At 38.4% G+C, this 144179-nt stretch overlaps 5 protein-coding genes across 5 annotated transcripts; 3 read left to right on the forward strand and 2 right to left on the reverse strand.

The window, feature by feature from the left end:
- Positions 1-4750: 4750 nt before the first annotated feature.
- Positions 4751-68248, reverse strand: hpse2 (heparanase 2). The gene is made up of 12 exons (XM_036574121.1): positions 67990-68248; positions 64672-64826; positions 64288-64449; positions 44925-45098; positions 39378-39549; positions 32050-32097; positions 28593-28686; positions 26138-26244; positions 22806-22920; positions 18127-18272; positions 15753-15899; positions 4751-7099 (listed from the first exon to the last, which is right to left on the reverse strand). Exons 1-12 carry the CDS (start codon positions 68241-68243, stop codon positions 6937-6939), a joined length of 1737 nt encoding a protein of 578 aa, XP_036430014.1. The 5' UTR covers positions 68244-68248; the 3' UTR covers positions 4751-6936.
- Positions 68249-75110: 6862 nt separating this feature from the next.
- Positions 75111-96945, forward strand: LOC118810393 (metal transporter CNNM1). The gene is made up of 10 exons (XM_036574122.1): positions 75111-76557; positions 86548-86691; positions 87601-87741; positions 87917-88086; positions 88270-88369; positions 90343-90488; positions 91911-92130; positions 93670-93774; positions 96040-96150; positions 96710-96945. Exons 1-10 carry the CDS (start codon positions 75111-75113, stop codon positions 96787-96789), a joined length of 2664 nt encoding a protein of 887 aa, XP_036430015.1. The 3' UTR covers positions 96790-96945.
- A 3331-nt stretch (positions 96946-100276) lies between these two features.
- got1 (glutamic-oxaloacetic transaminase 1, soluble) lies at positions 100277-109009 on the reverse strand. The gene is made up of 9 exons (XM_036574123.1): positions 108772-109009; positions 105973-106154; positions 105345-105468; positions 104931-105043; positions 104107-104211; positions 103825-103975; positions 103487-103652; positions 102679-102821; positions 100277-101927 (listed from the first exon to the last, which is right to left on the reverse strand). The coding sequence occupies exons 1-9, from the start codon at positions 108878-108880 to the stop codon at positions 101788-101790; spliced, it is 1233 nt and encodes a 410-aa protein (XP_036430016.1). The 5' UTR covers positions 108881-109009; the 3' UTR covers positions 100277-101787.
- Positions 109010-124983: 15974 nt separating this feature from the next.
- nkx2.3 (NK2 homeobox 3) lies at positions 124984-127538 on the forward strand. The gene is made up of 2 exons (XM_036574124.1): positions 124984-125430; positions 126006-127538. The coding sequence occupies exons 1-2, from the start codon at positions 125073-125075 to the stop codon at positions 126626-126628; spliced, it is 981 nt and encodes a 326-aa protein (XP_036430017.1). The 5' UTR covers positions 124984-125072; the 3' UTR covers positions 126629-127538.
- Positions 127539-134250: 6712 nt separating this feature from the next.
- On the forward strand, positions 134251-136420 carry nkx3.3 (NK3 homeobox 3). Its single transcript, XM_036573438.1, has 2 exons — positions 134251-134559; positions 135216-136420. The coding sequence occupies exons 1-2, from the start codon at positions 134274-134276 to the stop codon at positions 135686-135688; spliced, it is 759 nt and encodes a 252-aa protein (XP_036429331.1). The 5' UTR covers positions 134251-134273; the 3' UTR covers positions 135689-136420.
- Positions 136421-144179: the final 7759 nt, after the last annotated feature.

Consider the following 144179-nt stretch of genomic DNA (forward strand, 5'->3'; position numbering starts at 1 on the left):
GTTGCATCACCTTTCATATGTATTTTTATAGCATTACACTATATATTGTTACTAGCATGCTTCAAACATATAATTGTAAAAGAACCTAGAAATAGAAAGTTTGTGAACAAACTAAGCTGTCTTGAAAAAGCCAGCTAATTACGTTAAAATGTTAAAATGGTGAAAGACTGTTGATGGTTGCTAAAGTGTTGCTTGGATGTTGATAGGCGGTTGCTATGGTATCCAGATTGATTAGTAAGGTGTTGCTAGATGGTTGCTATGCTATTAAATCCATTGGTACCTTAAATTATGAATAAATATAAAAAAATATTGAACAATCATTTTACAAAAGACATTCATCAGATTGCTTAAAAAAGCAGAAGCAATGAATTCAGGCATAGGTCCTACAATTCTGTTTCATAGTTCTAGCTCAAAAACTGCAGGACAAGAAACATTTTATTTTTTGAATGTAGAATAATATGAAGATTACGAAGAACAGCAAGTTGGCTTTTCCAAGCCAACCTAATAATGGATTTAAGGAAGCAGTGGATTTAAGGTAACAATGGCTTTAAGCAAGCAGTGGTTTTAAGGTAGCCATCTATTTAAGGTAGCAGTGAATTTAAAAAGGCAGTGGATTTAAGGTAGCAATGAATTTAGGGCAGCATAAGATTTAAAGTAGCAATTGATTTAAAGTGGTAGTGAATTTAAAGTGGCAGTGAATTTAAGGAGGCATTGGATTTACAGTGGCAGTAAATTTAAGGAAGCAGTGAATTTAAGGTACCAGTATGTTTAATAGCATAGCAACCACCTAGCAACACCTTACCAACAACCTAGGATACCAGAGCAACCGCTGAGCAACATCTAAGCAACACTTCAGCCACCATCAACAGTCTTACACCATTTTAACATAATTAGCTGTTTTTTAAGCCAACTTAAAATTCTTTTATGAACTTTCCTTTTCTGTTTTTTTTGCTGTCATTGCTGTGCATTAGGCTGTAAGCGTGTTAGTCTGTGCGTACTGTGTATGAGTGTCTGTGTGAGAGATGTGCATTGTGACATCACTTGTGGCAGTTTTAATGTTTGGAATATTCTGCCCTTCATTTTTCATTTCTTTGAAAGATCATTTTACAAAAACCATATGACAAATTGTCCAAAAAGCAGAAGTGCACTGTTCCCGTTCATGAGGAACCTATGTGCAAAACTTGGTGGTGGTATGTCAAAAACTGTGGATTGTGAAAAGTTTAACAAATTTGAGCGTAGAATAATAATAAGATTACGAAGAACAGTAAGTAAAGAAAAAAAAGAACAGTTTTATATAGTATAAAATATGTTGGTTCTCTCATTTGGGAGGTGGTGGGGTTCTGGCAGGCCAAATCAATCTTCCTTATGGGCCAACTTTTTTTAGCAGCACTGATGTGTGCTCTGGTCCAGTAATGATTTGGCTTTTAGGTGGTACACAGTGTTGTTTAGGTTACTGTTTAAGCAAAACCTGTCTGATTATATCAATGAAGAAAATATATAAATATATGAAATGAAATGAAATGAAATGAAATGAAATTAAATGAAATTAATAAAATAAACCACAATATTGCTGCTGTCATGACACATCTCCAAAAGTTTTAATTAGATTACATTAAATAGGTTAATGTAAAGAAATTTTATTCAAGTCATTTTGGTTTATTTTTTATGATAATAATGAAAAATAATCTTTATTTATAGAGCACTTATCATAGGGGTGTCAGCTCAAAGCACTTTACAGACATATGATAAAGCTCAACAGTAATAGTAGAAATTATGAGTGTTTAATTAAAATCATCAGGCAGACAGATCAAACTGAAAAGATACATATCAAAAGAGATGTAGAACTTTAATTAAACTCTTCATTAAAGAGATACATTTTTAAATGTTTCCTAAAAGTAAACACTGAGCTTGAGTGACTAATAAAAAAGGGAACTGAGTTCCACAGTTTAGAAGCATAGTAACCGAAAGAGGCCTCACCACGTTTTCTATATTTAACGGAAGGTATTTGCAGAAGGCCAGTATCTACAGATCTAAGATCACATGTTGGAACATAAACAGAGAGACTTTCTGAAGTAAAGGGGGTACGAGTAGCAGAACTTTAAAGGCTATCATGAAAGATACAGATAGCCAGTGCAGTTCTTTCTGAATGGGGGTGATATGAGCTGTCATTTTTGTTTTTATTAGGATTTTTGCTGCTGCATTTTGAGATTAGTACCAAGAATAAGTATTTCAGTTTTGTCTTGATTTAATTATAAGAAAGTTGTGACATCCACTGAGAAATATCTGACATACAGTGGCAAGCCTGTCAACAGTGTCTTGATTTTCAGAAAGTATGGCAATGTATAATTGATGTCATGTTTCCTAATGACATCATCTAAAGGTAACACATACAAAGAGAAAAGGCCCTAGAACTGAACCTTGTGGGACTCCACAAGAAAAGTTACATTTCTTAATATGCTACAGGAAAAATGAAGGTTTGAAATTGATCTAAAATTAATCAGTACGAAAGGATCCATCCATTTTATTGGTTAATTCATCATCAAATCTTCAAACAATGCCAAAGACAGTTGGTGTTTTCAAATTGTCAAAAAAAAGAAAAACAACAAAAATGAAGAAGGCTTTGTTCCATAAATGACGTTATATACTTATATACTATACATACATGCACAATACATACATTATATATATCATGTATCTAACCGGTGTCAAATGCGAGTCAAAAGTAAATTTTATTGTTATACCTAATTTTTAGCAGAAATATGAATGCTTTTGTCAATCAATCCCACACCTGTAAGAATTTAACATTGTTAAGCCATTACTTAATCTGTTTAATCAGACCTGAAAAAGCAACGTTCACATAAACTCTTTTTAAGCTTACTACTGCATACATAGTGTAAACACCATGGAATCCACCTTCTTGGCTAAGAGGGGAGTGGGTCTGCATAGTCCAAATGGGTCAAAAAATATAAACATTTTCACGCTGGATTTGGTTACAGTTTGCATGGCTAAGAGGGGATAGTCACGCAAAGGTATGTTGGCTCTGCGCAGGCCTCTTGACTGTAGCACCATTTAGAGGGAGACGCAAATAACTCAGACACGAATGACACAAATCCTGTATTGTACATAAAATAAAAGTTGTTCAGTAAAAAGTGATCCGTTTGCTTTCAAACATGTTCAAACATGATGGATAATAGGATGAATAGGTTATTATTTTTTGTCTTCATGAACATTTGTCTGTTTGTCATATGATTCTATGAGACAAATGCGTTCTTACTCTGGATCTGCATCCTTCCCTCACCAGTTTCCCGTGAAACTTCAAAATTTCTCTGTAAACTCTTCATGTTTTTATGTTTTGGTGTTTTCAACTTCGTGTTTACTCAGCTTTCAAAATACATTTCCTTGAAGTATGCTCCATGGTTTAAATGTAGATAAATATCTTTGAATGATAAAATATGCTCGTAAAGGGCTTCTGGGTCATGTCAGTTCTCGTGGCTCCTTACCAAACAAACCCAAGTGTGAATGAGCCAGGACTGTGTTTATAAATGGACCAAGTTAACTCATTTAAGATGAACCATATGTGAAATGGAGACATGTTTCCTGAAGTTCACAGTAGAGCACAATGCTGATATTTATGTAAATAATTCAGCCATCTGCATTATGTATTGCACAGAGGGCCCTGAATATGCTGTGTAACGCAAAGGGCTGTGTTTCAGCAGAAAAGAGTCATGGCAAAAGAGACACAAAAATACGGAGACTTAGAATGGAACTACTTACTACAATAAAAGTGCACCTAAAAACATCAAGATCACTTCACCCTTGAGGAATGATGATAGACGGTCTGGTTGTCTCATGACTAATATTGTTTCTGGTCATCAAACAACTTTAACTAGGCTGTCTAATATTTCAGGATGTATCTTTTTTGAAAAGACAGACATGGAGTTTGGCATAGACACTCTCCTATTTCCCATTACTCCTAACCTCTTTTGGATGGCGTTATGCTTGGTTGCAAATGGTTTCCATCATTGGCTGCTTCACAACACTGTCCTGACAACACAATGCTCTCCCACCCCACAACAAAGCCTGGTCCCAGCTGCTGCGAAGAGGAACATCTGCTGATGTGTGCTCTGCAACCCCTGGCTGGCCGAGCTGCCTCCTTCCCTTTGTGATCTCTCCAGTGCTAGGCTGGAGACCCGGCCAGCACCCTTTGAAGGCTTGTCAGTTGATCTGCTTCTCCAACCTGATGGGACGTAAAGCTCTATGCCTTGATATTCCGTTGCCTTTTCTGTCACAATTTATTTCTGGCATTCTTTTGTGTTTGGGCCCAGGTATAAATCACCGGGCTCCCCTAGTCCTTTCATCCCCTCACCTTGCACTTCTCAACATGTGCTCTAACACGGTGCTGCACTCATTCAGCCTCTTTGGCTAACCAGAGCACATCTATGCCTAGCGCTCAACCTGCTTTAAACCACTTTCTGAGGATAGCTTTTGCGTTCACTCATACATAACTTTGAGTTGTCTTGTCAGGTGTATACATGTGTATTTTCATGAAAAAACTGATGAGAGTCATAATAATTCTAGTTATTTTCCCCAAATTCCCTTTTGTTCCACCATTCTGAGGAGAAATAAACAGGAGGCACGTTAGCTCAGAGCTCCAACAGCACCTGTATCTCTTGTGTTTATCATGAAGAACTGTGCTGTAAATTTTAGTCATACAGGAACAAATGACTTCTTTTCTATGTTAATTTTATTATTGTAAATATATTTTAGGCAAAAAATAATATTACATCACAAACATATCCTGCAATAAAATAATGCTCTGGCAAAGTAGAAAATATTAACAACTCCAAATAAACAATAAACACATTCATAGAGGAAAGATGTTTGCCCTGAAATTGACTTAGGACAAACTCTCCCAAAAAAAATGCACTGAACCAGGCTGTGCTCAGATTGATCTTGGTATGCTGTGTATCCGCTGAGTACTTGTAGGTGCTACTCAAATATCCCTCATGGAAATACTCAGAGATTACCATCCAACTAAAGAGCACATAATATGAATAAAATTTGGCTTTCAGCCAAAGGATCTCTTCAAATAAGACGTATGTATGCATCCAGCTTTCAAGTGTTATGATGACACATAGTACATAAGCTTAGATATTACACAAATCTCTAAAGTAAACCATGACTTTCCCTTTCATTTACTTAGACAGTTGTAATTACAGTTGGATCATCTATCTCGACATTTTAGCATCAGATTGTAAACTACTCCATACAATGTATATCCTGTATTACACAAGTGGACAGGCATTCATTCTGAGAACTGCATTTTCATTGCCAAAAATAAGTCCCTACTAGTCTTGGTTAAGGGCTCTGTCATATGCAGAAGGAACCACATAATTGACTGATAAACAGTTAATTGACCTAAAAAAGTCGAAGGTTTTCCTTCAGCAGGAAAATATACACACACATATACATATATATATATATATATATATATATATATTATAAATAATATATGCAAAGAACATACAAGTACACACCTAAAAATCTATGACAAACCTATGTACACAGAACAATTATGATCAAAACTATTCAAAATAATTTGTTACTTATCAAGCTTAGTATTCACCATACATCTAGCAGCACAAAGGATTGACTGTACATTTGTCTACACAATATACTCTATAAGGTAGTGCAGGGTACAGTTCGAATAGAGATTTTTTACATGAGCCTGAGATTAGGTAGCTCAGTTGGAACACAGGCTTACAGTGCTGTGGCAAAAACGCAATGTACCATATGTGTGTAACAACACGTGCAAGTGTAGAACCAATAGCGTAAGCTACAAAATGACTTCATGACACGCAACTTTTACTTATTTCTACAGCTACACACAAATGGAAAACACTTTTTCCATTGTCACATTTTTGTTATTCCTAGCTCTCAGTGAGCCTCTTTGAGGTTGAAGGTGGAAGAAAAAAAAAACAATACTACCCTGCCTCAAAAACCAACTGACATGCATTGTGCCAGATGATAGCGGATCACAATGACGTTTTAGATTCAGTTAAATATGTACAGTATAGGTTTTCAACCACTATAAAACATAATGATAATGATATAATGATACTGGGCTAGTGAAAAATGTACATCAGTGACATTACTGCCCTACAGTTCAGGCTACAGTATTCAATAGGCGAAAAGAAAAACTTTAACACTTTAGCAGTTTTTTTTTTTACTTTACTTTCATCTTTTGAGGGGTGGGTTAAAAGTTGAAAGTTTTTTAGTTTATAGAAGTCTATAAGTTATGATGGCAAGGATTTAGATGTAGAGCTTTGATTTACTGCACTGAGATAATGGATAGAGAGCCTGGCTTTTTGCCCACAGCTAAGCCTTCCTTTTTTCCTACTGGCTTAGTGTTCCTTAAAAGAACATAGGGAAGGAGCACAGACAGAGAGGTGTAAGGAGACTGTGTGCCATCTACCACAGCTAACCACAATTTCAACTGTAAATACCTAGTGTTAGCTAGCATTGTCACAGACATTTGGGTTTTATCCAGAGTTGATCTTAGATTATCCTCTAGGAAAGCCATGATTTAGATTCTGCTAAGCTATCTAGACAAAACAAACAATGGACTGATCAAAGATGTGTCCTCCTGACATTCCCCAAAATAGAGAAAAAGAAACAGTACAAACCAAAGGGACATGACCTTAGTTCATTGCAAAAATAAAAGTATGGGAAAAAAATCCAAGACTTGTCCAGTTAGTTTTGCAGAACAATAAGAAAACAAGCAATGCTTTTGAAAGGTATTCAGTGCAACCCTTGCTTGCATGAAGGGCATTCCTTTCAGTGTCTCTGTGTAGGGGTGCAACAGAACAGGGAGGCATCAGGAGTGCCACAGTGGGCTGGTGCATTGCGCTTTATTGTCTGAGGTCTGAGTGTGTATTATCTTCGACAGGCATAGGCGTTGATATTCTTGATGACGTAGAAGCCAATAGAAATGGGTGGCATAGCTATTGTCCGCCCTGCTCTGAGTGTCCGTGGTTTTAACTCCGGGAATGTGTCACTGTCTACCATGGCCAAGGGCTCTCCATTCAACTGCACAGATCTGTAGAGCACAGAGAAAGCAAGGGTCAAAACTTAAGCATACTGATCTGATTCACACCAAGTTATGGAAAGCAGCCCATTAATCCTCCATTCTCCCTCTGGTATGAGAACTGAGACCATGGCTGGAAATGATACTGTTTTCCTGAAAAAAAGGAGAAAAAATGGAATGTGTTGACTAGCCTTGGATGTACAGCTGAATAAACAATAGTAATATTCAAATGTCATCAATGAAATAACTGGTCCAAAATAAAAAACTTCTCACAAAAAGCAGACACAGCTGGAATTTGCATCTAGACTCCCACAGCGCTGTGTAGTTTCACAAGTGCTGCCATTCTATATTATAAACTAATTATTGCTTTGTTGATCCACTGGGTGGCGCCACAGTAGCATGATGCAATTTGAAAAGAAACAAAAAGAGTATGACATAAACAAACAGGCAAACAAACAAACAAACAAATACATTTAGGCTAATGATAAGTCCAGTCTTTATGCTGATTCTGGTTGTATTTCTTACACAGTTTTGTAATTAAATCACACTAAATGTCAGAAAACAGAGCACTCAAATCTGGCAATTCATTGGACTCATGCCCAGAGGAAGCTAGCCAACATCTTGGCAATGCAAACAAGAGCCAAGCTCACTCTCAGAACAAAATAAAGCAATTCCGGCATTCATTCACCTCTCATGCATGGTTCCATATGAACCAAAAGCCTCACGTTTACGACCTTTTTCCACTGTGCTGAGATAATCTACCTCCTAGGCATTGCTGCCAGATAAGAGGTTGATTTGATCATCTCATTCCACCTTGTGATACCACAGATTGAAATGATCTGGAAACTGGAATTGTTCTGAGCCTGCGTATTGCCCAGGGGCCTGGAATCCCCCTGGAATCCTGCTGCAGGCTATGTGGTGATGCGGTGTGACACAGCAAGCTTCAGAAGCCACGCCAACAACCAATCGTCTTCACAATCACCTCTCTCCATGAGAAGGATTCATACTTGCGAGTTGAAAGCAGAAAGGAGAGGTATGTAAACATACGGTATGTGGCACTTCACTTAAGGCCTGGACAAAAGGTTGTATCTGCATTTCCTTAAGATATGATGTAAATTAAATCAAAGTCTCCTAATGGTTCCATATGCTGGGGCTGGAGCACCTCCCGGTTACAGATGTAGGCATGTGTGTGAGAGAGACTGCTCTGACAAGACAAAAGCCCGCAGGGCACTCAGACAGCAAAATGGAGCCAACAGTCTGCTCTGTGTACTTTTGCGATCACATACCGCAAGCACAAGGACAAAGATGTTTGTGAATACATGGATATTTCTACATTCACCTTCTTCATAGATGGACAGATTATTGTTGCCAGCCTTGTAGAAAAAGTGAAAATGGAAAGAAAATGGAAGACCTTTTTAACACATAGACACACACACACGTATACGCCTCCCAAAATAAAAATATTTACCCCTTAAATTTAAAATAATTTTCATTTTGGAACTTTTTACATCACGCTGGTATTTGCTATTCTACATTACGGCCAAACATAAATTTACCAATGTCTGACACAATGTCTTTCACACTAGAAAATACTAAACCATTTATTTTGATACACATATTTTTATGTATTTATGTTGGAAAGCTCATTTGGCTCAAACAACATAAAATAATACTGAACTAATTGTGTATGCAGAAATGTACTAGATTTACCAAACTCCAAATTAGATGTGTTAGAGGACTATCCATGCATTTGTGTCATCTCACTTGGACTATTGTAATGCCTCATTTACTTGCCTTAGTCAAGGAGCTCTGGCTCGGCTTCAGTTAGTCTAAAATGCAGCTGCAGGCCTTCAGCTGCTTGCCTCCCTACACTGGCTGCCAGTAAATTTTGTATTGATTTTAAATTTCTGGTGCTTACTTACTAGCCTTTACATGGTGAAGCTCCTGAATATATTAGCAAATTAGCCCTGTACAAGTGTCAGGTTTTTGAGGTCCTCTAATCAAGGCTTTTAGCTGTTCCAAAAATGAAACTGAAGCATTTGCTGCATGACCCCTTTTAAGAGACTGCTTAAAACCCATATGGATTCTTTAGCTAGAGCTATGTTCACAGGTAGCATGCTTAATTGTGTGTTTTTGTTGTGTTTGTTATGTTTGTTAATGTTTCAGTTTGTTTTAGGTACCCTTAATGTGCTTTTATTTTATTGCTTTTTTATCTTAAAATCTTGTTATACTATTTGTGAAAACTCTGTAGCCATGGATTAGATAGCTTTTGTAGCCTTGGGTTAGAAAAGTGCTATGTAAATATAAGTTTACTTACTAACTTGCTTACTTTTTTACCCAACAGTTACAACTAGCCCTTCAGTCTGATACAATCAACTCTGCCTTTGGGAGTTTAACTGTTAACAAACAGCTAGTGTTAAAAACAAATTTTCCATTTGTAGCAGACATATTTAGGTTTCTGTTGCACAAATATTTTAGCACCATATATACTATATATAGCATCATTGTGTTCTCTTATCAAAATGAGTAGGGCATTACACAGAGCTACTAACAGAAAAATCATCAGCCACCATTGACAACTGCATCCAAAAATGGCCTGTAAAAGGAAACATGACACGAATGTAGGCCTTTTAAGGAGATGTTTAACTTTCATTTCCTGGCAACAGGATGTGTTGATGTGACCCTGCTGGACCTCTCTATTACATGACACTCTATCTCTGTCATGTATGTTTCTCTGCTTGACTGCATGCAGCTCGTAAAGACTTACTAGTTAACACATACAATAATACCGCTAACACATCTGACAAAATGGTGATGGTCCCCCTTGTCATTCAGAGAAATGGCCGAGCAATAAATCTAGACTTCTGGCGCATTTTTCTCGAGAGCATGGTGGGGTGTTGACATTTGATTTCCATAAAACACAGCTCCTAAACAGGCATCTCATGTTCCACATAACTCTTTCCAATAAAGCAGCAGCAGTGGCTGAAGGATTAAAACCAAGCCACACTCTCCCCAGCCTATAACAAACTCAGAACCACTGTGACCTACTCTTAATTGTTCGTTTCATAACTCCCTAGGGACTCAGTATCCACCATACTTTCAGTCAGTCATCACATATATAAATATACAGTACTGTGCAAAAGTCATAGGTACCTAAAAACATAGTTTAAAACCATTTATCTCTGTAACAAGACCATATATTATCAGAATAGATGCAACCAAACATAAATACAATAAAAAAGTAACACACAAGGAAGCAAACAAGTAAAGGATAAATAAAAGGTGAGAACATTGTGCGGATAGACAATCAACTGAAAATACCCATGGATCATTCTGCATCAGCCCAGTGTCTGATTAAACATACCCTATGTGTGAATTTTGAAACTGAGGAATACGTTAGTTTTGTTTGTCACAAAATCCAACATATCGGGAGGAGACACTTTCACATTTCTTTACCATGTCACCTGTGAAAAACTGTGGGCTACACAGCTGGCTAGTTAGCCTAAGCTAACTACCTACCTAGCAAAATCAGCTATGTTGACCAACACACAACTGCCATGCCTTTATTTAACATTACTGATCACTTTTATTAGAACTGGTCCTGACATCCCTGTGGCCCCAAGCAAAATTCTGCCAAGGGGCCCTCCTAACTGAGCCTTGAGCCATGTAAACATTTGCAGTTGCCACACAGTCACACTACTACAATCCTCCCTCATTTAAAACAGCTTGCTCCATTTGTCAATCTAAGAATACGTAGGCCTGCACAGAACAGAGTGAGGTCCAAACAAACATTATTTAAAATGACAGATAATACTTTTTTTGATTTTATCAACTGCATCAGGTCCATTCAAACTGGCTTCCCCAGATTTTCTTTCAAATATAAAATACTACTTATACTATGGCTTGGTTAAATACTTGATTGTTATTTACTGAGAGATGTGCATCTATATTGCCCAGTATGCCCAGCTAATCAACATTTTATATTCAATATTTAAAAAATAGTCGCTGTCAGTCCACTGCCACTAATCATTGTCCTTGTTTAAAATGATGTGTGCCTATTAAGGGTGTGCCATCACAGCCATATACTGTCTGGACTAAACTGGACTCCACAGAGGCTGCTGCTGCAAAGTGTGAGTTTTATTTTGTGCATGTGCATATGAACACGTTTATGCGCAACATGGTTATCTTTTCTGAGCTGCAGTTTGTAAGCACATTGTCTGTTGGCGCAGCACATCAACTTTTATTCTCTATATATTGCTGTTGTTTGCTGACATCAAATTTAGAGAGGAAAAAACACAAGTTTACCCAATTGCTTTTCTCGCAATTTACTTTCATGCTATTTTCTTTTCTTTTTTAGTGAACAGATGGATAGTTCCACTTCTTTCTCTCTTCTTTGACATGAGAGAGAGGCAGTGCCCTTGTGTAATTTGTGTGTGTAAAACATGCGTAGTGAGCGTATAGGGCCTATCAGCTCTGACTGTTATTAATAAGCTCAGCTCACGAGAATGAAGAGATACATACTGAGGCCTTTCCCACTGACAATCCATGAAGACCCGCCCTTCTCTGCCTCTGATTGGCTAGTACTCGTTGCCTTTGTTTAGGAGAGAGATGGTTCACTTTGGATAGTTATGATAAGAATATTAGGGTCAGAGGCAATCTATTAGAGGCAGAGTAGGAGCGGGTCTTCGCAGAGTGAGGAAAAAATGCAGTCCAGCGAATGGTAAACAAGTCTTTGTGAACTTGTGCTGTTGTCGGTCATCAGACCCACCATCTACCCCCACACCACCCCACCAAAAATGTCTCTGCACAAATCTCGTAGGTGACAATTCCATCACCAGTACACTTGATTTAACACAGTGAAGCAATGCCGATATTGGATAATAACAAATACTACAGGACTGCCAAAAGGAGAGGTTTGGAAATGGTTAAAAGAATACATTGACATATATAAGATGACTAGTTATTGTAGTAATGTTATTTGTATTTATTTTATGTTTTTTTGAGCAAATAAATGTTAACCACACAATGAAACAGCTTTTTAATTGTTATTTTCTCAGATGCCTAAAACTCTTTCACAGTACTGTGTATATCGCTGAAATCGGAAGAAAACCTTGTATCTCCATTTTTGACATTTTTCAGTTTTTGACCCTGTTGCCCTTTACATTGTGTGTAAATTTCATGATGAGTGGACCAAATGAAATGACCCAAAATTATTTGGAAAAAAATCTGGTTCCACTGACTTACATTAAAAGTAAAGTAGGTTTTTTTTCCTTTTCCTGTAAAGTTATCCTTTTGGAGATATAAGGTTTTTTTCAGACAACAGCAATATGTACATAAATTTGATTAGAAGCAGGAAAAGGCTCATGTCATGGGTCCCAGGTCTCACAATTCCTCTTATGATCAGACAAATGAATTCATTTCAATAGATTGTTCAATAAACACACAAGGCTAGCAATCAGGTTAAACATGTTAATGAAATCACATTAAAAACTAATTCATTCCAGTTTCTTAGACTATGAACATAGCTGGGTTATTGACCTTTTTATTGGAGGGGGTGCATATATATATAGAACTAAAGACTAAGGGGGCTAATGACTAACTGACTAATTGAACCAAAACCGAATCTCCAGCATGTGAGAAAGTTACTGTTGGACTGCTGCTGCTTTGCTCAAAAAAACCTCACCTGGCGATGCTTATATTATTATCTTGGCCACTGTTGCATGTGTATGTTGCATGTTTCCGGCTAACTGATAGTCACGTTTTACTACATGATTTATTATGACAACCGTCTTAGACGTAACTGCAGCATCATCCACAATACTAGACAAAAGAAAGGTACTTTGCCAACTCACATGTTCGACCTTTAATATACCTCTTCCTCCGAAGCTACACCTCAAACAACATTTAAAAAGTCATATTTTGAACCAGAGGAATATGCTAAACTAAAACAAAGAAAAAAAAAATATTTAGTACAGATTGTGGGGAACATTACCTCTAGGAAAAATACAGAAATAACTGTCACCCAGAAGAGCGAGTCTGTGAAGTCTGAGAGTGTTCAAGTGTAACCCCACAAAATGAACATTTAATTTGCCTGCATACGCGTTGCAGAGGATTTTAGCACCGGAATGTGTCATGAGTAACTTTATAGTCTGCGTGTATACGTTACTCACTCAATTTGGTTTGGGAGGCACTGATTCAGCCCATATGGAGCTTTGGGCATTTCAAAAGAGATAAATACCCTGCATATTTTGCCATTACTTACGGCACAGAAAAATGTGTTGAAGGGGAACTGGGTTAATTAATCTAATGACTACAGGGGCCAGTTTAAAACAGTCAAATTAAGGGTAGGTATCAAAATTACACAATGTTTACTCTGAAAGAACTCTGAAAAAGCAATGAACTTAGTGCTATAATGGGATATAGAAGATTTTGTACTGTATGAGAACTTTAAAAAATACCAATTAAAATTAAAATAAAGCATGCATTGTGTTTTCTTGATAAATATGATGGTAAATTGATTACAATTATTGAACATGCTAACAGACCTTTCAAAATAAGTAATTATTTCTTTGTTTTCATAAAGGCCTGTATGATGGATTGCACTCTTACATATAATTAGTGAACCTTCTTCAGAACATTCTTTTCTATTTTTTTCTTTTTTCATTGGAAAATGTATACGCCAAAAATGAGGCCAACATTGTGACTTTTGTTCATTTGATTTCATCAGCAGGTGGTTTGACTATGCTGTTCTGTTTCAGCACTTTTTGCCAGCTTTTTTATGAAAAGAAACAATTTTTGTTTCTTAACCCAGTTTAAGAAATAGTGTCACCACACTTATTTTTACAAAATATGTTTTTCTTCACTATATACTTACCATAGCACTATAAGCCTACACTTAAATATCATTAACAGGTCTTATGCAAGGATGGTCTACTGCATCCCAGAATTCTACATGACACAGAGAATGTCAAAAACATTTAAAAACTGGTCAAACTGTTGCCAGCAGCTCCTAAGGGAAGTTACTTATCACTGCCCAGTGAGTTTGTGTTCAGTTTCAATACGCCAAGACAAAGTTATTATGCTAATCCCAATTTATAGCCCATTTTGTTGGCAAAGTTTTGTTCTTGGCTTTACAATAGTACTAGCAAGGAGTTCCAGTATTGCCCGGACATTTGCACCACTCAAATGGAATCAGTTCTGGGGAAGGGAGAACATGTTTCAAAAGCAATTCATTCATTTAGTTCTAGCAAATGAAGTAGCTACAAGAGTTGTGATCTCAAATGTACAGCTGTCCAGCCATTTTTGTCCATCTTTTAAATTAATCTCTGACGAGGGTGATGACAAAGATTAGCGCTGTCTTCTTGTGAATGTGCACAATTATACAAATTATGCAAAAACATGTTATCCCACACAGATTTGAATCTTTATTGCCTAAACATGTGTCAGTGGGGCTTCAGTGAGCAGAAATTAAACCTATGAGATGGTCTGTAGAGCTGCTGTAGCCTTCTCGCTAAGCTAACGCTAGCTTGTAGTGCTAATTATGCTGGTATTTAAAATAGTGCTATTAGCTAAAATAGTTAAACAATGCTGGTATTTAAAATAGTGATGACGTCAAATTTACATTGCAAATCTATGTAGTAACTGTCAGACATGGTGTAGAGCAGTCCTAGTAGCATCTAGCAAGCTACTGCAGAAGATTAGCATGCTAGCAACTACACACCCCACAGCACAGATAAATTCTGCTCAGTGCAACTTCACTGACACACATTTGGAGGATAAAGGCTTAAATTTATTGTTCAACACAATGTAAATGTTTTTTTGGTTTAAATTATAACTTTAGGGGTACTTCAGAAAACATATATCAGACACAGAACTGGTGACACAACAGTTAGTGTGATGACAATGCTAATCTTTGTCTACCCACAGAAATGAATTTCAAAGAAAATGTTTGGTTTGTTAAACTTAAGGAAAAAATACACACACCAATTATGTAGGCTTGCTTGTCTCAGCTGTACTTTGACTTCATTGGGTAAGTAATCTCTAATAAAATCTTGATATGATCACAAAATAAAAAAAACCCTTATAGCCCATTTAACTGATTTGAGGGGATAAACAGACTACATTATATGTTGTTGTAACCCAGGTCTTTCTCCCAGTATTTTTTCTCTTGCTATTTAGATTGTTAAGTCAATGCTGGGGAAAGGAGACCCACCATTGGTGTAGCATCTACATATTTTGTTAGAAAACAATTAACTGAGGTCTGTGTTTCTAGGATGTTCTTGTTGGCCACAGAGCGTGAGACATACAGTATCTCAACTCACCCTAAGCTAATCTGTTTGGGGGAAAAACAGCAGCTTCATGATCTTCATGGATTATTTCAGTAAACTCAGAAACCGACTTTCAGTCACAGTCTCAGGCAATAATGTGTGAATGAGCTGAACTGCAGAAACTGAGGATAAATTATAATGGTTTCATGACACGCTAATACAACAAGAGATCTATAATGAATGTGGAACCTAAAAATAATTTTCACCCATTATTGCAGCAAGGCGCACAGTATTGTACATGCCAAATCATTCATCATATCCTCTATGTACTGCATTAAAACAAATTATATATATTGGCAATCCATGTTTTTTATGTAAATGGGTGATAATGCACTTACTTGGAGTGAAGGCCATCTGCTCCAAAAGGCTGTAACAGGTATTGGTGAACTGTTTTATTTCGTAAAGTCCCAGCCAGCTTTATTTTCTTTCGCGACCGATGAAGATTGATGATGTAGATTGTTATAGATCCTCTGACATAATTGTGACTGTAGGGAATAGCAAGACAGAAGTCAATTAAGTGATGGAAATGCATGTAAGATCTTTAAACAAGTATTTCCTCCTCCCTAATAACCCAAAACAAAGGATCCATATTATGATCTTCTCAAAAAAAACTGATGAAGCAGCACACATAACAAATGTGTTTAGAAAAAAAATCTACTATTACATATACAGTATTCCTCTTGTACTTTGTTTAAGTTATTTTAAGTATGCAACCAAATGAAACTGTATTTTATGTGTTTTATCTTGAAGGAAAGAGGAGAGGAGAAAAGTGGCTAAGAGCAGAGCATCTTAGTTAACTATGAAAATCCCTATCACATTAAACTTGAGGACTGACTGGTTTGCATATGGTATATGATAGTCCTCATGTTACAGTGACTATTCAATATGAGCACTGCAGTTTGAGTTAAAACTGCTGAAAACCAGACTTTGGGGATATTACACAAAGATAAATATCTGGCAAAGCGATAAGGCAAACATGATAAAATCCAATAAGAGCTACAGTGTAAAGGCAAGAACAACACAGCTGTAGTGAATACCACATGTTGCAGAGGAGCAAGCGAACAGGTCAGAGCTTGGCTTTTGTAAGACAGGCCTGTTAGTAATCTCTCTGAGCACAGCCATCCTGGCCTCCCATCCATGTGAGTCTTTACACCTTGGCATACAGTGAACAGAGCTTGTGGAACTAAAGCAAACTTGAAAAAGGCCAAGAAACAAAAGGAAAACAATCCTCATGTGATACGTATGTGGTGTCTCAGTTTTAATAGAGTTTGGTAACTTAGGCAGATATTTTCCATTCGACTGCATTAGATCAGACAAACAGATAAACACTGCCCAAGACTTTGAAACAATGTACTTCTCAAGCATTTTCATTGGGAACATAAACATTCAATATTTTGTTTGATGTCAGCGAATGGTTCAGGCAAAATGTGGATAGCACAAATCACACTGCCTCTGGTGCATGGAAGTGAAAAAACAGGGGCCTGTTTTGGATAAGGCTGTTCTGATGAGTTGGCTCAGATGAAAAAAAAAGTATGTGCCTTGCTTGACCAGTCATTCCAAGCACTAATAGAATGCAAACCTCACAATATGAAGGAAAGGGATATAAACAATGCTCTATTAAAAGCTAGTTCTATTAACCATTTTACAACCCAATTTAATTTAAAAAGTTAAAATGACTCTATCAAATATGCAGGGATTGTGCACATTATTGTGAGCTGTTTAAAAAAGCCTTATAGTTTTTCTCCTTTACACTGCTTCGATCAGGTTTTGCAATGCTGTCTATGCCCTCAGAATTTTGTCTGCAACCTGATAGGTGCAACTCACATCCAATGATTTCATGGCCATAAAACAGTATCTAGGGGCCTGCTAACTTCTAACCTACTAATCAAGGTCAGTACTCTCAGGATCCATATTCTTTGTACTTATTAACACAGAATGTCAACTGATGTTGTAAATGCATTTGCCATGATGCTGTAAATGCATTTTTGATTTTGGAGGAGAACAGAATCATGAAGCACAATAACTTTCCTTATACCTTTTCACAGTACAATATGTTGTGCAAGTTAAGCTTCAGCCCTGGATGAGACTACAAGAAGCTCAGGCTAGAGGCCAGGAGCTGCACTAAGACAGGCTGTAACTGAGCTGAGGCAGGACTTTGGTCCGTAAGCCTACACTGCTGCTGACAAGCCAGCAAGCCCTGTGCACATCATCCTGAGAGTAAATGATAACCATCAAAGGGCATGGTGGCATTTTTATCTGGTCTGGGGACAGACCCTCCTTTTGTCCCCTTACTCTGCTCTCCCTAGCCAAAGAAATCCCTGCCTTTCAGCAACACTGTGACAGTAGAAAGGGCCCCTGCATACTTGATAATTGATACTTGTTAAATTTTATGGCTAGTCACTCTGAAAGAGTGGGTGTCTGGAGTCAGTAATTTATGTGCTTGAGCATAAGCAGATATGAACAACACTGTTAAGCACTCTGGGCAGTGCTCTCAAATAACGCTGAATCTGGCATATGATGACAATGCCTGCCAAATAGACACTAATTGCTCATGCTCTCAAACGTTTACAAAGGGAAGTGTCATGCAGTGACTGCGACACCTGTTAGGCTTTGCTCTTGCTGCACAGAGTTCAGTGTACAAGACTGTGCACACTATGCTACGAATATACAATTTACATTGAGCATTTACAAGGAACACACAAAAAAACCTACTTGTGGAAGCTGGTGCAGTGTGCATAGATGCGGAGCTTGTCTCTGATCACTTTTCCTGGGCGTGGCTTCCTCTGGAGCCCAGCAACATGCACTGCCAGCACCCTGGGGCCCACGAGGCGCTTAAACAGCAGAGACAGCCAGTAATCCTGCAACATCAATATGCACATATTGCACATGTTACAGAAAAGGCTCCACTGGATCAATTTAACTGGGGCCAGGGCATGTCAACACATATGTTAGGTTAATATATGCTGCCTTGTTGGGGTATTAGCATGGGTCACTACTGGTGAAGAAAAATGATTCTCATGCATGACCATTCTGGTTCAAATACGAAGGGTAGAAACAATGTTTCTTTGCCCGCAGGAGGCAAGTTATTCATCCCAGTGAATGTCAACTTTCAAAAGAGTTTTAATTTTAGTGTGGTAAGAGTGAAACATTTGCCTAAAATTAAAGATGAAATGTGTGAAAAATAAATGGAGAATCACAGCTGTAATGTGCGTTTCGCATATCAGTCTCCTCTGCTGTAGGGACTGCAGGAGATCTGTGCTCTTTTATCCTGTGGTTAAAGAAGCCCACCCATGCCTCAGCCTTTTATTGAAAGAGACACTTTCTTGGACGCCCAATTGGAGAAATATTACTACAGATATTATTTGGAGGCCTTTCCTTTTGTAACCGAGGAGCAACAAAGAAGAAAAGCATTTCTTCTTTGACCAGAACAAAATGCTTGACTGGATTCTAGGCTACATGATGAACATTTGCTGTTCAGTATCAATGAGAAAAATTCTATGAACTTTGGAAAAATCCTATGTTTTTGTGCTCATGCAGTACTAATAGCAAAACACCTAAGGGCACAGTCTTTGCCCACTCAACTGTGTTAATTTCTGCCAATGAATTATTAATGCAGGAAACAATATATAAAAAGGGTGATGCTATTCCAGTAATTCCTCTGATTATTTCTGAAACTGACAAACAGCGACAAAATTCTGTATAACCAATCACATTTGTCAACAATTATCCCAACCCATGACCAGCCAAAAAAATCACTATTTTCACTTTAAATTAGGAAACTTTTGTCTTACAAAGCTAGTTTCAGAAGCCACAGTTCAGAATGAAAATCGTGCCTCCTCTTAACATCTGTAATCAAACCATGACATGGCAAAAAGACTTTACAGCTGAGAGTTCACCACATGGCATATAGAGCAATAGTTACAAATGTTAAAAAATATTGATTGCGTAAAAAGAACCAAAACTTTGTCAGTCATTCTCATGACTACAGTAGATTTAGCTTAAGTCGTCTCATCAGTTCCTGAATTCAACACCTAATTGAAAGAATTTGGAACAGCATGTGTGCATCAGGAAGTTCCCATGCAATCCTGCATATGGCAACATTTAAAGGCTTCTTTTTCAGGGAAGCTTTAGCTTAATTTGCTCAGGCAGCAAATACTATACAGGATCTGCTATAGTTGCTGAGGGAAAGAGTCGTAGCAGAAGGACAGTCTCTTTGTGCTGGTGCATGCTAAAACTTATGCATTAGAATGTGAAAATCATACTTCCAGATAGATCTCCACAAGCATCCAGTTTTCGAAGATTTTCTCAGTCTCTTACTGACATAGACAAAACACTGTGATGTTTTAAAAAAGTATATCTATATTATTAAATGTTCTATCTATCTCTCTCTCTCTCTATATATATATATATATATATATATATATATATATATATATATATATATAGATCTTTTAGGCTTGTGTGTGTATATATATATACACACACATTTTTTTAAGATGAGCAGATGAAATAGAGATGCAGCAATGGTACATTGTGATTCTTGGAAAGAAGCGGGTACCAGACGGCTGTGCTTGCCTGCCAGTGGGCATCAGGAGGGTGGCGGGTGAACTGGGCAGAAATTCTGAACACCATGTTCATACTAATAAACCTCAGGAATGCCAGCCTGACTCACAGATGATCCTGCAGTTTATTTGTATGAAGTACTTTATAAATAAATAACATTTCCCTGAATTGTTTAAATCTGCAAAGGGTGAATATAATAGTCACGGATCATCATGGCAGTGAAGACCAGGGGAATATGAAAGCTGTCAAGTACATGTAGACAAAGCAAAACCTGAAAAACAGATTTTCCTACCATCTTGCAAAGCAATCTGCAAAGTCACCAATTAAAAAAAACAAGGCATAAAATAACTCAGTAATGACTCAGTATTTGTTTAAAAATCATAAATTGAAGTCAGACTTTCCAAAGACCTAATTATTCTGAGATCAAAGAACATGACTAAACACTGGTCTGTAGTAGCAACAGGTTAATTATATCAGCCTCTGCCTCTAACAGTCAGACACATAACTGAACAATGTAAATTTTACTACAAAAATTTATTTACACATCTACTGGCTATAAGCTGAGACCACAGCAGAGAGTAATAAGAGACCTGAGACAGTTGTGAATTCAATTCATTTGCATTACCTGATGTTAAAAGAAGAAATATAAAAGGGGAATGACAGAATGGAATAAAAGATAAGCTAAGTGTCTAGGAAATCAAGGGGAGAGTTTTTGGGGCTGGACAGAGAGGGATAAGGAGGGAGAAGGTTTGGGCTAGCTCTGAAGGCTTGACTGAAGGATTAAAGAGAATGGGTCTGGACATAAATTTCTTCGCAGGCCGACAGGTTGGGCCTGTTGCGAATTCTCACAGTGGGAAGTCTGGCAGTTCCCACAGACACCCAGCTATGTTTAAAGCATTGTGATCCCAGCAGGGGGTGGCTATTCCAAGGAATGACCAAATATATTGAACCGAGAGCAGGAAAAAGGACTTTTCAAAATGAGGAGCATTTGATGAAAGTCAACTATGAAGAGCAAATTTATGGAGGATGATCATTTATAGGTTAGCTGAGCTGGGGTGCCTTGGCCTGGAATATTACCTGTGCTCATGTGGAGAAGCTGACAGACTATGTATTCCAAAACCCCTTCCAGGTTGGAACATAGGTTTTTACTTACATATTCAAGAGAAAGCATTTTCCTCATTTTAATTCAAAGATTTTGTGCTTCTCATTAATTTGCTCGTCCTTTCACGTTTTGTATTACCTAAGTGAAATTATATAGCCACACTTACTCCAGAGCCTAATTTATGATAAGATGTTCTTCACATTTCTTTTTGCTGTAGAGAGCCATCAATTGATCACTTTTATAACATCTCGGAAGGGATATATGTTGGTTAATGTCTTCCTTTGACTACCTGTGTTGCTTGTGATAAAAACTTTACACATTACCCTGAGAAGATCAGCACTTCTGGAACTGGTGTGTTTATAAAATCTTAATTGCATTTAGGCAGTCATACAACAAAATATCTTTTAGGCTTGATGTTATAGCTAGAAATCCCTATAAAATACATCATTAAAGCCCTTCCTCAGTATGTCAACAATGTTCAAACACAAATGAAAAGTCATTATTAAAAAACTGATATTTCGCCCTCTAGCAGTTGTGTTATGATAATACAACTCTCTGACACTGTTAAATTGTTTCATAGACAAGATGCTGTTGAAGCATGCAAAAAAATTTAATTTTAAATGAGGTGTTCTGTTTGAAAAAGTTTGGAAACTGACCTCTATAAATTGTTCTGAAATGGGGTACACAACACCTTGGATAAAGCTGGTCTAGCCTAGTTGCATAAAAAGCCTGCATGCTGTGGTAGTGGCTACCTGCAGAGTGGCCTTGGCTCAGGTTGCATTCTGTTAGTATCTAGCTGTTCCACACACACAGTGAAGCACACATGTTTGGGGGGCAGTGGGGGGCAGTGAGATGACACTATCCTGGGGTATTTGACAGAGGGTTAGAGTTTCAGTGTACCTCACATCAGCTGCCCAGTATTCAACACCATTAAACACCTTTCATCTTGGCTAATAGGTCCCACGGGAAAAGCTGCAAAGTGCCCAGGCAGCAGACTGAACAGAACTGTCTCAGACACTCATTGGCTCATGTGACTGAAAAGGTTTCACAACAAGGCAGAAAGCATACCTTGAGGATGGCTAACCATTGCATTATGATGATGTGTTTGTCTTTAAAGCAGGTGCTCTCAGACTTTTTATGCTCTAGACAAGCAAGACAGAAAAATAACACAATATGCTTACTTATAGTACTTCCTACAAAGCTGCGTTAACTCTTTCAGTATTCATTTGTTTTATAAATAAAAATGAACACTGTCTTACTGTCTACTGACTACTGTTACTGAATTTTGTTGTGTAATCTGCAAGAGTATAAGTTTGCCTTCATTTTCACATGAATTATACATAAAGCACAACGTCATCTACATATCACTACTGTCACATTTGAGTCAATCAGTTTTTTTTTAACATAAGTAAAAAAAAAAACAAATTGTATAGTGCTCTAATACTGATAGTACTACTACTATTATTACTACTACTACTACTACTAATAATAAGAAACATTTTGTCATGAATACAACACCTAATTATTGATTTCATAAATTTAAACTGATTTTGGACCTTACAGTATCTGATTAAAACCTGAACCTTACTCTGAATATGCACCCATTACCATCTTCCAAAATTTAGTCTGTATTTTCAAACTCAAAAAAGTGAACACCATGATCACAGGGTTAGATGGTTTTTGAGTACTTTGTATCGTTCCTTTGTGATCCTAAGATTTAACTTACGGGTAAAGGGTTGAAGTGCTGGTCCACTAGGTGGCTGTAACCATAGTCAAAAAAGGAATGTCGGAGAACAACATCAATCCCTTGCATTGCAGAAATTCCAAGAGTGTTGAGCCATCTAATCAAAATAAAGAATTTAATCAGTGCACAAAAATATAACAGGGCTCTATTTTAAATGTACATATACATATATATTACATATTAGTGGTATTAAAGTTATCATATTAACACAATATATTATTATGTTGTTACTATGTAGTTAACATACTGGACAGTGCTTGTGGTAAACCAATGTGCAGCAAACTGAAAGCGAGACATAACAGTATGACAGTGAGAGGGTTACAATTGCGGGTGCGTTGAAACATCTATTGTGAAAAGAAAGCATCTATGGGCAACAACAGTTGAAGTCTTCAGCAGAAGACCAAGCAAACTCCTAGAGCCAGGTCATCAAGTGCTGAACCACGTAGTGTGTAAAAATCATATATCGTTTATGGCATCACTCACTGCAGAGTTCCAAACTGCCACTGTAAGCAATATCAGCACAAGAACTGTGTTTCAGGAGCTTTATGAAATGGGTTTTTATGGCTGACCTCATTAGCCTAACTTTGCGCAATGTCAAACATCAGCTAGAGCGGTGTTATTGTTGCTACCAATGGAAAGTCTGATGGATGAATCTGGGTTTGGTGGATGTGAGGAGAATGCTATATACCATAATGCACAGTGCCAACAGTAAAGTTGGAGGAGGGATAATGGTCTGGGGCTGTCTGGGGCTTGGCCCCTTAGTTCCAGTGAAGGGAACGTTAATGCTACTGTATACAAAGACATTTTAAACAGTTAAAAGCCTCTAACTTTGTGGCCCTTTCCTGTTCCAGCATGACTGTGCCTCTATGCACAAAGAAAGTTCCATAAAAACATGGTTTGAGGAGTTTGGTGTGTGGGAACTCCAATGGCCTACACAGAGCCCTGACCTCAACTCGGGATGAACTGGAATGTTGATTGCAAGCTAGGCCTTCTTAACCATCATCAGTATCTGACCTCACAAATGGTCTTTTCACTGAATGCGTACAAATTACCACAGACACACTTTAAAATCCTGTGGAAAGAATGGAGGCTGTTATAGCTGCAAAGCCAGGGCCTCTTTTAAAAGGGATATCTAAGATCAGGTGTCCACATACTTTTATATAGTGTACACACAAACACACACACACACACACATATATATATATAAATAAATAAATATATATACATACATACATAAATCATCTAAACCGCTTATCCTTCTGGGTCACAGTGGGGTGCTGGAGCCTATCCCAGCTGTCACTGGGCGGAAGGCAGGACACACCCTGGACAGGTCGCCAGTCCATCGCAGGGCAGACAGACAGACATACACAGTCACACACACACTCACACCTAGGGGCAATTTAGCACGTCCAGTTGGCCTGACTGCATGTCTTTGGACTGTGGGAGGAACCCGGAGTACCCGGAGGAAACCCACGCAGACACGGGGAGAACATGCAAACTTCACACAGAAATGACCCTGGTCGCCCGGCCGGGAATCGAACCCAGGCCATTCTTGCTGTGAGGCGACAGCGCTACCCACTGTGCCACCGTGCCGCCCTAAAAATATATGAATGAGGGTGTCTGTGTGTGTGTGTGTATACATATACAACCCCATTTCCAAAAAAGTTGGGATGCTGTGCAAAATGTAAATAAAAACAAAATGCAATTATGTTCAAATCATTCGAACCCTGTGTTTAACTGAAAATAGTACAGAGACAACATATCCAATGTCGAAACTGAGAAAATTTATTGTTTTTTTGAAAAATACATGTCTATTTTGAATTTGATGCCAACAACACATTCCAAAAATGTTGGGACGGGGCAACAAAAGGCTGGTAAAGTTTGTTGATTGGCAACAGGTCAGTAACATGATATGGGTATAAAAAAGCATCCCAGACAGGCTGAGTCTTTCAGAAGTAAAGATGAGGAGGGGTTCACCACTCTGTGAAAGACTGCACAATCAAATAGTGCAACAATTCAAGAATAACGTTTCTCAAAATAAAATAGCAAAGAACTTTTGCTTTTCATCATCTACAGTACAAAATAACATTGAAAGATTCAGAGAATCTAGAAAAATCTCTGTATGCAAGGGACAAGGCCGAAACCCAGTATTTGCTGGCCATGATCTTTGGGCCCTCAGGCGGCACTGCATTAAAAATAGACATGATTCTGTAGTGGAAATCATTGCATGGGCTCAGAAACACTTCTGAAAACCAGTGGCTACATCCACAAATGCCAGTTAAAACTCTTAAACGCAAAGAAGAAAACAGATATAAACAGGATCCAGAAATGCTGCCACCTTCTCTGGACCTGAGCTCATTTAAAATGGACTGAGGGAAAGTGGAAAGTGTCCTGTTGTCTGTCAAATCAACATTTGAAATTATTTTTGGAAATTATGGACACTGTGTCCTCTGAGCTAAAGACCACTCAGCTTGTTATCAGTGCACAGTTCAAAAGCCAGCATCCATGATGGTATAGGGGTGCATTAGTGCACATGGCATGGGTGACGTGCACATTAGTGAAGGCACCATTAATGCTGAACGATATATACAGGTTTTGGCAACATATGCTGCCATCCAGATGACGTCTTTTTCTGGGAAGGCCTTGTTTATTTCAGCAAGACAATGCCAAACCACATTCTGCATGTATGTTACAACGAAATTGCTCCATATTGGAAGAGTCAGAGTGCTAAACTGGCCTGCCTGCAGTCCAGACCTGTCACCACTGATAACATCTGGCACATTATGAAATGAAAAATACAACAAAAGAGATCCAGAACTGTTGAGAAGCTGAAATTCTATATTAAACAAGAATGGAAAACATTTTGCTTTCAAAACTACAGCAATGGTCTCTTCAGTTCCCTAATGCTTACACTGTTTTTAAAAGAAGAGGTGATGGAACACAGTGGTAAACATGTCCCCGTCCCAACTTTTTTGGAACGTGTTGTCGGCATCAAATTCAAAATGGGCATATATTTTTCAAAAAACAACAACTTCTCAGTTTCAACATTTGATATGTTGTCTTTGTAGTATTTTCTTTTGAAAATATGGTTCACATGATTATATGATTTGTATATCATTGCATTCTGTTTTTATTTACATTCTGCACAGCGTCCCAACTTTTTTGGAAATGGGGTTGTGTGTGTATATATATATATATATATATATATATATATATATATACATACACACTACCACCTACATTAGCGGAAATGGATTGGATAGGAAACTACATACTTTACATACCACTACATTGGATTATGGCACAATACTTACAGGAAGCCAGCAGCAAATGTATCGGATAAATTGTTGATGCCTCCAGCCCATGCAGGCCCAACTCCACCCAACCACACCCTCTTCTCAGGAGCATGAATCTTCACAATCTGCAGAAAACACAAATGCATTCATAATGATTTAGCAACCAGGTAGTAAATAAGAAAAAAAAAAGTTCAGATATTTGTTAGTTGTTTAATTATTGGTTGTTTAAGCATTATTTAACAAATCCTTGATAAAATATCTTTTTGTTTTGCAACATAATGTAGAATGACGTCTAATAATTTTACTTAGAATATATATGGTGAAAACGCTGAGCTGACTGTAATAAACTTGACCGCATTACACCTATAGAGATGGATTGAAAAAAAAAAAAAAACATTTTTAGTTGTTTGTTTGATTTTAAGGATTATTACAACTTATCCAAGTTATCAAGGCAAGGTATAAACTGCTACTAATTTGGAAGCCTATATTTTTGAAATCTCTTAGAAATACTGTAAGCATTTAAAATGAGTATAAATGCAAAAATGTGTTCATAAATTGTAACATTTGACAGAAAGACAAAAAAGTTAAGAAATGGATAGAAACAATAATCATTCAGATTGCATCCATCAAATGCACAGTGCAGTAGTCAATGAACGGTCTTAATAATCTTCAAGTCTCAATAGTCTTCTACTTTCGAGAATACATCAGAACGTATTTTTAAATTGAATGTCAACTAATCAACTAATATTACACTAATATTCTCTGCATAACATTCACCACTGTATTGGTCTGTTATCTATATAAGGCTTTGGATCCTGGGAATTAAGTGGATTATATCTAAGTGCCTTGGAAAACTTGGCATAGTTACTTAGGTCCTCAATAACAGTTCCTGCATATTACTAAAGCAATACCACATGGATCCATTTTAGGACCGCTGTGATTTAGTTGTACTGTATAAATGATCATGTCTCCAGTGATCTCATAGTTTATATGCAGTATGTATGGTGCTACTCCATGTTTGTGTTTCCAGTGTGAACCAGGCCAATGTGAACTAAATCAAGATGAAAAGGCAAAAGAAATAAGCATTTCTGCCATATTCTATTTATTTCCATATTATCTGTGATCTAAAAGTTTTACTGGATATCATATTGTATATACTTACTACATAAGGGATATACCATAACAAAACCAAAAATAAAATGTATACACAAAAGCACCCATAACACTAAATATATTTCTCACAAAACCATTTCTTCATTTTAGCATGTAAGCATACAACTAGCTGCAGAACTGTATTATCTTTCAAAAAAGTCACATGCCATTGCTTGAATAATCAAATAAGCTTTCCTAAATAACTGCCATTAAATAATTAATCTCAGTGCTCCATATCAGTGATGTAAGAAAGGAGTCATTGCTTTAATTTTTGTGCTGTACAGTAGTTCCACTGCAATAAACAGTGACCAGAGAAACAAAATTATGAGTTGGCTTTTGTTATGGTTGTAAATCATTCTAGCTGCCAGCAGTGCACAAAACCTCAAAAAATGCCTTGTCCTCCAAACACCTGAAGCTACATTTCAAATTCTCTTGGGGACACTGAGTTACATTTTTCTCATTTTTCAGACAGTGGCCAGGAGCTGAAAGTATGATTATTTTGGACACATTTTCATTTATGAGAGATGCATAGCTAAGTGGGCAATCTGTCTTTTTAACTCTGTGAACCCAATAGGGCCCTTAATCCTCTAAATAGTTTGGAGGGTTAGAAGATTCGGCTGAAACAAGCTGTTGACCTGAACTGTTGTTCTGACATCATACTCCAGGATGAGTACTAATTGCTGTCCCATTAACCTCTGAAGAAAAATAAGATGCTTTCATTTATGTGATATTTGTGCAGGGAGCCAGTTCCTTTTTTAAAATTTTTTCATCTTTTGTGGAGAACACTCTTCCAGATGTGAGTCTGACATGCATAAAAGGGTAGCGGCGTATTTAGAGAGAAAGACTCATGGGGGAAGGCTTTCTTTTGTGTTGTGAAACCTGGCACAACATTACCCCAGAGGGCCTGTTCCTAGAACAGTCAGGGTATGATATGACACTCAGCCTAACTAGTAAGTTGAAACTCCAATTCAACACAAAACCCTTCTCCCCCAGCGTCCTAACCCTCACTCCCTATGCAATAGTCCAGCCCATCAAACTGACTATGGCTTGTTAAGATCATGCACCTGAGAGAAAGCTCACAGCTGGCTAATTAAGAGGGAAGGACCTAATGAGGACACGAGGGACTTTACTACCTCCAGACACTAACAGCCTAAATCTTGGGTGTGAGGGAAGAACACAGCAATAAACCTGCATCTTGCAATTTACTCTCCCAATAGAGCAGATCAACAGCAGGCTTCTTTGATACTACAAGTTAGATCTTGTCTATTTTCGTTATTCTTAGAGTGAGCCTCATCTGTTTATTTCCTTCAGACAATCTCACCTTCAACACCTTGTTGATCTGGTCTGTCAGGGTGTCCAGGAGCCGTGTCTTCATAAAGTCCTCCACTTTGGTCACTCGCCTATCGATGTAGTAACTGTGCAGACCAGAGTAGAGCTCAGTAAGTCTTGAACCACCCATTTAGGTCATACTAATGCCAGAGATATAAACAAGATATACAGCACTCTAGCACATGAAGTGCATTCGGTGCTCTCAAAATTTGTGGCCAAATACAATGAAAAAATCCAAAAATAAAATATATGTTTAGAAAAATTATTTCACCAATTTTAACAGGCTCAATATAATTGTACAGCAGATGAATACTACAATTGGGGAGATATTCCATAAAGAATTACTACATTATTCAAAGTGCTTTACTGAAAAAAAGTCTGGAACATTGGAACAGTACCATTTGAAATGACCAAATTCATATTTTAATTCCCCATTGTAGCGTAAAATGCGCTAAATTTGAAGTAAAACCATGACCGTTAAGGTCAGTCTGCAGGTTTTTGAGTGGAACAGCTCACAGATTTAGTCTGTGAAGTATATTAAGATGTTAAAGGAGATGGCAGTGACAAGATGCAGAAATATTTCCAGTCAAATGCAGTCACGTCAAATGAGGAGAGAGAAGCTCAGGCTGAAGTAGCGATGGGCTGACCATCTGGTGAAGGGTTGAGGAAAGCAAGGGGCCTCCATGAACTTCACCGGTTTTGAAGCAAATCATCTGAAAATCTTACAGAGCTGAAGGACTGGTGGGCCTCTATGGACACTGACCCTCACAATTTACAGCCTCACTGGGAGTAGGGCTGCACAACTGTAGAGGCAACAAATCTTCATTATCCTTGGATCTCAAACAGCACTGAACAACCCCTCACCCCCTCTGCTTCATTATTTTTAGCTTGTGTATCTCCATTAGTGGTATTTTAGGTTCAGAGTGTGTGGTACATTAGTGGTCTTTCCACAGGCCATGTTGGCTTTGTTTTGAATATACAACTCTAAAAAAACAGAGTGAGTGTCTGAAGGAAGGAGAAACAAAAAAGAGAGAGAGAACTAAAAAACACAGAAATGATAGACATACATCTGTTTTATGGTAAGCTGTAAAATAGCACACAGTTTGCATGTAATGTGACAGAAAACCTTTGATACAGCACAACGCAGAGCAAAACAGTAGAGGATAGTTCTTTAGCACACCAAATAGAGTATGGCCATAAATCTGAACAGACTATGCTATTACTAATAACTTATTAATAAAAAAGTAAGGTGCCATTGTGGTTATAATTCAACTTTGGGTTCAAATGAGCTATAGAACTGTTTGAGACAGCACAGAAACATGGTAGATCAAAAAACAACAACAAAAAAAAGTATTTACATAGGACCTATTACAGAGGTCATGAAAGGTGGAGTTCAAGGTGCCCCAACTGTATAATTACAAAGGTGAATGTGTGAGCGCATATGGTTTGAATTTGCCAGTGTGGGTGGTGTGTTTTTTTAATTCCACTAACTGACACCACTTTTTCCTTCCGTTTCCCTTAATTAGGGTTGACCTCTGGATTAATGAGTCCACTCTGGGCAGTTAGTGCATTTTCAGAGAGAAGATTTGAGGCTGGGAAAGCTCCCCAAACCCACTGTCTCTCTGTAGACACAGGGGGCAACTTAATTGGGGAGGGGAATGCAATCCCACATATGCCCTTATAACTTTTAATGGCTTTAACCATTATGAGAACATGATATAGCACTTGTGGGCTCTAACTACTGAAACAATATATGAAAAACTCTGCAGTAGATCTAATTAAAAGGCAGGGAAAACACTAAACTCACAGGATAAGGAGCTAAAAGAAATATAGGTAAAAGCTTGCCCTGGAGAGTTGACAGTAGATCATAGTACATAAAAGGTATTTACCATAAAGCACAATCAGTAGTTAGCAATCAATGTTATTTTCTAAATAAAGCTTTATATAGGACTTCATGTGGTGGCACCAGACTTGAACAGGAACTATTAAGAGTGTTCTTGAGCTAGCAGCACCTGTGATTACTCATGCTGTGAAAAAAAAGAAACTTTCTATGACCTGCAACTCACTGCCCTGTATGTGTCTCCGGCAGCCCGCAGTGATCTTTTTACTTTCCTTGAGGTACATGGCTGTAGTTAGAGAATGCACAGCAGTCTCGTCTTCAGACAAGCTTGTAGCCTCACCTCCAGCTGACACCTGACCAGCCAACCAGCAGCTCAGAAATACAGCCAGCTGTCCAAAGACAAATTGACCAAAAACATGCTTCCAGACAAATTCCATTCAAAACACTGCATTCCACACACAGCCAAGACAATCCCAACCGCTAGGGAGTGTTGTGTTCGAACCACCACAGGAAAAAATACCACAGAAAGCTATTCACTCTGAACCAAACAGCCACATACTGTCACACTGACTATGTTACTTTTTCTAAAAAGAGGTCTCCTTACTGATAACCATCTTAAACTAATATCTAATCAAGCAATCTTTCCTTATTTTACAATTTTTATCTAATTCATGTCTCCCTTTTAACTGATAGAAACACAGTCACAGTTGGAACATATCTTGATGAATATGAATATACTAATAACGCGAAAACTGCATAAATTCAGACAACAGCAAAAAATGTATTCACTCCCTGAAGCTGCACACACACATTCTGGTGTTGACTCCATAGGCAGAACCACTTGAGTTAATCGTTTGACCTGCAGGTTAGTTTATAGCATCAAGCTAAACATAAGTGTAATCCTACAAAACACTACTCTTGATTTTACACTGATAAGCTCAAACTGTACAAACAAAAACAGTTCACAATGACAGCACTTTCTACCCAGAATAGCCTATGGTGGCACTTACATTTTTGTTTGCATTCCCATTTTTGTCCATTGTATTCCTCAGAAATAAAGAAAATCAAGAAATGAAACAGATGGAAACTGGTGTTTCATTGTACAAAAAAAAGTTTGGCTTTCACTTGCTTGGCTAGTATCAGAACCAGCTGCAGACAAGGGCACATCATTTTACGTCACTTCAAAGTAATTGTGCTTAATGAGATTAGGACGAAAGGTTCAAATTAGGTGTGCATGTTTTTGGAGGGAGTGTGCGTTTTATCTTCTAGCACACTCTCTCATTCACAGGTGTCTGCAATTATGGGCTGAGGTATACAGAGAAAAGTGGCAAAAGCTAGTTCTGCCATTTAGTGATTGAAAAGTGAAAAAACGGACACTTTGGTTTCAGATGACACTTAAAGCAATTAAAGGTATATAATTTTATGACGTTTTCTAAACCTTGTCAACTTGTTTAAGCTTATTTTGTATAACGGAGTTCAAGATTTTTAGAAGAGATGAATTTAGGCATTATCATACATTTATGTATATGCTACCCCAAGGTAATGTACAGTAAACTGCTGTAATGAAGAGTGCAATAAGTATAGAAATATTAAAGGGTAGAATACCTACTGTTGCCACGTAACTGCATCAACAACAGAACCACCGTTCTTCATGAACCTGTGAGGGAAAATGAGGAGAATGTTTCAAATCGTGGGTGGGGATATGGCAGTGGAAGTGCAGATTATTTACAGCTGCAATTTCAGCCTGCCCTGCAATTGTAAATGACCCTTTCTGCAGAGAACGTTAGCAGCCAACATTAAGGCCAACTAAGACACAAACCAAGCACTCACATGGAGAACATGTTTATATGGCTGGTGGAGGCTGATCTTTCAGGCTACATGTAAACTGGCTCCAGACAGACAGGAGATGACAGCCTAACAGAGAGGTGCACGATCCTTTTTAGGGAGCAAGGCTTACTCATTTTCTAAACAGCCATTCTGCTGAAGGAAAAGCGAAAGTGTGATCTGTGCAGTAAAACTGCTCCCTTCCCCAGTTCTTCCAAAAAATTACTCCCCCTTCAACCCCCACCTCAAAGCACAGCAGACCTCTCTGTCTGCAGGGCTCTGACTCAAATTTATCATTTCCATCTGAACTCAGACTGGTAGCAGCAAGGGGTGGCGTCTCTTTCTGAGGAAGACCTTTGACAAGGCACTTGTGGTTATCAGTCAAAGTTTCATCTCAGTCGGCCAAAGTTCCCCCATAGCACTTAACAACTGAGACAGACAAACTACATGGAAGGAGAGTGGTGAGGTACAGCATAAGCAATCACGCCATGAAAAGGCTTGGATGTCAAAAATCTGGCATGCTTCTAAAGATCAGATAAAATTAAGGCCCCTAATCTGTCCAAGCTTTTCCCTTGAGAGTCTATAAATGTACATTAATTTCAGTTCATGGTGTGAACATCAAGTTTAGTGGAATGTAGTTATTCTCTCCACCAATGCAGTAATACAGAGGTGTGTGTTTTTCTTTTTATCATTACTATTATTGGACTGATAGTGTGGGAGGTGCAGACAGGGGCCGCTGTCAACCACTGACTGCTTATGTGAGGGCGCTCTAGTTAGGCAATGACATATTTATGCATGGCTCAGTCATGTCTGTACCATAACCAATTAGCAGCCACTCACTGTCTCCAACTGGCCTCATTATCCCACATTTCAAAGTTGTGGCCAACTGCTCAAAAACACAAACAACCAAAAAATATAGACACATCAGATCCTGAGGTATTCTTGGCAGAGGACAGATGCCATGAAATATGTTGTGTAATCCCATCTTACAACTTTAAAATGAGAGCAGAATGAGAACAGTGTGTCCATAAAAACTAAGCACATCAAAGACTGCACAGTTGGTGTTATAATTGGCTCCTTACTCGCAGGGCAGTACTACCCAAGAATCAGAGGTCAACTGGATGGCTAAAAGCCCCTAATTTTTTAAAGGTACCTGTGGCGATTTATTTTTAAAGGAAAAGGTATCCGTATTTATGTTCCTATGTAAATAAATAAGAATGTTTATTTTTGGATTATATCTGCAACAAAATCTGAACAAAACCAAAGCATATGTCAATTTAAAACAGGCTTATGTACTAGGGCATAAAAATACCTTATTGAAAAACTTTGAGTGCGGTGTGCAAGGCACTATTATGTAAGTGAATTTAGAGTGAGAGGGAGAGATTCTTGCCTTGGAGAGCAAGGATGATGCAGGTGGAGTATTGCTCAGTCACACCATAAATCGAATGACACTTTATTTAGCTGACAGAGGATTTCACTGGTGCAATGAGCCCCAGCAATAACAGCCCACTGAAAGCAACATAAACACAGTTTGCTATGTTCTCCACAATACAGACAGATAGTGCTGCATAGGATTAACAAAGAATGAACTCTCTTAAACTGTATGCATGGCAATGTGAAAAACATGCAAGCTGCACAGCAGAAAGGTTCTTTAGATCAAAACACCTGGTGTGTATGAAAACTTCAATCTCTGGAAGAACCACAAACACACACTTCCATCTAATGTACATTTCCATCTCTGTGTAAACCACAACGGTTGCTACAGTCAAGTTGTTTTGTAGCAGTTTTTGGTTGCCATTGCTTTGCAGTGCAAGTGGCTTAATCCAGCAACTCACCCATCCTGCTGTACAGCTTTCAGAATGAACCAACAAGATGGACCGTTCTATAACCATGTCTTACTTATTTAACTACATAATAGAAACTTCACATAAAGCTAGACATTCTCTTAACACCACTGGGTCAACACAGCTCTAACGTGGGAAACAGGGTAGTTAATAGGCCAGGGTGGAATGTGCAAACAGTAAAGAGAGAATGATGATGACTTACAGTGAAACAAAGACACTGCAATGACCCCCATTTGCATTGTACAGAGTAGTAGTACCCAAAAATGGGGAAAGTGTAATCCAGTTAGCAACCACAAAGAAATTACAATTTTTAAATTATTTTTAAAATAATAATAATAATAATAATAATGATAATAATAATAAAGTTCCAAAAATTAAAAAGGAAAGCAGTGATTTGTAAATGCGCTTTGACCTTAATTTAAATGAAAACAATATAAAGAGAAGACATTTAATGTTTTACCTTTCAAACATTAATTTTTTGTAATTATATACTCTTTTTGAAAGGCCTGGAACATGTTCCCAAAAGTCTGGGACAGGGACAATTTAATACTAGAAATGTTCCAAAAAACTTAATAAAACAATATTGGATGTCCATAATCTTCAATCCCTGAGACGGCACTGTATTAAAAACCGACATGCTTCTGTAATGAATATATCCACATGGGCTTAGGAATGCTTCAGAAAACCTTGTCAATAAACACAGTCCATTACTGCATCCACAAATGCAAATGAAGACTCCGTTATGCAAAGTGGAAGCCATATATCAACAACATTCAGAAATGCTGCCAACTCCTTTAGACTAAAGCTTCCACCTTTAGAATTATTTTTGGAAACAATGGACGTTGTGTTCTTCAGGCCAAAGAGGGAAAGGGCCGTCCTGACTGTAACCAATGCAAAGTTCAAAAGCCAGCATCTGTCATGGCATGGTGGTGTGTTAGTGCTAATGGCATGTGTAACTTCTGTGAAGGCAGCATTAAAGCCGGGGGGTACATACACGTGTTGGAGCAACATATGCTGCCTTCTAGTTGATGTCTTTTTCAGGGACGTCCCTGTTTGTTTCAGTAAGACAGTGCCAAGCCATATTCTGCACATTACAACAGAGTGGCTTGGTATTAAGAGAGTACAGGTGCTAGACTTCCCTGCCTTCATCCTAGACCTGTCTCCCATTGAAAATGTGTGGCATACTATGAAGTGCAATATATGACAGTGGAGACCCCAGATTGTTGCTGAAGTGTAATATCCTAGCAGGAATAGGAGAAAAACTACACTTTCACAATTACAACAATTGATGTCCTCTGATTTTATTGCAAAAATAAAGGAAAGGTGATATAACACAGCAGTAACACAGTGGTAAACATGCCCCATCCCAACACTTTGGATATATTTTTTATATATACACTGTCACTGTACAGTGAAAAACATGTATCTCCATTTTTTTGTGATTTTTCCTTTTGTGCATCATTTGAGCCCAGCAGCTCCGTTACATTGTGTGAATATTTCATGATGATTGGACCAAAATGCTCCAAAATTGCTTAGAATAAAATCTCTTTCAATTAACTTACACTGAAAGTAATACAGTATGTATTATATACACACGTCAATTTGTTGACATTGAATAAATAAATATAATATATATAGACAATAAGGATTTTCAGATCATTGCTGTCTGTTTTTATTTACATTTTTGGACTAAAAGCAGACAGTTATTCATTAATGTAGTTTACCACTGTATAGATTCATACATGTAGGCACTTCTCTTGTTCTCAGCCCTCTGCTCAAAAAATGCTCTCTATTTCATCAGCAATGTATCTGTGAGAAACATCTTTCAGGACATCATTCTGCACATGTGAGCTCCTGCTGTCAGGAAAGATGGATCTTTCCAACAATTCAAGGTCAAGAGACACACAGAGTAGTTTGTTCAAATACCTGCTGTGTGAGACTAAAACACTGTCCAAAATTGAAAATCTTTTATTCAGAACAATCCAAACAGGATCCAAACAACTATAACAGGCATGAGCCTAAAAGAACATTTAGAAAAGCAGAAACATTATGTTACCCAGTGCCTTGCTTTGAACATGCAGAGGCAAACATGAAATACAGCTGTATTCTCCCTGGACAGGCACATGCTGAGCGTCTAAAGGTTCTATGACAGACCCAGTAAAAATGTTTCTTGTCCTCAGGTAAACAGTCTGTTCTCATAATTCACTGTGAATCCCAAGTTCAGGATGGAAGACCTTCTGTGTCCTCTTTCACTTACTATAGGATTTTTGCACACTACTAGCTAGCTGTTCATCTAATTAGTTTGAGACTGTGTCACCATTTGACAAGCCTAACAATGCTACCCCATGATCTGCTATGATTTTGCTTGCAAGTTCCTAGTTCAAACTGAGCGCAAAACAATGTGGATGTCAGCAAGGCTCTTACATTTCCACATAAAAAGGTGGCTTTAGGATCTGATGTTGTTAGACTTAGAGAGATAAGCTTTAATGTTTTGAGGACAACATTATATGCTGTGGGAATTCCCAAGCTGCTGAGGGGCTTTAATGGTGCTCTGGCACTGCCAGGGGGCTTGGCAGGTTTCGCTGTGTGGCACCTGAGCTGTCTGCTGCAGCCGTCAGGGTGTCATGCTCCTCCTGGACAACTGAGGAATGTTGAGGGGATTCTTAAGCTACCTGGGGGGCTTTGGCGGTGCTCTGGTACTGCCTGGGAGCTTGACGAGGTTCTCTGCCCAGCCTCTGGGCCATTCCGGCAGTGCAGAGTAAACCTGACTCTCTCGGCTGGCTAAAGCCCCCGATCTTGGACACACTGTTCATAGTTCTGTTCTCTCTGTGGCCGACGCTAGTGAGGGAGCTGATGTGTGTCCTGGAGTCCCAACTCTCTGCCTCAGCCTTGCTGTTGCTAACCAAGCCCAGCATTTCCTTCCGCCATTAAGAAATCTAAGCCGCGTATGCACATATCCTGTACTCAGCTCAGACCCCCCGAGTCGACCATGCGCTGCATCCTCCCTTTTAGGTGGACCTGGCCACCGGTGACTGACCTCTGCTGTCGCCTCCCAACATTCTTATGTGCCTCTCTTGGTGTAGGGGAGCACATCTGGTCACAGCAGGGATGTTGATGAGCCTATGGCAATGAGCATGTGGAATTGCTTCCCATTTATGCTGCACATTGTCTGGTGCAGGGTCCCCTCTTCTTGTATCATTAGCACACCAGCTGTTCTGTCACCACTCGTATGGGGGCTGCACAGCACATCATCTCGTCTTCTCGCTCACTATCACTGCAATCCGCAAACCACCACATGACAAACCTGAACGTGACCTGCATTGTCCCCCTAAATCATCTCCATCACTTCTGCCTACAATAGATACTCCTAAAGGTAAGTTGGGTTTGCGAGCTGCAGCTTCTGCTGGAGCTTTACTGGGCTCAACACACATATGAACATATTTAGCACTAAGCTATCACGGACCTCAGGTGGAAGGTCCCGGAAAGAAAGCCCCACCATGTTCTCTATATTGGCAGGAAGCGGACCCAACTTCTATATGCGCTGATGCTCTCTTTGATGGAGCCTTTCTTTCATGTGTACAGGCCACACACACTCACCAAATTGCCTTCCCAGGCTGGTTACGAGGCTGCGCGAAGTCACTGAAACATCAGCAGGGAGGTCTAACCTGCAGGTCCACTGCTCCACCTTTGTCTGCTCCCTCCACCCCGCTGCTGCTGTATTTAGCTCAAAGTGCTGCTGGTAAGCTGCCCAATTCCACCGTAACACTGTACCTCAGGCAAATGTGTTTGAGCTGTACAAGTGGCTTTGACTGATCAGGTCCATAAGGTCCATAAGATCTGGACGGCTTTACTGAATAACTCAGAAACGGCATACAAAAACAAGGTAAAATGGTGCTCAGGCTAGCCTGTGCTGTTCACAGGCCAGGCTCACTCTCTCGCTCCATAGGCTACTGAAGCTGCTACAAAACACATAACCCTGGCCTGCCCTTCAAAATAAGAGTACACAGTACAATAATCCAGAATAAGCATTCAGAAACATTTCTTGGAACTAACTAGAATATTACCTTTGAACTAAACAGAACTAGGTGTGCTCTGATGCCGTAATATTATTATGGCATACCCCGAGTAAAGGCATTCCAACAAATCATTCAACCATGCAGATTTGCCCTGAAATACACTGGTTGGAGTGTATTTCACTGTGTGAGTGTATTATAGTTACACTGTCACTTAAGCCTTTTTCTCCCATATGTGGTGCCAATTACTATTTGACAGTAATTTAGGCGACCTGCTTTTGTTCTTCTCCACATGCATCATAGTGAAATCTGCAGCAATTCCAGACATAACTGTGACAAACTGACTAAATCTAATTTTCAAATTGCTGGCTATTTGTCATACAACACAGTTCGCTAACAAAAAAAAAAAACACTTTTCATTTTGTTTTTAGCTTCTACCATTAAGTATATTTTGATGAATTAAGTTCATATTCTTGATGGAGAACATTTTTTGCTTGTAGGAAATGCCAGATTGCTGAAGTGAATGTTTGTAAGATTAAATATGGCTTTGACCAAGCTAGCAGAAGTGTTAATACATGTTAACATTTAAAAACAAGAGTTCTTTTAAACCAGTGACTACTAAACAAAGAAAATTTGAAGGAAAATAGCTAGTTCTGTGGCACTCATTGTCATGCTCAGTCCTAAGGAAACTACATTTCCCACAGTCCTCAGCCAAAAACCCTTCTCCAACCCTGGTCCCCAGGAAAACCTGGCTCTAACTCACCTGACTACTGATGGTCACACCTGATATTGTTTCCCCTGCAGTCAATCACAGTATATAAACCCCTAGTATATAAACCCACAAGTCTTGTATGTTTTTACCTCTATGTTTCTGAGTTGTTTGTTGTTGCCTGGGTTCATTAACTTTGGTTTTCTAGTTTTCCTTTTTGGCTTATGTTTTTAGTTCTGCCTGGTTGGCTCTCCTGCTTCTAGTTCTTTAACTTACTGATTTGACTTATGTTTTTGACCATATAGCCTGCTTTTGTATTTTTATAATAAAACCTAGCAAATGTTCTTTTCTAATCTGCTGTTTGCCTCTGCTCCATTAACCAGCCCTAACACTCATAACCCTACTGCAGCATTGAACATCACTGGCCCATGTTGTTGGGTAAGTGATAATGTAGTGCACAACTGTTGAAGTGTTAGACAATATTAAAAATATTATTCATCAAATAATGGCCTATAGAGTAACACACTAACCTGCTACAGCCACTCACCCGTCCAATAACAGGATGGCATTTTTGCGAGGACGGCCAACGTTGGGTCCATAGAGACTGGCTCGACTGTAGTAGCGTACAGTCTGCAGTAGCGTCTTCAGCAGAATGTAGTCTTGAGCCAGTCGAGTGCTGTTGACTGAGCGAGCTACCATGGTGCGGTAACTGTTTGGTTCTACAAGAAAACAAACACAGTTTAAAGCCATTTACTTTAGGTGTACAGGATGTATGACTCCTGAATATATCTATCGATATATCTCTCTATCTATCTACACACACACACACACACACACATATATATATATATATATATATATATATATATATATATATATATCTATATATATAGACATAGTTTCCAGGACATTTCCCTTACTTGGACATTTTGCCACCCCTTTAAAACTAAAAAATCTGGATCTTGACAGTGTATCTTACATACCCTGTATACATTTACTTTTACTTTTTTTTTTTTTTTTAATTAAAATGTAATAATTTTTGCCTGTCTCTAAACTGTTTCCTGACTTTTTTCCTGACTAAAATGGTATGAAGGAAAATGTGTGACGATATACAATTCATACAGATTTTAATGAAGCATCTTAGTATCATCATTTTCCAATAGTTTTTACTCAAGGCAAAACCGATCTAAAAAATGATCTAATCTCCCTCATTATAAATGAAAGGCAAAACAGGTTCATACAATTAAATGTGATTTATTTTATCTTATTATTTTGGCATTTAACCCCATACAAACTCATTTTGCTAATTTTGCTAATTTTAGCTGCTATAAAAAGTGAAAGTCAGGAAAAAAGAATCTCAGAATGTTAACATTACATTAACTTGTTCACTAGCGTAATTGTGATATCATAACAGTAACATAATGTCTCTAGTAGTGCTACTTTCAAAACACTTTAGATAATATTTTATATATAAAACTCAAAAAGTGTAGAGGTAGTTAACACAGCAGCTTGTTTTATGATGGCTTGTGTTGTTTATTATATAAAGTATAAAACACTTTATCTGTAAACCAGCTTGCTAGCAATGTAAATCTCATGGGTTTTCAAACTTTCATAAATATCTTTGTGTCACAAAATTCTGGGGCGTTGTGCAGTGCCCAATGGTACTGGACAATACGGCCCCATTAAATTAAAGCCAAGTTTGTTGATTTCAAGAGCTGACGCTTTTATAGATGCAAAGCATAAATAACCAGCATCTAAAATGGCCCACATAAGCAAATTCTTGCTAACAAGAGCAAGGCTAATTATTTAACTGTCTTTCTGCCTGTTTTGGAGGTCCCAAAACATTTTTCTTTCTTCAGTAATGTTGATGGAATGCATTTCTATGGAAATATGTATGATTTACAAAACCAGGCGCTGTATATTAGTCTGTAGGTGGGCTTTGCATTCAAATGCTATTTTTATTGTGGCAGTTGTACATAGTTTTTTGAGGAGAGGTGTGAACACAGTTACAACATTTCATGCCAACAATGTGCTAGTTAATCTGATAGCAGACTTAGAGGAAAAACATCATATTTGATTAGAAAAATTAAAAATATCCAAATCGATATCGCGACCAGGGGGCCTGCAGAAAGAGGCTACCTAGAATGCTGGTGAGGTAACACACAAACCCTTGCAAGCTGGTTAACAGTGTCTTAGAAACATAGCTGCCAAATCTCATGGTTGACCCTTGAAACTCACATTGTTTTTGTAGTCTCAGCTGTGAATGTAAATCTCACGGGTTTTCATACTCTCAAGAAAATATTGGCACGTTGCGCAGTGTCAGTTACTTATTTGGATTGCACCACCCGCCGGTACTGGCCAGTATAGCCCCATCAAATTGTAACCAAGTGTTCTGATTTTATGCATTGATGCAAATATGCTGGCCAGGTTACACACAATGGATGGGTGCAAAGCAAAACCAAAAGGGGTGTGACTTTTTTACCTAACTTTACAGGTTTTCCATCGTCCATCTCCCAATTTCTATTAAAACTAGGCTGACAGGTATGTAGAAAGCACTTTAGTCAGATGTCAGTAATCATAATGATATTAAAGAAGCTGTTGATCCAGCATCCTAGGTGAAGAGAGGGTCATACAGCTTTGAAAGTACGAAGATGCAATGGTCATTGTCATGTAAGTTCAAATACAAGAACATGGTGTTACCAATATTTTAATAATGTATGGAATTATCTGGAACTTTCTCTAGTTGAATGTGACTAATGCTAAACTGTTTCATGCTTTGCTATGTCAGCCATCAAACACTTATTAACAGCAGAGCTAATGTTAACTAGCAAGAAAAAAATATTTTTTTAATAAAGCAAAACATGGTAGATGTGGTACAAAGATATTATATTTTATTGGTTATTTATCAATAATATGGAATTTTATGTAAACATAAAAAGGGGAAATCTTTGTGATTTCAGCAGTGAAAACCAAACTCCTACTTTGCATTAGTTTTTTTAAAAAGTACTGACATTTTTACTGTGCAGCACAGGGTGAACTAAATGTTGTGCAATCCTTTACCGTAAGCCAGTGAAAAGAAGAGGTGGGAAAGAGGCTTAGGTTCAAACTTTAAAAATGATTGTTGACATAGTGTTGGGCCAGATTCAGGCCAGACTGAGGCCAACATTCAAGACATTTCAACATCTTTATTTTATTTGAAACTTTGTAAATTTATCATATTAGAGGTGGCCTCTTGTCCATATACCACTGGCTGAGTACTGTACAGAAGTAGTATTCTACTATTTCATGCTGGCATGACACACTTCCTATAACCTAAACTAAAATTGAGTTTACTTCCCTCAATTTAGGACTGCTCCTTTGGAAATGCTTATTATTCATGAAACCTCTTGAAAATTTGGCCGCATTACAGAAACTTCTTAACTCTTAACTCAACTACATTCAGGAATGAATTTGGGACAGAAGCTATTACAGAACAACAGTTAAGTTCATAATCTTAGCCTAACTCCAGATAAGAAAACAGTATTACAGAAGCATCCTAACTAGACAGAATTTCCTAAATGCTGTCCTAACTTTAAGACTCCAGAGGTGTCTTAACTTTTGTTTTAACAGTCTATCATTTTCCGGCAACATAGTTCACTCTAACTAGCATAATGATGTTACTGAAAACTCACTTTGACTCACTTTTTTCTAATTGCATTTTAAAAATCCCAGACACTGCAGACACAATCTCTATCATCCCCTCTTCCTTCCTTTGTGATGGTGGTGAATAATGAGGAGACAGAGCAGAACGAGTTGCTGTTTATTAGGAGGAATAACTTTAGTATGGTCGGCTAAAGCATTTGGGAAATGGAAACTGAAACTGGAGAGCGGCGATAAACAGCACAAAGTGCAGTCATAGTATTCTTAACTTCTAGTTTATCATGCTTTAGTTTTGTTTGTTTTTTTTTGCGACATCAGTAATGGTAGCTCGCTGTCTGGCTAACTAACTTGATTATTCTAATTAAATGTTTCAGCTGTGCACGTATGGTCGCTTGTTGACTTCGATCGAGTAGGTTAAGATTTCCTAACCGGAGATACACTTTATGGGCAAAAGTATTGGGACACCCCTCCTAATTATTGAGTTCAGGTGTTTCAGCCAAACCCATTGCTAACAGTTGGACAAAATTAGGCGCATAGCCTTGCAGTCTCGATAGACAAACACTGACAGTAGAATGGGTCATACTGATGAGCTCAGTGACTTTAAACATGGCACTGTCATAGGATGCCACCTCCGCCACAAGTCAGTTTGTGAAATTTCTGTCCTGCTAGATCTGCCTCTGTAAGTGCTGTTACTGTGAAACGGAAGCAGCTAGGAGCAGCAACAGCTTAGCCATGAAGCACTAGACCACGCAAACTCACAGGGAAGGGTCGGCGAGTGCTGAAGCGCACAGTGCCTATCCTCCATTAAATCACTCATTAAAGAGTTCCAAATTGGTGAAGTGGAAATGTATTCTGTTGAGTGACGAATCACGCTTCTCTATCTGGCAGCCTGATGGAGGAGTCTGGGTTTGGTGAACGCCAGGACAACATTATCAGCTGTAAAGTTTGATGGAGGAGGAATAATGCTATGGGGATATGTTTCAGATGTTGGCCTAGACCCCTTAGTTCCAGTGAAGGGAAATCTTATTGTTTCAGCATACCAAGACATTTTGGACAAATGTATTTTGTTCCAGCATGACTGTGCCCCAGTGCACAAAGCAAGGTCCATAACGGCAAGGCTGGATGAGTTTGGTGTGGAAGAACTTGACTGGCCCGCACAGAGCTCTGACCTCAGCCCTCAGAACAGAGATTGCGAGCCAGGCACTCTCGCCAATATCAGTGTAAGATAAGATGCTGTAAGATAAGAATCGTAAATTGAGATAAGATTCACTACTATAATACTTTCTGCAAAATCTTATCTTGACTTGTCAGATCTTAACTTAAGACTGACATTCAAAAATTAGAACAAAGTTGCACTCAACTGGACAATTTTGGTCTTCTTGTTCATTACTGGAAAAACTGTTAATAATTTAGGGGACATATCAAAAACTGTGGATGTGCTCAGCAGTGGGAATCACAGTCAGGAATAAAATAAATACATTTCAACTTGAATTCCTTATAGTATACATCATTAAAAGCAAATAAGGCTGGCTTATTTTTTTGTCCATGTACTTATGATAAAGCCTAAACTACACCCATACCAGGCAGCAAACACTTCAGTTTCTTAGTTAAGGTTGATTTCAGTCACCATGTATTACTTAATTACTTGCTTATTTTATTTGAATCAGCTTGGTAATGAAATGAAAAACAAGCAAACAAACAAAAATTCTAAATACATTTTTAATAAATTCTAAAAAGGAAGATGCAGTTATTAACAAAGTAAGTAACAAATACATATGCAGTTTTAGCCATCACTGATATATTTTTCACAACTGAGAGAATCAGTCCAACTGAACTTCAATAATGATTTCCAGAGCATACAAACATTGTACAGCAGTGAGAGAATGTCTGTTCACTTAAAGCGACAGTTTGGCCAAAATCCCATTTACAGTATTTTTCTTTTACCCCAAAACGTAGTTGATTAGCCAAGACATGTTTGGTGTCTCAAGGCTGCTTCTTTAGTTTTGCACTTGACTTTTTAAGCAACCTCAAATACACTTGCTTATGTGGTTTCTGATATTCTAGCACATACTGTTATTTAAAAAACTGGACTAATTTTAGCTTTGCATCATACTTTTATCCATTTTAATAAAAATAGTATTTTATACATTGTTAAAAACTCAAACTCAGCTTGAGTTGTCTGAGGAAAATGTGTGATGATTTAGGCATTCAATGTGCCTGATACTTCAGTACAATAGAGATTTCGACAGAATGAAAGCACAGTATTGGTTTACAGTGTAGCACATCTACTGTGTAACTACTGTGTACCTTGCTTTACTGCCTTATATTCATTCTAGATTTTTTATTCCACAAATAGGTTTTGACCACTGGAGTGCTAACTACTAAAAATGTGTTAATTTCTTTCCACAGACACACAGCCTCAATCAAGTCCTGTAGGTATTACTAAAAGACTTACCATTGCCTAGCTCCCAAGATATGTTATACTTCTTGCCAGCACTGTACTTTAACAAACTCAGGGCACTGGAGGCATTCCATGAGTTGTCAGGATTCCGGTGCAGGGCATTGATCCCAAAGATCAGATGCAGTCCAGCGCAGTCAGCAAAATTGTACAGTTTGTCTAAAGACCTGGCTGGGAAAAAGCGAGACACAGTTGTAACTTTGGCATTTTCATTTTTTTTTATGTGTAAAGTTTGCTTTCATCTACTAATGTAGTTTGAAAATGTATTATTGTAGGTGTGTGTAATTTTGTAAATAGTTTGATGAATACTTTGCACTGTATCCAGTTCCTTGAGGCCTAAGAACAACCTAAGTAATAACAGGGCATTGTCTCAAAGACTAGAGAACAGTGTACTGCTGCACTGCTGCAGCCTTGCTCCACTATATGATGTGAAAACACACACAATGAACTGTCCATCAGTGCATAAAGCAAACAGACTAGTGACAGACTCAAATACAAAAATATGCCAAGGAAAGCATTCTAGAGGAAAAACCTTGGGATGGCTTATAATAATTGGGCCTCATCCCTAGCATGGTCACTGGTTATGTTTTGAAATTCTATCAGTTAAGAGCAGTGACAATAAACACAAATATTTCAGTGCCCTTTGACTTCATTTCCTGTGTTTAAAAAGAAGCAGCTGAGACGTCTCACATGGCCCAGAGGGATTTAAGTGAAGCCCAAACCTGCGTGTGATGTGCCAGTAGATTTGGGTTTCAAGGCTGCTATATTTACTCATGGTCAGTTTTTACACATAATTACATTAAGATCAATGATTTGTGTCTGTCTGATCAAAGATGAGCCAAAAAATGTAGGCCAAATGACACAATTCAAGAACTGTCCAAGGAAAACAGAAAAATGTACAGAGATCTGGTAAAACTGTTCTCTGTCTGTCCAGTGAAACTGCATTTAAATCTGTCTATAAATCAGATGTATTCTGTTAGCATTTACGTGATTGTAAAATGGGAAAAAACTGACCAGAAACTCTAAACTGTATTTTATAAGTAGACTAACCCACAGAGGAACCGTGCAGATCAGAAATATCAAATGAGTGCATTGGACAAGTGGATATCCAGTTAACAGAAGATCTTTTACATATAGTCACATTTAACCCAAATAAAGTCAGACAAATTCCCTCTCCAGATGTGCACATTAACATGACTACTAAATTCCTGATTTTATGGGGTAGGAAACTTTAAAGCTTTCAAGACAACTTAAAACACACTTGCCACACCAATAATAATGGGTGACTATTTCATAATTTCAAGGGAAAGCCTAATTCAAAGCATACCGTGACACTTTTGTTCAAAGCACTTTAAATGGTTTAAGTCTTTAAACGGTCTAATGCATCACTTAATTGGATACAAAACTATAAAAACTTAATGAGGACAAGAACCTATTTAATGAAAACAATAAAAGAATGAACCAATGGGAAGCATTTTATAGTTTCTTTTCCAAATCGCAAATCATGCTACATAGTTGTCAAAGCATGCAAATACCTATTTTCTTTACAAGGTTTATACAATGAACTTTCTTGGGCTGGACCACATTTTTAATTAAATATTTTTCTCTGTCTGGGATGCATCGCACCCGATGGAGAAGCCCACCTTGCTGTGTCTGAGTAGCATTCTGGGGAGTCCTCCCTGTTCTACAGCCTTTAGCACAGTGAGCTGATTGAGATAAAACCGTATCAAAGGCAGGTGGATAGAAAGCAGGGCCATGCCGTCAGGGCAGAAAGAGAAACAGAACCAGATGTGGGCCAGAGGCTGAGAGAATCCAGGGCCTCCCTTCCTCAAACAGACTCTTGCACAAGAGCTGTCACTGTTGAGGAACCTGGATCTGTGCCAAACACACATCTAATGGTAACAATCGCCAGCCCAAATTATTGTGATGTTTTCCCCTCTGTAAAGTTGCACAGAACACTGTACACCACTGATATTTTGATAATAATTTGCAGAAAAAAGAGATCAATGAGCATTGTTAATATTCTTTACATACCATGAAGCATCATTGATTTGTGAAGTCTAACCTGAAATAATCCTACTACTATTGTATAATAAACTGTCATCTCTCACACACACACCCACACAGACACTAAAAACGCAGCATGTTACTAGACTCCTTCTCACAGTGTCTCTTTCTTTTAGGGGTAATCACAATAAGAGAACAGCTACTTGTCCTAAAAGCAGCCAACTGTGATCAGTTCCATGTTGCTAAAGTAAGGTAATTACACTGTGAACAGCACCCAGGCTCCTAAGGGTGGACCAGACATGGCAATATAAGGAGTAGGGAGGACATCAGGAACACAACTCTGGTTCACATTTACAGCCGACTCAAAGTGTTTCCAGATAGACCAAATCAGCCTCCCTCCTTCCTTCCTTCTCTCTTTCTCTCTCTCTCTCTCTTTCTCTCTCTCTCTCTCTCTCTCTCTCTCACTTTCTCTCTCTCTCTCTTCCTCTCTCTCTCCCCAGCAATATCACAGTGAACTGTAGAATAACTGAGATAAATGACAAATTACAAAATGAAGTGTCAAAAAGCCAAGAGTCCTTGGAAATATTAGAAAAATAATATTGTTTTTGGACAACCTTGATGTTTTGCTTACATGGTTAGCTGGCCTCCTGTCATTCTTACATGTTTTTTTAGTAATTGAATTAGAATGCAATGCTGATGTGCAATGGAGTTTACCGATATGCACAGTCAAATTCTCAAGACCACATCTGATAGAAATTATTATTTTTAATCTTAATTAATTAATTTATTTTTAACACTGTAGGTGTTTATTCCCTGCGTTGAATTAAAACTGATAAGGTTCGTTTATGTCCTTATGTCCTCTTCAGCACAAATAAACACTGTAAAAATCAGTAAAATTGCTGTACAATATCTTTATTTAAAGGTGCTGCCTGGTAAACCTCTACAAGTTAAACCAATGTCGTGAAGGCTGCACTGGCATATTAGAAAAGAAAAACAACTCCCTGAACTACCTTGAAATTGGGTGCATGAACTTCTACAGTATGTTCAGTTGCAACTGTAAACCTAAGAGTAGAACTAAAAGCACTAAATCCCACAAGTCAACGCAATGGAAAGAGAGGGGCCTGGATATTGTCAGAGTAGCTATCTGATCACAGACATAAGACTTCCATAACAAGCAGGACTGTACCAGAGTGCTACGGCTCATTTCTGAGCTAGAGCATTTCCATTTATGTCTAGTGATTACCTACAGCAACGATCAGGAACTGTATATTCCAAACCCCCAAAAAAGTTCAAAGCAAAGCATTTCCATAGCCAGACAACATCCACAATGTCTGTTTTTAAGGAAAACACTGGTTGTAGGAAAGGTCCCAAGACAGACCTTTGATCTCCACATTTCATGCAATGTTACTTAACTGCATGTCTATACCTTTCTGAAGGTAATATTATAAATAATAAAGTATTATTTTAATTCTACAACCATAACGTAATTAGATTACTTAAATACTATGTTTATTTTTTTTCTTTTTTCTTTCACTCCATCTAATGTTCTATGTGCATTAAAGGAATTAATATTTAGGGAACATACTGAAAGACAAGTACATAATACCAAAGCTCATTGAAATAAAATGATAAAGCCATCTAAGGAAATGTGAACCCGATTATACCTGCTAGGACTAAGCCAAGCTTCCAAAATATTTAGTCTCAGATACAACGTATGCATGCCAGAACATAAATCTTGATAAACAGAAAAGAGAGAAAAAATTATTTCTATAATAATAATAACATGCACACATTTGATGAAAATGCCCTTTCATTTGAAATTTCATTCACTATTTTTGTTGCCATTACAACTGCACAATTTAGAAAAAAGTCACAAAATTACAAATTAATCTACTGATTGCAAATCGCTGATAATCATTTTAAACTGAAGAAACTTTCCATTACAACCAATAAACAACAAAGGTCAACTTTAATTAATAGGTACAAAGGGATTTGGCAGTCATGGAAGAAGACCACCATATCTCTCTATCGTTATTTCCTTTCAATTAAACCAGGCTATTTTGCTAGATTAAACATGCTCCCTAGATATACACTAATGTTAGCTGCAATAATATATTACTCTTAAAGCTATTACAGCTTGACTTTGTTTTTGTAACCTGGGTTTAGATGATTTGTGATAATAAAAATAACAATTCCAATAGGCCACTTCTGTGCTCATTATTTAGCTTTAAGTTCGCTGCCCCAATCTCACATGCAGTCTTGAAGTATGTACATAAAGAAAGAGAGAAAGAAAGAAAGAAAGAAAGAAAGAAAGAAAGAAAGAAAAAGGGCAAAGGAAAAACACAGTGAGACCACTGAAAAGATTTCTATCCTTTCGGTTTCTCTATTCTCCTACAATATTAGTGACAGGACAGAAAAGTAACACTGAGTGCTTGGACCCAAGCTAACTCACGCAAACACCACTAGAGTGGAAATATGGTTTCAATAGTCTTGCTATGCCTGTGGTAGTCTGAAGTGCACACTGCATGTCATACAAACCCAAGTATGCTCACGTTTATAAACACAGCATTACACAAAGACTCTCGTTTGATAGGGTATGTTTTACAAAGAACTGCTCAGGTCAAACCACTTTTGTACTGTGGAAGAATGCAAGCTATGAAGACACCTGTTTTTGATTGATTCGGTATGGCCAGTATAAGATCTGTGTGTGTGTGCGCCCACATGTGATCGTGTCTGTGTGTGCCAGTTAATTGGCTGAATTCACATGTGTGCACGTGAGTGTGTTAAGTAGAGCACAGGTATACAATACTGTATCCATGAAACCCACTATACGCATACACGTCAGTGACTCTAGACGTTTGCCCGTAAATGCAAGGCCATGTGGTTGGCAGTGAAAAGGATAGAGAACTGAGTGATATGTTAACATCTCAGAACACACGCTGGTGTATATACATCCACACACATTTGTGTACACTAATTAATCTTCCCTAGAGAGACTGCCTGTGCACCAGCACATGGCCAGGACTGCACAGGGCTGCATGCTGGACTCCGATTTCCCCTTAGTGTCAACAGTCCTGGGCGCTAGGCTGATTGGAGCTACACTTGATGAAGTCAAAGACTGAAGTTGGTGCCAAATTACGTCAACCACTTTACAGCTATAGTTTGTTGAAAAATTGATTTCTGACATTTCGGTGCAGTTATTTAATTCCATCACCAGCGCACTTGATTTAATTTAATGAAGGATTTATTAACCAAAGTAGGTACTAGATGGTAACTGTAAATACTGGGATTCATCAAGGAGAGGTTTGGAAGTTGTTAACCTAACTCACTGACAAATTTCATAATGTATTGTTTACTTATTTATTTGCATTTATTCTAATATTCATCTTCTTTTTTAACATATAAATGCTTACTACCCAGTTAAATGTCTTTACATCTCATTTTTTAAAAACTGCCCAAGACTTTAATATAGTACTGTATTTTTGTCCACTTATTATAGATAACAGTACACCACACAGTGTCAAAAAACACATCATCAAGTCTATCTGGAATTGCTTACAAGTTACAAGTAAGTGCAGTTTGAGGCAGATGTGTGATAATTTCGACATGCAGTGTCCCACCAATTGATAGGGCATAAGCCGCCATTAACATTAGCCTTATAGCTCTCATGTAAATCTAATGAAACAAGCTTCATTCAAACTCCAAATACTGAACATGTCTTGGCTGATCAACTGCTTTTGAAATAAGGGGAAAATTGTGCAGATTTGATTTTTCGCCAAATACTTTCCTATATAACATCCAAACCCAAACTAGGGGGAATTTTTGATTGAGGCAGAATATATATTTATAAACAATGTTATTAACATGCAACTTTCACACCACTCCTTCCAGACCAATTTGTATATTTAATACAAAAACACTGCATGTCACAATGATCGCTTTTTTAATAATTATATATATAACAAGCCATAAACTTAAGCTAGGACGTGAAATACTAAGTAAATTACAAAATCATGAAATCAGTAACTAGTTTTGATTGATTTTCATTTGTTTAGGCAGAAGGTCAGGGTAAATATGGGGACATACATGCATTATTCAGCAACTGAACTTTAATGTATTGAAGTGGAAAGGACGGAAATGAGCAACTGGCAAAATCAGTACGAAGCTGACTGAAAATGTCTGGCCCACTGTAAATTTCCACTCCATATATATATTATGAACATTATTAACACATGTTTATAATGATTTAAAATCAGCCACTTCTTAACCAAGCTGACCAAAAGCTAACCACTTCTGTGTCAAAGTGATAAGATTTAATCTTTTCAAAGACGACTGTGCTGAGCCTTTACATGCCTGACAGCACTCTCTAGCACTCTTTAAAGAATTTACTACCCACTAATGCTGTAATTACTACAATAATTGCTCCATGATTATTTTGTCACTTAAAAGAAGCAGCACAGATAGAAGGGGCAGAACTAAACTGAATGGCCCCTAGGCTCTTTTAGTGCACATCAAAGGATATCCCTGAAGTCAAATGTGCCTACAGTCCAACCTACTAACACTGATAACACAAGGAAGGTGACCAAAGATGAACAGCCTGAAAGACTCAACACACTCTGCAATATTCTGTATGTATAACTTTTTGCCACTATTTTCAAGTGAGGGCAAATGTTTTCTTTACAAGTGTTATTGTTCAGTGCAATATTGTCAAGAATGCCCTATCAAAAGCTATCAAAAACAAACAACACCCTATCAAAAACAAACAACACACAGAGCAGGCAGAGATAATTGTGTCTCTCTTAGGCTATATCCAGTCTTAAGCCGATTTCACACAAAACCCCTTTGCACACAAATATACCAATAATTAAATGGAAAAGGGTGTGAACTGGAGTTGAAATTCCTGCAAGATTGACACAGTAATTTACCTGTACCAGACCTAGTACAGTTCCGGCAAAATTATCAGGAAGGTTCATGTGTAATCAGAAGCTGAAGCATCAGCAGAAGGTTGAGTATGTATCTGTTTCTGTTGTTTTTACAGTCGCAGTTTCAGTTTTAACAGGTGGAAAACATCACAGGAGTCTTTTTTGTATGATTTTAGTGGAATAGATCTTGAGATGAATGGCAAAAAAACTGCTGTCTGCAATGTGTGTGCATGGCTGCTACTGTCAAAGCGAGTAGCTTGACTGGCAAAAGTGGAGTCTCTCGTTTTTACAGTCCTGTTTTCAGTTTTTATGAGTGAAAAACATTGTGGGAGTGTACTTTGGATATGACTGTTGGCCATTTATGCTGCAGACATCACATCCTGTGTAACGGGAGTTTCATTGCAAATACAAACTCGTGCATCCCGGTAAAACATCGTTCAAGGGCTACAAGTCTGAATGATGTAAAGCCTAAAGATTACCTGCAAAGGCAGGCTAGTAATGCATCAGGTTTTAAGTGTGAAAGCACTATTATTGTTCCTGTACCCACCTAGTTACCCAGCAAATAGTTATTAGCAAGGGAGTGACTTTTCTGTAAATGATCTTTGAAAAGGTCAGATGTGTTTAAAGCAGATCTCCAATACTAGGGTGACCAAGAATGGAATATCATGTGCTCTGGGATTCTGACTGCTCAGGTATGGGTAGCTGAAATGTTCTGTACAAGGTACTGAAACAAACAGGAGTTACAAATCTTGGGAACAGTATCTGACTGCTGCAATACATGTTTTTGCCAGATGCTATCTAAAAAGAACAGAGCCTTTTCCAAACACTGACCTCAATAAATACCTTCCAAAGACACAAACCATCAAAACATTTGTCTTTTACTCTCAATATAGGATCTGGCACTGACTAGTTTTCAAACAGACAGATTTGCTTTTCATGGTCAGACATCAGGTGTTCTCTTGATCCTGCTGCTTTACATCAAAATGCCTGATTGCCCCGTTAAGAACATTATGTACTCTCCCAATATGTCATTCCACTAAAGTACAGCACTGGATACAACTGTTTACAACTGAATATTATTCAGTTTGCTGTTATTACCTCTTGTCCTTTTCATAATAATAATAATAATACCACCATGAGTCTTAAATAGTGCCAATCCAATGGCGACCTTCTCCCTACATAGTGCACTACGTAGGGATTTAAATACTGGCTCCTGCACCCCAACAGTGCGTAATGCAGCTAAGAATTGTCATTAAAATAGTAAAAATAATTTGGGATTCAGCTGCATCCATACTTAACAAATATTGCACTATTTGGCTGTAGAAGCTAGAACTTCAAAACTTCCATAGCTGGCAACTCTTAGGTAAGGCATGGGATTCAGCCTGGGGGTGGCGTGACTTCTGACTGAAACATAGATAGTTGAAGCATGTAAGCCATTCAAGTGACATTTTTTAGAGTTTTATATTGCAGTTTTACAGTGAATCATAATGTAACTACTTTAATTTAAGCCTGTGATAATAATGATGAAGCTGTTTAGCTTTCTTTTAGCCTGTTAGCTAGCTGACCAGTGTAGTTCTAGTTAAGAAAATGTAAGCCCCTCTGTTTAAACAAAAAAATCCCCATGAGCGGCCTTAGAGTCAAAGATTACTCAATTAACAGCACAAGGATTTTTTGTGATGTGGAACAATAATACACAGTTCAGTTGTTGTGAGGCGGTCATAGCTTTGCCTATATTGTGTATTTTACAACTGCTTTGAACACAGCTCAGCCAAGCAGATTTTAGGACCGGAACTATCCATTTTATAAATTACATTTAAATTATCATTTTGACACCATTATTACATAATCACATAAGGTATGAATATGCAATTCTGGAAATACACTTAACTTTAAATAAAAATACTCATAAAGGATGTAAATCTCTGTGTAAATAAAATGTCAATACAAACACACTAAATGGCGAAGGGAAATTAAATTACTGAATTTCAATTTTCATTTTGAGCCCAAACATGCATGTAAGAGTGGAAAAATTAAACTCAAACTTAAGATTACGCTGCCGTTTTGCATATTACATTTTCATTTTAATTTTGATACTGATATGCTTCCATAGTAAACATGATTGAAATAATTAACCATTAAACTAATGCATGCATTTAATATTGCATGTGATACAGAGATCAGTCCTCTAACCTTATCCTTAACTACAGCCAGTTGATTTTTTCCACTTCCTTCTTCCCTGTTTAATTCTCTTCTTTTTCATGCTCCTTTAATGTTTACATTAGACAACTACTCCTCAGTTTACATACTATTGTAATGCATTTGTAACTTTCTAGTTTAAACTAGAACTTAAACTTAAGACTTCCAAATGATCACTAAAAAAAACAGTACAGCAGCACTAACCATAGGTCAAAGCAAATGCCTGCAAATAGTGCTAACGGGCAAAGAGCTAACAGACAGAACATCAGATCAACCCCACTGGTCCTGTACACAGTTACCAATGGAACCAAACCCTCCATCTGGCTTCAGTTAGAGGTGTCAGGTCCTGTCACTCAATTTAAGGGTGAACAAGGACCAGGAAAGAGTTTTCATTGGCCCCCTCCTTCCAGAGTCATTGAAAGCACCCCAGCCACCACTTGAATGAACTATGGGACTTTGTAACATACCACAGAAAACTCAATTTTACTTTTCCGTTCCATGCTTTCCAGACCAGAGCAAATTTCATTATGCATTTATGGACTCATAAAACTCCATCAATAACATAGCCTTTTCTCACATGCGGTTTCATCAAAATATTATGTGTATGCAGCAAAATTTGACACAGGACAAAACTCACTGAATATGAGTCTTTTATGTTCAGTCATGCCTAACTTTTTACCTACTTTGAATTTAGTGTGCATGTTCTACAGGTAGATGGATAATTACGAATTTTTGAAATGGAATTTTTGAGAATGGAAGACTGACATTTTGGTTTTTCCACATTAATCAACTGTTGTTAAAATTAAGAAGGAATTATCAATAAAAACAACAACAAACTATAATAATGTAGAAATTTTAAACCCAATCAATTGCCAGATAACAAAAGATAGAGCCAACTCAACGTAGCCAGAAATAAATGATTGTACAATTTACAGTATAATAAATTAAGGTGCCTGAATGTGCTTAATCAAAAAAACCTAAAATTAAGCAAAAGATCAATTATTGCTGGCTCTTATTTGATTGTCAGATAGCAATAAGAACTCTGCAATTCACAGGTTCATATCCAGGTTTCTAGATTCTTGTGGATTTATAAATAAACAAGCCAGCCAGGCCACAATATGAGACAACCGACTGAGAAAGACTCTAATTCATTGCTATGCACTGATCTATGTAAAGAACCCACATTCTGTGCCAGAGGTCACAATTATGGAGTCTAAAATTTAGCTTGATGAAAAACGAAAATGAGGGTTAGTACAGTTTGTGATAGCATGTATTCCAGAACAAAAAAAAAAATCCAGAAAGAGAATGTCCAAATGTACATGGACGTTTTGTCAGAATTCTGTAAAATGTGACACGGCTCACAACAGCTGATGCTCTTAATTTATGTGCCAAACAAATTCTTATTGGTGTCAGAAACATGAATGATAATTTGGAGTGAGTTAGTTTCAAAATGTGTCAACGGCTCTGCAAAGGTTCTCTTCATAAACAATAATATATTTGTTTACATATTCTTATGTAACCAAAAAAGTTGAAAGCATATATGTTGCTCAGCTGTCATATGTACAGCAATTACCATTAGAAGACCAACATTAGATATACAAATAAGTATATTACCTGCTGGGCATCACAGTTCCATCGATGCCACTGTGCCAGCAGCAAAGATACTTTGAACCAAGGGTAGAACTTTGGGCACAATGTTATTGATGGAGTGGGCCAGTAATGGGATCAGAATATCAGTGAAGTTAAGGAGGGTGTCCTGTTTTGGTGGGAAAATTACATCTACACTCATTATCCAGCTGTTTCCAGCAGCAAAGATAGCGTTGTTCTTCTTTTTTTTGTTTGTTTTTGTTATCCCTCTTGTATTACCTCTCCTTGTTTTTTAAAGCAGATTGGTAGTTTTTGTGGGAGAAGGTGACTTGTTTGCTTCCATGTTACTTATCTCCAGGACCTTCACCAGTTTAAGCAGAACTTGGTTGCGAAACCTCCTGTAGAGATCTTACAACAGCGCAGTTCAGCACTTGGAGAGGATGTGCCGCATGCTAGTTTGCATTCGGGTTGTTGCATAGGGGCCACATCTCTTTGGCGCCATGCCAGTGGCATAAATTTTGGGACCTGGGAGGGTGTCTTGGGTGGACTTGATTGAAGTAGCTGAGTATGGCCTCGGGTATATTATAACTCTTTTGTTCACAAGTTGTTAGACAGCCTTTGATCAAGTTAATGTTATTTATGTACAGCTGTTGAGCATTTATGCTACAAAGGCCTGCTGCATCAAGGTAGTCCCTGTCATTTTCAAATGTAATTGATTGTCCTTTGAGTGCATCTTCGTTACTGCAGTTGCAGTGATCTTGACTGCACAGCTGCAGTGAATGCTGACCTGGACAGGGAAAAGGTGTTTGTTCACATTTTCCAAATATTATATTCCTATGTAAGTCTCTTTAGGCTTTGGACAGGTTTTGGATTTGTTCTTTTGTTTCATAGTTTAGTGTTCTACGTATGCAGCAAAACCTGGGATACTTGCCTTCTGTCAGCTCACATCTATGCAGCTATTTTCTGGGAGGTAGCTGGTTATACTTGCCAATAAAAAAGATCTTCCCCTCTATGTTCAGTTTAACAAATCCTTCCGAATTGATTGCTGTTGTGGGACTCTTGTTTCTGTAGATGAAGATAGTGATTATATTTTACTATCGTTTTGCCTTTAGCTGAGGCAGATCCAGCTTTCTGTGTTCGAAAGCACACTGTTTAACTGTGAAGTGGGTTTGTCTGGCCATGGTACATATCCTGGAGAGAGTAGTGAAATGTTCTTTTTGGGGCTGTCGAGCTGGTACTTAAAATGGTCCTCTGCCATGTTTTAATCTTCTCCTTTCCTCTCTTCCTTCAAAATGCCACCTACTCTGAAGGGATTTTTGAAAGACCTTTTCTTTTTTCTTTAATTTCTCCATAGATTCATTTTGTCTTTCTCAAGGCACATAATCTAATCCTCATTCGGTCAGAGTGAGCATTCAAGCCTTCCTTCATGCAGTTCTGAGTAAACACAATCCTTTTCACAATCTCCTTCTCTCTTCGTTCTATCTCCCTAGACATGATTTTCGTCTGTGCTCCTTCCCCAAAATCTATCCCAACATTCTTAAATGATGTCACCAAACAGGTTCAGCTTATCTTACACTCCATTACAAGAGTTCTGTGCAGTTCCTGGTCCATGCTACTCTTTGGTCACCTAATTTTATTTCTCTTTTCTGTAGCCTTTCTTTCTTCTTTTCTTGCTTCTCTTGTGGATAACTGCTGGGTGCAGCTAACTTCTTGCCATGGATTCTACAACTCTACAACTTCACAGGTTTCAAACAATTAGCATGAAGCTATAAAGATTTAATTTAAATGTGTCCAGAATGATGTAAATTGATTGAGAAAACTGTATAACATCATATAATAAAATTACTATCTATGATGCCTACTTCAGAAGCGGTGATCACAGTTTAAAGCAGAAATTTTATAATATTGTTTACTTACACTATGAACTTTTTGTAAATAAATACATCAACAGATCGCTAGCTATTTGTCAGAGTGCTTTTATATGTTGCTTTCCCCTGACAGACCTGTTCCTCCCTAGTTTTTTTGAGCATATGTTCTCTATTTCTCTTAACTCCACTTCTCTCTTCCTCTTACTCGTTTTGTGAAGATGCTGTATGCTAAGTGACTGAGATAGGTAGCTTGCCAGCTAGTCCTGCTGCACATCTCACAATTTGATGCCATTTTTTGTGCGCATTCTTTGAAATGCATATGAGAGAGTGAGAGAGGCAGAGGGAGTGTTTGCAGACATCTCAACGGATGTGGCTGCACTGTGCTCTAGTTTAATTCATCTCTATATCTTACTTGACCGTCCAGCCCAACTGACAGTCAAGACCATCTGTAAATCTTTCAGCACTCCTAATGGGCAGTCTGGTCCTGTTGGAGCCCGTCAGTGCTGAATTCGCCAGTTTTCCCTAGACTCCAGCTGCCCTGTTAACAGTCACTGGTTGCCCAAACATGGCAGTTACGTTTACAAGTATATTACCTGCTGGGTATTACTGCCTGTCACACTTTCACCAGTGCTTTCAGGCCAGCTGCAGGCCAGCTATCAGCTGGGAACCACTCCTCATAATGGGGGAGCAATGGGGAACCCAGTATGTTCTAGAATAAAAGGACTGATCAGAAAGCTTATGAGCCATAAACCTCTCCTCTGTATGGGAGCACATCACAGAGTGGTTTAGAGAGAGCACAGGCTAGGAGTACCATGCCTATGAACAACAGTCAAATTAACATGGAACATTGACTTTCAGTTGACTTCACAATCACTTCCTCCACAAGTTGTAATGCTTCTAGCAGTATAACTAATTGTACCAATTCCTTGAAAGAAGCATATTCCTGGGAAAAGCATATGCATTCTCTTGACAACACAAGTGTCAAATTAAGAAATGAAATGTCTTATACTAATGAAAGATGCATGTTTTGCCTCAGGACTTGAAGACCTGCCAGTGCAGTACTGGAATACAAGAGATGTATGCTAATATTAGAAACATTATGATATTTACTTAGAAGCAATCATGAAATGAAACAAGGAATGGCACTGGCATGTTGCAATAACACTGGCATTAATAGAATGGACCTGGCACTCATAAAAGAGTATGTTGTATAATTAAATAGATTCTCTTTTAAATTGTAATAAACATAGTAGTCATATCAACACTTGAAACTTAGAAATTCCTTTTATTTATCTTACATTTATCATAAGGGTCATTATGATACTCTGAATTAATAATATATATATATATATTGTATATATATATATATATAGAATATATAAAAAAATTGTGCAACTCATGCTCCTTAGTGGCACAACTGGCTAAAAAGGTTACATCATATCTCTGAAGTCCAATTTTGATTATGTGATCCCACAGTCACCCACTTTCAAACAATTAGCCTAACCATAAGCAATTTGCCCTGTCCTCCTGTCATGACTTGCAATATTGTATGAGTAGTAGATTGACAAGACACTATGATTAGTTACACAACTTGCAAATGTATTTCAATGTGCTTAGAAGTTGCTAACTGCCAAGTAATAGAATAGATATAGATAACAGGCAACAGACAAGATTGCAAACTTCTAGAAAACTGGATGAAAAAATGTAATTCATGATATAATCCAGCATATAGGTCAAAAAGCTATGAACAGGTCTGCACAAGTCTTACAATAAAACATTTATTTGGAATAGTACATTTAATTCTAAGGATGAAAAATTATAAGGAAGAATGATAACAATTTAAAAGATTTATTTATTTATTTTAAGGGCAGAAAATACATTTCTAATTGTACAGCTGTATCTTCCTAAAAAGCACTGAAGAGATGTAAACTGATGTATACTGTCATTTCTCATTTCACAGATATTGTCAATGAAAGGACACTTTGGAAGGTAGTCGTAATTTAAAAGTGCAAGACTTGGCCATATGGTTTCCCACAATACTCTGTGGATTCGAATTTTGGTACTGAAGAGGACTTGCATTTCCAAAACCAAAATGTAACAAAATCTCTCTTGGTCCACACTCACAATGAGTGGAAAAAATTAACACTAGAACAGAATCATGAATACAACAAAATGACTGTTCCAACAGTTCATGTTGGTGATCCCTGCAGGGTAAATGGATCCAAGCACGCAGAATATTGCAAGAAACGCTTCATTTGTTTCACAAGAAGCACTGAGTGATCACGGTGAACATACCACCATAATTTTGTAGCCTTCATAACAAGATGGTGACGATGAATGATCTTTCATATATTGCTTCAGATATTGATATACATTAAAATTCATGGAGTCTTATAAGATGAGATATTGTTTCAGGGAATGTTGTAAACGTGCCTTTCGATTTCAGGTTAATTTAAATATTTTGTATATTTTCAGTCATATCTTCAGTGATCAGGTTACCAATGACTAATGCACCACAGATTTTTTGCTACATGAATAACAGAGGTTGGTCTTGTGACACATTAAACATCATAAAGCATGGAAACAGAATGATAAGAATAGCTACAGATAAGAGCAGATGAAACAAGAAGCATAATTCATTTAGCATTTTGTTTTTTTTTTGTTTTTTTTTTTACAAGAAATGCCCTATGAAAAGAAATTGTGCCAACACATTTTGATGTTTTCTGGCACATTATCAAAAGGTGTAGATAGTTTCACTCAGGTTCAAGTAGTGAGTAACTCTTTTAGACTAAAGTCTACTAATGTCTAACAGTCCAACATCTTAAGAAGATATATCTCTCCATTAGCTGAATATATAAATTTAATAAAAAGCAACTCAGAATGCCAAATATGACTCATACATTGTTTCTACAGTTTTTTTTAAGATGTCAATAAATTTACTTTGTCCGAGACTGTAACCGTGACTGAATTTCACTGAGTCAATGTCTGAGAGCGAAAGATTATCTTAGATCGTCGTACATATTAGTGTCTCATATATTCACAATTCTGTCTAGCTGATCCCCACAAGTGATTCACCAGTGTAAATGTTCAACAATGTCCAACATATTTCTCTCTCTCTCCCCTCTGGAGTTTAAACAGGGCCAATATGTCCTGTATGAGTGTGTATGCATGTGTGAGTTTGGGAGGGGGTCTAGAAGAAAGAATTTACTTGTTTCTAGTGTGTGTGTGTGTGTGTGTGTTTTCAATGTATATGTCGCTGCAGAGGAACCTTCATCTGCTTAATGTCTGAGAAATGGAAAAAAAGAAGTCATGTTTCCTTTCTCAGGCGGCAACATCTGCTGGAGTCTCAGATCCATCACTACCACACCAAGCTACATGCACTCGCTGTGTTTGCATTGAGTGCACGCACGCATGCTCTCAGCAGTGCAAGGAATTGGGGGAGGGGAGTCAAAACATGAAACTTTTTCGAGTGATTTTACGCACAGCCTGATGTGTACAAAGAGGGTATGACGACTGGTGCGGACGTGAAGTCCAGAAAAATGAAATTCTGCCATGCGGTATTCATCAAAATACTCCAGCGATCATTTCAGTGAAATTACCCCCCGCTCAGCCAAAAACACTTTTGACGGGACAGATATTTGGCCCCAGCAGCCGAAAACAAATCTGAGCAGCGTCATCTTAACAGTCCCAAAACCCCTGTTTCTACAGTTTTATCTACAGAATGAAATAAATAACTGTGTGGTGTAGCAAAATATCTTTCATTTAACCATGTTACAATTAAACAAATGCATTAAATCAATTTATGCAGGAAGTTTACAAAAGCAGACAGCTCGATGATCCCAGCTCTGAATAAACAACGGTGATTTTCTACAGAACACTGTCAATGCCATTTTCACAAGATCTTCCTTTAAAGAGCTTTTAATGAGATGAAAACTCAAGTAGTTACTGCTGTCAACGAAAATGAGGGGCTAAAGGGCACCTTTAGTTAAAGCCCAAACTTCACTCGCTGGACAATTTCCTGTCATTTGTCTTCAGTGCGGACAGGGGAAAGGCAGGAAATAGCTTTGCATATTGCAAACATCTTAACAATACAATACCATAGTTCTGAAACACAGAGAGATTCCTGACACATCTCTAAAATCCAAAAATTCCCAAATTAAATTAAAAGAATTTCGGAAAGAAATAGGCAACGATGAACAAATGGGAAGGGCGGCAGAGAATGAGAAATCCATGTGAGAGAACAGGGCAGCAATAGAGATGTGAGATGTCACAAGATTATGATGAATGTTGCTCTCTCGAGAGTCTGGAGAATGAGCTCCAGGATTCTAGGCAGACTGGAGGATTCCACTGTGCCTTTAGGCAGGCGAGGAAACAGGTGATGACAGCCACAACCGTCTTATCACCAGAATGTATAATGCACAATACAATATACCTTTACTGCATATAGCAACATTTCACTTGACAGTTGACTAAATGGATGAAATTCTCACAACAAAAAAGTGCAGTGGATATTTATCAAACTCACTGTGTCAGAATACGTAGTAAGTGATTTATGGACTTGTAGCATGTGTAGGTTTTGTCTATGCAACATGCCTGTAATTTTGTGTGAACTGGCTACTAACAGATGCTGTAATAGATTGGTGCAATGTCAAGCCTCTGAACACATGCAAATTTCATTTCACTTTGTCTTATAGTATTACAGTCACAAATGTGGTACACTAAGCAAAACAGGATATTATAGTTTAATTGAAGGGGAAATAGCAAACAGGAGGACAAAAACACTGGTAAGGCAAAAAATGACTAACAGTGTTAGCACTAAAGGGTAGGCAGCAGCCAGGGTCTTCAAATTAGGACAGAACTATGGCAACTTGAGACTATCAACTAACCCTGACCTCAGCTTGTTTCAGATGGTTTGCTTTAACTAACCTGGACTAAACTATGACAAAAAGAGAGGTGAGAGTTTGACCTCAGCTTGTCTTACCACGGTTTGTTTTAACTGGCAGGGGTGCTTTCTCGCCTAGTACAATTCTCGCGGTAATGAGAGAGGGTCAGAAAGGGTCACTCGTGGAGAGTGGAAAAGGATGGAAGGGAGCTGTTTTACCACTTCTCCCACCTGCCAGTTACTGCACATGGGGCATTCTGATTGTTAACAGGCCTGTCTGTCCTGCCAATCTGCTCATACTGCTGTTTTAATTCCCGAAACTGAGAACCTCCTCCCACAAGTTACATACTCTACAGGCTCCCTGCTATGCCACACAGGCTGTAGGGCATGGAAAAAATTCAGCTATTGCCACTTTGTTATGTGGAATGTTACAAAAAATATGGCTCAACAAAAAGACATTTTATAACAATGCAAAAATTAGAGTGCTACTGTCTGGCAAATCTAATGCATAGTCTCTCATACATGTCCAGTATATTCCACATGAATTTGATTTTATACTCTACATCATTAGATTAAATTCTCCTAGAAATACAGGAGAGGAAGTATAGTGTTGAATGGACAGAAAAATGATCACTGTGGGAGAAGTCATATCAAATAGAGCAGGCACGGAAATAAAATTTACCAAAATCTTTCTACAGTAAATCAGTTTAAAGCAAACAAACTTAAACTGGTCTACTTCAGCAGATCGTCTGCTTTCAGCTAACTGTTACATTACTGTTTAGACTGTAATAATAAGACAATGGCACCTGTTCAAAAATAGCAGGCTTGTCAAGAGCTAAACTAAAAATGTCTTTTAAATTCTCTCATTTATGTTTTCAGCAAAGCTTAAGTTCTGAGTTTTAAAGAGCTCTGTTTATAGCAGAAATTCTGATAACTAATGCTCCATTTCAATAACAGAACTGGCAGCCAAGACCTAATGTGAACTTTCAGCTTCTATTTTCCCCTTGAAGCAACACTTCTCTATTTTTGCCTTGCTGAATTACTTTATAGTGGTGTAAAAAAGCTTAACGTAAGTACTCCGACATACACACAAAAAACTCACTTGCCTAACTCTTTACACCAATTCCTTAAGGCTTAGGAAGACATATTAAAAGCAAAAGCCACCGCACGATTTATTAGCTCCTCTCTTTGTTGATCAGACCACAGCACAGTACTGCAAGAATGCCTTTATCAGGCAGCACAGCTGCGAAACCAATTAATCTTCTATTCTATGTCATCTCTTCTAAGTCATCTACTTTCTCCTTTACTGTGCTTTAACAGTTTTACAGAAAATAACAATAGCATTGTGCATATGGATGATTTAAAAAATCATATACATGCAAACACATATCACTAAAGTATAATATTACTAAATCCCCAAATCAAAGCACAAACAACTACTTGCATCATTTTTATTTATGTTATTATTCTATTTGTAATTTATTTGCTTTATTGATTTATTTATTGATTAATTCTTCATTTGTTAAAATCTATAATTTACCCTAAAATGTTTCAGTAGCTCTTTTAGTAGCAATGTTTCTCACTTTTGGTAAAAATGTATCTCACTGAAAGTCATTCTCTTTCTCTCTGTCTCCATTTCTAATAAACAATTTATTTCAACAGGCACAGCTGCATAACTACACGTGCACAGCACTGCTACCACATTCACGACAAGGATACAAAGGCAAAAAGTTCAGTTTTGAGAACATGCACATGCCAATATACAAGGGGGCAAAACAGGAATAAATGGCCAAAAGGTGTCTTGAATATTTTTGCTCCTTGTTCCTGTAGCTATCATGTTACTGTCCTCTACCATGATGTGAAAGGGGAATGCTCAATGTGTTCTTGTTTCCTCCTACCTGTTATTGTGACATCGCTGTAGAGGTTGGAGAGTTGCTCCTTTAGCAGAACTTGCTGCATTTGAGCTGCTTTCTCGCGCTGTAGCTCCAGCATCATGTCGGGGTGGCTGGCCAACTTACAGCCCTTTTGCTTGTCCAGGGCAATGTCACTGCGCACAATGTCTGAGGAGATACTGCAAACCATTAGAAAATTATCTACAGTAAACTATTTTTACTGTTTCAGTCATGTCACAAAAGCAGATTTAATACGCCTTGCTGTGCTAAAACATGGCATACATGGTCAAAACAAAGCAACTACTTTTTGGATAAATATTACAAGCAGTTCTATTACTCAAGATTTCTTACTGTCAACCAATTTTGCACTACATGGAAAAAACGTCTTACCATCCTCATAATTTTTGAGGTAATAATCTGGTCCTGGTCCTCTAAACTTGGCCAAATTCTTCAGGTTGTGGAACTGGAGGAAATCTGTCCTCTTGCCCCCAAACCTCAGATAAGCTGGAGAAAGTCCTCGGGCCAAAGTCACTAACCGCTTGGAACTGAGGACATGCAGACAATGACTGTTTAAAGTCAGACATCATGATAATACTTTTAATAATTAGAGTCATAAGAATGCCATAATATAACTATAAATCATAAAACTACATTTGAGGTAAGAGCAAGTGACACTGTCTGGTGAATAAATGAATTTTACACTTTGTATAAAAGCAAAAGAGTTGCTTCTCTGTTTTTCCTAAAGTTCAAGCCTAAGTTGATTTTAAATTACAATGTGGAGCACAGTAAGTCAGAATAAGTCAGACTCTCAGAAATATATACACCACAGAGCTTTAAAAAGGGGGGGAAAAAAGAAAAAAACGAAAATGAATCCCAAATGTAACCTTTAACTAATATAATAATGTTAAACATCAACGTGGTTGCTTAGTTTTTATTAAAACCGTGCGGCTCCATTCTGATTTTCTTTTCCTTTTTTTTCTTCTTCTTGTTTTTCCACAGGCCTAGACACAGGTCAAATCCACCGTAGTGTGAGAAACTGTGTAAATCGTAAACGCGAAATAAAGCGAGTTAATTAACACTGTAACTTGTGATCGGTCAAAAATAAGACACTTATTGATTTGTTATAATACAACAAATGACAAAACCTATAGTATTTAAACAAAAAGTCATAATAACAGAAATTATAAAATTATAATTATCCTAAGATTATTGAATTATATGTGGGGGACGGAAGCTCAATAAGAAGATAAAATAAAAGAGTTCGGCCTGGATTCATAAAACGCCTTCGCCAAATATATCTATATAAGATAGAGCATTAATCATAAAATGACTAACTTTCAATGCTCGCTAAGTTTGTATTATTTTGGCGCTTTTTAAAAGACATTCAAAAAGCACTTCACACACCCGTCTGCGCGCTCACACACGCACTAGGCACCAAAATGTACTGCCACCACAAAGCTCGCCTACAAGTGTCAATTTAAAACCATAGGTTGCAGCTCGCTTTTATATTCATAGATTTATTACCACCTCTTAATTCATGGCATGTGTCGTCTGAATTGTTTTTCCTAAAAAAGAACCGACAGCAGTTGCTTAACGTACAAATGGCTATTATATGCAAACCAAATCTAAGCGCGCGCAAGTCTCGTTGTCCCGCTATTCCCCATCGCTTGTGTTTGAGACTACTATTATCAGACCCTTTACTCTTAACTGAGATCTGATGATCTGTCATATCATTTCACTGTCAGTGACCCAATGATCCGTCTTGCTTGTTTGGTCATCCTTCTTTTTTTCTTTGATTCTCGTCGCTTTCGTGGAGTTATTTTTGTCAATCATCTGACCTCCTTACTCAAAAAACATCCAATGGATTTGTCACGATAACACTTTCTGAGACAATCCAGCATTATGTATTACATGTCAGAAACTAACCAGTAGTCAATTGGCCACACAACGTTTATCGAAGTCTGTTGAGTATGGATTAGCATTCAAGGAAATCCATAAATAGCAATCATCAGTAACCATATATACGACCTATGATTACCACACGAGTTGTCATACATGATAGAAATATCTGTAATAATAACCGATAATCAGTCTCAAGTTCCTCAGCCTTGATCGTAGGCCCCGTTTGACTATTTGACCTATCTGAGACTCCCTAGGAATAAGCTCACGCCCAATGCCACACAGGCAGCTAAATAATAATAATTAAATACAGAAAAAAAACAACAAGGTGAAATCAGGATAGCATAAACCAACATTTCCGAATCTCAGGTGTTTTCTGCTTACACATTAGGAAAATAAAGCAGAAAGACACATTTGTACCAATATACACAGAAATAATCTGTCAACCTATATAATAGTAGCTGTAGTAAACTATAGTGGATTATTATAATTATAATAATAATTATTATTATTATTACTACTACTACTACTACTACTACTACTAATAATAATAATAACGACAGACAGTCAATAAAATGCTAAATTTGTCAGTATGCAACATTAGGTGCAATTCATGCTACAATACAAATTCCTTTAATGAATACATTACATAACTTAAGCCAATGTGTCTACTCTATGGAAAACTGCAACAGCAATACTGTAAGCTAAAAGTGCACACTACGGTGCACTGGAAATCTTAAAACACAGGCAGATAAGGTACTCCGAAAAGCAGTATCATGATGCAATCTGCGTAAGTACCAAAGTAAGGAAATATACGACGGTTTTTAATATATTAATAGGAGGGTGTGTCGAAATCAATCCGCGTTGTGCTAACTTGCTATGAAATGTGATGGTTATAAGAATCACTATTCCTGCACTAAGTGTTTAAATGCGGGCTCTTCTTACGGCTGGGCAAGTTTAGAAAGCTCAAATTCACTTCCAGGTCAAGCCCTGGCCTAAACGTAGGCTGCACAGCATCAGAACAATTAAAAGCCATCCATAGTCACAACTACGCACAAACACCGCTTCTTGTGATTGTCATGTAGCACGAGATTAGCACGATCAGTAATCAACACAGGCACATATTCGCATATCCGTGTTTCCTAAAAGATCATGGCCAAGTCCCATCCCACAAGTCGTCTAAAGAGTTTCATTGGAATAAAGGAGATGTCGGTCAACTGAGAGCGCGATGCCGTGGGGCTGGGTGCATTCCGCGTCAGCATGGTGTAGCCTAGCCGACTTGACAAGATGAACTGAGATGGAGGAAAACACATGGGACGTTCTGTGGACATTCCGTTGTTGTTTAACCTGTTAGCAGCGCAATGACTGCAGTTCCAGCCACATAACGTGACAATACACACGCGAGCTGTTTCATATGGTGCAGCCAGCAGCGTTTCTTCGCGAAAACACATCACCTCAAAAGCAAACAGTCTACCGGGGTACTGTGGAGCTATTCGCCTACAAATGCACTGAACCACCTGAACACGAAACATCTCATCGTGAAGCCTAATTAAACTATTATATAACGAATACTGTTAACCAGGCTATAATTTTGGGGATACTTCATGCCATACAATGTTATCGGCCTTGTCCTTAGCCAGTATGAGCACGGATAAGACAAAAGAACAGAACTGATAGTGCCTATTTTTCTTTGTACTCTATAAAACAGACGAAAGGCACCACATAAACAGACGAAGACATACATCAGAGCTAATCTGTCTAGTGTAGCAAAAGGAGAGGTGGGTGCAGAGAGACGTCAAAATTGGATACCTTAAAAAGTCAAGCCACCCATTCTTCAGGATGGACGGATCCACTTGCAACGATAGGAAGTTGTCATTCAAAACCTTCACCGGGCTTCGAGTATTGACATCTAGTAAAATTAACGTTCTCTCCAAAAAGCTTTGCCTCTTCCCTCCAGCCACAGGTCTTCTGTAGGTCGCGGCGGAGGAGAACAGAGCCTGTGCTGTAAATGCCAACCACAAAGACAAGCCGAAGAAGATCTGAGGGAGGAATCGCTTGGGCATCTTTCTTTCTTCGTGCGCCGAGCCGAGCACTGCCACTAGGACCCCGCTGAGCAGCCTTATAAAAAACTGATTAAAGTCACCTGAGGTCCTCTTGTCCCTCTTCTTGGAGTAAAGATATTTGTTTCTATGGTCCTGTGAGTCTGTGTCCCCTCCACCCCCCGTCTCGCGCTGTTTTGGAGCTCGCTGCCGTAACTCACGCCCCGGGGCCAGCCTCTTCACTAACTGCTGCCAGAAGCTGTGGCAGCACCGCCCCTCCAGGAGACAGGCAGCTGCTCATGAAGGTAAGGTGGCACATATTCATCTGTGGTCTTAAGGCATTTAGAAAAGGGGGTTCAGATAAGACTTTTACGTCTATGACATTTAAAGTGAGGGAGAAGCCTTAGCCTGATGTTAATAGCCTACTTTAATGCAGCTTACAATATAAGAACATGACAAAACCTGCAAATTAGTTTGTAAATGATTTCTGCTGTTAGTCGAGATGTTTGCTCCACGGCCTCTCTCATTAAAATGTTTTTAGAATGTGTAATTTTCTTTGGATCAAGAATGACAAAAAAGACACTTCAGGTCTACAACGTGATGTATAATTCAATCACTCTGTCTGATGTGTTCATTGTTAGGTTCGCTAAAATAATCCACTTAACACTTTCCAGATGGGCTAAAACACATTAGGCTTTTCATCTGAAACTAGAGTGACGTGGTATCCGCCAACAGCCCAATAAAATCCAGCACTTTAAACAAATTAAAGCGAACAGTCGGTTCCCGGTTTTTTTATCTCTAATGCTGTCTAAAGGAAGATGTGGCCCAAAAGGTGATATAGAAGATGACCAACGCGCGAATAACCATTTCTTAACCGCGCTCCAAGAGCAGGCTATGCTACATGGCAGCCTGATGGATCATCTTCGCTGATCGCATAAATGTGATCCTAATCGTATTGTTGTTGTGAATGCATGATCTAAAGTAAATGGCTGAGAAATAGCTATTTTAGCCCGTAATATATGTAATTATTAATGATTTCTGAATGAATACAACTTCGCGCAGCCTACTTACAACGGCACTCGCAAAGATTCCTGATTTACTTCCTTAAATTAAGTCGAATCTAGTCGGAAAAGTGGAATGCCAGAATGGAATATCATGTTGTGCTTTGCCTCAAATAAACCGGGAACAACTCCCAATGAAACATTGTGTTATACAGTAAAGAATTAGAATCTTAATTCATATTAATAATTAATAATAAAAACGTGCATAAACTTTATTTTTTTATTAAAAACGCAGCTAGAATATACTTCCAAGAAAAGCAAGTTGAAAAAAGGGCAGGTTTAGAATCTTTCACCTTTAGAGGTTTAGTCCACCGTGCAATGCCCCTCTAAGATAAAAGCAGGATTTAGGCTCGCGTGGATAAACCTGATGGGATGTGGAAGCAACCGAAATCAATTAAAAGTCAGATGATAGTCCATCAGTTAAGGATTTTTACTTACTTTAAAACTGAAATAGTCCACGTGCACATAAGGTTACTTTATTTATTTTATCATACTTATTTTTATTGATATATTTATTATTATTTTTATTGGATGAACTCGTTCTTCACTGACGATTCTTTTAGTCTACTAAGCGTCTGTAAATCTAGCTCACTAGGCTTTAGAATGGCAAGCACTTCTAGCTTGTGTTACATTTTTATAGCTTAATGTTCTCATAAATATTTCACACAATGAGCAACATATACTGTCAGAAAAAAGGGTACTGTGCAGGTACATTTTTCGTTCATCACGGTACAAACAATGCAAATGTATCCTCACATGCACAAAAGTGGTTTTAAGGTCCAACTGTGTACTTTAAATACGTTTTTCCCAGGGAAGAGTACATATCTATACACTGTCATAATCTAAATTCAAAACAGAACAATAATATAAAGAGTCTGGAGACAAGACAGGGTGTGTGGAGTCAATATAATTTAAATATATAATTGCAATGGATTATGGCGAGATTAAGTTCCCCTAACAAAAGGTACTGTAGAGGTAACTTTAAGGGCGCCACCGCTGTGACAGTTTAATACCTTTACCGAGAGTGTATCAGTCACTGACCAGTTCAAAATGTGCTCTTTTAATTCTAAAACATTATGCATTGTTGACAGAACAGAGCATATAAAGCCTTTTACGATTCCAGTTGCCAATTATGAAGCATGAAACAGTGCATTCACTTTTAGCCAACACTAAATAAGAACAGAGGTGAACAGAGTGGATCATGCCTAAAGCAAGGCCCACTGAACACTTAATGTCTCTAAAAGAAGACAAGCCCTCCACATAACAGTCTAAACAGAGTAAACACATTTTTAAAATACTTATATTCAGATACCAGGGTAATGTTGCAGCATTTTTATTCATTTGTGCAATTTTTCAGTATACGACGTCCAGCCCCAATGTGCTTATTTAAATGATCTTGTGCTTTATGTAAACTGAAGACCGAAGATAACTCTATCATTCTTGGTTAGTCTCACGAAACACATTTTTCAAAGCGTGCATTTAATCTCGACCGCTAAACCGAACATATTTTCACTGCTCGCTAAACAATGGGCCATTGTGAACAGAAGCAAATTAAAATGTCACATATAAAAACAAAAATCACTGAGCAGAGTGAAGCAGCACCACATAACTAAATACATGATTTTCACATGGGTCACTTCAAAGTTTTAGAAGTGATAAATGGAAGAAAAAGTTTTATCTTATCCATCCTTTCCTGTTCGGATATGACTGACTAGTAGAAAATATTTCAGGGCCCGTATTTATACAGCTTCTCAGTGTAGGATCAGATTCCTCTTCTATTAACGGTGACCTTATTGAGAGGAACATAACCTAGACCTGCACTCCTATTTTGAGAAGCTTTATAAATACGGGCCCAGATGTTGAATTCAAGTATCTCCTTCAGACGTTTTGCGCAGTGTTCCTGAACAGCCAAGACATGATGCTGGAGCTCCAGCGGGACAAAGCGGCTCAAACCAAAGTACAGAAAAGATCAGCTCTCCGACCTCTACATCAGTGTCAGGGAGTCTACCCATAAATGGTCATCTTGACTGAGATAAATTAATTTGGAGAGGTGATAGCCCCCACCTCCCTCTTTGATTTGTTTAGTCTCTCCAGGTTGTTATATATGTTAATGACTGACTTTGAATGAGAGTGTGGGCAGAGAGAGAAACGTGAATAAAGAACTAATCAAACAAATAAATTAATAGATCTGGAGGACAGAATGTATAGCACAGCAAACTTCCTTAGATCTAAAAGCCTGACTGAAGACGGCTGCATTGCAAGTAAACACTTAGTGCATACACATAAGTTATTGCAGTTCGATGAAACACTAGAGCTAATTAAATGCATTTAATATTTGCGAAAGCATTTCTATAAATAATACATCATTTAATCATACAAACTGTCCTCGAACTACTCACTCTACCATAAAATAGAGACATAAAGGGCAAAAACATGGTCTGCCCGTTGTCAGTTCGACGATGCTCAAGCCCTCCAGCGTTCAGAGAAGCTAAAGCAGTTGTAAAAAAAAAAAAACCCTCAAGGATATCGAACAGTGAAAAGCATCTAGTGGAATACCTTGAACAAAAAGATCTAACAATAACGAAATATTTGAAAACACTGCCGCAAATAATTTAAAAAAATCTCCTGCTTTTAGTAAAATATATTCCGGACATTTTTGATGACTATTATTATTTTTATTATTGCCTTTGTGTGGTCTTTTTCTTCTATGTGCTTTATTCGGATACAGCAAGTAAAACAGAACTGATTAATAATAAAATTACCGTCGTGTTTTCTTGCGTACTGGAGTTTAAGTAAGGTTTACCTTATAGCTTAAATAAATAATAATAATAGTAATAATAAAATAAATATAGGGTGGGAAGGATAGCCAGTGTGCTTACCCAACACCCAATCGTCGTGTATACTAAAGTAGCGCTTCAAATTTACGTGTATACTAAAGTAGCGCTTCAAATTTAACGTTTTTTTTTTTTTTCATTTTGACCAAGAACATCGGCATAAACAATGCGATAAAGTGCTGCAAATCAAACAACCTGTATGCTATTACTTATTTATTATTTTAGCGACGCTCGGCGTATTTCACTCGGCGCTCTTAGAGCCACCCATGGCTGGGAACGACACAATCCATGGCCTAAAAAGTAATACACAGCCCCAGACACAAATCTTTTAGCTTTTCACAGACGTTTAGACAAGGACAATGACACGGCCGTGTGTCATAGCGGCCCTCTTCACACTGATGACGCGTGAGCAACTTGGGAAAGAAAAGTCTTCCCATGGGCTGTCTTTTGTAGCTGATTTACTGCGTGGCAGTGATACTGAACAGACGGGTATAACTAGCACACATTAGCTAAGCAGCCAAAACTCCGAATAGGCGAGGGTCTACTTTATGCTCCACTCTGCAAAAATTATGCAGAACAGTATGTTCTAACTGCCTATTCAGTGTCTATTCTAATTAAAACAATTAAGCGATCCCGAAGTTGTTTACAGTTCTAGACCTTATGTCCAGAGAATCTACGCTGTTATTAAATCATTAATAGTCTCCAACGAAATGTCTGTTGCACAACCCCAACCTTTCAGAGCGAGGTAAGCCTAAGATATTTGTTCTTTAGCATGACGTCCCATCTCCGCTCTCAGGTTCAGAAAAAAACTATAAGTAACGTTTCTCGTGATCATTAGATTAACAGTCAATTAAATATTATCCAGTATCTAAAAAGCATAGCGTTAGTATAATGTAGACCTGACTACACTCAACTACTGTGCCAACAGTTTGCATAGAAAGACGAAGCTCACCTCGCTTTGTAAATAAGTGTCCTCTCAGAAAGCTACAGCGCTTATTGTTTTCAGTCATTTTCATTGTTTCTAAAAATAAAATACACTGCATGGACAAAAGTATTGGGACACACCTCTTAATCATTGAATTCATGTGTTTTATTCAATCCCATTGCCACAATTGTATAAAATCAAGCACCTAGCCATGCAGTCTGCCTTTATAAACATTTGTGAAAGAATTGGTCGTTCCAAAGAGTTCACTGAATTCGAGCGTGGTACTGTAATAGGATGCTACTGTTGAAACAATTCACTTCGCGGCATTTTTTCCTCCTAGATATTCCACATGGTGTTATTCAAAGTGGAAGCGTTTAGGAACCCAAGCAACTCAGCCACGAAGCGGCAGATCACGTAAAGTTACAGAGCAGGGTCGCCGAGTGCTGAGGCGCACAGTGCATAAATGTCGCCAACGCTCTGCTGTCTCAATAACTGTTCCAAACCTCCTCTGGCATTAACATCAGCACAAAACCTGCACTTGGAGCTTCATGGCATGGGTTTCCATGGCCGAGCAGCTGCATGCAAACCTTACATCATCAAGCACAATGCCAAGCGTTGGATGGAGTGGTGTAAAACATGCTGCCACTGGACTCTAGATCAGTGGAAGCGTATTCTGTGGAGTAATGGCTCATACTTCTCTATCTGGCAGTCTAATAGACGAGTCTGAGTTTGGCGAATGCCAGGATAATGGTACTTACCTGACTGCATTGTGCCAACTGTAAATTTTGGTAGAGGAGGGATAATGCTATGGGGTTGTTTTTCAATGTTATGGGGTTGGCCTAGGCCCCTTAGTTCCAGTGAAGGGAAATTTTAATGTTTCAGCAGACCAAAGCATTTTGGACAAAAGCTTTGTACTGTGCCCCAGTGTCCAAAGCAAGATCCATAAAGGCATGGTTGGGTGAGTTTGGTGTGGAAGAACTTGAGTGGCCCACACAGAGCACTGACCTCAACCCCATCAAACACCTTTGGGATTAACTAGAATGAAGAATGCGAACCAGACCCTCTTGTCCAATGTAAGTGTCTGACCTCATAAATGCTCTTCTGGATGAACGGGCAAAAATTCCCACAGACACACTCCAAACTCTTGTAGAAAGCTTCCCAGAATAGTGGAAGCTATTATACCTGCAAAGGCGGGACCAACTCCATATTAATGCCTATGGATTTAGAAGGGGATGTTATAAAAGCCCCTGTAGTTGTAATGTGTAGGTGTCCCAATACTTTTGTCCATATAGTGTACGATGAGACATGGACCAAGTCAACTGGAGTTCCAGCAGGGCTCAGTGGCACGTCCAGTAGACTATAGCTCTAGACAAGACTGCCATCTTGTGGACACGAAGCTCATTTTCTTTATCCCCTCTAGAGCAAGCCAAACCTTCTCGCTGCTGAGCAGTATTTCAAGCTCGAGTTTTCCCTCGTCTAACACAGGCGATTCACCTTAAGAAAAACTTGATAAGAACTCAGGGACTTGGTTTAATTAGTTCGGGCTAATGCTATGACCAACTAACTCCCACCCCAACATATTAACTTTACCCTCATTATTCGCTCGCTACATATTTTTCATATCAAAAGACTAATACTGATAATATGAGGGATTAGCTCAGGCTGGCCCCTTCAGATTTACCACAATCAACGTATGAGTAGTGAGTTAATTAAATATCACCAAGACGGAGTTGCTTATTGATTCATTTTGTTTGTATACAATAGTGTGTAGGGTCGTTCGCTACTGGTCATTTCCTGTATAGATCTACACTTTTCGTACTCTAAACAAGCTGGAACAAGCGTGAAATGCACAAACAGCAAAATTATATGACGTCACTGCAGTGTAATTTTAGCGCGCTCGCTGAGTGGTCCCAATTCGTACTATTTACTCGATACTCCAGCTGTTACACTGATGGCAGCATGCACAGTGTGTGTGTGTGTGTGTGCGCGAGAGAGTGTGAGAGAGAGAGAGGAGAGAGGAGAGAGAGAGAGAGAGAGAGAGAGAGAAAACGCCACGTGACACAGCTCGCCAATGTCCTTCTACAACCCACTCAGCATCATGGCTGCGGATGCTACGGATGCTTTCCGCCCGCTCCGCATCCCGGGACCATGGTTGCTGCCCCTGCTTCTTCTCTTCGCTTCCGATTTCCCTGCACCGGCCCTTGGCTTGCTGGGTTTCCGCCCGGAGGATACGGGAAAAGAGCTGTCCGTGGAGGATGGGGTGCTGAAGGCGACCGAAGGAACGCGCTTCATGCTACGCGTGTACTATGCAGCATCTCCGCAGAGGCTCAACCGAACTGTCAGTGGCAGAGCCGACGCTGCAACTGCACCGTGGATCGCGTTTATAGAGGAACCTGAACCTGGCAGAGAGGGACAGGTTCACCCAAAACGGAACTTGTGCGTTGAAGAAAGTGCAAGGAGCTCTGACATCGAGCTACTAGGGACTTTTAAATCTGCCTCAAGCCAAAATTCCATCCTGGTGGAGTTGCTTGCTAAAGACCTACGACGAGGTGAGAAAATCAAGTATTATTCAATGTGTGCCTTTGACGGGGCGAAGTGGGAGCACTTTAGAACGAGAGACTTCTGGCTCGCAGTCGTCGAGCGGCCACCTCATGCTGACGGATGGCTTCAAGCGACTCTATCGGTGCTGCTGTTGGCGCTGTCTGCGCTCTTCAGCGGGCTCGTTATAAGTATGCTCGCTCTTGACCCCGTGGAGCTCAAAGTGCTCCAAAACAGCGGCACCGAGAAGGAGCAAAAGTATGCGCGAAAGATCGAGTCTGTGCGCAAACACGGCAACTACGTGCTCTGCACCTTGGTTCTGTGCAATGTGCTCACCAATACATTCTTAGTTATTTGGATGTGCCAAATTCTAGGACTCACACCTCTGTCGACCGCAGCCTGCACTTTTCTGATCTTCTTTGTTGGAGAGATTCTGCCGCATTCCGTTGCATCCAGACACGGACTGGCAATAGCTTCCAAGACCATCTGGTTGACACGATTGCTGATGTTGGTGACTTTTCCCATCACATACCCAATTAGCAAATTACTGGACAACATGTTGCACCAAGAAATTAGTAACTTCTACACTCGCGAAAAGTTACTGGCAATGCTGCGCGTCACAGATCCCTATCACGATTTGGTGAAAGAGGAACTCAACATCATACAAGGGGCCCTGGAACTTAGGACCAAAACGGTCGAGGATGTGCTGACTCCGCTCAATGACTGCTTCATGCTGGCTTCAGACGCCATCCTGGATTTCTATACAATGTCTGATGTCATGCAGAGTGGTTATACACGGATCCCTGTGTTTGAGAATGAGAGGTCCAACATTGTGGACATTCTGTTTGTTAAAGACCTCGCCTTCGTTGATCCAGATGACTGTACCCCTCTAAAAACCATCACCCAGTTCTACAAACATCCTTTGCATTGTGTATTTAATGATACCAAGCTTGATGCAATGCTTGAGCAGTTCAAGAAAGGTAAGCACCAATAACATGTAATTAATAGCCTGACCCTGTAGCCTGCCTTATCACACATGAAAGCCAGAGACTCTCTGAGTACAGCTGCAGACCAGTTTCCATTCTTTCACTGATTTCAACCCTGCAGCGAAAATGCTAATTTGTTCATTTACTTAGGTGCATGTACTTTTGAAACATCTCACAAACTCCAAACTCTCCTGCCCCCCCCACCCCCACAATGGAAAATGTGTTAATGAAAACACACACACACACACACACACACACACACGCTAATCATTGGCTGCACTGCACCTTCAGCTATACTGGTTCAGGGTGCTGATGCTGCATATTATGATTTTCTCTTTGGCGTAGGTGGCATAGTTATTCAGAGAAATAAAGCTGGACACAGAGTACAAGAACTTACTGCAATCAATTTAGTCTTAATGGGTTTCTATCAGCTTTAGAATCAGGTGTTCAGCACAATTTTTACAGACAAACCTCACATCAACAAATGTAACCTAAAGAGACAGAACATTTATTGTGCACTGATGAGTGGAAAGTAATGATGGTATCGTTCAATCTGGATTCTCCATTGTGGCTCGACAAAGATCTGATCTGCTTTGACATCTGGCATAAATTCATGCTTTGGGGTTTACAACTGAAACACAGCATTCCCTGGACATTATGTAAGAGTGGCGCCTTCAGACTGCCAGCATCCACTATGGAGAAACTGATGCAATGCTGTTTCATTGAGAGACTCAGCAAGCAGCAGAGCTGCTAAACTCTACCCAAACCTCCACCCAAAATAAATAAATAAGTAATAGAAAGTGCATCCACTTGTAAGAGAAGATACTTAAACAATCATATGACTATTCATCAGCATGTTACAGTTACATAGACCAACCGAAACTTTCATATGTAAAGGTTTGGCTCCCTGTAGCATTTGTGTCGTTGGACACTCCTAAGAAATCTCTGGAAATAAGCACTACCATTAGCTTAAATGTTTCAGCATTTTATTGCAGGAAAGGCTGAATGCTTCTCTGAGCAGAAACATCAGCACAAATTAAGCTGTAGCAGTGACCTTTTTGCCCAATCAGTGCCTCAGCTTGGGGCCATATGGATAGAAAGGGCAGAGGATGGAAAAGAGGAAGACTTACTCTCTCCCAGACTAAGCTTCCCAACCCTCGCCTTTGAAAGTGCCACTACCCCCTACTGCCTCCAGTGGGTGTGTTCAGGGGGAAATCATGAAATATTCAAGATCAACCTTTTCTGTCAAATTAAGGAGTTGGCCGCACAGCAGGCATTAGAGAAGGCTAACATTAAGATTGGCATTCACTGTGTTTATAGGATTGGATATCCCTGGCTGCAGCCAATGCTGCAGATGAACAAGATTTTTTCCTTCAAAATTTAGCAACTGAAAAGCATTAAAAGTTTAAAAGTATTTCAACATTGGTTAAAAGTTTGACCTCTATGTTTTCTTATCTGTTTTGGGCATTAGTAAATATTAGTAAATCAATCACAGTCATCTCAGAGCAATACTCAGCTCATTTTGGACACATGCCAGTTTATCTGGATGCAAACTTGGTCAAAGAGTAGTTGATAAAAGTTTGGTATTTCCAAAACAATCTTTGTAGGCTGCAAATTCTGCAGTGATATAGTTATTGTCTGACTCTAATTTAATCTGTGCTAAAGTGTCCAGTTTTAATTTGTAACCCCTCCACACGCATACATACACAAAATGATTGCTTAGTAGAGATCAGTGCAGTCTATAAACTTGTCAATAAATCCAGGTAGAACTATCGAAATTGTTGAGGTAACCCGAGTGAATAGATGCTATGTTTACATGCATAAATTAACCCACATTCTTAGTTCATCTAAGAGTTTGAACCAAACCAAGTTTGTGTTAACCCTTTCAATGCCCCCTTCATGGCATGCATAAGTTTACTCATATATAAATTGTCTTCCTTTTCAAAAACACAAAGCCAGGGTTTCTGAAGCTGACAAGATGCTATTCTCGTAGTAGCAATGCAATTATTAAGAAATGCTGTGCTCCAAGCCCTCCTTTTAATGGCTTTGCACAAATGTGGACTCCAGTTATTACCAAAACTGATGTTTTCAAAGCTGTCATCACACACAAAACTCTGTCTGAATCAATGGAATGATCTATGTTTTAAATGTCCATTATATTTATCTCAAATAATGCTGCTAATGTCGTTCTGAACCACATTTCGAACACAACTTAGTTGGGCCATAACAATCAAATAGTGCTGTTTACATGATCATATCTTACTTTCTTAGTTAGACTAATATCAAACCACTGGTGTGCATGTATACATTGTTTGTTTCTTCAGGGGGCACTAATTTGAAAACTGTTATAAAACAGTTTATAACAGTTTCGTCTTTGTAAGTATTTTTTCTTGTTGATGTATATACCATCAGCTTATGAATAATTATGGGTATTTTAAGTAAATAAATATATAAGCTCAAGCCTATAGGATTCTTGGTGCACATCAAAGATGAAGGGTCAGCTTACTTTTCAGTAAAGCTTTTCAGTGAAGCTTACTTTTCAGGACATTTTCAAAAAAACAGCCAGGACAGTCAGGGGTCAAAGCACAGGTAGACAGCGTTAACTTGGCAATCCCTTAAATCAAGAAACAGTACAACCAAAAGCAGGAAAAAATTAGAATTAGATATGAAACATTGGGAAACAAAGACAGCTAGGTAATGCAGACAACAGAAGAAAGGTATTGTACAGAAGTCCTGGAGGGAAAACACCACAAATAATTATACAAACTGTTCACGAATCAAATTTCCATGTTTTATTACTGCTGGACATCACACAACTCAACATTTCACATTTAAATTTACATTACCTCACCAACTTTGGAGATTTGCCTCAGTCAACTAATGTTATTTGCTATGTTACTGATATACATTGTCTCGGAATGTAATTTGGTTGTTTGTTTGTTTATTTACAAATTCTCTACATAGCTACCTGCATAGATTTTTCTATATAGGGCACAGTAAGTAAGTAAATGGGTGAAACATTCCAGGGCCAGAGCACTGTCAGCCATAAGAAGGTAGACAATGACAGTCATAAGATAGATGACAGCCATTAAAGGTAGATCCCACTTTGTTGAGCTCATGAAGATTTTAGGAATCGACAAAAATGCAATGAAATAAGCAAATGTAGGAAATATGTGGATTATGAGCATGTGCCCCAGTCTATTACTGCCAGGGGCATGTCCATCAACCTCTTTAGAAGCACAGTGAGTAAGTAAATGAGTGAGCTGGTTTAATCCAGTAATCTCATATAATTTTATTAGAATGATTAATCAAGAGATCTCTATGCCTAAATATTTAAAAGCCCCTGGGACATCATCTTTGAAATTCAGATACAGTGTCAATATTAATACCCTGTATATTAAGCTAAAAAGCAGAACCTCAATTTTGTAAAGAGTTTGTTTACAGCATGATATTGTTCTAGAGAGTGATGGACAGAAGGGACAGATATCATTAGACTCTTTTTTATGTTGATTACAATAAAAGATTGCCTGCCTACAGAAAAGAGTTGAGTTCAGGAGGGCCAAATGTAATATATACGATGTTTGAGTTGGTGTGATGGAAAATGTCAGTGTCAGAAGATAAAGCAAATTATTCTGGAAAGCAAGAACAACCCTACCTGCATCTTGTAGACCACAGGTGAGAAACTGCATTTGAGTACGTCCACAGCACTGCAGTGTTTACCAATTATGCTACAATTTAATGCATAAATTAAGTCAGTATTAGTCATTAGATAATGGCTGGCTAAAGGATCAAAACAGAAAAAAAATCCAGTACTAGCAGTCTAATAAATTAAGCAATGTATAGTGAGAGAAAAATGCAGTTTTGCAGTCATTAATCAAAAGGTGAAAGCTTTAATTACTGTTAAGCTCAGCTGGATGATTTGTAAGGCACTAAGGATGACACTGAACGTTTACTGCAGTCAATGTTCCGTTAACTGGCTTGACTCAAGCAAACAAGGAGCAAGCTGACCATGGCAGTCAAATGTACTGCGATTTTAGAGTCTCATTAAACTTAAGGAAGTAAAACTGCTGTACTCTACGACAAAAGTGTCTGCCCAGAAAGCATGAAAATGTATAAAAACAAATATCAAAGCCTATACCCAATAAGGGGTGGTGTGTATAGACTACTTAACTTTGGAGCTTAACTAAAGTGATACCCCAAACATTTTATTGCTCACTAACAATTTCACTATGTATGCTAATGTAGCTTTGCTGATATAAGATCAGACAACCAAAACAGTTTTATGCAAAATCTGATCTGCGTTTTCATTTTTCCTAAACAGATTCATAGTCATCAGAGAGCCAATTTTGAGTCGGCAGTGGCAACAGAGCTATTCGACTTGGCAGGTGTGGAAACTAGGACGCCCCCTTAGTATCCTAGGGGAAATCCGGTGGAAGCTGGACCCTTTTCAGTCTGTAATGGGTCCCCATTAGTGACAAGCACAAAGAGGACTTAAGGATGCATGTGCATAACGGCACAAAGAAAAAAGGGAATGACAGAGATCCCACAGTAAATATCAATGTGGGTCATGTGTGCACATGTCTATGGGGAATGATAGAATGTAAATGTCAAAAAAAGAACAACAAGATGGATTTGTACTTTGCTGAAAAATATAAATTCATAAGACTTACTTCTACTCAAGCACATTTGAGAGGAAAATAATGCACTTTTACTCGGTGTCATTTTAGAAAAGCTAAAAAAAAAACCTTCGATTTTAGCTAACGTCAGCTAGCTTTCTTGCTACCAAGTCAGCTAACAGTAACATCAAAATTTCTAGCATTAGCTCGCTAATTAGCTTCCTAACTTAGGTAGCGTTAGTTCACTCACTAGACTGTCTAACATTTAGTGGGACAAACGTCTGCACAGCGCTAACTTAATGTGTTTGTTAAGGTAGCAACAGTTTATAAAACCTCACTTACCGCACTTCGTGTCACCCCAGTTTCCCTCACAGTGTAGGCGGAAGATTTTTTAAAAAAGTAACGGACGCACTCGCTGCCGGGCGCGCGCATCTAGTGAAGTGAGGGGAGCAGATAAGGCGGGAGTGAACCTACAGGTCCCGCTCTCTTTGACTATCTTCGAGTATTTTAGTCAGAGTGCGAAACTGCAGGTAAGACTAATCTTTACGTTTTAAACGAGGGGCAGACATGTGCCGAATTAACGTTAATAGCCTCTTCTCGAATTCGTCGTGGGAGGTGATTATCGATAGACCTCAGAAGTCGTGTTGTCGTCTTGTGGTTATGTCATGTCCATATTAAGTACTTCCGGTCAGTACTTCTCTATCAGAAAGAATGAACGGCGTTTTCGAAAATCGCTGCGGTACCCTGTAGTAAACAAACATGGCCCAAAGACGATACGTTATACACCACGAACATTTCACATCCGAACGTTACCGCTGGTCTAACAAATTGTCTTACCCGTCGAGGGTCCTACTGCGCATGCGCACATGATTGGTACTACAGTATCATAACCTAGTATTTCTAACGCTAGAAGCGTACGCTTTTAGAATATCCTACCTGTAGTTTTAATGCTGCTAGCTGCTCTTGCTGCTCTTGTAAGATCATTTAGGCTATCTGAGTATCCTACGTATGGTTTTAATATTGGTAGCATTTTCTTATAAGATCATTTAGGCCAGGGGTCTTTAATTAAAATTCAGTAAGGTCCAGTTCGAGGAAATTTCCTCAAGCAAAGGTCTGGAACATCATAATGTCTAACTTACATCATGATTCAGTGCCATATACTGCATACTGAAGTAGCCTAGTAGGTATATCAACATCTTATGTAGTCAAGTGAATGTCAAATCAAATAACATCAAATCAAATCAAATAAATCAGAAATTTTTAAATAACATTTATTGTCAGTTTTCTCTTTTTAGAGCATGCCATGTAAAATAATCTGACTCACTTCTCCGACTGCTGTGTCTCGCCTCGTCCCTCCCTTGTGTGTGCGTCACTCGCTGGAGTCGTAGTGCTCACAGAGAACTTGTAGAGATAGGCCGTAAAAAATAAACCTCATAAACCACTCTGGTGCTCATTGTAATGCACAGATCTGTTTGGCTGAGTAGCATCACATGTGATATTTACAATGCATGCGGTTGGTCTGTGAGTTTCCCGGGCCGCTAAAGCAGTACGTAAAGGCTAGAAAAGTTACGCCAATTAAAATAGGACCACCCCATCGAAATTAAATATTTCTCAATAGTTTATCAGTTATAGGTCAAGGTCCGCCTAGGACAGCGTCTGGGTCCGGACTTGCACTGCGGTCCGCCTATTAGTGACCTCTGATTTAGGTGAAATATCCTGCCTACAGTTATATATAGGTAGCTACCAAATAAACAGCAGCACACTGGCAAGCTAACACGACATTGACAAATACATCATGCAAACCAGCAAGCTTTGTTAAGTGTGATAGTTAAGTTTGGCAGTAGTAACCATTTGTTTTAAAATAGCGTTAAAGCTTAATAGTAATCGCACTGTGATTTTAATGCGCAGGAGTGTCAGCTTGTTTTTTTGCATGAATATTGACTGCTTAATGGCCCCAAAATACAGAGGATCCTGTGACACTCTGAGAGAAAATTACATAGGATAAAACATACTGATATTGGTACATTTGTGTACCTCTGGGCATGACCATGGCATACATTTTTCACAAAATCTGCTTAGACCAACAGTTCCTAATATGGGCATAATGCGACTACAGAATGAACGTGCCTTCAGCTGTATATTGGTTTATCTTTAGTCTGCTAATTTACTAAACAAAAGGGATTATTAGAGTAGAGCAATGGCCTAGAGATCAAACTTTAGAACATAGCCTATTTGATCTTACCACTGTCTATGCATGATCGAAAGAGCTGTAGATTTAAAAAAAATATGTAACTGAGATGTGTGAGTGTGAACTTTTCTTATAAATATATATTTAAAGAATATGCCTTCCACCACAAAAAGAACATTTCATACAGTGTAATGGTGTTATACTAGCTAAAGTTTCACTTCCTAGAACTGTACACCCAAACTAAGGACTGTTTAACAGCCTTTTTTTAAGATTGTGGGTGGAGTACAGTCTTCATTCCTAAGCTCCTAGAAATATTTTGGAAAATGCGAGTCTTGTCCATCTGTGGTTGACTAGTCTAGTGTCTCAGGGGCAGAGGGCACATGTAGGGCTACGAAAAAGTTTCAGAGCCTATGCAAATAATGATGGGTGCTAGTATGGAAAATTCCTGACAGAGAAGGTAAACATATCACTTCAACAAAACTGTCACATCAAAATATGACCATTGCGTAGAATCTTGTGGGGACTGCAGTGGGAAAAAAACACAAAGACAAGGCCTGCTGAATATACCCAGACCTTCCAAACATGAACATTATCCTCCAGAACATATGAACATAAAATCACAACGCTATTAGCAATCTCTGCTTATCTTAGTAACCTCAACCTGTACAAGTTATTTGACAGTGACATCAAAGTATCAGCAGGAGACAATGTAACCCACACTCTCTGTTTTACAGACTATGATTTCTTATTATTTTGCTGTCTATTAATAGATATTTTGGACATACCTTAGACAAGACCCTGCCACTTTTCTTTGTTTTCCAAAATAATGAAGGGCATTCAGTAGTGTAACCTAAAAGTTTCATGCTTTGTAAGTGTACATTTACTGCACTGTGCACATTTCAGATTCCATATACTGATGAAAGAGATGATAAGGCTATAGAATTTCATGGGCATTCAAATGTTAGTACAATTTATCCATTTTCTATTTTGTACCTAAAAAAATGTTTATTTTGACCTTAATAAAAGTACTTTCATTAAAATATCGATAAAAGGGTAATGGTTATGGTTAAAGCAAACCACTGGAGCTCACGTAAGCAATGTTTGATACAATCTTAAAGTTTGGGAATATACCTTTAAGGGCCCACATCTTGGAAAACTGAGTGTGACATAGAATATAAACATGATTCAATTTTCAAAACATACCACTCACTCCCCAATCCATGCGGTCCATATATGGAAGCTAAGCCCCAAAAAGATTCCATTTTGAACTGTTTTTATGGTGTCATGAATATCAGTGCATTTACATATATCTGTGCCTATTCAGCCGTTTAGATCCACCCATTTCATCTGCAGTTATAAATAGCATTTCAATTTACACACATCAGTCTCAAAGGTGCAGTAACAACAGCCTGAAGCAGAAAGTGAGGTTGGAAATGGTCTTGTAATTCATAGAGTTATGACTGCGTACTTGGTACATAAACCCACACAAACATTATAAGTGGGCCTTAGAGGACTATATGAAAAGCAAGAAAAATGTAGGATATGGGTCTTTTGAAGTTTATTCATCCGTTAACATCATTGAAGTAACTGATTTGTAGAAATTATTTATATGCAGGTTAGATTATAGCCAATTTATTATTATCCCTGGAACTTGGCATTTTTAAATTCAAGGTTCAGTAAATTCTGCTTATATGTAAGCAAACATTTTGATCTGCATTGCCGATCCCCAAAGACACATAAAACAATTCAAAATGAACCCTTGGTTTCATTATGTTTTTATCCTTTATTATACGATAATGAGGTGGAATGAAATTCACAAATGAAGCCTCTCCATATGGTGTTTGTTTGGACAAAAAGATAAAAGCATACACAGAACTTGGCAAAATGCAACACAGTATTTACCCTTCAGCTGTAGCTCTAGCTGTCTCTCTCTTTTTAACAGCTAGACATTAATATTTATATCACTGCACTCTCTCTTTTTGTACTATGGTGCTTAATATAGCATCACAGGCACATGCTCAGGCTGCTGTCAGCTTTAAGGAGCTCATTTGCTGGCACAGCAGCAGAGGGAATCACAGGGGCATCCGTGTGGACTCATCTTCCCCTGGGGTGGGCGTGTGTGTGTGTGTGAACATTATATAATAGCACAGTGATGTAATGCAGCTTCCTAAATGTCTGCAGCTAAAGGCCGAGCAGTGCATTGTCCAGCCCTCTACCTGAATTCAGGAAAACTCTTCACATGGCTCTGGTCAGCATAGCACTCCAAACACGAGGACAGTTCAGTTCAAACTCAATCAATCAGTCAGACTATTGTGCTCTCCTCTGCACTAAGGTCAAAGGGAATGGATTATATCACTTAATCCTCTCTGTGTGAAATGATATTCCAAATCTGGCTATCTGATGCTCTCCAGAGGCAGACTGGGATTTTGTATGTATTTCACTAGAGTCAGAATATTCTATTTATTGACCTTTGAAATGACTGCATTGATGTTACAGAGTTTTTAAAAGACAAATCATGTGGACACTCATGAGAAGGCTGATTATCACACTGACAAGGCGATTCTGAAGTCAACTGGAAATAAAAGAAAACTCGTAACTAGTCCTGACAGCTGGAACATCCTGTCAGCATTTTTGTAAGCACATTAAAAACAGCAGATTTCTACCGGAGGAAGGGTGTGCACTATTAGTGGCAGTGGTGTGGTCAGCCCTGTCAGCAGAGCCAGGCTTTCCAAGCCTCATTGCGTAATCCTCCACCACTGTTTATATAAGGGCAAGTCTGAATCTTCAAAAGTCTGAACTGTTGCTGCTAATCCTTTTCATATGAAACACCACTGATGAGATTCCTCATGCTCAGTTAAGGCTCTTCTTCAGCAATAAAAATCAGCAAGCATTGTTTAATGCATCTGCACTTTGCATTGCTCCGTTCAGTTTAAACATACAGTGATCATAGTTTCATTTGCAAGAAAATATATATGATTAGATTTGCAATTTTGGTTTAATAGAGTTATCCGGAATAATTGAAATATCCATCTATTTATTCAGCAGTTGTCTTTTTGATTACTTAGACAGCTTCTTTAGCCGTGGCATCGATTTTGACATCCAGTCTTTGTCTGTTATAATATGTTTTCGTATCAACCTGAAAAATATATTTTTTTCATTGTCTCCTATTTCATTTTTAAGGGAAGAGCCACTTGGCTATAGTGCAAAGAGTCAACAATGAGGGAGAAGGGGACCCATTCTATGAAGTCATGGGCATTGTAACTTTGGAGGATGTTATTGAAGAGATCATCAAGTCAGAAATTGTGGATGAGACAGATCTGTACAGTAAGTACAAATTATATACATCATTCAAGCACTTTCTCTGCTCATTGTCTTAACCTTTAATAAATTTAACAACGTGGCACACTACCAAAACTAAATGGATTTTTGCTTTAGCTCTTTAAAATCTCAGGCTTATTACATAATAAGGTTTGTAATTTAGTAACTACAGGGACTTGAGTGCAAACTAGCTGAGTTATTCTTAGGTTATAGAAGTGTGTAATAAAATGTTGGGCCTGCTCTGGCCATGTAAGGTTTAATAACATTCAAGGCATGCATTTAAGAAGTTTCAACAGAAAATTACGAACATCTTTTTCTAGACTACTTCTCAACTTAAGCTTCAGATCATTCATTTGGGTGGCAATTTCAAATAAGATTTGAATTATTAATGTTTTCATTTAAATGTACATTTTGAATGTGGTTGAATGGTTGTCTGTTTATATAACAGACAACATTTCTAGTTATTATTTTAATCATTGATTCTCTTCTGATAATTCACATGAACATGCATGAACTGATGCATCTGTAAACAATTAAACCTAAAACTTGACATCAGTGCTTGTAGTAGATCATCTGGGAAGCCCCATTTTCACTAATAATCAACTCTGCCATGAGTTATGGTCACATAATACTACAAACAAATGGTGTTCTCTGTATTAGCTTATTTCCCTGTAGAGAATAGCATTAATATTTCAGATCTGTTACATTTTTAATTGCATGGAAAGTGTGTGTGTGTGTGTGTGTGTGTGTGTGTGTGTGTGTGTGTGTGTGTGTGTGTGTGAAAACCATAGCCAGTTCATCACAGGTCACTGGTCCTCCATGTAATAGCTCCTTTATCTTTAGTAACATCTTAAGGACAGATTGTAGACTGGCTCTAGAGAACCTTTTTTTGAAGTATTTCTAATGTGTTTGTAGCTGATAACCGCACTAAGAGGCGAGTGTCTCACCACGAGAGAAAACAGCAAGACTTCTCTATCTTCAAACTATCCGACAGTGAGATGAAGGTGAAGGTGTCCCCTCAACTGCTGCTGGCCACACACCGCTTTCTAGCTACAGGTACGTCTTTAAACACTAAATACGGTGTTAAAACTAAAAACAGTAATAATAGACCACAGAACAGAGCTTGCAAACTCACACAAAATCTAATTATGTATTTGTATGCATATTACAATGGATCCTAGTGGTCCTCCTGTCATTCTCTTCCTTCCTGCTCCATGCTGTCTCACCTCAGAAGTGGAGCCTTTTAAGCCGTCCCATCTCTCAGAGAAGATCCTGCTGCGCCTCATTAAGCATCCAAGCGTTGTGCAGGAGCTCAAGTTTGATGAGAAAAACAAGAAATCACCAAAGCACTACCTCTACCAGCGCAACAAGCCTGTTGATTATTTTGTCCTGATTTTGCAGGTAAAAAAAACAGCAAATCTCTGTATTTATCTTACGTATGTAGTGCGTCATATCTGTATATTTCAGTATTAACACTGTCTCCTGTTTCTGCCAGTCTTACCTCAAGAGTGTCTTTAGACTGTATAGCAGGGGTCACAAATCAAAGTTTTTGAACGAGCATTGAGTCTTCTCCTGTTCTTACAGGGTCGAGTAGAAGTTGAGATCGGTAAAGAAGGACTGAAGTTTGAAAACGGTCCTTTCACTTACTATGGCATGCCTGCCATTATGGCTGTCCTACCCACAGGTATGTTAATAAATTCATTAAAGCAGTGATTACTGAAGCGTCAGTGTTTTTTACCCTGCAGCAGAGCAAAAAAAGGGTTTGTTTTATTCTCCTGAAATTTGAGTTTATCTAATAACCTCTGACAGAGGTTTGCTGTAATGAAAAATTAATGTGCAATTAAAAAGACTGGAAGGCATTCATGTCTGAAAATGCTGATAGTAGAAAATGTAGACGTGCCCTGCCTTACATAAGAGATAATTAAGGCAGGCAAATATAAGTGGAGCGCTGTATAAATCTTATGGGAGCTCACTGGAGTAATTAAAGTAAAAGGCAGACTCTTGCTTGGGCACTCAGAGAAAATTGGCACGTTGTTACGTAACGTTAAAATCCTTATAAGCACAAACTCTGGAAAATATATATGTATAACCCCAGAGCTACAGCTATTACTTATTGTAGTTGGAGTTTCATTTCAGGATGAATTAATTTTTTATTTAAATGTGCTTCAAAGGCTGTTTCTGTCACTGTCTTGCTCTGTTTTCCTTTACCTCTGAGAAAAGCTCTAGAGTATTTTCACTGACAGAGGCACAGGCAGGCATAGTATACACACACACACATAGGCATGGGCAGCATGAGCTGTCTGGACTAGTTACTCAGCTTTCACTAAAGGGAAGTGTCATCTGTAGGGCTGTCCAAGAGGGAGCCAGTAGAATCCCTTGTGTGTGACATAATAGTGCCTGAGGATGTTGCTGCTGACTTACTCATTCCTAGACTTAGGTCAAACATAATCAAACAGACATTATTATGAGAGGGCTTAATGCAGGAAATGAATGATGGTGAGCAACTGCTGTCCATTACTGTGGTATATCAATAACATTTGACAGGTTGCAGATTCACATTTCAGAGATAATGAAATATAGAGAGATGAAAGGTCAGTCTAACCTCTCAGTCAATATTTTTTGAAATTATTGGGCAGGCCTTTCAAGAAGGTTATAAAAAATTGCAAAGACCCATATGTAGGCCCACACCTCAATTCCTCACTTTCATAACAACATACCTTACATATTAGTGTAGTATATGCATCAACACATTGTGATATTGCAATGCAAAACTGTGACAATGTGCATCGTAGAGATGTGGCAGTGCATTGTGAAAAATGGACATTGTCTTAGTTATGCCATCTAGTGCAACATGCAGTGTTTCAACACCAAAACTGCTAACAGTCAGCACCAGTCAGTAGCTCACTCCAGCACTCCTCCTGCCTTCCAGTGTCATTACCAAGTTGTGCAACAACATGATTATTCTTCATTTGAATTTTGTTCAAAATGTTGACAGAATACAGAACAGTGAGCCCAATATTGTGAATTGAATCGAATCATGAGCTGAGTGTGTCACTACACCTCTACATATTATTTTTATAGAAGCTACCCAGCAATTTGTAGCCCCCAACTACCAAAAAAGTCAACCATAAATTGTATAAAGTCTTGAGATTATTAACTGAATAGTTAAGTGAATAAGCCTGCATTTTTTGTTTGATTCTGAGGTCAATATTCAATTGATTTCCTATATTTTGTGTGTCAAAAATGTCTTGACTCTTTAGAGTTCTTATAATATACTATGTAGGTTGATGGTGAAAAATACAAATTTCATTTAGCAAAAGAGTGCGAAGTACTGTGCCCTGGAGAAGACTGTCTCCATTTTCCAACTCCTAACACTGAAAGATGAACATTACAATTAAAATATATGCAAACATCTGAAACTAAGCATTTACTAACTTACTATTTCGTTTTTTTGAGTCTGAATTAATTGATCAATTAATTGATCTTTCACAGTGACTTTCACATGTTGCAAATGAGTGACCCTTAGAAGAGACCAAGGGGCATTTCTACAGTTTCAGTTTACATTTTGATGCAGTTTTGAATGTTCTTTTTTTGATACTGTATTGAAAGTGTTACATCCTTAATGAAAAGTGATTGGATGTGATTGGTGTAATTTAGTTCACAGGTCACCATCACGTAGCAGTGGACTAAACCATTCTGACACGACTATCCACGGGGGTAGTCTGGGCCAGCTGAGCATAAGTGGAGGGGCATACCTACCAGACTACTCTGTCCGCCAGCTCACGGACCTGCAAATTATCAAGGTTATCCCCCTAAACACACACACACGCTTAAAGGAGCTTAATTTGTCCAGTCATATGCACACAAGCAGTCTGCTTAAACAGGCAGTCATGAAGTGTTTCTGGTATGAATAATTTATGGTGAGTGTTGAATAAACAGCTTGTGTAGATATTATACCAGCTGTATTATTGTACATGTTGCACTCAACTTTTTTCATTGTTCCATGCCATGATGAAATTTTTGGTCGGTTTAGCTCAGAGTGGGGTTATACCTAGTTAAGTAGTGTACATAAGTAATTTTTTACGAATTTGTACTTCTCATTTTCAAATGACAACACTTTTACATGTCGCTGTCCAAAAAAAAAAAATGTTATTAAGTTTTCATTTTTCTACATCATTTGAGCACAACAGCTGGCCTTTACATTGTGTATGTTTCATATTGAATGGACCAACAGAAATGCTCCAGAATTCCTTGGAATAAAACTATTTTGCATTAACTTACATTGAAAGTGAAGAAAAATTTTGCCTTCTCCTATAATGTTGGAGATACTTACAGCAATGATATAATAAATCAATGTGATGAGTTAGTAATTTATCTCAGGGTTACGCAGCTCTTTTGTTCATGAGTGATAAGTTGAGCATCATTAGTGTACCTGACTTGTTTGTGTATTTCATGAATTAAAACACAGAACAACTCATTTTAGACAAATTTGTGAGATTTTCTTATTGTGATATGGCAAATTGTTTATAGAAAATATTTATCAATTAATTGTCTTTTTCTAGTGTGGTAAGTTTTTATAAGTGGGACAATATGTAATTGAAAAAAAAATGAAAAACTACATTAACTACAGTTTCAACACATTTACATTTAGGAGACCCAAAACAGAGAGATTTCGAACTTCATTCAACTGATAAGCAAAATGCACATGAAACACATTAATAACATAATTACAAGAAACAGTAGTGAGGGACCGTGACAAATGTATTGTAACAGAATACATTACTGAGTACATTTATGACAGTGTATTCAGCCATCACTACTTTTTCAAAGTTTTCTGCCCAATTCTGCTTATACTAAAATATATTTGTGAAGAAAATAATCTACGTTTTATTATTTCTGCTAAATAATTTACTTGGACTACTACTAGCAATTCACATTCACAAATGGATTTCAAAATGAAAAGTACCTTACACTAAGTACCATGCACTAAAATTTTTACTGCAGTGCTATAGGAAACTCATTACTTGAGTATTTTTTTGGACCTGATACATTTTTACTTGAGTCATTATTTAAGTGCAGTAACAATACTTTTACCTGAGAATAAATTTAGGCTACTCTAACCACCACAGACGTAGCTCCAGCACATGATAACAATGTACACCTAACATATGCTGTGCTCTTAAGTGCTTCTGTGAGCATGACTCTCTGCTCATCTCTGTGTTTAGATCACCCGTAACCACTATCAGAATGCTCTGACGGCCACACGGATGGACAGCTCTCCACAAACACCTGATGCAGAAACACAGGCCACAGGCGAGAGATCGACCATCCCGGAGACTCGCTCCAACAGCATTGCCCTGCCCCTGACCCGATCCCACCAACACACGCAGCACTTCAGACAGCCCCACAGTACCTCCACACTCAACGAGAGGAACCGCATCGTCAGTGAGTGCAGTCACTTTTATCAAGCGCTTTTTACCACATAAATCATAAGGGTCCATACGTGGGCCCACACTTCAATTCCTCTCTCATAACTACAACTTCAGTCCATAGTTGTTACTAAATAATTTATAGTAGGTCCTGAGTAGTACATCTTAAGGCCAATAACTGAATAATAAGCCTGTAGTTTAAGGCCTTTCCTTACATTCACATATAAATATTGACATTTCAGAATTTTACAGAGCTTAATATTCAAAAATGTCAAATCACTTGTGATAGTAAAAATTGCTGTTGTTTTACTCCATAATAACTTATACAATATCTGCTGAAATGGTATACTATAATCATCTATTAATAGTGATTTATTGATAAGTTATCTGAGATTTGATTATAGTTCAAATACAAGGCATTTTGTATTATGTTTTACAGCTTTCTCAGTCATTATGGTATCATTTGAAGCTCAGTTCATTGAAAAAAAAATGTCTTATTTTCTTAAAGCTTCCTACAAGTTAGTTGAAGCCTATAGAATAGAATAATTTTATACTTGTGTATATATAGTATATATATATATATATATATATATATATATATATATATATATACACACACACACACATACAGTACATGCATCATTTGTTTTATATTATTGAAAATAAAGATTCCAAACTTTTGAATGCTAGTGTAGCTCCAGATTTTTCTCTGGAGTTTTGGGTATAGTTACAGTGTACATAAGATGTTCCCAGCAAGTTAAGAATACATTTCTGTAGAGAGAGATATTTTTAGCCCATAACTTGCATCACATTTCTTCCTTTTTAAGACTACTTAAAAAGATTGTTTCCTGTCAAATATATTTTTAGAAGCATTGATAAGTTTTGTTATGCTAATGCGATGTTCCTGGGAAAAAAATAAAATAATTTATTTAGAATATTTCAAAGACACAGTGCTGGAGGGGTCAGTGACGGTGTTGGCCGTAAAATGTTGTGCCACACAGAAAGTGTGCTCAGGGCAGATGGCTGCACGCAAATCCTCTTATCTGTAAAACTAATCAGATTTAGACTAACGCAAACGAGCCATGTGTAAAATGTTTCATTAAAAAATCGATGTCATCAAATAAAAATAAACAAATAAAAACAGTGTCCTGATTAAGGGCATACTCTCACTCTGCTATCTTACTGAAGTGATCAAACCCTAGTTCAATCAAGATAACTTCTTCTCAGACCCCCGCCATGACACAAGATTAGACAGTAATGAAAATAACCACCATAAAAACCAGGTGGTATGGTGTCTAATCTCAATTTTGGACACCGGCATAAAAACGTTTACAGTGCCTAAGTACTCTCCACTGCCATATTCATTATGAACACGTTATCAAATGTGCACCTAAGACCATGTTTATTACATGACAGTATGTGTGCTTGAGAAACTAATAAATGTTAAACTTCATAAGGGGCTTAAAGTACATGGACATTGGCCAGCACACTTGTGTCTTGTATTTCTTGTTTAATTCTTGGTGTGTGATAAACTGCTCTCTGGCTCCTCCTGTAGGGAGTAAATCAGATGGGCAGAAGAGCCCCAGCGACTCTGTGTTCCTGCGCATGGACGAGATCCCCTACATGCGGACCGAATGTCTAGAAGAAAAAGGAGGAAATGGTGGGTGAAATTAACATCCTCTTTTTCTACATAAACAAAACATACACTGTTAAAAACGAAGGTGCCAAAAAGGGTTCTTTGGAATGATGCTGTAGAAGGACAATTTTGGTTCCCTAATGAACCTTTCAATCGATGGTTCTTTAAAGAGCCATTTTTGTTAATGAGATGTCAAGTCAAGTCAAGTGTTGACTAAATTAGATGTCTGACTTTGAAAAACATTTTAAAGAAATCTAGTTAAAGATTCTTTACCAAATTTCCTAAAACAATTATATCCAAGCTAAGGGCCATTTTGGAACCTTTACTTTTAAGAGTGCAGTGATGTTTTTTTTTTTTCAGATCTTCTTTGTTACTGTCTGGACTTCTTTAAGCAGTGGCAAAAACAAATACAAGACTCTACAAAAACATCAAGATTTTAAGATTGTTCTACTGGTGAATTTCTTTGTCATCATCATCTTTACAAATACCATTGCATCAGTTACGACAGTCACACTCACTTTTATAGCCATCACACTATATTGATGGTAGTCACCAGATGCACTTTTTCAAGCCATTGCGCTTGTGATGGCAGTCACCAGATGCACTTGAAAAACTGCATGTGTTGTGAAAGTGGGGGGCTGGTATGAGCATGGCCCCAGCTATCTGCCGTGACATGAGTAAGTGCACTGAAACTGTCAAACAGTGCAGAGGCTGTTTGACAGGGCGCTGGAGGAGGAAATGCATGACTTCCAGGCTCTGTTTATATGACCCATGCAGGAATGTTGACACCAGACACTACTAGTCATCTCAACAGCACTTGTTATGGCTGGAGGTTAACAGGAATCACTAAATCAGGGATCATTAAATCAATCTATGCAAAAAAAGAAGCAGGGGACATGGGATGGGATGGAATACAATGGAATGGAGTAGAATAACCAAATGAAGCTATGTCTAAGTGGCTTAGTGCTTTTATCAAATCAGTAAATGATATTTATCGTTAATAATAATCACAATAAAGAAATCTTTTGTCAAGCAATGTAGTTTGTTAACAATAGGCTTTGGTTGCCAAACAACATAATCAATCCAAAAACAGCGCAGTGGTTTTAATAACTTGGCACATTAATACAAAATTCTATTGAATTCAGTCATATGATTGTGTACAGTACTGTGCAAAAGCCAGAGACCACATTGCAATTATCTCATTTCCAGTCAAAACGGCCCGTACTGGTTATTCATTTTTCAGGGACATATTCACTTACATAAGGAAGGGAAAGGTCAAATGACATTTATGAGTTTCCAAAACTGGAGTTCAAGACATGAGAAAAAGGTATGGAGAAAATTTGACTCCTGACAACCATGCCATACCTGGTAGACCACCAAAACTATCACCATCAGATAAACAGTACTTCGCCTTTGTTTCGCCTTTGAGAGAGAGGAGAAAATCAAGCTGTCCTCTTGCTTCAAATCTGAGCAAATCTACAAGCGTTTCTGTCCGTCCTGCTGCTGCAAGAAGACAGCTCAACTCTATGGGTCTGAAAGAATGTGTAGCTATCAAGAAGCCCTTGCTGATAAAAGAAAATAGACAACAAAGAAGAAAAATTGCAAATCAAGAAGCTGCTGGTCTTTTCAGAACAGTGGCCTGACCTCTCCAGAGTCCAGCCTCAACATCACTGAACGTGTTTAGGATTACTTGGATCATGAAAAGCAGAAAACACAAAAAGCCTCTAAGACTGAACTTTGGAGATGTGTAAAAGTATTCCTACAGATTTCTTTAAAAAACTAAAAGCAAGTTTCCTGAAAAGAATGGAATAGAAGGTGGACACAAAATAATTTTCTGTTAAATTCAGTCTTAGGCAAAAGTTTGGTAGTCAAATGACAAGTACTCATCCTCTACAGAGAACAAACCTCTGTGTATTTGTAAGCACAGTTACGGTTTATTTGCTAAATTTAACATATTTGGGGAAAGAAATTTAAAATGGCCTGCGCAAAAGTTATGGCACATTTTATATTTTATCATTTTTTTTATTTTTTCACAATATGTTAAACCCAGCAAATAAATATAAGTTGTGCACTAACATTTAAAGAAAAATGCCATATTAGTTTGTTCCCTGTAGAAAATGTGTTCACTTATTTCAACAAAGCAATTTGATCAGGGAGTGTTGAGTAGTTTACAGTAGCTTGAAACATGGCGCAGCCATCCCTATTTAGGAGCTGGAATTATATGTATAGAATAGAATAGATTAGAATCCATCTCTCCCCTTATACTGACCTTACGTCCCTTTCTCTCAGACTCTATGACCATACCTATGGAAACGGGCCTGTCCACGTCTCAGTTGATCAGCTCACACTCTCTGAATGGATCAGATGAGACACTGGGCAAGAAGCTGCTGCGTAAACTGAGTGAGAACCCAAACCGCACACACACACACCTGCACTCCACACCCCCCACACTGTCACTATACTGTCTGTCCGCAGTGCCACTGGTGATAGCAGCTGTATCTTAGCAACCAGCCAGGCTTTCAGAGGTGTGCTGTTCATTCTGCTGCAGCCCACACATTCTTTTATCAAAAACGAAACGCACTCACTCAAACTCAACCCTTACATTACATTCACATTGCTCAAAATGCAAGTATTTGGTGATCTGTCGTTCATAATTTCTAACTTTTCTAACTGAGTTTTTCATTATAGAAGACGTTCATCCCAGAGCTGGAGAAAATACACTGAAAACAGTGATGCATTGAATTTACGTGATTCAGATGTGTGCATTGTTTGAATAGAATATATTACATCAACACAGTTGTGTCTTTCAGTTTATCTACTTGCAATAATTGTACTGAGGTTTATTCTATTCACATGGAAATTATGTACACAGTTGAGTCGAGTAAATCCAATGCATCATTTTATTCAGTGTTATTAACAAGTTCAATCTTGTGCCTAAACACTGGTTTATTGTTTCCAGGTAACAAAAAGCGGAAAAAGTCCCGCGATGGGGAGAAACCAATAGAGGACAGTTGTGAACAGTCCCAGGTGAAGACCTAGCACTGAGAGCGTGGGCCTTTGCCTTTCTCACACTTCTACAGACTCCCACCAATGTGAAATCTCCTACTGTAATGCTGACTGACTTTTTAAAGGAGAAAAGAGCTCAGTGTGCTGAGAAGGACACTGAAGAAGATCTTAAGACCTTGCCTTCTACATTTCAACAGGGCCTTCTCTTGTTGGAAGAAGTTCTTCAGTTAAATGATATTTTGTTCTAAGGTCATAAAAATTCAGGACGTGGTCTGCATTCAGGCACCAGTAAGACTACCCAGTCTACCCAGTCCAGTTTTGGGATGTGGGCTAAGCAAAGAGACTAGACACAACTTGTGTTTTACGTTTTGAGGTACTACGCAACATTTTTTCAGTGCAGTTTACAGTCTGCAGGCATTTGTTGATGATGTCATCTCTAGTCACTGCAGTGATTTCACACAAGCCTCTGGTCCAGGCAAAGCTCATGAGCACAAGCCTGCAGAGCTTTAGTCGGCATTTTACCCACTCTGAGGCCTAACCTTCTGAAAGGGTCAGGAAAACATGGTAATCATTAAGTATTGCTTTGGACTGAGTAAATAGTGTTTTGTTTCATTATCATATTAATTCAGAGATATTTGCTAGGCTGTGCCTGGACGTGTATCAAGAGAATTTAACCATAATGAAGCACTTTGAAAGAAAGATAGTCCTTTGATTTGATATTCAGTTGTCAGTACAAAGGTAATAGAATGAAACTGCCTATATTAGGTCAGTGCTATTAGCTTTTTTAAAAGCTCTTAGCCACATAGGTAATATTTATGCTGTGTGCTATTTTATTTATTTGCTTTTTTCAATCAAGCTACTATTAATGAGAATCAGGCAAATGGAGATTCTGCCATGGGCACAAGGTGAAAATGATGTAAGTGGCTTTTCTTCATTTCTTATAGAAGAATATTGGCTGTTTTAGACCACATCCAGATAGTTGTGAACATTATTGGTATACTTATAGGACGGTTAAAGGTCTAAGCACATGTTGTCAACAAATTTTATGTTTAGAGGGTATACATATATATGTATATACACATAGATATTAAGGCATGCTTTTCTCAAATAATTATTGCTACTGTGTAAAAGAATCCTCTTATATTTATTAAATATATATAGTATTAGGCTGTAAAAAAGGAAGCCATATCTTGAACAAACTTGAACGCATCAACACTAAAAATATCACCTCAGATTTTGAAAGTGGTATGCAATGTCAAATTCCCACACCCTTAAATGGTGTTTTATATATCCCTTTTATACATAATAAGCTTTTATTCATAGTATATAAAGCTCTGACTTCCAAAGCTCAAAATTGTTAGTGAATGGCTTACTGTGACATAGTATCCAGTCCACTCTTAGCCTTTGCACTGGGAATGCTGCCCACATTCATAGGCATGCTGCTGCTCTTCTGGGACTCAAATCTGCCTCCCAACCAGTCTCTCTATGTAGGGGGAGAATTGTCCATAAACCTTACCAATACAGTAAGATTACACTCTTAAAAATAATGGTGCCAAAAAGGGTTCTTTGGAGCGACACCATAGAAGTGGACATTTCTCTAAAGAACCATTTTGAAAGTGAGATGTGTGAATGTGTGGAACCTTTTTGAAGACTGAAGGACATATTGTTTTTTTATCTTGTAAAAATACCTACTAGCCAGGAACCACTGAGGAACCCTTATTTTTAAGAGTAAAATCAGAGGTGCCATTCTTGGATCACTGCCATCTGTTCACCAGCATGCCATAATCATGACGAAACATTGATTAGTTCACAGCTCATCCCTGCCAACAGGGTACAAATGGTTGGATGGGTGGCATCTGGCTTACACATAAGGGGGTCTTAATGTGTTGCATGAAAGGCACTTTTTCTTAATTGAGTATACCCCCAATACCTCTCTCCTCCTGCACGTATCAGTATGTTATACTGTAGATAGTGAGAAGGTGAGGTCAGTCTGCATGAGGCACAGACATTGACGAGATCCGCACTGCCTCTGAGCTGCTGGGAATCCGTATGTGACCCGATTCCATTGGTTTACAGCACAGAGAGAAAACAACTCAGGCTGGCAATCACATGTCTGTGATATCCCTGAAATAGTTACGAATGGTAATGTTTAAATGTTTAGCAATAACAAAGCTGTAATAATGAACACGCCCCTTTTTCCTATGGACTGCTTGGCATCTTGTTCGTTGAGAGGGTTAACACGAGCATGACTGGCAGTGGTGCTGCTGCGCTCAGGTCACATAGACCCATGTTCTATTGTGCAATACTGTGAGCTGACCCCTGCTTTACTGAGAGCACATGGCACAAGAGAGCTGGAGACAGCAGCTGGAGAAAGAGTAGAGGGAGGGAATAAGCCAGCACTCTTGCATCACACTGCTGCATTGCAGTCAAAGAAACATGTGACGCATGCTGACGTCTGGCCCCAGCCCCCTCCACATATACACACAGAGGGGCTTCAGGGACTTGCAGTAGCACTGATTAAGCTAGTATCAGCTGGAGGAGCACAAAATCCACTGCATCCCCTCTGCCCTCGCATGCGCGCACACACGTGCACACACACACACACAGATGACGCATACTTTAAAGCCTTAAACAGTCAGTATTACTAAAAACAAAGAGAAAGTAGGGCATGTGTAGCTTTCCCTGCCATGTGTTCTCAGCAAAGATGGTTAGTGGTGGTTTAAGGGTATGTGATGTTGGTATAAGAATTTTATGTTTATAAAGAAAGGAATATATTGAAATACTATAATGGTAATGTATGAGATATATATGAGATGATCTTGATGTGGTATTTTATGATTAAAAGTACCACAATTTCAATAAATTGAATTTGATGTGCTTTTATTGGTGGTGTCTAAGATGCCTAGAACAATAAAAACCTAGTATGTGCAAAAAGGACATAATATTACACTTTAAAAAGGTGCTTTAAACTACACTTTAAAAAATGGTTCTTTGAGGCACTTTTGGTTTGCTTAAGAACCATTTTTGTGTCAGTGTGAAGAACATTTTTACATTTCAAAGGTGTAAACAACCTTCACATAATGTAATAATCCATTTTTAAGGGTTCTTCCTAGGACCTTTACATAATGTGGAGGATACTGAAACCTTCAAAAGGTTCTTCACACTCGGACATCTCCTTTAAAAAGGAACCATCCACTGAAAGGTTCTTTAGAGAACCAAAATTGGTTCTATGGCATCATACAAACACCTGTATTTTTAAGAGTGTAAGATGAAAGCCATGCAACACAGTTGGATGTGGTGGCCCAATAAAAATGTTACACCACAACTGTAGGCATAAAGCAATAAACCATCTCTCTTCCAGGGCTCATCCTGTTACCCAAGGTTACATGACCCACTGGCTATTCTGCTGTGATAACCTTTGACCGCCAGTTGTCCAGAACAACAGAACACATTCCTGGAATTTATGCACACAGGAGTTTAAATAAGGACAAAGTCATGATAAACAGCACAGACTACCATATGTTCCATATATTCATGGTATGTTTATTTCAAGGGCTTTTGATCAGATTTTCGTACTTATGTCATTTTTGTACACATATATTTTACATACTGAGAGAACGGATTATCAGAGGCATTTTTAAGCAGCACATGATCAAAGAGTGAACCGTAATTGTCTGAAATGAGTGTTCATATTTGCCCAAGTTCGTGACATTGAATTGTTCCTAAACAGACATGCACAGCACTGAGAGAGGTGGACAAAAGCAGCAAACACCAAAGACGCCCTAAAAGTAGACACTTAACAGAGTGCAAAAAATTGCCAAGCCCTGCCAAACCCTGCCAAACCCTGAACTTCTGGAATCACACACACTAAATAATTTTTTTTTTAGACTATGGTGAAAATGTCATCTGGTTTACACTGGCATCCAATATTAAAATGGTAAAGTCTAGTTGATACAGCCATAAAAGCTGGTTAGGATTTTGTATTACGCTACGTTTGACTAAATTGTGTGGTTATAAGTAATGTAGGTTAAACTTAGGATGCTTTTTAGGGCAAGTTATGCATAACACACTTAAGCTTTACCATCAGGTCCTCAGGGCTCCCGGACGGTTCACATTTTTGCTCCAACCCAACACACAGGGATAAAGAAAACATGCAGACTATCTAGTTGGCCCTGAGGACTAGGTTGGGAAACACTGGTCTAGACAGCACCATATTAAAATGTCTCCAACAAATGATCACTTGTGTGCCAATTCCTTCATTAAGTACATATATTTCATGTATGTTTCCCCAAATAAAAACAGAGAAATGGTAAATAAAATACTAACAGCCTCATGACAACATTCAAAAATTGATAATCACTCAATTAATTTAGTTGAACTTCAGTTAAAGACTGGGCTTTTTGAGTTGCTATTTTTTTTACCTTTCTCTTTGGCTCTACAGAATCACCGCTTCAGTCCAGGCTACCAAAAGAATATAAGTAAATGTGCATGAAATTACTGTCTTTTTCATATAAACAGTGAAAGATGTTGGAAACCAGTAAATCCGGAACTACCATCATAAATTCAGATATACTTTTCAAGTGAGACAGTAGTCACTCATTACCTGCAATTTTACAACAAAGTGCTTTTTTTTAGGTAATCATAAAACTGAAAATGTTTGGTGGACCAATACAAGGAAAAACTAAAGTACATTCTTATTCTCTAGTGCAAGATGACTTTAACTAGGAGGAAGACCAGACGAAATTTCTATTCCTCTTGGAACAACTACTTTACCTTGAGTATTCATTAAGTGTACAGTATTACATTAGAGACTGACCATAAGACCAGCATATGCTGCTGGAGTACTGAGTACAGAAGACTGTGAATACAGTAAGTGTGTGTGTGTGTGTGTGTGTGTGTGTGTGTGTGTGTGTGTGTGTGTGTGTGTGTGTGTTTGAGAGAGATGAGTGACCAGACATTTCAGGACCAACACTGATAATGCCCCCTTAATCACACGCAGATGGGCAGGCAGTGTGAGAGACGTGGTTGTTATTATTGGACCCTGGTGACCGCTTCATGAATGGACTCGGCAACGTAGTCAATATTCTTGGTGGTCAGGCCGCACATGTTGATGCGGCCACTGGCCATCAAGTAGATGTGCTTCTCCTTCACCAGGTACTCCACTTGTTTGGCTGTAAAATGCAGAATAAGATAACTGTAAATAGTTCTGAAAATGCTTATGTTAGCAGTTGAGCTAACATTTATGAGTTACTTATACACACTACTGTTCAAAAGCCTGAAATGTTGTAACAACCTTTACATGCAATATAATAAAAATACAAATATTTTAAGATGTTTTATTTAATATTTCAATACTGATGTATTATATACTGTATTTATTTTGACATTTATCTGCTTTGAGTTTTGATCACCACTTTTGAAATGCGAGGAATTTTGGACATTAATTTTATCAGAACTTTGCTGCTGATGCTATACAACATTCTCACTCACTTTAGAATTATCTACTGCTTATTTCATCTACTCCTTTTTTCAGCTTCCTACTAATAATTTGAAACATGCTGCACGGGTCTATAAAATTACAGTCATTTTACAAACTCGTCTGCCACACATTGGCTTTAAATGACTGTAAACACTGATTTCAAACTTCTGTACAGTGTTTCCAAACATGTGAATGGTAGTTTACTGTATACACATCTTATTATCCAGTTGCTATCAAAGAGATAACCAGCTACCAATCCACATATCTGCATGAAAATCCAGAGGATTAGTAAAATCCATTTAAAAATCCGTAAAACCCTGAATGGCAGTTTTTCAAAATCAGCGTTGGCCATCTACATCCGAAGCACTAGCAATTTCGGCACAATAATGTTTCAGAGGCTAAAAGAGAGCTGTGTGGAGGTGTACTGTGGTGGGGATGCGTACGGTTGAGGCCTGTAAAGCTGAACATGCCAATCTGCTGGGTGATGTGCTCCCAAGTGCCTGGGGTGCCGAGGGACAGCAGCTTTGCCTTCAACTCAGCTCGCATCAGCAGCACCCTGTCAGCCATCGTCTTAACATTGCCCTTCCTGCACAAAACAACAGTCCATTAAAAAAACCAATTAAAACTCATCTCATGAAAAAGGTTTGCCTTTTTGTTTGTTTTTTAAACACTCAAATTTGTAAATTCAATTTTTCAAATTCACATCAAGGGTCACCAGTTTTATCCATAAAAGGATAAAAGGCCAGTGTCACTACAGGTTTTAATTCCAACCAAGCAGGAGCACACCTCATATAACTAGGTGGTTGTTTTAAGACTGACTGACATGACAACCTGCAGCCACACCGGGCTTTTGTAAGGTGGCCCCTACCTCACACATTCGTTTTCAACCCTAAGAAGTTGACAGTTCTTACCATTGTTCTGCCATACATTTAAATATAATTACAAAAAATATTGACCTTATTAGTAATGTAATGCAATGCATTTACATTTACATTTTTACAATATGTATTAAAGTGTTAAAGTCTGCACTTTAACTGTCATTCTGTTTGCTTCAGTGTCACAAAATAGTAAAAACATGGCCAAAAAAGGAACCAAAATTTGATCTCAATTGAAAGGTTAAAATTAATATAGAATTACAATGTGTTTTAGTTGTTGCCAGTGATAACTGCAACTTCTTAAGGACAGACAGCTAAAGACCAATTTAAAAAATAAATCAGTTGATAATGTCAGAGGAGCTTTAGGTGAATGTACCATTCATCAAAGAGCTCTGGGGTAGTGAGTGTTATGGCAACCAGACGAGCTCCCTGAGATGGAGGATTGGACCAGGTGATTCGAACGATTTTCTCCAACTGAGAGAGAACGCGGTTCAGACTATCCCCGTCTTTAGCAACAACTGTCAGGTTTCCCACTCTCTCATCTGTGGAAGTACAGTGAACATGAAACTGTTCAGATGACATTATAGTGGTATGATAACTTTGTAACATGCATATAATGAATTCATGGCTCTGTGGAAAAAGTGCTTGAAAAGTGTAATTTAGCGATGGAAAGTGTTGTAGATTGTGTGTCCAATGGCAAGAAGAACCACTTACTGTACAGGCCAAAGTTCTTTGAGAAAGACTGAGCACAGAAAATTTCAAAACCCTGAGATACGAAGAAACGAACTGCCCAGGCATCTTTCTCTAAATTTCCAGAGGCAAAGCCTTGATATGCTGAGTCAAAGAAGGGATAGAGGCTTCTTCTCTGTAAAATGTGAAAAAGAGTATTTTAAACAAGGGTACTTTTTTTCAGCAGTTTTACATTGAATAAATCATCAAATGGCTATTTGTGACTCAAGTTTAAAAGATAAGTAAACAGATTAACCTGAATCTTACCTTCATGACTTCAGCAATCTGCTTCCACTCATCCTGGGTGGGATCTGTGCCTGTGGGGTTGTGTGCACAGGCGTGCAACACAAAGACAGAGTGCTCAGGTGCACTCTAAAAGATATAACAGACACAAGTGTAATTAACATTCCGGTCTGACTAGTAACACCAAAACCAGCAAGGCAGTTATAATTAGGGATGAATAATGATATCAGGAACATGTCAGTGTCAACAGGTATTTGCTTAAAAAAAATAATCAGCATCAGACAGATTGATTTGACCAATATTTCAAAACTAGAGGGGGCAATATGGTAAACATGTAATATCAAGATACTTCAAGACGTTTTCAAAATACACAATATGTCACAATATATAATTTTTCTGAAGTGATAAATTAAAAAAGACAAAGCAGTGACACATTTAAAAATTGCTATCAAAAACTACGAATGCAATGATTCATATCCAATATTTCACATACTGTGCTGCCTTAAATCCAATAAAACAGAAATAATGATGCTCTCTTTATAATCAAACATGCAGTTGGGAAGGTTGTAACATTCAATTTTCTCAAAAAAGCTTATTGTGACAAATCATTATGTAATTTACCACCATAATGATAAATACTGTCACACTGCCAAGCCCTATTCAAATTGTTATCTTATAATAACTGTTTATTTACTGGATTCCAGAATAGCAAAATGTTTAGGCGATGCTGGGCTAGAACTAATCCAAAGATGTACCAAAAACTGAAATGGAATTACTCAAATAAATTGTCGTGCAATTTGTTAAATTTGATTAAATGTTTCAAAAAAATAATTTCCCAGTTTACTCACCTCTAGGTCACCCAGGAAACCAGACAGATCCAATCCACGCTTCTGTGCATCCCAATATTTGTATGGACGGATATCCTCAAACCCAGCATTAGCAAAAACTCCATTGTGGTTTTCTAGGTGAAAAAAAGGGGAAAAACACAAACACAAGGATGTGAGTATTTAATCAATGAGTGCTAAGTGATAAAACCTTATCTGTGAAAGGTTAGGACCATCACCTTAGATTACTACACAGGACTTTGATTCATAAGTGCAACCCCTTGTAATTATTGGGTTGTGAAGAACAAAGTGTGCTGAACTATGTTCCTACAGGCCAAATACTCAACATTGCCTGTTACAAAACCTGCAGGTTTATCTTTACTTAAAGATTACAAAGATATTAGTTAACATTACAGAGAGACCTGGCTCAGCACATACCCCATGTAGGCGTAGAGACATAGACTGGTGTTTTTGTGTTGTTGTTCCCATTGTACCATCTGCGGAGGAACTCAGCCCCAATCTTCAGGGCACCAGTTCCCCCAAGACACTGCACAGCTCCTACCTGTGAGATACAAAAAAAAAGTCTGAAACAAAGCAACCCTGTTGTCACTCATGACAGATTTGACCTTAGCAAAATCTAAAAAAAAGCCAAATTTGTTCCTCTAAACACTTAAATAAGGTGCTATAAGTGTTCTTTGGAGCAATGTCATAGGACAACTTTTGTTTTCAGGAGTGATTCTTTACACAAATGTTTTCATAAGTAATAGTACAAAACCTTTATTTTATGTGGAAATTGTTTTAAAACGGTTCTTTAGGGAGCCAAAACTGCTTCTTCTATGACATTGCACCAAAGAACCCTTTTGACACTGTCATTTTTAAGAATTTTTAAGAACCTAGCATTTACAACCCTACATGAACAGCCTTCGCATGCAGTTTTCTCCATTAATTTAGTCCTGAGCTCAAATTAAATGCCATAAAAGTTTAAAGCCACTGCATATACTGTTAAACTACTCTAAAAAAGTATCTGATGAGTTTATTATGAGTATTTGAAGTGAAAGTGGCTTACCCTCTTCTCCTTAATGGCAGGGCTGTCCTCCCCCAGAGCAAGTTTAGAGGCACTGGAGCGAAACTCCGGCAGGCCCAGGATGGGTAAGTATTCATGGTTTAGACTGTCGTCCTCAGCTATCATCTTCTCCACTTTCCTCACCACGGGGAGAACCCATGGCTTGCCCTCATCTGTTCTGTACGCTGTGAGAGACAAAGAACGAAGATGAAAGGCTCAAACAAACAAAAACATTAATATTTCAGTATGAGAACTCTCAGCTTAATTCCACAGGCAAGTAAATAGAAGCAATCTTTATCAAAGAGGCAACTTAGACTTATCTATGCCCTTTTGCCTGTTGTCTGAAGCCACTATTTGCACCATCCAGGTAACATTTCTCACTGAAGGTAATATCCGGCTAATGGTCATCTTATGCAAGGCACCCAAATAACTGAATGAAACAGCTTTAAATATGGACACAGCAGCTATCATTAAAAGTGAGAGAACAAGACTAATCTGTTTAGCATCTGAAAAGTGTTCAATTTATTTCAATGATTTAACTCCTGCAGTTTTCTCAATAACAGCAAGACCACAGGAGACATTTTGTTGCCATTGTTTTATTCCGGACAGTGTACTTTTTTGGGCTGAACAAAAGTTGCACCAGTTTGCACACAGAAGATGACAAACAAATGACTTTAAATAAAATTGACTGCACACCTGTCTGATCTATTTATAAGGTTTATTTTATAAAGATGACTAACAATTACAAATCCTACATAATTATATTATCATGCCACATAATCCCCCCACACAGCCTCTATTTTGAGAGTAAAAATGTATTGTTTATGATGAAAGGGATTTGTCCAGTGGTGTTAGGACAGGCCTTGTGAAAACTAGTTAAAGGGGGAGGGGTATTGAAACACCGGAAACAAGCATGGTTGTAAGGACATTTTACATGGGGATTTAGTACCTAACTGCTTCCTTTCCCTCAGCACTTTTCATCATAGGACAGACCTGTTGTATAATCATGCTCTTCTTTTCTTTCTCTTTTATCTGACCACATGCATGAAGGATTAAGCATCGTATTCATTAGATGGCAAGCTATCTGCTGTATAAGCCACCACACAGCAAGAGAAACCAATCTGATGACACAGCAAGAAGCACAGTTATTTAGGCTGAGTTTGACTGGCTGCCTCGAAACCGCTTTATATTAGAAAATGAATTCACTGGAGTTCCTGGGAAAACATTCTGCAAGTGACTGATATCCATCAGTTTCGTGTGGCTGGCATTTTAACAACAGGCCAACATTCTAGTGCCACAGCAAGGAAGAAATCTTATCTGCAGTTTAGTAGAGCTGTTAAACTTGTAAATCTAGAGGTACTTCATACTTTTAAAACACTGCCAACCACAGTAAAGAATACAGTTTAGAAATTGGCTCAAAAACAAAAAGTAAACTAAAATCATTTGTCACTTATCTGTGATTGGGCTGACTATCAACATGTATGTTTCCTAACAGCCCCATTACTACATCAAGGACAAAGTGCTGCACCGTCACACCTACTGATATTTCAAGTAAGACCCAAAACCTGTTCTACCACATGGCATGTCCACCAGCCCAGGAGCCAACAGTCAAATACTGTAATTTGCTCTTTTGCTAAAAAGGCTAATAATCAGACAAGCTATGACAAGCAATAAATAAACTAGGGATACACTGACTTGGGAATTGTGGACCAACGCAGATATCTGATGTTTTTCATGTACATGTCTGCCGATGCTGACACTGATGCTGATACTTCAACATCTGTAAAATGTAGAAATCTGGCCTACATCCACTTGGATTACCATTACAGGATCACATATACAGTAAATCTAATAAAATGAAAAAAAGTAGTCCAGCACCGACTAAACATTTTGTTCTTCTGGAGTACAAAAAACACATAAAATATCAGTTTGAAATATAAGTCAAATGTAAACATCTGTCTGATGCATCCTTAAAGTAAACCTATTCTTAGGGAGTAGAGATAAGCCATAGGTTGAACAATTCAAAATGTGTAACAATTAAGATTCCTTTCTGAAAATGTGTTTTTGTCTGGTTTACATTTACAACTTTGCACAAGGTTTCCTTTGATGTAAAAAGAGAAGAATATAAGATGGTATTTTAGTCTGTTTTCTACAGTCCAATCAAAACTGTCATGCCATTAACCCATGATATGTTTACAGAATATTATGATATTGGACTGTATCAATACCGCGCAGCCCTATTTGGGGGGGTGCTGTTTATAAGCTATTCCATCTTTCGGATGCCAGATCGGGCCACTGGAGTCACTGGGGTCACAGCAGCGATGATCCATTCCGCACGAGTCAGAAAGAGGATTACTGTGTGTTCTCTGCTGCTACATGATCTTTCATCACACGCACATTTGCCACCATTTACCAAAGGGTGGAAAGGGCACAAACACAAACCAGCCGCAGTCTGTTCTGGTTAACGGTTAGCACAGCTTTGCAGGGGTAGTGAAGGCCAGCTACACGCGATATGTGCATGATAGTCCAAAGTTCACAATTAAAAGTCTGTTTAGTTGACAACCACCTAAATCAATGATTCTTCTGGGCAGCGTCAGTTAGCTTGCTAGCATGCTACCTAGCTAGCTCGGCTCCTGTGTTAAAACAGTCTGTCGCCATGACAATGAACCAACGGTCAACCAACCCAAAATGTACATTAGCGAAATCCAGTGACACAATTCCAACATCCCAGAGTTTCTGCTTTCTGTAAAACATGACAGAGAAGTCTGCATGACTTGCCGGTCTGGCGTTAGAGCATCTCACCTCCTACTCCGAGGTTCACCTTGTTGGGAGCCGGGTCTTCGCGGAAATCCGCCGTCAGTTTGAAAACGGCCACCGGGGCGGCTAGCGGGACGTCGCTGAATAACGACATGGTCGCTGGTTCCCTGAATTAAAGAGAGTAAAAGAGAGAGAGCCGGGTGGAAGAGCGTTGTGTGACTGGCAGCAGAGCCGATAGAGGAGAACTTCACCTTCAAGTTGGACGGAGCAATGGAGGCTAGGCGTAACAGTTCACACCAATAGCACGCGCGCTCCCGTAGCTGGCCCCAAAAAACAGCCAATCAGTGAGCTGCGTGGGAAAGGTCGAGGGGTAAAACGCGACGTCACCAAAATAACACCAAGCCAGGACCAATCACAAGACAAACTGAGTGACTGACGGAGATCCTTACAAATGGCTGAGAGGAAAAGGGCGCGTTTGTCTGGTGCAATAGGAAACAGCAGCTCGGCGGACGCCCTTTCTATATCGTCTGAATGTTTAACACCGCTTTAGTGTAATCTGATGTCCTTTAAATAAGCTACACTCTTCCCTGTTATATTTCAGTTATCAGACTTATATGCCACTGATTGTAAACGTATATTCAGAGGAGATTTTTGGCCGCAGCCTGGGCGGGTCCTTCCATTCACGTGTGCTTTGTAAATTATGATAAAATAATTAGCGAACAATGGACGAAATCCACATTTCCAAACTTCATTAGGCCTGTTTCTCTTCTGATACCGGGCGTTATGCTTTCTATTACTTGCATTTAGTGGCCTTTATCTGTAGGCTGCTGGTTCACTGCACATGGGCAAGCTAAGCTCGGCCACTTTAGCTTTCACTGGCTATGAAAACCTTTACCACAAGATGGCTCTGCAGAGCTTTACTACACACTCTCTGGACTCACTTAACCTCCAGATTGGGGCGAGTTTTGTTTTTGTTATCAGTAGGAACGTTTATTGCAACAGTTTATATCAGATTTAGCAGTACCTGAAGACTTAAAGGAGAACTCCAACGGTTTTTCAAAAATTCTACAGAATTAAATGGTTGAGATGTAAACAAAGTCATTAAGAGTACTTTGATGTGAAATGCTCCACTATAGAGAAACTAGCAGAGTCAGAACTATTCAGAGAGAGGAACCAGACATCTGAGAGTTTAATGCCTCTGAAAGCTCCCTCACAGAAGGTTATTACATGAAATGGTTAGACCTATGCTGCCGGATGTGACACATTGTTTTATAATAGTTTTGTAATAAAGTTTTGGATTAAAATGTGTTTTAATCAATTTTCTTTAATACAGGTGAAGTACATGCAGGGTAATGTGGTCCCCAAAGAAAATGTATTTTTTCAGATTTATGACTATTTTACCATCGTCAACATTACATATAAAACTCAGATGACATATGTAGGTTTAGTGGTAGTTTTGGAAAGTGAATAAAATGGCTATATTTGTGTTGTGGACATGGGAAACTCTGGTTCTTATCATCACCACTGTAAAGAAATCTGAGTCTCTATATTGAACTATTTCACACCAAATGACTCTGAATGACTTCGTTTACCTCTCAACTACTGAATTATCCAGAAATTAATCAATGGAATTTCCATTTAAACATCCTGTGTGTAACTTGTGTAGCTTTTAACTATCCCTATTTGTCCAAGTTGTGTGAAGATATTAATTCATCTAAATTAATTTAAGTACTTAAATTAATTTCACTACTTAAAAAGCTCCATGGTGCCTTTATTCAGAAGATGTTTTGGAAAAGTTAGCAGAAATGTGAGTTTTGTTTTTGGTCACTTTTGTGGTGGAAAACTATACATTTACATCATTTAATCTGTTAGACCCAATTATGCAAAATAATAATAATAATACATTTATAATATAATAAATATTATAATATAATAATAATAAAATTGGAAGTGCATGTAATAGTACAATCCTGTTAAACTACCAATCTTTTTGTTGTACCAGATATAGTAGTTTTAGCTATATTGTACTGTTTTACTGACTTCCTTTTGTAGAGCATAGCAGACAACGTCTTTCTCAGATGCATGTTTGAAGTAAATGGCTCTCCAATTTCCCTGCCCACATACAAATTTTCGTACGAAATTAAGACAAAATATAATGTAATTTATAGATACTGTTCAGTAGACAACACCTTACTAACTCTTTTGGAGATTTACAGACTCGATCACAGTGGTGACGGGTGGGATTAAATGGGTTAATGACTGAAAACTCTCTCTCAGTGTTTTAACTGAAGGTCGTGTGTAAACATAAAGGCTTTCATTGCTCAGCTCAAATGTGTAGTGCATGTAGATGTCAAAGAGAGTTATTTTGTGAAAGCTTCTCAGTTGCGGCTCCAAGTCGTGTAAGGGACGCTGTACACTTCATAGCATCTTCACTGGCTGACGAACTGTAAAACCATAAAACACTTCAGGGTCACAATTTTTAGAATTTGCAAAAAGAGAAAAATGATGACTGTATACCAGCATATAAGCCTTGTTAAAATAACTGTGTAATTGTTTATAAATATTCACTCACAAAGTTCAGTATCATTTAATGTTAATTGTTTTTACACACTTAAATGTCAAATTTTCAGAAAATTTAATCTCAATAACAGTGTACCACAAACTTCTTGTTAAAAATTATTTTCATGTACAAAGTCAAATTACAAAAATTGTCCTCTTGTTTCAAAACGTTTGATTGTACAAAACAAAGGGTAAAAATCTAAATTTCCTTTCTGCTTTAAGCATCTCTTTTTGAAGTAAAATAGCATTCTTTGAGCTTCAACAAACCTGTAATCTTTCCGACCACTTCACTCGTTTTAGTAAATTAGCCCTTTTAAAGCATTCTGTTCACTGAACTGATTCTACAGGAATATTAAAATACAATAGTTTGCCTGACAAACCTGGATCAGTGTAGATACGTGTACCAAATATTAGTACATAAAATATATTCTACACTGTAAAAAGTGGCTCATCAGATCTACCTAAAAATGATTTCATGTGGTAAAAAGTAAATTAACTAGTTTTATTCAACCTAAATAAATACTTTGAATGAATGATTCTTTGAATCAACATAGTTTTTTAAGTCGAATAAATCTAGTTCAATTGCTTGTAACCACCAAGTATTTTTTTGGGTAGATCTGATGAGCCACTTTTTATAGTGTACCTAGAAGAACCATATCCAGTTCAGTGTCTTTGGTTGATTGAGTTTTAGGGTGCACTCCAGACCCCCAGACCCCCAGGCCCAAAGACCAAAGTCAGAGGGGGGTTTCAGCTGCACCTGTACCATACCCTCCTACCTTCTGCCCTCAGTTCTCCTATCTCTCAGCCTTCTACCGGAGATGTTTGCATTCTTTCCCAGTAAGTTAGGCTATCTTACCTGTATGTGTTACCTGTCAGCTGTAATTATGGGATTTGGAGCTTCCAGCACTGGTCTGTCTGCCTAGACAGAGAGAGAGAGGGAGAGAGAGATTGATCACAGGAGAAGTTTGACATACATGCCTCTTGGTGAAATGCTTGCTGCTTAAGTCACACTAGCGCTCAGCAGGTTAACTCAATGTTAGATCAAAGGAGAATCCTTACACTGCATCGAAAAAAATAAATAAAAAATAAAGAAAAAAAATAGCAACAGCGAGATATGAAGCAGGATATAATGTTTACTTAGATTTTTTACATGACGCACTTTTTTATGTTTCATTTGTAATTAATTCATTTACATGTTTCACATGCTGATGCATGTAAATAAATGGTGTAACATGCTGAAATGGATTTTTGCATGTTATCGCATGGAATCATGTAAAACACTAAAAAATAATACTACATGTCCTACATCATACATGAAAACCGTATGATTTTATACACAATTTCAGGGCATAACATATCACATTGGATATTATACACTTTATGTCATGTGTTTACTTGTGTGATTGTGTTTTTTTAAACATTTCATGTATGATCACATGTAAACTTGCCTTTCTGTAAAGGTTAAACCTTGGTTAAGTAATTTATTAACCCCCTACAAAACTGTTTTCATTTAGTTTAATTTTTAGTTTTTTATAATTATTTTATTTTATTCCAATTAAAGCAGCAGAAAGGTAGATATGGAACTACATTAGCCACATGTCTCAGTACCGCTTTTGACAGTAGCCCTTGTCATCTTGAGGGAATCCCCAACACCATCTTAAGGTCCATTCCATTTCTGTATTAGCTCAAGTGAAGTTTATTAGGTGTGAGAGAGTGAACACAAGTGTCAAGTTCAGCAGCCGAACTTTCCCAGAAGTCTTTGTGAGTGAAAAATATGTCCCTTTTTTAAATCAGAAAAAATGGCAGACAAACCTGTTTAATAGGTAAAGCTGTTAACTACTTTGAAATTTTTAACGTTACAAAGCTATAACATTAGGTTTGTTGTGTTCAGACTCGGATTTATGTAGCAAACCACTCCATCTGGTACACATGACTTCATTACTTTATTCTGCTAGCCTGCTACATAGCAAGCTAAACGCTACACAGCTAACAACAACAAAAAGAAAGACACAACATCACAGTTTTACACCAGTTTATTGCCAGACAAAGCAACTATTCGCAAAATATATGTATATTATGTCCAGAAAAAAAAGTTTTGAATTACAGAGTTTGTCTGACGTAAGCGACTGAGAGCTGAGAGTGAGTGCATTCTGATTTGATTAATCCGCTGCTCACTGCCCCCTCCTCCTCTTGTGTGGTGAGTGGCCACTTGGGTAACGTTGGTGTGATGCATTTCCTAGCGGTGAGTTTAGGTTGGCAAGGGAATTTTAAAATGCATTGGAATGGGGTCTACATTTACTCTCCACTTTAAATTTTTAAAAGAATACTATTTTTAAACATATCAAATACATTTGTCTGCCTGTCTGTCTGTCCATTTGTCTGTCTATCTATTTATCTATCTAAAATCATACCTACTAAATAAGGATCCAGTGTTTACTTACAGCCTTGTACTCTTGTTTAGCAGTTAGAATTTCAAAAACCTTCTTTGCTTTAAAACAATCATGGACCATGAAGGAAGTCAGCCATTCATACCAAACATATACACAAAACTACATTCCAGTCCAGGACCTTCTCGTGTTGTTCACGTGTTACATTAGCCTTTCATCCATGGGTCAGTGAGTCTTACTGAGTGGTTGCCTTTTCAACTCCATGTTGGTTGTTTGGTTTTCTACTGAAAGTGTCATCAGTTCCGCCTTGGGGACGAGACTGAGCAAAAACCAAGTGGAAACAGCAGAGTGTTTTCCTCTGTGCTAGTCTGAGTTATGTGGCATGTGCCTATAGGCCCAACACGATATCATTAACAAAGCCAACTGAGAAAGGCTAGGTGGGGGCGCAAGCAAGGAAGCAAGTTTAAAGACTTTGTGAAGTAATGAAAGCAGTTATTCTGAGGTGTGGGTTAAAACTGATCAGACAGTCCAAGGTGAAATAACAGGCTAGACATAGAAAAATATGATGAAAAATTCATGGAAAATTGTGCTATGTGCTGCATAAATTGGTATGTACAAGACATGAGAATGACAGTACCCAGTTTTTCAAATATGAAAGTTGTATTTGTAACTTCTGAACATTTTAAGGGGGATGTGTCTCTATACAGCCATTTTCATCACCATCGAGTGAGGTTCCGTAATTGTGTAACTTAAAGATGAAGAGAACCATACGTTGTGCCCTGTTCTGTACAAGGCTGATTGATACTGTGTTTGGTCAGACCGTGACATCAGAGACCTGCTCTACATTTAGATATGGCCATTTTAAACAATGGAAGGAAGTGTAGCCTCATGTCTACCAGTCTACTCTCACCAATCGGTTTACATCTTATTGAAAGGGATAAATAAACAGACAAGTTAGAAATCCCACACAAACATTGCCTTAATTCATACTTGGCAGAAAACATGTCATAATATCAACAGAAGCAGAGCTAATATAAACCATTATGTGTTCTTCGCACGTGCTTTACCAGATTCAACAAATTAGAAAGGCATTTCTTTATGGCTCTTCAATGAATACAGTTTAGCTTTGCATATTGAGCATTACACAAAAAAATTGTCATCAAACAATTTACTCACACGTTGCATCAGTACTATTCGTGTTATGAGTATTACTTTGAGTATATAAAATAAACACAGTCTTCAGTAGAATCAATCTGATCCAACAAAAAAACACCCAGTCATAGCTTATTTGTTTATTATCATTATAACTGTTTGAATTTATAACATGGCTAATCAGATAATGTGAACATTTAAGTAACAACGCTAAAACCTCTTTGGCAGTAGCGCTGGACTTCCCTCACTTTCATCACAGTAAAATAATGTGTTTAAATACCCCATAATAACTTCACAGTTGCTGATGTACTAGTAATGGCAAGAGCAGATACGCAAATGTAGAATCACACAAGTGTTTACAAAGCTCTTTATGTGAAGCATTAGTTGTAGATTATGAAGAAAGCAAGACATCCTAAAACACATTTCCCAAGCTTGCTCAGGCCTAAATACAGCGTGTGTGATTATTCTTTAATACTTGGTAGAGTCATGCCAGTGGAAGAAATCCATTCAATTCACCGTACCTGACAAGTTCCTCAATGGGATATTGCAAGTCCCTGCATGCATGCTATGAATACCCCTGTGAGTGCCTCTTTTTGTCCTAAATGCTGACAAAATGTCAGGCCTTTCTTTCTTCTTGCTCTTTGGAAGCAATAAAGAAAAGTCAAACAAAATCATTGTTTGGAAAAAAAGCTAACAATTAGAAATTTAGTCTGAAGTACATTTACTAGAAAGGCAAATATTCTGTTTAAAAATTGTTAGGCCACGTTATATTTACAGATGAAGTCACGTAGCATCTACAATCCAGTAGTATGTATTAGTCATGTTGGCTGTCTTCTCAGTTTCCTCCATGTTCCTACAAGCACATAGCTTCCCAGGGCTTACTCTGAGTTTAAGAGCTTGATCGATATTCAGCATTTCCCAAGCCTGCTCACGCCAACAGAAAGTGAGCATTCCAAATTGTCTTGCCAAGCTCAAATCGCAAAGGAAATGTAGGACCAGAAATATGGTTGCTTTTATTTACAGATATGACAACGTATGAATGGGAACTCATGGCTTAATGAAAACAAATTGTCATTTTGATGGGAGACGCCACACTGGCTGCTTAGAGCAACACAGGCTCTCTGCCCGCAACATGTTTACCCCGTGGGAGGTCATGTGGTGTGTATGCTCAAATGAACAACATATAAATCCAAATGAAATTAATTATATTATTGTTTCAGAGACAAACTTAGTAAACTGTGGACATTCCAGTGGTCAGATGAACTCGATGCAACCTTTGCTTTTTTATTTTTGCATCTTTGGCACGGCCCAGGGAACATTTCGGCGAAACGAGAGGAAATCTAGCCTTTCACGTCCTACTTAATGCACGGTAGCTGCTTCTCGCAGCTATTATATCTTTATCGCTGTCCATCTGTGGAAATAGAAAGGATGAGAATATTTAGGTTACATGCTTCCTCTTACACCACATTCCCCCAGACGTAGGTCACACACATTACGGTCTTAACAGTGCCTAATTTGCAACTCATATATACAAACACACACCTGCAAGGCTAAGGCTGTCTGTGGAGAAATACAGCTGTCTAATTTATTAGTCCCATGAGGGGGGGCAGGGACTGTGGATCTGTACTGGCCTGACTTCCGTCAGTGGTCTTTCAGAGCAGACCTCCCCAGCTCGAAGCTCCAGCGTGACAGAAAATGTCTGGAGTTGCGGTGGGGTCCACTCCCAGGCCTTTGGCTCGCCTCCTCTTTTCCTCCCTGTCTGAGGCAGAGGCAGGCAAGGCCATCAGTCACCCAGCTGGGTCAGAGGCACAATGGCGCGGGCGAGGTCTCAGGGCCCAGCCGATGCAAACAGCCTCCAAGCGGCAGCTGATAAGGCTCACCTTCCGGGACCCGAGGGGGTCTGCAGCTTCTCAGATATGTGTACTGTATATATGGTAAGGCTTTCTGCCCGGCCGAAAAAACCTGGCTCAGCAGCCACCATGCCAAGTATAGTGCACAGATGCTTTTCTGGATCGGTGTCCTTAACAACATGGAAAAAAAAGGTCATGATGATCTGAGAGGACTGTGTAGTCTATGGTTTTGTTGGAACTTTCATGATACCAAATGGATTTGTTCAGAAATTCCTTCTCACAAAGAAACAGAACTGAAACTGTAGGCAGTCTTTCATTTGGTAGTGACTCTGAGGAAAAGCGTTTTCAGCTTTCCATAGTTCAGATGCACTACACATTGTGCATTAATAGGTACCCATGCTTAAATAAAAAAATAATCATCTGAAAGGACTATGCAGTCTATAGTTTTGTTTGAACTTCTATTATACCAAATGGATTTGTTGAGGATTCCCTTCTCACTAAGAACAGCTAAACTGTATGCAGTCTTTCATTAGATAGAGACTCTGAGAGAAAAGAAGACTTTCAGAACACTGGGATGCTTAACAGGGTTAAAAAACAAGGACGATCTGAGATGAATTTTAGTCTATAGTTTTGTTGGTAAAATAATTGATTTTTCAAAATTCTCTTCTCATAAAGAAGCAGAAATAAAACTGTATACTGTATTTCATTAGGTAGTGACTATGGGAAAAAAAATAGTATAAAGCAAACATTCAGAACTTGATAAAACAAATTTACCAGTTTTTTCAGTTCTCCGTGACCCAGATTTGCTACATATTGTATATCATTAGATATAATTATTGTCATGTTTAACAAGGTTAAAATGATGATGACCTGAGAGGACTGTGTTTTATTAGTACTTCTACTATACAACATAAACAAAACTAAAACTTGATGCAAGGCCTTATTAGGTAGTGATTCTAACAAAAATGAGTAGAGAAGATCTTTAAAACGTCATATATTATAATATATATAAGTCATATAGTAGCTTTATAGTTTGTCCTGTTTCAGATTCACTACACATTGTGCATCATTAGACATTATCATTGGCATGCTTAAGAAGGTGAAAAACAATAATGATCTGAGGAGACTGTGTCCTCTATGGTTTTGCTGATACTTTTATTATTATATAATCTTTTCTTAGGTAGTGAGTCTGAGAAAATATAGAATTAAATCATACATCAGGTTTTTTAGTTTTCTATGTTTCAGATTGTGATTATTAGATATTACCACTGGCATGCTAAATAAAGTAAAAAAAAAACAAGGAAGAAGATTTTATAGTCTATAGGTTTACTATTTCTATTCCTAATAGTACTTTTTGAATAAAAGCGTATGTGTTCAGAATTCCCGTTTCCCAAAAAACTAAAACTTGCAGTCTTTCATTCGTTTCATTCAACAGCATAAGGAAGATCTTCAAAACAATCATATCAGCCATTTAAGTAAATTCACTACATATTGTGCATTATTAGATGTTATAATTGGCATGTTTAACAAAGTTAAAAAACAAAGATGACCTGAAGGGACAGAGTAGTCTGTAGGTTTGTTGGTACTTCTATTACAAAAAAAATAAAATAGATTTCATCGTGATTCCCTTCTCAGTAAGAAACAGCACAAAAACTTTACATATTTTTGCACGCTCTGTAAAGACCTAAGAGTATAGACAAGATCTTCAAAACAGTCAAATATCAGCTTTATCAGTTTTCTATGATTTTCCGTCATTTTTCTATTAGTTTTCCATCAGATTCACTGTTGTGTATTATTAGTTGTTATCATTGGCATGCGTAGCAAGGTTAAGAAATAGTGATGATCATCTCTGGGAACTGTGCAATTTTCCCATCTCACAAACACAATGTGAAGTATACAAAGTATAGACAAGTATAGACAGCCATCAAAATTGTCTGATCATCGCTTTTTTCAGTTCTGCATGGTTCAAATTCACCAAACTTGTGTGTTTTCCGATATTGTCACTTGACTTCTAATTCTCTTCTGTGATGCATTTTCTTTCAATCAATTCACCTTCTCAGGTAAACTGCTACATGTAGATGAGCTTTTATATTCACATTACAGGCAAATCTGTGCTTTGAGAAAGTGACTGAGAGTTTGATTTCCACTACACATGCTGACATTCAGATAACATAAACACTATGAAACAAGAAACAGGCCAAATCGCACATCACATAGTGCGAAAAATGGCTCAAAAATAAGTTTATCAGTTCACTTCATCTGTTTTTTCCTTCTGAAAATAAAATATTTGTGACATTTGCCACCCCACAACAAGCTCTTTCAGTTACAGCAATGTTTACTTCATAAAACACCCCACAGAAATGAACCTCGTTTTATGAATCTGATTTAACAATGAATATTTGGTTCAGTCTCACACCAGTGACTGCTACACTGTAGCAAAGGAGACTACACTAATTAGTTGGGAAGAATATGTACAATGTCATATCTTAAAAAAATCTATTAATCCACCTGAAGGCTGGAATCTAAGAAAAGACCTCAGGTACACTTAGCTAGGCTTGTCCCCAAAGGTGTTTATTTAAACCATAATGCATTTCTATGAGAACCATTAAGGAGAGATTGATCTCAGCAGTAATCTCCAGTCTCAACAAATCCAGCTATGAGTCCATGAATAAAGTATGAGTGAAGTACAATTTTACTGTGGAATTTAGTGAAGTAATTCTGATTGGCTGCATGCCGTGCTTCTGAGAGAAGAAGACAGTAACGCCCTCCTCACCACACCTCTGCAATTATTTCACTCATTAGAACACAGTGATTCACTCATCTTCAAAACACATCACTCTTCCACAAATTCCATTCCAGTGTTGTTAAATGTCCTGGTGATATAGACACTACACTACACACACAGGTTCCTCACTAGTCTTGACGTAGACGCTCTAGTTACTACCTTCATATGGTACAGAGCTTTAATACATGAGGAGATTCTTTACACTTCACAATGTTCTTTACATCTCATTTATAAAAAAAAAAAAAGGTTCTTCAAAGAGCCATCCACTGAAAAGCTCTTAACGGAATCAGTTCTTTTGTGGCATTGTTCCAAAGAGTCATTTAAAGATCTAAAGATTTACTTGAAAACCAAGGGTGTGTAAATCCTAACAGAGGAAAAATAACATGGGTCATAGGGACATGCATTTGCATTAACATAGTATAGAAAAAAGGCAAAAGCAATGTTTATTTATTTGGAAAAAGGTTCTACATAGTACTAAATTAGGGTTCTATGACTTGTAACAATAACTGGTTTCAGGTTTTTTAAACCACTTTCAACCGTTTTCAAATGGTTCTTTGAAGAACTTTACATGACGGGGTCTCCCACATTGAGAGACACCATTTAAATCAGTGTTGCTCAAAGTTAGCCCATGAGGATGTCTGAAGTCACTCTAGCCCCACCCCCTCACCCAATAAAGAGAACAGGCATACTTTCATGCTCTATGTATTTTATTCATTTCTTATTTTCCTTTCACATGTGCATTTTTGAATTATTTTAATAAATAAATATAGTGTAATGTTATAAAATACATTAAAAAACTGAAACCTATCTAGCTTCTTTATTTGTATATTGTTTTGTCTTTTTAGCCTTGGATCCACAAACATTACACTTTTTTACCTCCCAAGACAAAATGCTTGAGCACCTCTAATTTAACCATTCAAACACTTCTTTGGGTTCTCATGGTTCTATTTGTATAACCATTGTTTTTGCTAAAGAATCCATTGAAGAACCATTTGGTTCACCAAGACAGTGAACTTGTGTTTATGGACACTGCATTTATTACTTATTAGACTTCAATATTTTTGTTCTAATGGCCAAATCTGAGAGTGTATGATCTGTGTGAAATTAGCTGTGAACATTTACTTTGCCTGTTGTCTTCTTTCGTTGCCTGTTGTTTTCTTTAAAACCAATGCAGTTTAAAGTGGATCTCGATAATGTAACGTTGCTGGCCACTTCAGCCATCTGCTCTGGACTCACAGCGAACTTTGGCTACCTATCCAGCCTAACCTCCGTCCAGGTCCTGATGAAGATGATCTATTGGCCTCTCCCTCCCTCTGCTGACCAGCTCACTGTCATGGTGCTTAGGCCTGGGTTTTGTTAGGTCCAGGAAACAGACTCTTCCTTCACGTAAACATGGATTTAAAGTCTGTTTGCGTCCAGACTGGTACTGGCACGTAACCACTGCTGTCATTTCTCTCAGATTCATTGAGGAAGGAGATGCAGCTGAAGGTAAAGTGATTGACGGGGAATGCGCTATTGTTTGGTTTATTTTATTACAGCAAATAGACATTTGTCACAGAGTTTTAGTCCATGTGCACAATGCCCTTGAAGTGACACCGTTTCCAAATAAGTTTATTCGAGAGAGAAAAAAAACGATTGTGTTAGTTTATAACATTAAACAATGTTAGTGGTTTAGTGCAGACTTAATGAAATAGCACAATAAAGAGGGCTCTGTGAGCTACAGCTGCTATCCGTCCATGTTAAGGACATCGCTGTCAAGGAGGCCCGTTTCCATAAACGTGACTAAACGTATTTAGCACTCAGATAGGCTAATGCACAGGCCATTACACGGAGAGACTCACTGGGAAATCTTACAATCAGTCGAGCCAGCCAATGGCTAAAAAGGGGTACATTAAGATGAGCCCCAGGTTCAGATAAGATTAAGATAATGCCTAAAATATTACAGCCGTTTGATTCAGTTATTTCATTTGATCGTTGTACATGGGTTAATGAACGAAATATTAATATTTTGGAATATATGTATTTTTATCCATTTGAAAGCACATGAAAACTGCTAATGTATCACACGAGATGTTGCTGTGCAGGAGTCAGAAGGACACGATTACAAACAGCAAGTTTATAAGGCATGGAAAGTGGGCAATGATGACCAACGGACAGTTTTCGCTCTAATGAAAATATACGACGTTTACCTTCAGCTCTTAAACAGGATTTAAGCAATCCAGGCGCGGATTAGCGTCCAGCACAGGCTACAGGAACGTCAGTTATAAAAGGCAGACTAAACAGTTTCTGCCGTGAAAAGACTTTAATTGTACTTCTCATGGCGTTTAACTCGTTGTGCGTTTTGCGCATAAATTTATTCGTCTTTAATAAGTAGGTCGTTTGACTTGAAAACAAGATATCAGACTAATGAAGAGATGCGATTTCGATTAGTTTTCTCTATTTTCTGCAAGCGAGCATGACGACAAAACTGATCATAAAAATTTGCGTGAAATGGTAAAATGTATAAACACGTGTTGGACTGTAAACAAACTGACCAATACGAATGACTGATATTTTAACTAAAATTCTAATGTTCTCACACATATAAAGCTTTCGTTAGCTTTTAATGTTTAATCGAATTAAATCGTGGAGGACTAAAGCTTTGATTGTCGGTTCATTCAAAACTCCAATATAGTCAATGAAGAGGGACAACGAGGCACAATCTGTTTAAAGCAGGCCTTGTCAAACATTTACCACATTTATCCTCTTCCCAATGTGTCAGCACATTTGGATTTATCATGATGGATGGTGGGCATTTTTTAGAAACCGTAACTCTGAGAGATACATAGTGCTGATAAAACTAGTGCTAAAGAGATAAGGCGCACTGAGACAGCTATTCAGTCTGTTATTAGTCTGAAATTACCTTACACGAACCTCCAAATTCATGAGCACCTTTTCCTGAATTACACAGTATTGCTCGGTGCTGCTAAATGACTGCTGTATCGCCATATAACAAAGTTCAGTTTTTTTTATTATTATTTTTTAAAACATTTTATAATCGGGGATGAGCGTAATTCTTCCCCTTCCACACCTCTCTGTCTCCCACGGACCATTTTGAGACATTTATCTTCGGACGGGAAGACATCAGCCTAATCTAAACAGCCCTGTTGATTGCTAACGGATGAGATTATCTCCTCTTACTCGCTCTCCTTTCTTTCCTCTGCTTTTTAGCTGCCACCAGGCTTTTGTCCTTGGCGCCGGGGCTGGGCCGCACTGGCAGCAACGCAGAGCGCAGCTGCCCTCACACACTCATACGGACTGCTTCAGTCCCTCTACTACTAACATACAGAGTCTGTGATCGGTCAGCAGTAAAACATCACACTGTCAGAAAACAAGCTGTGCAGGTACATTTTGTATCCGTCGAAATACAAACAATGTAAAGGTGCAGATTTGTAACTTTTCATGATCGTTATTTAAAACAGAAAAAGCCTGGAGACAAGACAGGGTATGTGGAGTCAATACAAATATAATTATACATATAATTGCAAGGGATTGTGGTACAATTATGTTCCATAAATACACTGTTAGAAGTAAATGTACTGTGCAGGTACAACAGTGGTTTTAAGGTCCAATTATGAACCTTAAATGGGTTTTTCCAATGTGAATGGTACATATTTATACATTTTCATAACCTAATGTTTCAAAAAAGAGCAATAAAATAAAAAAGGCTGAAGACGAAACAGGGTGTGTGGCGTCAATACAACGTAGAAAATATAATTTCAATGGATTATGGTACAATTATGTTCCCTGAATAAAGGTACTGAGATGAACCCTTGAAGGTACCACCCCAGTGACAAGAGGGGTACTAACTCAGTGAGAGTTACTACCTTTTTCTGAGAGTGAACTCTGTCGCGAATAAAATGTTGAGTGTGCCCGAATAAGTGTAATTAACATGATAACAACAACAACAACAACAATAATAATAATAATAATAATAATAATAATAATAATAATAATAATTACAACGTTGAAGAAGTGTGAAAACGTAAGTTAGTCTGTACTTGAAAAAGACGAACAAACCGGTCTTTATACGGGACGGGGAGTATTATCTCTGCAGTTTTTTTTTTCTAATCTAGTTCCTACAGCTCAGAACGAAGATCCAAACAAAAAAATAAGATAATATTTCATCTAGCGCGGGGGATTTTTAATGGATTTTAATTCATGCTAATCATTCATTCTAACAGTAAAACAAAAACAGAGACAACGATCAGTAGTGCATTAAAATCTCTGGGATTCAATGGAAGCCTTAAAAGTGTTTAAAAGGTGCGTTAAGGTGTCTATATAGCAGGAGTTATTCAACCTTTGACTGCTGAAGAAGGACAGACGGTGCCAAAGCTGGAAACAAATGGTGTCACCTTTCCAGGAGACAACGAAGTTCATATTTACCAAACAAGATGAGCCAGACAGACACAATGAAACAAAAAACACGGAAAAACGTCTTTCAAACATTCATTACAACAACATCAATTTGAATAGGGACGGCAGGCGCCTAATGACGAAATAAAGGTTAATCTATACATCTCATTCTCATACAGTGCACTTTCCATCTACAGCAGTACTCAACACCCCAACACACACACACACACACACACACACACACACACATGCACGCACTCTTAAAAGCAGCGTGTAAACACCCACTAAGGCCACAAACAAACTCCTAATCATCCACAACCAAACTGCTCTTCACACTATAGGAAGTCATGAAAGCGTTGCGGTTTATGGCAGAAAATAAAAGGCCAGAAGTGGTCACGCGTGTGCTCAAAATTTCATTCAAACGTGGAGTGAACTTATTTAATCCTCGTGAGAAAAAGACTCAAACCAGTGATTATTTTACAACGTCAGCTGAAACTGGGAGAAGTATATATTTTATACATTCCTCCGCTTGACTGATTTCCAGTAGAGGACAGTTAAAAACCACGCTAAATATTCGTCCTGACCCATAATAAGAGTTGGATCTAGAGATATCCTTATCTGCAAATGCTTTCCACAAGACAGGCGGCGTCACCTTTCCCTGAATAGCGGGTCTATGAAGCACGTGCGTAACTTGGCCACATGTATGAACCGAACCAAAAGCTTTTAATGGTCCTACCGTTGCACATGTGGGCATCGTAAATCAGAATCAAAGTCTAATCAGGGCCTCGCATTTGAGATTATCGCTTATCAGATGTGCTCACTCTGACTCAAACAGAGCAAGAAGAACAGGAGCTCGTGGCTTTGGGAGAGGGGCAGCACTCCTCTCAGTCTTCTTCATCCCGCCCCGGCAGCGTGACATCACCGCCTCGCAGCAATGCCTTTCCTCCACGGACTCCAGCAAAACACACATCAGCTCGAGGGCTCGATGCTGGCACGAGGCGAGCGGCGTCCCCCTCCCTCGTCCCTCTGCGCGCGCACCACCACCGCCACCGTGCCCCGAAAATGGAAGACTAGCCCACGCCATTAGGTATGTTTCCATAACCTTGCTGCCTTATATCTAAAACCTATTATTGTTTTCGAGCGCGAGGCTCGTTGGTGCCCGCAAGCCGCCGGTCCAGCAGAGCCCACAGTGTACATGTGCATGAGCACAGCAGGCCGATGATGCTTCCAAGCCCAGTAACGTCAACCCCGTTTTCTGTCAAGGATATACTGAAGCTGGAGCAGCAGGCCCAACACCTGCACGGGCCGTGGTCACTACCAGGGCAGCAGCAGCAACAGCAGCAGCAGCAGCAGGCCGACTGGCAGCCGCGCTTTCACAGTCCACCGTCTTGCGCGCTCGGTGGCGCGGACAGCCCGGGCTTCTCGGACAGCGAGGACAGGATGGCCTTCCTCAACGCGCTCTCCGTGCAGGACGGCCTAGTGGAGAGCAGCCTCTCGCCCCCCATGTTCGGCCACACCGCTCTGGGACACGTCGTGGACCCCAAGCTGGAGGAGGATCTGGAAGAGCATGAAGGCAGTGAGTTACCTTCAAAACTTTGCGTAATTTTGACATGAAAAAGTTTGATGCAAAAGAAGACAAAAGACACAAGTGGGCTGGATTTCCTATGGAAAAAATGGAGGAAGTAAAATTAGAAGAGGCTTTAGATCACTTTTGTCCAAAAGATGAATGTAATTTATTTAAATATATTTACATTATCTTAATCAAATTAAATGGGGAGACAATCGTCTTTTGTTTAACAATGTATGATTCCGTTTAGCGACTTTGTTTGCACAGCCTTGAAAAAGAGTCAGTGAAGTAGGCCTGTGTAAATAAATGAGATCGGATTCACGCTGTTAATGTCAGTTTAATTCTATCACAGTTGTTAACGTTACATTTTAAGAGAAGGATCATTCATCGGCCTTCATCGGCCTTCGAATCATAAGAGAAAACTTTTACGCTTGTGTTTGAAGTTTGCCGAAACGATCAGATGTTCCCTCGATGTCTGTACACTGCATATTATTTTCATGTTATCACAGTCCTACTGACAGTCTCTCCTCCTTCTTCGTCTCTGTGTTGTTACTGACTCTGCTGTGTCTCGGCTGTTGTTGCAGAGGGCTGCGGCGCCGCGGTGCGCTCCCCGGACTGCGAGGCTGAGGTGTCGGACTCGGAGCGGGCGCAGAGGCCGCGCAGCAGGCGCAAGCCGCGCGTGCTCTTCTCGCAGGCACAGGTCTTCGAGCTGGAGCGCCGCTTCAAGCAGCAGCGCTACCTGTCCGCCCCGGAGCGCGAGCACCTAGCCAGCGCGCTCAAGCTCACCTCCACGCAGGTCAAGATCTGGTTCCAGAACCGAAGATACAAGTGCAAGCGGCAGCGGCAGGACAAAACGCTGGAGATGGCGGGACATCCTCACCCTCCGCCGCCGAGGCGCGTGGCAGTGCCTGTCCTGGTGCGGGACGGCAAGCCCTGCTTGTCCGGATCACAGAATTACAACGCGACCTACGCCGTGGCGCCCAACCCGTACACTTACAACGGCTATTCGACTTACAATAACGCCGCGTACACAAACGCCTATAACTGTACGTACCCGAGCCTACCAGCGCTGCCGGCAAACACTGCGGCCAGTCCGCTAATGAGCATGAGCCTCAGCAACCTCGGGACGCACTCCCAGCCCCAGGCAGCCCAAGGGACAGCTGTTTCACCATGCCAAGGACCTCTGCAGGGCATCCGCGCCTGGTAGTGCAATCTTGTAGACCCCCCGAAATAACTAGCTTCACACCCGTAGCAGCCCCAACGGCATGATATATGATTTTTTTAATTATGACTATCAGTATCACTCTAAGGTTAACAGTATGGACACTTTACGTTGGAGAAGTTCGTGTAAACAACGCTGCGATTGTTCAATGCATGTAAATGAAGTTGTTGTGTTTTTTTATTTTTATTTTCTTTGCTGATGGAATTACTTTGTTGAACGTAAAGTATTAGTGTTGAAAGCGCTGACATCTCATTGCAGATTTCTGAAAGTCCTGTTTTCTGCGCTGGACCAAATTTTGAACACATTCTAGACGCTGTGGCACTCGCAGAGCTACGAACAAAATGCCTTGACCAGTCGTTACTCTTACAGTGTTAAACTGAATGGGAATGTATTGGTCATCACAAAGCAGCTTCACAGAACCCATAACCTCCAGTCTTCCTGTGTGTTATATCCACATTCAGACACGCTTCCTCTTCAGTTTACCACTGAGGCATTTCAAATAAAATTTTAAAAATGAGAAAATAATAATATAATGGATCAAAATTAGCGACCTAGGCTTTGCTAACACCGTACGCAGGTCGAGGCCTCATTAGGGCCTCTATCTAGGATCAGTATGTTAAAACCTTTTAGCCTGTCCCGCTATCATAATGGTCATCTGATGCGCAGTTAAGCAGTTTTGCACCCCCCGTAACCCCCTTTCTAGGGGGGAGGGGGGCGTAATTAATGAAGCAGCGCCAAACTCCTTACGTATGAGACTGTGAGTCAGTGTGTAATGTCTGATAAACATGTTGTTCAAAGGAAACAAAGAAACAAGGGAAAAAAACGTAAGTGACATTTTATATGTTTCTTGATTGTGCATGAGAGCAGTTATGAAATAAATACGGACATAATGATATTCTATTGGATCTGTGAGTAAATAAATGAAGTGGACGGGGTTGAAGACTCGAGACGCTGATTCAGCCGCATTTTCCCAAAAAGTTTTCAAGCACGAGCCCATTTGTTGGAGGGGCCGTTCGTGCTGAGAGAGGCCAGACGCCCACTGCGCTCGCTGACGAAAAGCAGAAGCCTGACGGGGAACTTAAACAGACATAAAGGATGGACATTAATATCGGAGTTAGGTCATTCAACGAGACTCGGTTGCAACTTTGCGCTGTATCTGTAATGCGCATCCGTAATTACAGACCCAGTCTGAGAGAGAGAGAGAGAGAGAGACAGAGAGAGACAGAGAGACGGAGAGAGAGAGATGATTATGATGTGATTTAACAGGCTGTTACCGTTGTTAAAATAGGCTAATGTCATCTGGACAGACTGTAATGAAACGACTTCACAGAAATGCTGCTAAATAAATACAGGGCGTAGTCTGAGTGAGTGAGGGAGCTTTAGTCCATTTTCATTAAGTGCATTTTCCACGGATGACAGTCTGTTTTAACCACAACGATACACATCAAATTCACACTGGTTAAATCAAGCTTTGGTAGAGGCTGTTTAATTTGGGCCATTAGGGCCCCCGCGGCACTGCGTTTATCCTACAGGACCTGCCGAGGTTTGCCACTACACACGCTTTTAATGGAGATGAATAGAAATGTAAACAGAGCGTCAGAGAGGGTTTGTCTGCGCTGATAGCGCGGATGAGCACTTCTCCTGACTACTGCACTACCGGTAGGACATACCTGGTGTCAGGATAAGTGGCCCGGAGCCTTCAGTGTAAATAATGCTGGCGACAGAGCGGCGATGCCTCGGGACTCCGCCTCGCCACGGCGCGTCCACACACCGCGATCTGTATCTGTGGAGGAGATAGGAGCTCTTCCATCAGGCTTAGGAGGCCTAGAGTTTCCCTAAACAATGTCTCCTGGGCAATAGTAGTCAGGGCCAAATAACATTTGGACAGATTTCAGCCCTGCTAGAGATGGATGGTTGGCATGGCAGGATTACCATCAACAATTAACGTCAATCCGGCTGGACTCAAATCCTGAACCCGTTCAATTAGCTCACGCGTCATTCTGTGATCTGGCTACACCAGAGAGTAACCGAGATGAGAGACAAGACCTTTGGTCTCAGATCTTATTGTTAAACGCATCTGTCCTTTTTTAAGCAAAGGACACGGACGCGCAGTACACCTGATGGCCTACACCTCCAGAACTATGTTTTTCTGCGTGTAAACAGAAGCAAAGGACAGAGACCCCAATATGGTGATAAGGCTTAGTCACCATAAACACGCACCCAACAGTGTTTATTTGGCAGTATGTGGGTTCTGGTGGGATTGCAAACAGGAGACAAGCATCACATTAAAGTCAGAGTGTTTAAAATAAAATGCAGAAGCAGGGGTCGCGTAACTTGACTGGCCTGTGTGGGCTGGTGGCTGTTTGCACATGTGAATAATCAACCCAAATAAACTTGTATATCACACAGTAAAGTTTATGCTTCGTTTCTGTGGACTGTAAAAAGGAAAACTATACAAATTTCGCACCGACGTGTTAATTTAGCTCAGTGTTTAATACAGCCGAGTCTATGCTGTCACGTGTTTTTAGTGCTCTCGTTTAAGCTAACTGGTTTATTCAGGGCACCGAAGAACTTACTGCGTGGAGCACACAGAATGCAGACACTAAATAAATAAATGAAAAGAAAATATATATATATATATATATATATATATATATATATATATATATATATATATCATTTTGACGTACTTTAGACGTACCCCGATGTAAAACTTGGGCTCGAATCTAATCTCAGCGCATTTATTGAATGTTCTAGCAAATCCTGAAATTGTATCTGCATAAATACATTCCCTGGATTTCTTATTCCCCAGGAACATTTTTGAGACCAGTTTTTCAAATAAAAGTCATCTATGCAATTATGTTTGAATTAAATAAATGAATGAATGAATGAATGAATGAATGAATGAATGTATTATTATTGTTATTTTTAATAATAATATATAATATATAATTTAATAATTTTAATAATTTATATATATATATATAGGATATATATATATGCGAGTTTTGTAGCTAGTCATACACAATCAACTAAATTCACATTTTAAATGTTTCTACTTCACTGGCTTGTCTTTTTGTTATAATTTTATGCGGATTGGAATCGTTAAAATACAAAGATTCAGAAATACGACATTTAGCGATGTGCCTTAGTTTAGAAATTATTTGCTATAAGTAACGCGTTCAGTTCTGTTACAGCAGTAGTGGATCAGGATCATCCTTTACAGGGTTTTCATTATTGTGTTATAATAACCGTATTGCTGCTGTTCCGACAGTTAATTCCCAGTTACTGCCCTTACTTTTGGTCTGTACATCTTCATTATCCTGTACACCCTGACACCATATACAAACACAGTTTCATTTTACAGTACATAGACATTGTTCTTCAGGATGCAGTCTCACTTCATCTTTCTCTAATATGCTACATTATACAGATCTTCAGAGAGCCCCGCCAAAGTATAAATAAATCATATTTAATATATACGAGATAGAAGAGCTGATCAACGATAATTATGTATATGTACAGAAGAAAATATCTTAAATATCTGTAAAATAAAATTTAATTCCATAGTCTATCATTTTACCCAGCTGACAACCGGACACATACGCTTCCAAGCCGCTGGTTCATCATCCATTAGGTTCGGTGGTTTGTAATTTGTAAGTGTAAAGGAGTCACTGTGAGTTAGCTCTTTATCAGCAGTTAAAGTGTGTGCGCCCTCTATCGAGCATAGCAGGCATGACACCGCACTTCTATGTGCAAAAAGAAGCCACGTGGTGGCGCTACAATCTCATTTCCTACAAACTCACCACGTGTGGGATCTGCTTCCCCATGAAAAGCATAGAAATGATCTGGTTGTCCCCCTAATCCCCAAAAAAAGCCCGGTCACATTTGGTGAGGAAACTGAGAGAGACTGTAGGTCATTTAACACCATTCATTATTATTATTATTATCATTATTATTATTATTATTATTATTATTATTAGTAGTAGTAGTAGTAGCAGTAGTAGTAGTTGTTGCAGCAATAATAATAATAATAATAATAATAATAATAATAATACAGAAGTGATCATCAAACGCTAGCCCACACTTGAAAGTGGCTATATTTTATGCACATCACTTAAATACAAATCTGCTGACAAAATATTTCGATAGACAGATGCAAAATCAGCCTAAAAGTAAGTTTTTAAACTCAGAAGTGAGTGTGAGTGGGTGGTCTAAACGCAGCCCTCCACATTCAGAGTAGTTGTTAGTAACAGGGGGAGATGGTGCAAAACGTGTCTAATTACACTGAAATGAGGTAAACCGCACTGTGAACTAAACACAGTCTGGTGGCCGCTTTCCCTGTAATTATGTTTCCATCCGAGAAGGAAAGAACTTAAAACATTATGCAAATGAGATGGTACGAGTTAGGGGAAATCTGGTAACTGTAGGCTGGTTAATTGTTGCGCGGTCTTTTCTCTTCCTGTCGAGAATGTCCCTCTTTATGAAGTGCTGTGTAACAGATGATCCGTGACTCTAAATCAGCAGTCAAACAACAATTGTTTTAACAATCATGTGTACCCGTTGTATGGAGCTGAAAGAAGCCTCAAAGAGCTTTTAAAATATAGACTTTATGTTGAGGTGTGTAGAGCAGAATAACCGCATATCCAAGTGACTTCTGTGATGTAGTGACTCTGGCTGAGCAGAAATATAAAAATAACGGGTCAAAACTACTTAACTTCTGAGTTACAGAACTGCCGCAGACTAGCACACTGAAGTGTGTTAGGCACTGTTCTCTTGTTGATGCACTCTTGGTGTAATATAAAATGATACATTTCGAAAGCTAATCACACAGCAGGACAGATGCTGTCACCAACAGAACCTATTTAAAAAAGGAATTAGTAACTACATGTTAATAACTAAAATGTAAATCAGGAAAAAGCAGACTACTTTTTTGACCAATGTACTTGATGCAAAATTGTTATTTGAAACTTCTTGAACTGCAGAGAACTACAGTGCAATAGTGTATGGAACTGAGTTTCTACCCACCTTACTTTGTAAGTGCTTTGAAGAGGAAATTAAATTAAATTAAATTTAAACATCCCTTAAGTTGTGAGTAAAAGATACATGTTCACTTTTTCGGTGTTGAAATTAATGGTTTTGGCTGTTACAAGCAAACTTCTAACTGTTTTGCAATATACACCCAAAATACACAGTGTAAATATAAACTCACATGTGCTGTTCTAATGTACTATACAGTGCAAACACCATGTACACATATTTCAGACACAGATAGAAGATCATTTAATGATTCAAATGGAAAGGCATTTATTTCAATTAATAAAATCAAGAAAGTTACAAATTACAGGTCAACCATCAATCATGTATTCAAACCAATGTTCAAACTAATACTGACTGTCCTGGTCTATTTTATCTCTCTCTGACTGGTACGATGTAGACGCTGCATTGTTTTCATCTATTCACGACTTATGGTCATGTCTTCCTGGAGGGTACAAATGCCAGAATACAATATAAGCCAATGGATACTAAACCTGTTCAGCTGTTTTGTTTGTTGTAGTACACTGAGATATAAACCTTCTTTGTGGTTCTGTTTGACAGGCATTGTTTTTCATTGTTCTATCAGTGTTTATGCCCTGAACTGTTTTACCTTTTTCCTGCCTCAACATGATCCAGCTCATCAGCTGATAATCGAGCCCTTCATAAGCTTTGTCAGGTGTGTTGGAGTGGAGAGTACTGAAAGTGTGAAGTCCCAGGAGCAGAATTAAGAAACACTGCTCTGAAATGTCCAATTAAATTTCCTGATCCTCTTCAAAATGGCGAGGCTGAGACCAAATGATGAGCCTTAATGAACTCCAGCTTGGTGCTGTAGAGAACTGGCACATACTGAAGACTCTTCACCACAGATAGAGTGCATTATTTCTCTAGAAAATAACAGAAGGTTATACTGTATTAGACAAGTAGACAATATAACTGAAAAGTACAAGTCCTTCATTCCCAAATTTTGACTCTGAAGCAAACATCACACTTACTGAATCCCAAAGTTACACCTTTAAAGACAAAAGTGACAAAAAGAGCCTCTTTAGACTGATGAAGTAGAAGCCATGGGTCTTGTAAATAGATTGTTCCTATTGTTCAACAAAAACTATAACATAAAATAATAAATATACTGCACACTATTTAAATTTTCACATACACATTAATGTTCTTTTTTGTTTTGTTTTCTTGTTTATTTTGCCTGTTAAAGCATTTTGCACACATTAATGTTTTTAATATCAGCCATACCCCTTATCTCACACACCACAGAATGTAAATGTTTCAGTTGGTGTCATCTTTTGCACTTGGTCTTAGTTGTGCACTAACATCTCTGCTCTGTGTATGTGTAGTATGTGAGGTTGCCTTGAAATGTTGAGCTTACTGAAATTCAACAAGAACAGTAGTCGTTGTGTTACATTCTACTTACTACATTCTGTTAGGTAACGACTATGAGAAGTTGAAAGTGCTCAATTAATTAACGCAGCCAGGTTACTCAGGCTAGTTTTTAGTTACTGTACATACAGCACCTAGGCAGCATGTGTTTATGTGCTCATAAAAACACAAATATTGCAATAATACACATCATCAGTAATAACATCAACATAATACAAAGTAAATTCCAGTATGGTAATGTGTAGCTTAACCATTTCCAAACCTCTCCTCAAGGCAGCCCAGCATTAAGTGTAGTTTTATATAATACCTGGTTTAGCTAATCAATCGATTGTTATGTTAAATCAGGTGTGCTGGTGATGGAATTGAACAAATCAATGGGTGGAGCTGCATATTGAAAAAGTCATATCATAATTTATTTATTTATTTAAAAACACGAAATTCTTGTATTCTTCCACCTATGTATACATACATACATACATATATATATATATATATATATATATATATATATATATATATATATATATACAGAGAGAGAGAGAGAGAGAGAGAGAGAGAGAGTTAGAGAGAGAGAGCATAAGAGGCTTTATCAGTCATAGAAAAAAGACATGTGTTCATACCTAATGAAGAGCTTAACCCTTTGACGTCACCTCTCGAAAAGAAAAAGGAAAGAAAAAAAGTCACTCCTCTCCCAAAACACTGCATTCATAAACTGTGCAGTGGAAGCTGACAGCGCGTCCCCAAGATCCACTTCAGACCTCAAGTGAGATGTCAATTTGCATTAAAAGTAAGAACACACAGGCGAGTCGTTTTAAATGACAAGCTCACATTCTCAGAATGAAGTATGGCTAAACAGATCGGACTGAGCTCTTTCCTGAAGTCTTTAGGGAGCGCGAGCGGAAGGTAGGCTGAAGAAGAAGCGAGGGCGGAGCGAAGCGCCCACTAAGGCCACTGGCACAGCGAAGAGGCAGCAGAGCCACTTCTGATGCAGACATGACATTTTCTGACACATTGCTTCTTGATTGGGCTCCGAGGCGTCTCAGCACAATTAAGCCGAACTTCCAGCGGGAGACCATCCGTCCGTCCTCCCAGCTCAGGACGAGCTGAGCCCTGTCAACACATATCTGGAGAGCTCACCGCCCAGCTTATCACAGCGCGGGGCATTTTGAAGGTGGTGGACATTTCTGTGAAGTAGATGTTGTAAATGGCGAGCTGCCGCACCTCATTCTCTATTCACAACATCTTAAGTGAAGAGCTCGATTCTCAGAGGGGTCTTCAGCTGTCTCGGGAGTACACCGCCGATGACGTCTCCAGTCCCGAGCTCCTATTCAAGACAGGCGGAATGAGTTGTGCTCAGGACAGGAATGAAGAGGAAAGCGGGAACAGCAGGATTGTCCCCTGCCTGCTTGATGCTGATACATCATCTGACCGACAGTCCTGTGAAGAGGAATCTACAGGAGAAGAATGCTCACATGCAGACAGCCAACAGGGTAAGACCGGCCAGTAGAGGTGGTCACAGTCTGATTTCCTACACGCTGTGAAAAAGATGTGCTGTTTTAACTTTAAGAAGTGATCTGGTTTCTTTGAAATGTTAAGATCATTGAAATTACACACGAACATTAATCTTTGGGTTCTATTCTGTGAGATAACGACTATTACAAGTTCAAAGAAGTAAAAAATTTAGCCAGGCTACTTATTTTTTAAAGTTAAAACTTGCCAAAGAATGACTAGGAAAGGTATAGTTAAAGGAATTGGCAGGTTATATTATTATTGTTATTATTTTTTTTTCACAAAATAAGTCAGTAAATTAGGCCTCATAATAAACATTTTGGCCTACACAGATGAAAAAATATCATTTTATCTTAAAAAAGTATGTATTCTAATGAGTCTTCTACTTGAAGCTCTATTAGTAAAATTTTAACTCGCTTTTTAAAACATAATCTCATTTTTACAGTGTAGTTCATTTTAAGAAAAATTTTCTGATGTTTTACAAATTGCTCTATATACAAACTACTAAGTCAATATGACCGACACTGCTTCAGACTGACAGGCTTGCAAACAGCTCGCGCTGATGGTCAGATGTTTTAATAATCTCTTAGTCGCACAAACAGACCTCCTACAATCACTTCATCCAATCTCTACACAGAGCTCGAGCTTCGCCTGCCGGACACTGACAGAGAGAAAGTGGACAGCTGTAATTTCTCGTCTCACCCTCCTAAATCGGGCAAGAAAAGGTCTCGCGCCGCCTTCTCGCACGCGCAGGTCTGCGAGCTGGAGCGGCGCTTTCACGTGCAGCGCTACCTGTCCGGGCCCGAGCGCGCGGACCTAGCAGGGGCCCTCAAACTGACCGAGACGCAAGTGAAGATCTGGTTCCAGAACAGGAGGTACAAAACCAAGCGGCGGCAAATGGCAGCCGAGCTGGCGGCGACCTCCACGGGCGCGCTGGCCAAGAGAGTGGCGGTGAGAGTGCTGGTGAAGGACGACCAGAGGCAGTACAGAGCCGAGGACCTGCACTCCCCGCACGTGCTGCCCTTCTACCAGTCCTACCAGTACTGCCCTTACATGTACTGCATCCAGCCTTGGCTGTCCAGCAACACGCTGAACGGGGGCCTATACTGACAGCTCCAGCTCAGTGACACTGACTGCCAGACAATCTTTCATCAGGCCTACTGCAGTGGACACAGAGCGGTGTGGGGCAGTGTGTCCACTTGTGTGTGCTGTACAGTCGGGAATATTTCAAAGAAACACTCGCCTTGAGCCATGACTTTTATTCTGAAAAAAAAAAAATCAAAATTCAATCTAACCGTATTTCAGAGAAACAAGTAAGTGCCTAAACTATTTTGTGTTACTAGTAATCCTTCTGATAGCATGTAGGCCCTCTGATTTATTTCTGGTGCGAACGCGTTAAAGGTGTCAACAGTCTGAACTGCACACTGCACACTGACGGAGAATCCGCTGGGTAAAACCTGGCTTTGGAGCACTGACCAATAAATTTAAGCCTAAATCAACGGGAAAGTCAAATGTCACTTTGCATTTTAAATGTGAGTTTAAATGTGATTTTGCAAATGTTCATTTGAAGCGACATTTTGAGTGAGAGTGGTCAAATAAATTGTGGACGGCGTTGATCCGACTAATGTGGAGTGTTTTGAGATAACTACAAGATGTAGACTCGTAAGGACGTTATAACAGGTCCAGACAGACTGTGGAGTAACAGTTTAAAAAATGGTTTGTCTAAAGTGTTCGTTGTGTCACCGTCAATGGCTTAAGCATGAATAAATCCAGTCAGAGTAATGACTCACTCATCCATTAACGCAATATAATAATCGCCATCATTTCATATAAGCGGTTACAAACTGCAGCGAAATCGAAGTCAACACTAATTCTGTTTGGTTTGCTTCACATTTTAAAAACTGTATGTAACTGAAAATATGTAGCAATATTCACAATTTATTCACTAAATGAGATACATCTTTTTAAATTTTTTATTTTAATTTAATTATTTTTTTTAACACCAACATAAGATATTTTAAGGCCTAGGCCTGACCTACTTACAAGCTAGTCTACTATTACATTTAAGAAATGTTTCCCTTGGTAACAAATGTAATTTTGTTTTGAAACTGGACGTTGATATTAACTCAAAATAATAATAACCCACTATATATGAAATGCTCAAATGAAATGCTGGCATTATCAGTTCACCACAGCACTGCTTCATAGGACCAGGATATATTCAGCAGCATTTTTGGACAGATAATTTAAAAAATAAGGAACAATTAATGTAAGAGTTTGACATTTTTAGTCCATATCGATTTAAGTTTGTTTTCAATTTCTTATGAGAATGCATACTAAGATATTTAGTCATTAATTGACACTTGGCTTTATATAGTCATTTTGTTAGGAATAAAAATATAAATTACGCTGGATTTTTAAAAGCCACTCAGCTCCGCTGAGCTTGGCACGCGCTAAGTGGAGTATTCAATCTGAACACTGGTTATTTCAGAGTAAATGATTAAGAGCGTAACGACACACATCTGGTTTGACTCATTTAATTTTGGTCTCTGTACGTTTTGTAGGTAAAAGTTTTTCAGTGTCTGTAGAGACCCTATAAAGAATCATTTCTGGCGTCTGAAAACGACCAAAGCTCCGTTTACTGGTTGTTCAGACCCGTAGAAGGCTTGTGGCGTGCATGCGGTTGGATTATGTATTTGGAAATCAAATAATATCAAATACACTTTTCAGGGCACTGTAAGCCTTGTGTAAATCTCGTATGCATGCGGCTTGGTATCTGGCTGGCACCATGAGATGACCCCTCTCCAGAAGAGCACCCACCAATACAGCAGTACATACCAGTACATACAGCAAATCTGTGCAATATTATAAAGGAAAACATGTTCATTTGTATGGAATTCATAGAATTCAAAGACCATAACCTGAATGTTCTGTCCTACTCCAAACCCTTATGAGGAGTGCATTATTACACTGTATATTTAGTCTAACAATCCTTAAATCTATTTCACTGATCTACTTAAAAACACTTCACAACACTCATAAGCAGACTGTTTAAAACCATTTATCTCTTTAACTGTTTCTGTTAGTAAAAAAAACTCTACATAACACTAGAAAAAATTCAAACAAACATTAATGCAGTTACAAAGTAACAAGAATTTCTTTTTTTTTTAAAGCTGTTGTGTTGTGAGCTAGTTAGGACTATGTTTTCTTTACCCTGATGCTCCTCAGCCATCAAATAGTTCTGTTCAAATCCACCAACAGCACTCCTGATTTCATTTAATGAAGTATTGATTAGCCAAACCGGCACTGCATGAAACTACAATTAATACTGGGCTGCTATAGGAGAGGTTTGGAAATGTTTAAGCTTATGTACTGACACACACCAAATGACTTTTTTGTTGTATTTATTGTGATAGTGTTTTTCTGAACAAATAAGCACTTACTACTCAGATAAATAGCTTATTAAATGTAATATTCTCAGGTGCCTAAAGCCTTTGCACAGTACTGTATATATAGAAACAAGGAAAATACAGCCTTCGCACACAGCTGCATGATTCAGATACTGTCAATAGACCATGTCACTGTTTCACAACAGAGCCTGGCTAAAGAACAGCATCCATTAATCATGTGCTGTCGAGCAGACAACACCCTCATATAGGAAGGAGGCACTCTGCAGCTAGATATAACAAAAACAATGCTAATCTCTAATCACAATCACACAACGCTGAATTCAAAGCTCTGAGGTGGCATACATAGTTCAGCTATTCCCTCAGTAACGAAATCACATCTGCAACACTGTCTGTCAGTGTATTCATAGAGAAAACACCAGTTCATTCATTTGAAGATAAACAGAATTAGATTTACTAAATCGTAAATCAAGTCTGGTAACTGAAGTTTATTCATTATTGTTAATTATAGTTAATTACTAACTGATTCTGGTGTTATGAAAAATGAATACTTTGGCTGTGGGTTTTTTTCTTTTTGTACACTTTTCTTCTCCATACACATTTCAGATCTGTACAATTTACTCATCATGGACACAGTTTAGATCATTTCAGGTCAGGTCACTGTTATTTTCTGTCAGAACCTCCAGATCTATGGGTTTAGTTTATTAATTCTGATGGTGAGACAAAAGCTACACACTGGCTCAGTTTTAACACTCACTGTAGTTTTTGATGTTAACTGAGAGATCTTTGAGCCCCTGAGGTAAATATGATCTAAGCATGACACTGCCATATCATGTTCATTCTGGATCTCCTTTTAAGATCAACATATACATTTGCCAGTTTTAGAAATGTTTTATATTTTCTTTTTTATCTAACTTAGTTTAGGTAATTCAATAGCGTGTCAGTAATAATTATGAATTCAAACCAAACAAGCAAACAAATAAACAAACAAAAAACTACTCAGCTGAAGGAACTTGACATACCATAATTCTTTTTTTTCCCCTCTTAAAACATTAACATCTGAATGTATAACTGGTTGCAAGTTTCATTACTTGACAGGCTTAAAGAGGGAAACAGGGTTTATAACACTCTTATGAGGATCATCTTCCAGACAATCAGTAAATACTTGAAATAAATGGACCCACTTCTTTAATATGATGGCAACGTCTGTCTCTGGTGTTAGTGATGTTAATTTTTTCTTGTTAACAGTTTAACAGTGAAAGAGTACCCCTTCAACAAAATATTTGGCAGTTTTCCAAAGCTAAACCACTTTCAACTTTTATGATCACTTCCTAAAAAAAAAATTAGTGAAAGAAATAGGTCTTAAAATAGTTTTAAACAGGTTTTAGTGTCATCTGTAATTACCTTTTCATTTAAAATTACCAATGTACCAGAGTGTTTTCATGTGCAGGTGCTGTTCTCTACTATTTAGATTAACAAAGAGTTGTGTTAAAGTATGATTTCTTTAATATTTTAAATATTTAAACATGTTTATGTACACAATGTATGCAATATACTGAGAAGAAATTCGATTCATGCTTCACTAGTTAAAAATGCTGACAGTAACAATGCAGCAATATTGTGGTAAGAATTTTTGGCTCCATGTAAGCCAGTGTCTGAGTTTATATCACTATACACTCTTCTCACTTTGACCACTTTTAATGAGAAAACAAGCTGTACCTAAACAGTATCTAATTTGTGTACTACCTTTAAAATTAAAGGTGCTAAAGGAGTTCTCTGGAGTGATGCCACAGAAAAACCACTTTTGCCTTCCAAAAATCCCAAAGCATTTAAATGAATTCTCCACTTGTTTTTTTCAACTTAATCTCTATCTGACACATCTACAGAACAGAAAACCCATATAGAAAAGCACTGAAATTCTATTCTGTCTGTTGTACATAAGAATATAATCTTAATGACTTGCCAGGTTAAATTAAAGGTTAAATAAAAATAAAAGAATGAAATTACTGCCCATTGTAAGCAACAAATACCTATAGATGCAGCAGATAGAGATATGACTATAAATCGAAGGAATATTCCTTTAAAAAACATGCACAAAAGTTCTTCTGGGTACCAAAGTTGTAGCTCAAAGTGTAGCTTTTAAAAATCTTTGAAATATTCAGTACGTTGCTAACAAGCAACCTGCTAAAATAAATAATGGCAAAAATTATTCTTATTAAAATTATGTAATATTACCTTATATTTGTTATAAGGTAACAAGTCAAATCAAGTTAAAGTTTGTTTATATATCGCTTTTTACAACAGGCGGTGTCACAAAGCAGCTTTACAGAAAAATCCGGGTCCAAGACCCTATGAGCAAGCCTCCCTAAGAGCAAGAGGAAGAAACCCTGAGAGGAACCTAGACCCGAAAGGGGAACCCATCCTCCTCTGGTCGACACCGGAGAGCAAACAATAACAAAAAGCAACAACAAAGGAATAAAACTAAAAAATAAATGTATCTGTCATCACTATCATGATCAAATTCTCTTGTAGTCATTTCAATAACACTGTGACACACATTGTTTGGACACACAGACCATCAGTAGCACTATTTCTTTCATTTTAGCTTGTAACTCATTATTCATGAATAAGTGAGGAGCCCTAAGTCAGTTTTTCCTGTAGGTTCCTGTTATTGGACCATGAGGGAGCACCCTTTAGGTGTCTGTGTTTATGCAAAAATGCATAGCAAAGAAGTATGCAAACATTTCATTTCAGTGTGAAGAGCGTTGCTTTCTGGTTCTGTGAACAGGCTTGAAGCCGCCACCCCCAACCCACAGTGCACACGCACTTCTACACATGCACACACACACACACACACAGAGAAATGCAGCATAAACAAACTGGAAAAGGTCTAGTGAGTTATCTAGTTCACTTTTACCTCTTTTAACTAAATCCCTGCAATTATGGCACATACTGACAAGAGAACCATAATCCCTTCTGATTTTATGTTTCTGTGACATGACATATGCATCATTCAGCTGCCAGGGAATTAAAATAAGTCCAACAAAGAGCCATCTTGAGGATTTGGCTCTCACTGTCTGCTCTGTTTCGGTAGACTGAATTAGAAAGCATCTTAATAGTGTGATTGTTAGTCACTGATAGAGGTATTTCACACAAGCTACTTTTGCCATTGTTAATGCTGTTGCCTAGCCTCATATTTTCCTAAGCCTTCTTTGATATAAAGAACACAGCCAAGGCCTGATAATGTCCGGGGTGTGCCACTTTGGCATTCCTGCAAGATGTTTCCATTGCACAATGTAAGACAACAACAATAACAAAAACTGTCTTCCTTGACTTAAACTGAACTCTTAGCTCACTCTCTGTATCCATCTATTGAAGAAAATGTCCCAGAAAAAAAATTGCATAACACATTGGTGTTCTATAGCATGTCTAGCTTGAGACCTGAGACCTGCTAAGCCAGCCAGCTTCCAGGTGAGAGCATTTGAACGTCACAGCACTTTGGACAATCACAGCACCATGGTGTCAGTCGTTAATGTGTTCACCTAGGCTTCGCAAAGGGCAGGAGAGAGGAAGGAAATGGGCTGCGGTTAATACCTTTGTTTGGAGAGAGTACAGCTTCCAAGTGACCCTGTCTCCTCAGCCACATTAGCCCCCCTTCCATGGCCTACACCCCCCACTCCTGCCAATAATCTGACCCACAGCACTCTTTGGCCTGTTCCAGAAACTATTAGCTGATAACATCACCGCATGCTGGAATGTAAACATTTACAGTAGAACCGTAAGAGATGAACTCCCCCTGGGTATGCTGTATCCATCACCCACCAACACTTTTTTCTATGAGGAGCTGTGCTAAGCTTCTTAACCTCAGTCTACTACCACCGTATTACATGTTTAAAGTTTTTATTTGGCAGTGTCCTTTATACCATTTACGAAAAATGACAAGAACCAAGATCTTAATGCTATATATATAATATGAACTATATATATCCAGTCCTCTTCACAATCTCTACCAACCATCAGGATTCAGTTTGAGTATTTGGTGTATGAACGCTGCCCAGTTCGTCCTGTGCTGTTTTCCATGCAATAGAACACCAATGAAAGACGGTTCGCTCCCTCAGCCTATGCTTTGGAGAGATTCATGGACAAGGTCAGTCAGAGCATCCTTAACAAATTGTCCTACTTAGAGCAGGTTGGCCTGCAGGTGTGCATTTCTCCAAATTGCTTAGATTGAACTTTCTGCCATTTAGTAGTAGTAGTTCCTCAAGCTGTTAAAAACAAGGCCTCAGTCCTGCCACTTATCATTCTGGGGATGGATTGTCAAAACAGTCAGGACAGTCATGACCCACTAGGACCATCAGTTCTTCCAAGCCCTGATCAAAACTGGCTGCTCCAATGATTCTCAAAACATTGCGGCACTGTCTTATCTGTTGGTGTAATTGTAGTAAAATGTAGGACAACCTCAGAGCTCCTAGCAGGGTAAGAGCACGAGATATTCATGACCTCTTAAGAGAATTGTGTGAAGAAAACATTCCGACTTTATCTAAACACTGAATGTATCTGAAAAGCCAACAAAAATTGTACAGAAAATATTTTAATTCATCTAACAATAACACTGAATTTAACTAGTAGGTAGAAGAAGCTGTAATATATCACACTTTACAGACAACAGTTAAAGAAGTCCATTACAGAAGATTAAAATAACAGAATATAATAAATTGATGTAATATCATTTAAAACAAACAATAATATACAAAAATATAATGTGTCCATTACCTTTGTCTAATCAGTGTGATTTACTGAACTCCACAGATGTTCTGGATGTATACGTTCCCAGAGTCACATGGTCGGTATGTAGCCTATGAAGAACCTCACTCTATAATTTAACTGATAACCATTACAGCTAGTAACTGCACCAACCAGATATACTGGATGGTATTGACACTGATTCTGACCTTATTAAACAAACTGAATTAAACAAAGAGTGTCAGACAGGATTGACTAATTCGTATTCAGTCATTATATAATTCTAATAGCTTTATCTAGTCCTTTGTCATGCACTCGATTGATTTATTGTGCTTTTTGTTTCATTTTATTGTTAAGAAGTAATATGTAGTCACAGCCTCATGTTGTCTTATATACTGTTGTTTGTGAAAGTTTAGGCACCCCAGGTCAAATTACACTTTCTGTTGATTTTTCTATGTGTACAGAATTAAACAGTCCAATCGTATGTACATGCCATATTTTGTTTTATTATAAAATATATATATTTTTGATTATTTTTCCTTTATGTTAAATTGGTGGTGTTAACTTCTTTTCTCGTAAAAAATAAACAAAATGTGTACCTCGGCCAGAGTGTCCAAACTTTCACATACAACTGTAGACAACTGAAGACTGATTCCAAGAAATTTTACATAGTAAACTACATAAAATTAAATTGAAGGAAACAAAAAACATATTGATATGAAGTACGGATATCAGCAGAGAAACAGTAGGACTGATACATTTCTAATTACAATAATGTATAGTATTAACTATGGCATTGTCCTTCAGTGCTATAAAGAATTTTTAACACAGTAAAAACCCATAAAGCTAAAATATGACCTACGTTCATCACTTGGAATAAAATTCAGGAAAAAAAAGGCAACTGATTCCTCTTTGGCTGGGTGATAGGTCTGTGAGTGTGGGAACATGGTGTTTCTTGGCAGTGTGCTATGAATATTTCTACACTCCATTGGCCATAGATGGCCTGCTGAGGAGTTTGATATCCTCCAACCTGTTACATTTCCTCAATATGCTTCCCAACAGGCCTATCTCTCACTCCCTGTGCTCTGTGAAAGGAATTTAAATGTTTTAATTACCACAGATAAGGGAAGACAAGGAGTGCATTGAGGAGCATTGACACCGGGCAACATCTCCTATCGCTGCTCAGATAGGACCTCCACTTAGAGGCTCTTAGAGCTTCTTACCAGCTAAGACTTGGCTTGAGTACTCTTCCTCCTCTGCTTGGAATGGAGTCCCTACGTCCTTGCACTTTCTGGAACGCGGGCTTCTTTGTCAGCCAGGTAACAGACAAGTTTTCAAGGACTGCTGCACTGAGGCCTGCACTATGGCCAGGCCAATGGACAAAGAATGCTCTGAACAAAGACCACTTGGCCTTGAGCTAGTTTAGTCTGTTGGGAGTGTATGTAAGATCT

This window comes from Colossoma macropomum, unplaced genomic scaffold (assembly GCF_904425465.1).
Source record: "Colossoma macropomum unplaced genomic scaffold, Colossoma_macropomum, whole genome shotgun sequence".
Lineage (NCBI taxonomy): Eukaryota > Metazoa > Chordata > Actinopteri > Characiformes > Serrasalmidae > Colossoma > Colossoma macropomum.

Excerpts from the sequence above, each read along its gene's own strand:
- got1 (XM_036574123.1), bottom strand. The coding sequence starts at position 108,880 with ATGTCGTTATTCAGCGACGTCCCGCTAGCCGCCCCGGTGGCCGTTTTC. Across the intron at positions 103,976-104,106 it reads AGATTGCTGAAGTCATGAAG|AGAAGAAGCCTCTATCCCTT; the intron begins GTAAGATTCAGG and ends CACATTTTACAG. Across the intron at positions 103,653-103,824 it reads AAAGAACTTTGGCCTGTACA|ATGAGAGAGTGGGAAACCTG; the intron begins GTAAGTGGTTCT and ends GTACTTCCACAG.
- LOC118810393 (XM_036574122.1), top strand. The coding sequence starts at position 75,111 with ATGTCCTTCTACAACCCACTCAGCATCATGGCTGCGGATGCTACGGAT. Across the intron at positions 76,558-86,547 it reads GCTTGAGCAGTTCAAGAAAG|GGAAGAGCCACTTGGCTATA; the intron begins GTAAGCACCAAT and ends TTCATTTTTAAG. Across the intron at positions 93,775-96,039 it reads AGAAGAAAAAGGAGGAAATG|ACTCTATGACCATACCTATG; the intron begins GTGGGTGAAATT and ends CCTTTCTCTCAG.
- hpse2 (XM_036574121.1), bottom strand. The coding sequence starts at position 68,243 with ATGCCCAAGCGATTCCTCCCTCAGATCTTCTTCGGCTTGTCTTTGTGG. Across the intron at positions 45,099-64,287 it reads CAGCGATGTCACAATAACAG|CCAGGTCTTTAGACAAACTG; the intron begins GTAGGAGGAAAC and ends GCTTTTTCCCAG. Across the intron at positions 18,273-22,805 it reads AGCACTTCAACCCTTTACCC|GATTACTGGCTGTCTCTGCT; the intron begins GTAAGTTAAATC and ends TTGATGTTGCAG.
- nkx3.3 (XM_036573438.1), top strand. The coding sequence starts at position 134,274 with ATGGCGAGCTGCCGCACCTCATTCTCTATTCACAACATCTTAAGTGAA. Across the intron at positions 134,560-135,215 it reads ACATGCAGACAGCCAACAGG|AGCTCGAGCTTCGCCTGCCG; the intron begins GTAAGACCGGCC and ends ATCTCTACACAG.
- nkx2.3 (XM_036574124.1), top strand. The coding sequence starts at position 125,073 with ATGATGCTTCCAAGCCCAGTAACGTCAACCCCGTTTTCTGTCAAGGAT. Across the intron at positions 125,431-126,005 it reads TCTGGAAGAGCATGAAGGCA|AGGGCTGCGGCGCCGCGGTG; the intron begins GTGAGTTACCTT and ends CTGTTGTTGCAG.